Source organism: Lipomyces tetrasporus, assembly GCF_029532465.1.
Source record: "Lipomyces tetrasporus strain NRRL Y-64009 chromosome Unknown POJ06scaffold_9, whole genome shotgun sequence".
NCBI lineage: Eukaryota > Fungi > Ascomycota > Lipomycetes > Lipomycetales > Lipomycetaceae > Lipomyces > Lipomyces tetrasporus.
In genome coordinates, this window is record NW_026611604.1 from 215513 (window position 1) to 347326 (window position 131814).

Sequence of the window (131814 nt, forward strand, 5' to 3'; positions counted from 1 at the left end):
GCATGAACAGGACAAGTTCAACTATCACCAATTCAAGTTAACATCTTCTGCTGCAAATTTATCCGGCACGATCGGTCGAACTCGTTGCCTGCTGGTGGGCGCGCTTCGAGGGCAAATCCACTTGGCGTATGACATTCAGCGGGAACATGCGACGACGGTCGCTCTGCAAGAATCTTTGCTTACCCCGCCATTTCCATTATCACTACGGATATTATTCTCAGACAATGCCGACCGAAAGCAAGGCCGGACTACAAAAGGCCGGCCTTGCCCGTCTTAGAGCGCAAGAGTGTACAGGCTATCAACAGTTTCTGAGAAGTCGCCAATTAGCTAGCAACAATGCGGCTCTTTCCCAGCATGAGTATCGGCGGCGGACGGACGAAGACGTTGCTGCTGATTTTTTTCCTGCTCAGTTGTCTTTGTGACAAATCTCACGGCCAATATTTCAACGACGAGTCAGCTATTCAGAACGTGACGTACAGCTATGACGATTATTACCTTCGGGGATCATTGATGGTAGGCGGCACTGGCCTTGGCATTGAAATAATGTGCTAATATTGCTGTATAGATCAAAAGCTTTCCTAATAACATGAATGCGTATATATACTATGCCACGCACGATGGAGTCTGGAACATGACTGGCAAGATCCCCTATTGCCGTGGATGCACAGAATGATGCTGATTCCGCTAGGAACTATGATGGCTGCACACTGGAAGATGCAGAATCCCGAAAACACGTACGGAAATTGGTCTTTTGAAGGCCCGATTAGTCCATACGGTATTTCGAAATTCTATGTCTACCTACAACTTGTTGAATCAGGTGTGACGTATACGGATGACAACGACAGTCAGTACTACGAGGTGCCAAATGGCGGTCCTCGCTCGACGGCGAACTGCGACGGTTACGATGTCGTCGGCACTACCGTTGCCAAAGGCGTCACCAAGCTTAGCCTGGCTCTGAACGGCGCTGGATGCGCGCTGTATTCGCCTGACGTGAAGTACTTGACAGTGTCGATTGTTCCGTACTCAAAAGACATGGTTCGCATCAAGATCGCCGACACTGCGAACAATCGCTGGCAGATCCCTGCGAGTATTGTTCCCGAAGGATCTACAGAGGGAACCATAACGACAAAATCATACACTGTCTCGTACACGACATCTCCGTTCACGTTCAAAGTGTCTCGGCCGTCAGGCGAGGTCCTGTTTGACACCGGCGTATCTGGCCTTCCATCATTGATTTTTGAGGAGGAATATCTGGAAATATCTTCAGCCTTGCCTGCTAATGCTAATATTTACGGTCTCGGTGATATGGCCGATACGTTCCGTCGCTCGCCCGACACGACTCTGCAGACGTTCTGGGCCCTTGATCGTGGTACCAAGAGGTTGAACAACGCTTATGGTAGTCATCCCGTCTATTTTGAGCTGCGGAACGGAAAAGTCCATGGAGTTTTTCTGCGCAATTCGAACGGCATGGACGTTGCCCTTGTGTCGGGCAAGATCACGTACCGCGTGATCGGTGGTGTGCTAGACTATTATGTGTTTACGGGACCTACACCAGCGGCTGCTCTCGATCAGTACACGTCGCTTATCGGAAAGCCAGCGTTTGTGCCTCTATGGAGTCTTGGTTTTCACCAGTGCAGATGGGGACAAACATGGACTACGACAGCCGGCATCAAAGCTACGATTGAGTCGCTTAAAGAGATTGGAATGTATGTGGATACGGTGTGGGCTGATATTGACCATATGGATGCGTACAAAGCTTTCACGCTGGGCAGCGGGTTTGCGGGCTGGAACGACTACGTTGCCACCCTTCACGAGGAGCATATGCATCATGTGCCGATCTTGGATCCGGGTATTCCGCCTGTTGACAACTACAGTCCTTACCAGGATGGCGTGTCGAGCGACATCTTTCTGAAGTGGCCCAACGGCACAGAGTTTGTGAGTGCGCATTTTTTTTGCTGCTATTAATTTTTGTGCTAATACTATGAAGTTGGGCGAAGTGTGGCCAGGCACTACTGCTTTCCCGGATTGGTTTCATCCACAAGCAAATGGCTGGTGGACCAAGCAGGTGGGTCTCTTGCTTTGATGTGTAAGGAAATATTCTGATTCGGTAGATTACGGAATTTCACGGCATCAACGCGTTCGACGGTCTATGGATCGATATGAACGAGGCGGCCAACTTTTTGATTCCGCCGGGATATGAACCTGCGTATCACATCAACAATGACGGTGCTTGGGAAATGAGAGGACTCAATTATCGAACCATATCCACGAACGTTACTCACTACTCTGGTGCTACAGAATATGACGCGCACAACCTGTACGGCCATTACGAAGCCATCCACACGCGGAGTGCGTTGTCGAGTCTGAATCCGGGCAAGCGAACGTTTATCTTGACGCGGTCGTCATATCCTGGCACAGGCCATTATGCGCAAAAGTGGAATGGCGATAATGCGGCCACGTGGGAGGACCTGTACCTATCTATTCCTCAGATCATGTCTAACCAGCTGTTTGGCATTCCAATGGTCGGGTCTGACATTTGCGGTTTCGGCGGCGACAGCAGCGAGGAGCTCTGCAACCGGTGGGCACAGCTTGGCGCGTTCTATCCGTTCTCGCGTCATCATCGGGCCGAAAACAGCCACGATACTTTTTTCTTTGTGTGGGAGACCGTCACGGAATCGGCATTGAAGGCATACAAGATTCGGTATACGCTCCTGCCGTATATTTACGGCTTGATGCAGGAAGCGTCCAAGACTGGTAACGCTGTCGCGCGGCCGCTGTGGTGGGACAATGCAAAGGATACGAAGACGTACGACATTGACACGCAGTTCACATTGGGCAATGGTCTATTGGTTACGCCAGTGTTGACGCCAGGTGCGACTACCGTCACCGGCTACTTCCCAGGTATGTGGAACTTGAGAGATGGATATGACGCTAAGCTAATATTCACATGTAGACGGCATCTGGTATGATTGGTACACTGGCAAGGCCGCGTCGACTTCTGCTGGTTACAAGACGCTGGACGCTAATTTGACACATATCAACGTGCATGTCAAAGGCGGGGTTATTATGCCAGCACAGTATCCGGCGAAGACCACGTACGAGACAGTCCGCAACAACTACTTTTTAATTGTGGCATTAGACAAGTACGGCCAGTCGACTGGCAGTCTCTATGTGGATGACGGCGAATCAGTTGATGCCCAGTACAGCCAGGTTAAATTTGGGCTCGGCGGAAATACGCTTGCGATCGGGACAGGCTGGAATAAGTATCGCATTACGCCGAAGCTGGACACGGTCAAGGTCTTGGGATATTCGTCGAGGAGCGCGCCGAGAAGAGTTTATGTCAACGGTCGTCGTGTCAGCGGAGCGCAGGTGGAGTTGAGTCAGAAGGTCCTGACCATCACAGGATTGGCTATTGATTTGAATAGCAAGAGTGTGCTGCAGTGGAAGTAAACGTGGATGATTGTTTTTGTAAAAGCTTTTGCGCTAGGTTTTTGGGGAATGTTTGAGATTGAATGGGCAACATAAGTTGAGTGGAGAATATCTATTGATACATCTACGTTAAAAGAGAAGCCACGCCGGCTCGCAGCATCATCTTCGCATATACCGTATGGGCGAAGGTGGAGAACGGGCCAGCCGGCGGGACTTTGCCCACAGGATTCCAGGGATTCCAGAACACGGAATCTAACTGGTAAGCCACTTCGTCATGTCCGTGATCAATTGCTCGGATAATGTGTAGCCCTTCCAATTTATTGTGCACTTTCCAGTGCAGAATGACCTCATTGTCGTCGGCGTGGACGGTTTCGAAAAGGCCGAGGGACGATTCGCCGACTTTGGCGGTGACGGGTTCGTAGGCCGAGCTGAACAGCTTTACCACATTGCGCTCGGGTGACATGACCCAGCTGTTGAATATGGCCAGCATGACGGTTCTGGCGTCAGACGAAGTGGTTGTTGATTTAGCTAGTCGCATCGACAGATAGGTGCCATCGACCGGATATTGGCTCGGATTGAACGAGTCGATGTGGTTTCTGAGCCGCTGACTGGGTGGTCGCGGACGATCTTGACTGACTGGCGACGTGTATCGATAGATGCAGAAGCTAACTAGACCGATGGCGGAGCCGGAATAGAGTAGCATGCGAATGAGAGCCATGACTGTTTGCAGCAGGAATATGGCTATTTGCAGCCAGAATATGGCTATTTGCAGTAGGTATATAAGTAATGCAGAACGGTAATGGACCGGGACGAAGAACAAGCGCGCGTGACAAACCTTAATGCGGTGCCTGCCAGTGCCTGGATATGAGCAGTTGCAAAATAGAAATGCCGGTCATATCAATGAGCCTGTCAATAAACATTCTACATTTTCGGGATTCCCTTTTCTAGTTTGCAAGCATAGGGGGAGTGGTTTAGCCAGTTAGCAAATTCATGTCATACTGGCCAACGACGTAGCCGGCTACCAATCCAAGTCTCAACTAATCCTATCTAATGCAAAGGAGAGTGGCTAGGCCGCTAGGGATGTTATAGACGCAGATGGCGGTAACGCTGTAGGCCTGCAGCAAGTAAATTGCCGCCAATACACTGTATTTCGATTTATACGAGATAATAGAATTAATGCGATAATATACTACATAAGCTTAATAGTCATGTGGGTGGGGCGCATTTTGAAGGGCAGGCCAGTACAGATCGGCGCTGTATTTGCGCGTTTGCGCTCTATCTTCTCATAATGGCATCACGCTTCGTCCATATTAGCGCTCCAAGTTTGTCTCTTGCCTTGCACGGCTTTGGCAACTCAAATCGCAGCCCCAGCGTGAATTTACTTGTAGACTATGGTGCGAGATGTTGGAGAGTTGGAAAGAGAAATCATCAAGCCTTCCTTTTATACCATACTTCGAGGTCATTGCGTCAGGTACATGTAGTCATTCCCCAGCGCGGGCGTTCATCGTGAATACATCGGATTATATCGAACCGGTGGAGAGAAACAAGAGGGGAGGGTCCTATTACAATTGGTACGGGAATGAGAAGCTAGGGTGTAACAGGCTCCTATGAATGAAAGAGATAGAATACTAAATGTGGATTGCTAGGTATTAGTCCTGGCAGAATGACTTAATTATTATATAAGTTATCTAATGTTATTTTTCTAAACTATTTTTGTTTTAAGGACTTTAAATATTAGGATAAGTTATTATGTTATTATAAATAATTAGTTATATTAAATATATTTTAAATTTTTCTTCTTAACTTATTTACTTTTTAAATTAAATTAATTCTTTAATTTATTTATACGTACACGTATAACGAGCGGCGCATCCAAACGAGCGGCGCACTTTCCACGCGATGCACCCCCCTCCACACTTTACCCTAATTCCCTCCACATCAAAACATGGAATATTCTTCTAATGAAAGCAAGATCATCCTTGCCATCGAAGCACTCCAAAGGTCCAAAAAAATAAGCGTTAGGACTGCAGCAGATATATGGTATTAGTGAAACGACCCTACGTCACCGACGTGCCGGCCGACAACCACGACGCGATGTTCCAGCCAATTTGCGGAAATTGACCGACCTAGAAGAATCAGTCCTTGTTCAATACATCCTCGACTTAGCTGCCAAAGGATTTCCTCCTCGGCTGTCTGTTGTGGGAGATATAGCAAATCGACTTTTCGCGACACGCGACGCGCCAAGCGTCGGGACGCGTTGGGCTTCGAACTTCGTCAAGCGCCGCCCAGAGCTCCGGACGCGTTTCCAGCGGAAGTACGACTACCAGAGGGCCAAATTCGAAGGTCCAGTGATTATTCGTAGCTGGTTTGAGCTTGTACGCAATATAATCGCGAAGTATGGCATCCAGGATACGGATATCTATAATACTTCGACGAGACTGGGTTTATGATGGGCGTTATCTCAACCGCAACGGTTGTGACAAGCTCAGACGGGCGTACAAAGGCAAAAACGGTACAGCCTGGCAATCGGGAATGGGTTACGGTAATCCAGGGCGTCAATTCCCAGGGCTGGACGGTACCGCCGTTCGTCATTGTTGCAGGGAAAAACCACCTCGCGTCTTGGTATCAAAACAGCGGATTTCCACCCGACTGGGTAATCGCTGTTACTGAGAACGGCTGGACGACGAATGAGAAAGGCATGGATTGGATTCGACATTTTGAGAAGCATACCAAGTCCCGAACTGTGGGTGGTTATCGTCTGTTAATCCTCGACGGCCACGAGAGCCACCACTCTGATGAGTTCGAGGAATACTGTAAGGAAAACAACATCATCACCCTCTGTATGCCTCCTCGTTCCTCTCACATGCTCCAGCCACTCGACGTTGGGTGTTTTAGCCCGCTAAAGAAGGCATATGGTCGGCAAATTGAGGATATGACGCTGGCTCACATCACCCACATTACCAAGGACGACTTCTTTCCTGCCTTCCGCGTTGCGTTTTTCGCTGCAATGACGGAAAAAAACATCCAAGAAGGTTTCCGAGGTGCTGGACTTCTTCCATTCGACCCCGAGAGTGTGATTTCTATGCTCGATCTCAAGTTAAAAACGCCAACGCCTCCAAACTCCCGCCCTAGTACCCCCCCACCTTGGGTTTCCCAGACACCTAACAACCCAACCGAAGCCTCATCGCAGAGTACTTTCATTAAGAATCGAATTGCCCGTCATCAAAATAGCTCCCCAACCTCAATCTACGAAGCTGTTGACCAGTTTGCCAAGGGTACGTCGAAAATGATGCACTAATTGGCATTGTGGAAAACAGAGAACCAGATCCTTCGGCAAGGAATGGAGGAGCTTAGCAAACGTCGGAGGGCTAAAAAAACACATCTACAGCAAGGAGGATCACTTAGTCAACAGGAAGCACAAGATTTACAAGACGAAAGAGACATTGCGCAACAGGTAAAGCAGGAAAAACAGGCAAGTAGTGGTCGGAAGCCAAGGGAAGAAACGCGCGCGCGGCGGTGTGGCAACTGCGGCGAGACCGGACACAACGCGCGCACCTGTCAGATTGTAATAGAGACGTCTGAGGAAGAAGATTCCGAGTAGTTTCAATTGATTTTATGCGTTTTGGTGGAATTGTCGCGATGTTTTATAACGTGGGTGTGGGTAAGTGCGCCGCTCGTTTGGATGCGCCGCTCGTTATACATGTACGTTATAATATTATTATTTTTAATTTATATTATTATTATTAACTTAACTTTATATTTAATTATTCTGTTGCAGATATTAGAAGATTATTTATTATATTATTTTAGGTCAGTTGCTCAGGGCTGCAATTTCTGCATTGCTAAGACTACTAGAAGTTATATTTTAATTGTTCTTATTTATTTCTAAAATTATCTAAAAACTAAAAAAAAATATATTTTAGATCAACTATACCGATATAAAGGGCTGCTTCTACTCTGATCTGGTAGCAGGATATGCGTCGACGATCCTGGCGCTAACTACGTCTCGACGCCACGCCACTCTTATGAGTGAATTTAGATACTACAACCTTGCCCAAAGTAAACGAATCAGCGTGTCCGTGATTAGAATCAAGAAAGGCGCCGTAAGGCTGTTAGCATAAGTAGGAACGATGCTTGGTTCTGGAAAGTGCCCAGGCGGCTTCGAAAGCAAGGTTCTCACAATTTGACGGATGGTTCTCCGTCATCTCGATGTTGGACTAGAGCTCACGAATCAAGCCAAGAAATTGTTGTCAGTGTTGTCAAAGAACGGTGAATGATCCTCAGACGGACAAGATACCTTCTCACCAGACTAGCATTTGCTGCCACCCGTACAGTGCCTCGCCGTCGGCCCGCAGAGGCTAATGCTGACACGCGTCAAACTGCCACGTCGTCGATGCAGAGGTCTTCAACATGACCACTTGCTCCACTCACACCACTTGTTTTGGTTGTCCGTATACAGATCCTATTGGCCTATACGGTAGCACGGTGAGTCAGGTGATGCGTACACGTAACAGGCGACGAGGCACAGCGCGTTTGCTGAATTATTTTCAATCTTGTTCCCCTTCCAGCCCTGTCCACGTTGCCATGCATGCATGCACATACCTACCTGGGCTTATGTAGACCCAGGTTGTCACGGTAATCGAAATCTCATTGGAACTCTTGAGCTGATAATAGTATAGATGATGTAGGGAAGGCTGTTTGCTTCCCTTGCTCTCTCATTCTCGGAGGTTGCGTCCGCTACACTGCACCTTAAATCATACATCATATCGCTTTTAGTCTACTGCATACAAACTCCTCTGTTCCCTCAACGTCTTCCATTGTCGAAGCATTGTCCATCTTGACATTTCCACCACGAGCTACTTTTCTAGAGCAACAATCATTTCGCAACTGAGAATGTCTATCTCTTCCGACGACATCAAGGCTAAGTGCGCCAACCAACCTCACGATGAGTACGCTGATCAGATTTTGAAGGCTGTGACATTTTCTTGCCACGAAATGCCGTAGCATCGTTGGTTCAGTAGGATAAAGTGGAACTGACCTTGAGGCAATACGTTGATAAGGCGCAGATTCTGGGATTGACAGAATACGTCATGAAGAATGCACAGCGGGTGTTCCTGAAACTCGTCTTCTGCGGCAATATCAATCTTATTTCGACCTTTTGCGAAGCCAATTTCACAGATGATGACCTTCCCATTGAGGTGGACCTGTACCAGCTGCCAGGAACACGACAGATTCGCAGGTTGAATATGAAGAATACCCCATCTCTAGAAAGACAAGACCTAGCCTGTTTCCGGTACTGGCGACGTTCTGAGCTTGAGGCCTTCATTGAACACCAATGGATATTCTTAGCTCCGGTGTTCCGAGAAGGGGACTTCGACTACGAGTTTCATCCTCGCTGCCCGCTTCCTTTTGTGCCTACACGACATCATAGCCGCCGGTACTGGGGCTATCATAGCGCCGTACGCAAGCTTGGCCTCCTCACTGAGCATCAAGAAAATCTTTTTAGTGCATTAACTTCTACTCGTGTCTGTTCAAGAGCGGTTTGTTGACATTATCTTATAGCCCGGAAAGACTGAGCAATATATCGAAGTCGCTGTAAAGAGCCTCAACATCAGGTTTCCGACAGACACAGAGACATAATGGAGAGGATGAGGGTATTGAACCATCCTCATCTAATCAAGGCCATTGCAGCATATAAAAAGGGGAATAAGAGAAGTTTCGTGTTCCCATGGGCTCAGGGAGGCAACCTTCGAGAACTCTGGCGTACTGACAGAATGGTCTTGACTTCACAGGGAAGGCATCTGCCATGGTGACCTCAAACCAGAGAGCATCCTTTGCTTCTCGACCGGCGATTCCAATTCCGGTCGCGGAACTCTGGTGGTTGCCCATGTTGGCCTTGCAAATTCGACCCCACTGGACAACTCAACGTACGTACAGAGACTCCTTACCTACCTGGGAGGTACGAACCACCTGAGGTCATGACCTTTCCAGATGAAAAGCAGGCAACTGTAAACCGGATCTGATGTCCCTTCGGACTGCCATGATGCTCCAACTTGTCAGATCTAACCAGCCAATTGCTTGAGTAGGAAGATCCAGGAGCAATATAAGTTAGAGTGCGACCAAAACGAACTTCCGAAGTACCTTGCTCCGACGGAAGAACCGACTTGAAGTTTCGTATGTGGCTTGAAAGGACGGAGTTGGAACCGTACAATACTGGGGCGAAGGAGTTGACAGTAATCCCTGACGAAATTGGCGAAGACAACGGCAATGATGAGATTCCATTCATTCAGACCGAGTATGCCACCAATGATCCAGACTTTTCCCCGGAATTCCTGAATTGGGAGAGTTCTATTTCGACAACTTTCCACCTGGCGAGGTCAGTGCGAATTTGCCATCACTGAGGAATTGACTCACTGTTATGGTGGAATGGGAGCTCATTTCATTTTTCCAAGTGGAAGGACACCCGAAGGACCAGACCCTTGGAAACGTACTGACGTTGACGGGGAAGTTGGACGATGCGCAAGCTTCCACATGTGTAGAGTTCCTACAACAGAATTGGCCGACCACCAGTGACGGGGCCCTCGAGTCGCTCCTGCGAGATGATCCGGAGTCGACACGCACGTGTAAGTCCCGTCTTCTTAACTTTATAGTGGCTAAGCTTCTCTCTCTTTTCGTGACACTTTCCTCAAACCAGTGTCATCCTATGGTCTTAGATACTATGGCCCCGATAGCTCGCGCCCCTTCCAGCATATAGCACGTCGTGGGCCCGAAGACTTCATGCGCATTCATCATCGCTGTCGGGCCGGCTCAAACTGGACGGCGATGTCCAACATGAGCGCTTTCCGGTCGCTACCGATGACTGGCATCCAGTTACACTCTTCCGTCCAAATATAACGCGGAAGCTGCATCATCGGAAGGATCTTGCCCGTCTGCATGTATTCAAAGTCGAACGACAGCAGACGCTTCTTGTGATACTTTTCTAGCCTTACAAAGGGGCCTGCCACAATCCTCATTTGATCGTCAAGTCTGTACTTGCGAAGACAGTACGAACGAAACACTGGCGACACGACCAAGCAGGCCTTCCACGTATCGTAGTCAACGAAGTCTAGAATCCGGCCATACAACTCCGGCGGGAGAATACCTCCCAAATTGGATGCTGCGCGGCGACTCGCGGCGACCTCGAAGAAGTTGCAAGCGCCGCGAGTCCGGGAAAATGTCTTCGTAGTCTTCGCGCGGTCCCCGTGCAGTTCGACTGCGTCATATGCTCACCGCGCTGATGCTGGACTTTCATCCCGGGCTTCAGCTCTGGTCGCTCGCGCGGATGTGTGCTCAAACAATACTCTGCACGCAGAGGCGAGAGATCGACAGCATCACTTAGTTCAACGAATGGCTCCCCGTTGTCGCTAAAGGAGACCTCCGCAAAGGCTGCTTCAAACAGCGACAGGACGACAATCTGAAAATTGGTATACCGCTGTCCGATGCCACAAGTAACGGCCTGCGTGATGGATTTGCCATCAACCACCTGCGTAAGGCTGATAAGCACGTCCTCGAGCCAGTACATCGTCCCCGTGGGCGATGCCCCCGGAGTCTCGCCCGGTCGATGAGACATGGAGCCGAACTTTGGCAATGGAGCGTTATCGCCAGCCCAGTCTTCGTCAAGCCATCCAGGTAACTTCGGAAGATGGTTCGACTTGCAGCCCCGCCAGGAGCAACCTCGAGGGTCACAGCGCTGAGCGGGAAAGGAATGGAATTTGGCCTGGCCAGACGCAATAGAGACGAGGGCAAAGCTCAGCTCGCGAAAAGGAAACGAGTCCGGGCTCCACTCCCTCCCAAACCTAATGATTTCGTCCTTATATTCAATAACCGTCCTGGCCAGAACGTGTGTGAGAAACACCTTTCGCGCCTCTCGGATGTTCGTCCTCGGAGCTACGATGCGGAAATTATATTCGATCCACGGGTTCGGTTCGGGAAGCTCCAAAGCCAGTGAAGCCATATGCTCTTCTGGGCAAACATCGATGGAGATAGTGGGTTTGTACCGATAGATGCTGTCTGCGATGGCGCGAAGCCACAGCTTATCCTGGCGTGGGATATTCCCCAGCTTCCAGTGTATGCTGTGGTTCATGGTGAGGACTTCATGGTCGAGGTTGATGATGTAAATGTACTCGGCGTCGTAGTCACCTAGCCGCGGAAGTTCGGAAGGAAGCGTTGCGAACTCACAAAAGTGCGAATAGTCGGGTTCGAAACCGTTGCGGATCTTGTAGACATGTCTTTCGAGGGCGCGTTCCCGGGCCGCATACTCCGCTCGCATGGACTCGAGCCATTCTACAGATCATTAGTATACGACAAGGCACAGATCGTTCTTCACGGCGTACCATGGTACTGCTCAGGGTTGGCGGGGATGCTCGCGACGATTTTGGCGCCGAGACCCTCGAAGTAGCTGTCGTACTGGTGCCAGCGAATGTAGTAGCGCCTGCGGAAGCGCACTATTTCAAGGCCTCGAGTTCCCATCGCGATCTGGTCGAAGATGTCAATGCTTCTTCGGCGGCTCCCTTTAGAAAGAATGAGCTCCCTTTAAAACGAATGAATCATGCTAAGTGGTAGACATTTTACACCACACGGGTTGCAATAATTTTCCTTGTCAGCACCACAATCTGCGAGTGCCACCAGGTATGCCAGGTATGGTGCATGCACGTTAGTCGCGACAATAGGGTAAAACCCTAACCCCAGCGGTCATAATTTTCGAAAAATTCCACATGCACGAACTTTATTTTCTGCGGGCTGAAAAGCTTCGTATCCTTGCGGATCTTGGTCTTTCCCACATCCTCGGCCAGGTCGCAGTCATGTAAATATATATATTATCCACCGGCTAGCTGGACGAAGAACACGATATAACAAAATGAAAACACGACAAACTAATAACTGAAACATACGCGACAAAAGCACAACTGAACCCAGATGATGCTGCCAAGGGCACCAATCTGACATCACACAATTTCGAGGCTACCAGGAAGCCGACGATGTGATTTGTATTTCTTCGCGCAAACGTCGCGGCCTTACCATCGAGGTCCATGGAGTAGGCATGTATATATCGCCATGCCATGCGAGCAAAATGGCAGACGCGCTGGACCGGAATCTCTGACGAAATACATGGGACCCTTAGCTTCAACATAGCATAGGAATAATCGCACTCTGCTTGCACCTGCCTCTTGGCATGGCCCCAAATCCGTTCTATAAAGTTGCATTCACAATGAAACTTCGGATACATTATGAACAAGTGCCCGCGCGACCTAACAGCTATCTCAAGCCGCGACGGTTGCGAAAGAAAGTCTTCCTGCTGAGCTAAGAGGTGAGTCGCACAGCATTCTGCAGTCTGAGACAGATCTATTTCGGCAGCCTTCTTCTGACACAGTCCGGGGGAGCTTGCCAACCCAGAGCTGTCGCTCTTCTAGGATTGTGCGGATGCCCTTATGCGTAACGGCCCGTCACCCTGACCCTAACAGTGTAACGTCACAAGTGACAAGTGGCACAGGCCCCAGGGTTTGCGTACGCGGCATGAGGCACGTGCTCATGCGGCGCGACGTACGGAAGCTGCACGCCCCACGCTCCAGAATCACATATGTGATGATGTGTGATGTGTTGAATGTTTAATGTATAAATAAGTCGACATGAGAGCGGGAAGTGGAAGGAGCAGGCTTCAATAAATATTGAAGGACAGTAAAAGCTACCATACAACTTCCCCCACCCCTTTTTGTGCTTACGCCTCTTAGTGCGGCGCACATTACATTCTGCCAACCAAATTTTGGATGACCCTCCGTGTAGCACATTTCCTGAACATGACGTTGACCGTTAAGTTCAAAATACCCCGGCTTAATGGGGTCCTTCATCTTCTTATCTTTCAAAGTAAATTTCCGAATTGCGAGAGCATCAGGCAGGAGCTCCTGGTGATTGCTGCTTTGATCAAAGCAAAATAAACCAACACATCCGGGGTGCGACTTTCGAAAATATCGATCGCCTTCTCAAGCTGTAGAACCATATCATTCGATACCCAGAAACCATCGCGATTTTTCCGGCGCTCGATGATTTCCCGAGCGTATTGCCCTTCAAACTGCAGGGAACCATGACATGACTTCAGTCCGATACCATCAGACCTAAGCCTTGGCCCTTCTTCTTAATTATGGACTCGCCTTTTCTGTCCATGTAACAGCCACATCGTCATTACTATTAAAATAGCATTCGTCATGAGTTACCTGAACAATTTCGTGCTCCCCATCGTCAAGATTAGGCAATATGACTTCAGTGCAATCCTCGCCACCGTATTCTCTCATTTTTGCACGGTAGTTCATCATTGTCGACGCCCAACGCTTGCGATATTCAATAACATCAGGACGCTCAGGAAAAACAGGCAAGTAGTGGTCGGAAGCCAAGGGAAGAAACGCGCGCGCGGCGCTGTTGCAACTGCGGCGAGACCGGACACAACGCGCGCACCTGTCAGATTGTAATAGAGACGTCTGAGGAAGAGGATTCCGAGTAGGTTCAATTGATTTTAGGCGTTTTGGTGGAATTGTCGCGATGTTTTATAACGTGGGTGTGGGTAAGTGCGCCGCTCGTTTGGATGCGCCGCTCGTAATACATGTACGTTATAATGAAAGTCACGTGCATGACTATACGATTTTTTGCGAGTAACCCACCTCAGCGCTTGTATAGTTAATCGTAAAGTTTTACATAGACTCGTACAGTAATCGTATTGGACTTTACGAATACGAATAACGATTAATCGCAAATCGTATCCACCCCTAGGGAGCAATGCGACTTTTTGGGGTATAACCCGCCCAAACCATAGTTCGAAATATGAGTGACATTCCTGTTAGTTATTGCCTTATTTATAATCCTTTGATATGTAATTCACCTCACCTAATGACAAAGTCGAATTTGCACTGTTCAGAGAACGGAAGGCTAAGGGAATAGTTAGTCACTTTTGTATTCGCTTCGGGTAGGGAGTGGTGCCTTTATAATCCTTTCGGACCAATCCGGTGCATGTGCGCTGGCTTCGCTTGCCGCGGGGTAATGGCGTGAGAGTGATTGGCTCCAAAGCGATGGCCATTGTGGGGTTAATAACACTCATATCGGTAATGCTGGGTGTTCGTGCATGCATGAATTTGACAGTCTGACAGAGTCCTATTTATTACAAGTCACAATCACTTGTAGTTTGCAATTTCTACATAGGTTGGATATATTGGGGGCGCGAACATGCAGAAAAGCGGTTGCGTGTGGCGCCGTCCCATCGCCGCTATAACTGCGGCCATTGACGATGTCTGAGTCTCCCTGGCGAACCTACGGCTGAACTTCAACGCAGCCTTTCCGCTGTGTTTCCTTAGGCGACCACCGGTAGTATGAGGTCGATTAAAAGTATACACTAATCGGAACCATCCAGGATGTATAGTCCTACTGCGACCATCCATGGTTCCATGGTATTTTTACTTGCGCAGTCACCAAGTATGTTGGGTTATCTAATACTATAATACGTGGTAGACCCGCTCGACCTGAAAGACGAACTGTGCCAACGGACTATCCACATATTTACTAACTTCGGCGTGCACAGGCATTCTCGTAAGCAACAAAGCAATACTTGTCCCATTCTGATACAAAGATGTTACATTTAATTTTTCCTGCGACCGACGACGACAGCGACAAGACAGATAAAAAGTACGCACCATCACTTTGTACTGACCAGAATAACGGCAAACAGAACATGCATGTCCGAACCTTAACCCTCCCCTAAACCATTTCTTGTCATCACTTTAGTATGATCCGCACCATTTTCCGAACAGGGTATAATCATTACCACTGCCACCTGAAAAATAGTCGGAATAGCCTGGATCTGACGAAGTTAAAGTCCACACTCGATCGGTGCCAGGACAGGTAATTTTCGAAACCCTCGGTACAAACGGTGGGATGTCACCCGCTGAATTCCATTGTCCATAGAGTGTACAGTCATGAACACCAACTTTGAAGATCGTGTGGACTGTAGCAGACCCGCCCAGATCATCGATCAGTAGGAGATCCGCCCTCATAACGGTTCTAAGATCGACGCCATCTTGGAATACAACTAAGCCACTTTCTTCTACTACTGGGTCAGGGTAACCTTCTACTGTGTATGAGTGAAACACTGCACTGACGCACAGTACCCCCTGCACATAAGCGGAAACAGGCGCCAGCAAGTATAGCAATGCCATAATAACGGCCGCAATGCGACGTTTTGGTAAAAATATGAGTGACATTCCTAACAGTTATTAGTTATCGCCTAAACCTCCAATCCAATCCTTCCCATAGATCATTCACCTCACCTTATGGCAAAGTCAAATTTGCGCTATTCAGAGAAGGAAAAAGGCTAACAGTTGCTGATACGACAGTTTGTGACTTCTATTTGCTTCTAGTGGAGGGAGTGCTTTCGATCTTATAGATGTGCTGCGTCGCGCCGTACGTGGTCACCTGCCGATTTCCCAGTCTGTTGGACAGCTGCCGATTGTCGATTTCTAGTCGATTTCTGTTTAAAATGACAACTGTATCCTCATACTGAGATGGAAGATGCGTAGGGCCTCTAGATTGCCAAGAGGCAGAGATTTGCCGACCCCGCCAATATAAACCATAGCAGTGGCTCGCTTAGTTTGAGTTACTCGCGCGACTTAACGGGAGGCTGACAAGTTAACTCCACCACGTCGACGGAACTAGTTACTGGATCAGAGTGACTCAGTAAGGACTATATACCGAAATCTATGACATATTATAGACTCTGTTGCTTTGTGGAGCGAGTCGCTGGAGTAGAGTCGCTCATACAAGACCGTGATAAGTATTAGATTGAACATCTAGTATGGACAACTCCGCTAACACAACTTCGCTCACGGACAAGACCCGAGAGGAACAACTTTACGAAACAAGTAACTATTCGTGTTGGAAATATTTTCACCAAGGATATCTTCATTCGTGGAAAGGATAATCCGACAGACCACGATCTTTACATGACGACGCAGCAGCCTTGGATGTAATGACGTCAGTCTTAGGTCCGGTGATGGTGCGGCTCACTGCGCGCCTGACAACGCAAAGAGCAGAACAAAGTTACCACGACTGTGATGGCCAAGCTTATTGATAATCAGGACATTGTTTCCCGACTACCGGCTGCAGAGCCAAAACGCTTATTTTCAGGTGCAAAAATTACTATTACAGACCGTAGGAGCCGCCGTGGGATTGAGAGAATTGAGGCTTTGAATGCCGTAAATCGTGATTGGGTAAGGGTAGTATGATAGCGATTGTTGTTAACGTAGGGTATGGGTATTTGGGCCGGCTACATTCCAAATTAATTAATGCTGTTGATATAAGCTTGTCAGATATGAGTAAAGAAATATTGCAAGGGTAGAGCTTTCGTTCAAGTCTGGCGTTATATGATATTTCAGTTATAAATTTTTTTATCATGTATAAATTGACCAGGTGATTCATATTGCAAAATGTTGCCACATGACGCCAACTTCGTATGATATGAATTTATTACAGTCATATCATACACGTATTAGTAAATAAGATCAACTCATATATGGTAATATCATACTACTTTACACATGTTCGTAATCGTAATCGGCAAAGCATGTACATCTATCAATAACAATATGCAATAAAATTATCCCCCCCATTGCTCCATAGTCTGTGCCATTTCTAATCGGCGGCTGGCCCACGCCCGGTTGATTACGGTCTTTTCAATGTCGGCCTTGCGTTGCTCTTCTTTGTCCTCAGCCTCCTGGTCTGGCGTCATGGTCGGGTTCGGTCGCTCGGGAAAGACGCGCGCGACGTCGTCCCAGTTGTGCAGATCGAGCATGGTGACCAATTGCTTGCGCGCGCTCGTCTTCAAACTCGTACTGTATCCGTTGCGATTTCCTGCTCCGACCTCGGTCTGGTTATTTTCGAGGCCCTGGTTGTCGCTGTCCTTTGCCCCGTCGACCCGCCACGCCGAGAACAGGGGCGGCGTTATGGTATAACCTCTGATGATGCCCTGCTGGAGTTTGCGAATGATGTCGATGTCGACCGGGGCCGTGATGCCGCGGTAGGAGATGTCGAGAATGAGCCGCTCTGCGCCCTTGCGGGTGATGGCGTAGCCCATCGTGCACACGGGATTCCACGACGGCGTGATGGCCCGCATCTTGCCGAAATCGCTGCCGCGGATGCCGAGCGACTCCATCTGGCCAATGAAATGGAACCACGTGTCTTCGCGGGAGGGCGCGTGCGGGTCGTTGTACAAGTGCACGAGATCGATCCGGTTGTCGTTGTTTGCGTCCGAACACTGGCCGACGTACAGCACATCCCAGTCGAGTCCGTACGGGGCTGCTTTCTTCTCGTACGGTGTTGGAGGCGTGATGCGGATCCGGTTGTGCTGCATCTGTCTGCTCAGTACGTCGAATATGTCGTGGATGTGCACGTCAAAGTCGACATCGTCCTCGAGCACGAGCAGCGTCTCAAAGTCGGACTCGAGCAGGTATCGCCAGGCGTCGACATGGGCTCGCCAGCACCCGAGCTCGGGCGCCCTGAGCCAGTAGTGGTGCAGCGGTTTGGCCTTGTCGACGATCGCGGCCCCGTCCACTCCCGGAATGTACGTCAGGTTGAGGCCGTAGACGGACCCGAGTAGCTCCATCGCGTCCTGGCGGTCGGTCCGATACGGCATGCTGAGGTACGCGATACCGCCGAATCCCAACGTTTCGTTGTGGGCGCGCGACGCAAGCCGGACTGTCGACGGGCTGGCATCGCTCACGATCGTCCGTCGGTCGTCGTCCTGCCGTCTAATCCCACCGGCAATGACGATGATGAGTATCAGGCCGAGGGCGATAACAGTCGCACTGAAGACAGCGACCAGCCGCCGCCGCGACCAGGTCAACTTCAGCCGAGCAACCGCACCAGTCGCAGCTTCTTCCATACGGCGGTACCGCCTGAATTTCTCGGACATTGGTAACGGTTTCATGATGGTCCGGCGCAAACTGACGAACCGCAACCAACCTCAAGACTTTGTACGCCGCGCCATGCGTTTTGACACTTGTACAGGTCCCGGTCCGGCAATTCCTCATTTAAGTTAAACCCGGCAAATTAATTACTAAAAACCATATTCAGTTACTCAGCTATATCTACGCCATGCACATAATTGTCTGCTAATATCCTCTGATCAATATAAGTGTCTATAATATCTGTGGTCACACCTGGCGGTTCGGCATTCGAATACGAATAGAACGATTACCGATTTCTTGCTTACGATGGCAATATTCGTACTGTAATCATTATCATTAACTTTATTGAACAACCGGCAGTTTATTATGTCCACATCACATCGCTTGACAACATTGAATAACCAACGAACAAGCACAATCGCCAGCTCACATGTTGCTATCCTGCCCCAACCCTGAAATTGTCGGTTTCCCGACTTTTTGCTGCAAATTAAAAACCCTTCCTTTTTTTTTGCTGCAAAATTTTGCGCAAAATTTAAAGTTTTTGCATACAGAAGTGCACGTAACACAATGGAGTGATGGAGTTCCGCCCGAACCCTCCACTGGAATATTCATCTCCACAGTCCCTATCTCCGACCCTTCACAGCCATCAGTCACCATCAAACATGGCGTCCATGGCGTCCATCAAGATGAACAAGACGTGCGATCAATGCAGGCACCGCAAGATCCGATGCATCGGTGAGCACCCCTCCTCTCCGGCCTCATCCCTCATTGTCTCGTGCTGTGGAGCAGCCTTGACATGACCTTGGCTGACTGACCCTCATTCTGTCGCTGCTTCTAGTCCCCGACACGCCGCCAGGCTCGCCGCCTACTTGCAACTACTGCGCAGTGAGTCGATTCGACTGCCTGCCTCCGAGAGAGAGAGAGAAGCTGACACTTGGCCATCAGAAACGTGGACAGCCCTGCCAATTCAGTATCTTCCGGCGCAAAGCCCGAGTCAGAGGTAGATCTTCAGACGTCAGGCTATCCATGTATTTTCTCTGTCGCTGACCATGACCGAAAGTGCCCCAATCTCTTCCTGCCAGCTCCCAACCTTCGGGCAAAGTGGCCCTGGGCGAGCTCTTCATCGATCGCGTCCTGCAGTATGGGCCGCAAAACGTCGTCCTTTCTGACGAATCTACCGTATTCACTGTATGGTTCAATGCCCTGGTGCATTGGTTTCTGTTTGTTGCTCACTATTAATGCTTTCAAATACTTACAGGCCCCTGATGAACAAGGTGAGGAGCATCTGCAGTGGACATGCAGAGGTATTGTATAGTCTTGATCTAATGGACTATCGGCAGTCCTGAGCTCTGGCCTGGCCTTCTTCTCGGAGCAGAAAGTCGCGTCCTTGACCGGCAAGATTGGCAATTCTCGTCTCCGGGATGTCGTCAAAAGACTCGACGATTTCATCCTGAGCCGTCTGGGTATCACGGACGGATCTTCATGGCCACCTATTCACTTCCAGAAGCCCAGCAAGAATGAGTGGATCGCACCCGAGGAGGCTACTTCGTATATCCAAGGTGAGTCGTCTGATCTCCTCACTGAAGAGGGTACTCTATGGGATAGCGCTGAAACGTGCCCGGAGCTTTTTTCACAAATATCTACCCGGTATACCCATTCCTTGATCGTGAAGAGTTTGAGACGCAAGTTTTCAGTCCGACCCTAATGGAAAGCCTGGTTCACAATCCTGTGTTTTCGGCCCTCTATCACAGCGTCTTGGCGTTGGGCAGCCAATTTTGCCAGGGCGGAACGTTTGAACCCGGACAAGGGAGAGCATGGGAGCTATTCCAGGTGGCTCTAAGTCACATGGCAGATCTAATCCTCCCCCGGGAATCCGTCGAAAGCGTCCAGGTTTGTTACCCCGTCTACATCCGCCACCGTGAGACATACCGTTAACGAAAGCTCGTTATCCAGGCCCTAGCTGCCATGGTAAGCATGCTAGTTTTCCAGCTGGCAAGAGAATGGTATAAGAGAGTCTAACTATCATCACCTCCACAGTCCATCTATGCCATGAATTCTTGTGGTCTTCAGTTCGACGATTATCTCATTTCTCATGCTGCTCGGATGGCCGTCGCGCTCCGTTATCACAAGGACATGAACTCAGAGCCCAAGCACTTGAGGGTTTTCTGGGTGATTTATGCCTTGGAGAAGCAAATAGCCATGCACACCCGTACATGCTCTGTGAGTATTCCCCCCAGTCTGGTCCACGTCCTTTTCTCCCCTTTGCGGCAATCTAATCGAATGACAGATCATACCAGATGAAGACATTGGCTGTGTGATTCCACCATTCCCAGAGGCACAATACCAAGACTTCAACTGGTTTGTCGCCTTCATTCGGATTGGGCGTATTACGTCTATCGTCTCCACATCTCTGTTTTCGATAAGTGCTTCATTGAGATCTCCAGAGCTCTATCAGTCGACCATGGATCACATCCATGACATCCTCGAGGAATGGCAGCAGTCTATCCCTGTTGAGTTCAGACCGGGCGAGTCGACGCACTTTCCTCTCTCTGCGTCACCGAGCGTCCGCTTGGCTGCGCTTCAGATACATTTCAGCTACTACCATATCATCATTGCCCTCGAGCGTCTCAGCCTCTATCTCAACCGCGATGACGTTAACAAGGGGCAGATGAGCAAGCAGAGGCTGATGAACACTGCGAGGACTATCATCGAATTAACCAAGCACATCGAGGTACAGCCTCACGTTCCAATCTTGTAAATCACACTCTTTTTTCCAGATATAGTAAAGGCTAGGCTAATGTACATTTCACAGCATTCTGGTCGTTTTGCCCGTATCCGCAGTCTTCATTCTCTTTGACCTCGTCATCCACAACCCGTATCACCGCGAGTCGAGGACGAATCTGTCACTCCTGGATTCGGCAGCCGGATACTTTAGTCTTGTGGACATCGCCTGCAATCAAGCACTCCCTGCAGGCATGCTGCCTGAGTTTGCACACATCGCGAGGGAGTACTTCTGGAGGGCCCAGCAGAGCAAGACGTCAATAACATCCCCGAAGCCGCCTGATGGAGTTACCATGACGGATAGTGATCTGGTCGCTCGGCTGGCGGACATGGAAGCACAAGATCCATGCGTTCCCCAAGACCCGGAATTCCCCTTGGTGAGAGAAAAGGACGGCTTTTTATGTAGGCTCTGGCTGACAATGATCACAACAAAGGGCACAGCGCCGACGACGACGGACTCAGGAGTGCGAGACGCCGGTGCCGATCCCCAAACAGTCACACCGACAGGCTCAGACTACCTGGACTACCCGACAGTGGATCTCAGGACGATGTTTGGATGGGTGTTTCCCGACTGGCACACTGGCGGCGAGATGGACATGGACCCGGCGAATCTTGAACCGCCTCGGGATTTTTAACAGGGACCCATGTAGGGCGTTGATGATTTGGACTACGGTCTGGTTTGATAGAAGTATTGATACTTGCGCCAAGCCCGCTTGATGACCGTTCAAAGCAAGCTGGGCATGTTCCCTGAGCATTAACCAGGTACTTTTGGCAAGGGATGTGTCCACTGCGGTCATTGCGCCTGTCCTCATGGATATAAAGATCGTCGTCTGATACCTAAAACGTATTCAATCTATTGCATGCCCTAATATAACAGTGACCAATTCTACTCTAAAGTCAACTTTTAATACCATCTAAACATACAGTCTCTGTGGTGTCGTAGAGAAAGAAATAAAAAACTTCTTCTCCGTCTACTGACCTCCTCTTCTATTCTTCTCCGTTATTCTCTAGGAGGATGACTGCCGTTATTCAGGCATGGCTTCCAATATGCAATATACAATATTGCATTCAATTTTCATATTGCAATAATATTGTATATATTGTATATATTGCAGCATCGTATATTGCATATTGCAATAACGTATTGCAATAATTAATGATTAGTCATCGATTTCTAGTGATAATTTCTGTACAAGGACGTAGAGCAAGCAATTAAAATATATTAATTGGTACAAGCGGAATTGTGCTGTATTATGTTCATCCACTCGGTTGGATGGCATTGCCGAAAGACCGAGTCTAGGCGTATCCTTCTACAATTTCGTGTGAGCCATCTATGACCTCAGCGCTATCCTCTTTCATAAGTAGACTCAGGGTCAGGGTCAGGTTTAGGAATGTAGGATACTCGGGATATGCCATTGCTAACACATTTACATATAGTTATATGCAATATGCAATATTGCAATAATTCTTAAGTTTATAGTGACCATTTGCAATATACAATACGCAATACGCAATAAATACAATATTGGAGACCATGCCTGCAGTTAATCACATTAAACCTTCGTCTAGGCACGCTTGTGCCCCTTGCCCTTGGGCATCCTAAAGAGCCAGTACAGCCCCATGGCAGCCCCGACGTTGAACAAGATGTAGACCCAGAGCAGGCCAAAGTTCCTCCAGGCGTCGTAGTAGTAGATGTCGAACCGGGAGAGGAACTGGTCCGTGGTGGAGATGATGCAGTAGCGGCAAGTGTCCGCCGCCTCCGGGTTCAGCAGGACGCCGCCCGTGGCGTTGGCGAAGGGCCCCATGAACTCGCCGCACGTCATGTCGGACGGCGGCAGGATCTGCAGGAGCTCCGCCTCGGAGCAGATCACGCTCGCCCCGGCAATGGCGGCCGACATGACGCCGCCGACCAAGTACGTGCCAGGAGAGACGGGGTACATGAAGGTCCAGAACGCGGGGAAGTTGGCCTTGGGAATTGCAACACTGAGGAGGAAGAAGACAAAAGTCAGTACTTACTCGCTTGTAGTAGGGGTTTCATGAACACAAGGGAGAGAATAGCTTACCCGCAAAAAATAAGGCAGAACATCCACAACAGACTGGCGATGACACCCCCAATCTCCGAGTTCGGGACCCAAGTAACGGCGAAATGGGAGAATGTGCTTGTAAACAGCATGAACATCCACAGGAAGAGGAAAACGAGGAACCCTCGGACCGTCTCGTCGTCAGACGTAGTATTACTGACGAATCCAACTGGATAATACCAGCAGAAATAAATCATCATAGCCATCAGAGTATTCCAAGCGGCCTCAACTAGAATATTAGAGAGAACAAAGGCTAGGGAAATTGTCAGCTACAGCCTTTTGAGGTCAAGTAAGGGATGGAAAAAAGCTGGGTACTTACTAGTCCATTGGTAGACCTTGGAAGGTCTCTCGCGAACTTCGTATAAAGACCGCTGCGGCACAAACATAGGCATGATCTGCTCATTGATGTTGTTAAACATGACAAGGAACATAAAGATAGCATAGAGCTGGTTCTGGAGGCCCTGAATGCTATTCTCCGCCCTGAAGCTGAAGCCAATGTAAATGGACTATGAACATTGTGCCGGTTAACCATCTATTTCGTTTATTCAAGACACGATCTGGCACTGCACTTACCGATATGACAATTAGAGCGATCTTGGACCAAATGTAGGTAGGCGAGCGCCAGAAGTGCTTCCAGGTACGGCCAAAAACGATGAAAAACTGCGTCCAGAATGAGGTGACAAACTCGCGGTGCTGAGATGCCTCGCCGGCTGACTGCAACATGTCTGCGGTGGTGAGACTGCGGAGGCGTCCCAGCTCAGTCTTGACCTCCTGGAATTCGGGCGAGTTTCGCCATGCCTGGTGCCAGTCAACTCCCACGGTGCCGCCAGTCTCAGGCTTGATGACTTGGAGCATCCACTCAGCCTGGTTGGCCTCAGTCGGACACTTTGGGGCGCCGTTTCTCTCGAGGTAGTCAATGAGAGTCTTGGATTTGGGACCGAGTTCTGCACAAAGACACGTTATTAGTAAATATTACTCTTCCTTCCGGGTTTTCTTGTTCTTTCCAACTTACCCCCGAAGTAAACCGTTTTGCCACCAGGCGCAAGCAATAGCAAGCGATCAAACTGATCAAAGAGAAGGGCAGCTGGCTGATGAATCGTACAGAGAACCGCTTGTCCACTTCGGGTTAGCTTCTTAATAAGTTGGCAGATAGCCCATGAAGTTTGAGAGTCCAGTCCGGAAGTAGGTTCATCAAGGAAGAGCAGCAGCTGAGGGCGGGCGGCGAGCTCGACGCCAATCGTGAGACGCTTCCGCTGCTCGATATTTAAGCCCTCCCCTGGGATGCCCACGACGGCATCGGCAAAGCTCTGCATGTCAAGCACGTCAATCACGTAGTCGATATAGTCTAGCTTCTCCTGCTTGGGAATCTCTGCAGATTGGCGCAGGAGAGCGCTAAATTCGAGAGCCTCGCGAACAGTCATGGTGTTTAGATGCAGATCCTGCTGTTGCACATAGCCGACACGGTGTTGGAAGGAGGAGTCGGTTGGGGAGCCGTTGACGAGCGTATCACCAGACACGATACCCACCGTCACACGGCTTGCAAGAACATCAAGCAGTGTTGTCTTTCCAGCACCAGATACACCCTAGAAATAAGTCAGTAAGTGATAGGGTTAGAGTATCATATAAGAGTATACTCACCATAAGTGCAGTCGAAGTGCCAGGCTTCACCCAGCCATCCACATGATCAAGAATGCGACGGTCGTTACCCTTGATGCTGATATCGTAGCACAAGTCTTCCCAGCAGAACACAGCTCTGCTGGTGTCCAGCCCAGAGCCAGAAGAATGACTGTCTCTTGCGTTCTCCTCCGGAACGATCATGTCGCCCCGGGGGTGTAGCTGGAGCTCGACATCCTCAGCGCCAGGCTTGCCAGGCTGATGGGGCAGCTTGCCAGAGGAAAAGACGAGGACCTCGCCCTTGCTTTTGGGCGGCTTGGCATACTCGGCAGCAAGGATGTACAAGACAAAGAAGAAGAGCAAGAAGCCGAACAGGATTCCGACATTTCTGGAGAGAGCTGTAAGCATGCGGGTAAGTAGAAGTTTGAAGCTGAGCCATGAGATCAGCTCGTCAACTGAGATCGCTCACCTCCACTTGTGCGCCTCATAGTACTTGAACGTTAGGTTAATATAGCTATCTCCACTGACCGTGGTAGAGCCGGGGATGGCGCCCACAGAAGAGCAAACCTGCGACTCCTTGGGAAGATTCTCATACCCGGGGCCGCGGGGGACAATCTCTGCGCAGGGATACTGCAAGCCGTGGAATTCGTTGGCCATTAGAGCCTCAAATGCGTAGGCGAACGGGTTGATGTAGTTCATCCATCGCGACCACCCGGGGAGATAGTTGTCCGGGATGGTATATCCCGTATAGATCATCAACCCGAGGCTGAGGATGGCGCTAGGAACCATTGCCTGGTAGGCGGTCCTGGTGATATTGGCTAGCCAGCGGTATAGGCACGACATGACGAGCGTGAGCACGTATGTCGTTAAACAGAAGAAGAAGAAGGGACCGGCTTCTCGGCGAAGGTTGGCCATGAAGTAGATGATGAGGTTGAAGACGATCATGTTGACTGTCTTATATGGAAGGTCTATCACATAACTGGCAATTGCTTGAGCAGACTGGTGGTAGAAGGCATATTTGTCGTGCTTCTCAACGATAGAGCGTTCAGCATATACGGTCAGAACCTAATGCCAAGGTCAGTGATTGCCACAGGTGAATGAATGATGATGCTTAGTAACAGGGGGGATATTCCGCCAACTCACCTCCAGCTGGCTGGCAAAAGCATTGAACAGGATTGCAAAGAAGATGATGCCTCCACGATAATAGAGGGAAGATGTGTCCGGTTTAAGGTTATAGTACATACTCCCGAGAAGGAGCGCGACGGTGAGGTTGAAGAGAAGAGCGGCAATAGTGAATCCAGGGTCTGCCAGTAGCCGCCTGTAGCCACGCCACAGGGCCAAGCGAACCTGCTGCAGGTATGTGATGGTATAGGGAGACTTGAGACGCTGGCTCTTCGCCTGCTCAGCGCGGCGAGACTCGTTGTACTCTTCCAGACGCAGTTCAGAGGGGTGCTTCTCCTCGTAGGCTTCCAGCTCCTCCAGCAGGATCTGTCGGGCCTGGCTTTCACGCCATCTGGCAGCGAACTCATCGGGACTCCGGGGCACCTTGTTTTCGAACCCGGGTTTGGGGCGTCGCTCTCCAGGGCTTGTCATGGATGTGAGGAAGTCGGGGGTGGTCTGTCTATCGGGGCCTGGAGAGGAGTATGCGTCAGTACCAGGGAGGAACTCAACCAGTTTGTGGGAGACACATACACTCGAAGCCCAGGCTTTCAAAGTACGCCTTGGCCTCTGATGTCTTCCCGAAGAAGATCTGTCGTCCTTCATACAACACAACTACCCGGTCAAATTGCTAGCCAAGAGAATTAGCTGGGTACATTCTGTGAAAGAAAAGGGGAATCTCACCTCATAGGCAGCCTGCGGAGCCTGGTAAATAGCAACGGCGGCTGAGACACCGATGAGATCTGCCTGCAGGCGTAGGCTCTTGCAAAAGTTGATAGCATTGGCGCTATCTAGGCCACGGGTTGAGTTATCCCAGCCCTGGAACTTTGCTCCGCTGAGAGCAGCCTCGGCAATACTGACGCGTTTACGCTCGCCGCCGCTTACACCGCGCACAAAGTCGTCGCCCACGCGGGTGTTGAAGGTATGGCTGATTCCGACGATGGCCATGATAACGTCGCGTATCATGTTATCAGCCTGCTCGCGGGAGAAGCCGCCGGGAACGTGGCGTACAGAGCGGCACCGTGCAGCGAACGTCAAGGTCTCTCCCACGGTAAGGTGAGCCAGGTGGGAATCGACCTCGGCGTTGTAGAGAACGTCTCCTCGAAGCGAAGTTTGAACATGCTTTGGGTCGATGCCTTTAGAGCAAAAGATTTGATTGTCAGCTGGCTTGCTCATATCTGAGAGGGAAGATCCGAGACATACCTCGATAGTTCATGTACGACTCATCGCTCACTTTGAAGCCCAAGGTCTCGCCCGTCAATGACTTGAGAAACGTCGAGCACCCAGAACCAGGTGGGCCAAGAACGAGGAGAAGCTCTTTCTCTTCGATGACGCCCTCAAAGTCCCGCAGAATATCGATGCGCTTCCCCCGACGATTCGCTGCTACCAGGCCTGCCAAGGACGACAGGGCTCCAAGGACAATGTTGAAGACGGTTGGCTGACTTTCGGTGCCAGTGCTCCAGCCGTAGGCGCTCAAGTTTTTGAATGCCACGCCCAAGAAGCGAGAGGGCGCTGCCTGGGGGTCTGTCTCGGAGAGTCTGATGACTGCTTTGACCCATGCCTGTGCATCGAAGGTTGGGGACTTTGGATCTAGATGACTTCCTGGCTCTGGGTCGTATGCCTTGACCTCGTGGCCAATTGCGTCGGATGCCTGGGTCAGCTGCCGGGCGAGGTCTCCCAGATCATCTTCGAGACGCGCACCCTCGGACCCGGGCTCAGGTAGTTTGGTCTCCTCTTGAGGATTCGCCATGGTTGCGGCGCCGAGTGACCGGGTCAAGTACGTACTGGGGTGGAATGTAGTCGTCTCCTTTTTCATTCCTATGAGCTGCTGCAGAGCTTGTTGTGATGGTTGAAGATGGTCGATTGTCAGATTCAGTTGATGTAATACAGGGGGCTCGAAGTCGGAGGTGTAGATGAGATATCGGCACTCATGACGGGAGAAGATATAAAGAAGGCGATACAAGTAGAAATACAAATTCCACGATACGGTCGATTTGTTTTTATGACCCCCATTTGCGGTATTCAGAGCGGCTCTGACAGTGGTGCTCGTCGATGTGCCCAGAGCCGAACACCGAGAGACCCATTACTGGACGCGGAGGGAATTTGCGCCGAGCCAACTGCCATTGGCCATGGGTGATCTACGCCAAAGGTCAGGCCTAGGAGGTCAATCGTGGTGATTCCCATCCGCAAATCAACACGTGGACTTGAGGGCCGTCCGATGGACCTTCTCTCAGCTTAGATGGCAGTCCCGGCGCCGTTGCGTCTAGCCTTTGCATGGGCAACACAGGGTTAGGGTCATAACACCGAAGCACAACTAAGATCTATCGAGTAATTCAATTGCCTTCACAGCGAAGACGTACTTGGCAGATCAGGCAGTGTCTTCGTGTGCCAAGCTTGGATGGACTACGGAGTACTTGTATCGAAAGCATGGATAGCACTACCTTTCCAGCGAAGCCAACGACTACCATTGTACTCGTAAGTCCTTTGGCCGCAGATTGTGCCTGTCCTTAGATCCGGCATTGGTCAAAGAGGCCCTTCAATGCGTTGAAGCCCGCATTAGCTTCAAGGTGGGCTTTATGCACGAGCTGACCAGCATTGTTGTTGTTGTACGGTCTCTGCTCGGAGGGTCTAGCCACAGTAGTAAAAAAAGCAAGGTATCTACACAAAAAGGCATTCTACAGCGCTGACCAGCATGGGGACATCATAAGTCCAGGCTGGTCCCAACAAACTGGGATCGGATCTGGGAAATCCTTGATAAACTATGTTGGCTACAGTCACAGACAATTGCGGGCGCCGCAGTTACGGTCCTCATCGCCACCCTCGGCCACTGCGGACTCCGTGTTTCGGTGGACAGGAGATACCGTTACAATCTCTCGTTTATGCTTATTTAGACCCTTGCCCCTATGGGGGACGGACTTCAGATCCCTGCCAAGTCCGCGGTGGAGCCCGTCACGGACGCCGCAGGGACTTCGGTACACGAATTACCGTAGTCCGATGGCCATAGTTAAGCGCCGCATGTTCTGAGGCGGAGACCCAGGATGGTCCAGGGGATGGAGCCAGCCGGCCAGTTCACTCCCTTATTTATGGGGCCAAACGCCCGAGCAGCAAAAACATCACCAAAAATCAAATTTAAAACGATTCGGATGGCATAATTATTATTGCGTTTTAATTAGAATGTGCATATAAACATAGGGCAGAAAGTTTTGCGCGGGCGGGCGCCCAGGGGCAACATGGAACAAGTTAGATGGGGCAAGTTGCAGGGCTAGGGCATGGACAGCCGCACGCCGCAGAGGCCGGAGTGCAAACGCCTAAACGTTATTACGGTTGCTCCATGAATCTCCTATATATAGCCATTTAGGCCCCGTTCAGAAGAAATCTGGACCATGGTTCCGCTGTCGAATGCTCGACTAATTTATTCCCAATTTCTACAAATTCCATCCGATGTATTGTATAACAGCCGATCAACCAGTATCTAGACAGATCACAGATATCATCCTCCATTCACATATTGGCGTCATATAATTTTTGAAGCAGTGCGGACGCTCAGGCGCCGTCCGTGCTTAACTATGGTGCATCAAATTCGCAGGGTAAGCCAGGGTACTGCGGCTCTTAACTATAGCAGCAGCACAGGTAATAATAGGATAGAGTCTGCTGGAGTAACTGAGCTTCGAATCCATTGACTTGCCGAGTCATTGCGCGTACCGCCCTCAAGGTGGTAAATTCATTCAATCGCGACTTCTTCGCGATCCGGTCTTCAGGACCTCCTCGTCAGTCGTCACTGCGGGCCCGCCGCGAACTTCGGAGTAGCATTTTTTCGTTATCTTGATAACGGTTGGTGGCATCCCTATCGGGTAAGTCGATACATGTTTCCCGCCCGGTCCATGTAAGCGACTGATAAGACCTGACGGCCGAATATAGTTTATGATGTTCTCCTTTCCTTTGAGGTGCTCGGTCTTTCTTTGTTTTACATTATTTCACGTTGTCCTCGGTAACGATGTGGGCAATTTAATAGATAGCCTGGTCGTGCCCGGAAATTCCACCACGGTTGTTTTCGACATACCGGTCGCGTGCAGGTCGTGCAACACTCGATGCTTTTACTATAAACCTTACGACTATACATATTATGAGTATTGTATGTATATGTACGTAAGGTCGGGTCACAAGTGTACTATGTTCGAGATTAGTGATCTAGAAAGGCGAACAAATGATATGCTTCGGACTAAGTCTATGACCGGAGAAGTAGGAGCTTGTGCTATTATATTCAATACAGGGTCAAGTGTAGTCTATGTGAAGTGGACGCGGCACGGGTCGTCTTTGAGGATTGATAAGATAGATTGTGAACCTGCTGTAGGCTGGGCCGCACCTAATCCATATGACGATGCTGTTCGGACTCTTAATAGGTTTGGAATCAGATAAGGCTGACAGTGTGTGTGTGTGAGCGTAGGCTCTGGAGGAGAATGGCGGCAACGCTGGGTACTGTACCGATTAGCGAGGAGATGGTTAATGAAGTCAATAATGAAGACGTGGAAGACGAGATTATGCAAGATGAAAGTTTGCAAAATGAAAATGTACTCGGTGAAGTAATAGTGCGAGCAGAAAATGTAGCAGTAAATGATGAAAGACAAATGTGCGCGAAAAAAGAATGAGTCTCGTCCTATCCATTACGTCACTTCCATCATAACACCCAATTTCCTTCTCTCCTGTTTTGTTCTCTGTCCGATACATCACTGTCTTTCATCAATCGCCTTGAGCTTAGCGCAGCCGAAGCTATCCAGGTCTACCTTTTCAAGGACTACAACCGCGCGTTACGCCTGGGCGGCATTGTAGTCCCCGTGTTTGGGTTCGATTTAGTGCACTTGAAAGAGAAATCAAAGCAGTTGTCCTTAAGCATTGCGGAAATGAAGTCGCGGCAATGTTTCATTTGAATGCTGAGTCGAGAAGGAGATGTCGCATATTTGTCTCGCCGTAACCCCCGATCCCTGTCGACAGCCACTATCGAACTGATCCAACAAGAGTTTGGGAGTCTGCGCTACAGACGCTGCAAGCACCTTATTGATGATTACTATGAGGCAAGATGACTCTGGGGAGCGGCAAGTATCCGCGTACTCCAGTCACTAGGCACAGGAAAATGCCATCTTCTCGCCTGGACAGCGTGCGGCCTTGCTGTCCGTCGTCAAAGACTCAAAGTTCTGACAAAACGTACAGGACCGGTCCATCAATCCCCGAGCAGGGCGATTTCGGTAGTCGGGTCGTGGATAGTGAAGCTTATCACAGACTCAAGGTTGATCATGCTCTAGACGGCCTTGGCTTCGAGCCTATTCGGACAGAGACTTGCCCTGGTCGGGCCCCAGGATTGGGTGCTGCCTTGAACGACGTTCGTCCAGACGACCGGGTCTCAACCTTCTCTTCAGCAGTCATCTCAATGAAGTCGACTTTGTCGAACGCGGCTTCGACGGCGATGAAATCCAGATATCGTCCTTTACTTCTTGCAAGGGGTATAAGCAGACACAGGTAGACGGTGAGGGACCATCCTCAACAATCCCGTCACTGTAATCCTCTTCGTCTTGTAGACTTTGTTGATAGTCTCACCTGCCCCACTTGCATGCAGCGCGTTGCCAATAGCTAAATGGATATCTGAACGGCTCTCCATCAGCCAATCGAATGGCTCCTTTTCGAAAACAACGAAGGAATCGAATGATTGGTGAGTGAAAGGATCTGTGCATATTACTGGGGCTATGGATGCTCTTGCCTCTCAGCAGAGCTTTCACGTTAAGTATTAGTACCAGCAAATATAGGCACTCGCATTCGCGAATATCGGTGAGCAGGTCGAAGATGCACAACTCTGTCAGTCCCAGACGTGCGTTCATCTCGGTGCAGACTTGTCAATTGCGCTGCCCACCGGCGATATCATACCGGCCAGCACCCTGACATGACGATCGTCAGCCGAACCTCGAGACTAGTAAATAACGTTCGAGACTCAAAAACTCGAGCCTTTTTATCTGAGTCTTTCTGCGGAGAAATATGCGAGTAAGGGCAATAATTCCATGTAATAAATCGTCCGCTCCATGTTCCAACAACTCTAATATAAGGCGTCTGCAGTCATCCGGGGGGTTTGTATCACAAGCGAATCGTTGACCGGCAAGCACGCAAGCATCCAAAAAAATCCATGATAATTCAGAATTCTTTGCAATGGCCAAGAGGTAAAATGTAAATTCACGTAGCAGTTAATGGAACCTGGGCTTTAGTTCGAACAGCAGTTGCGACTCCACTTCCAATCGCAGCTCTGATAAATTGAGTGGGGCGTTCTTCGTGTGGGGATGAGTGCTTAGGAAAGGGCTGAATAGACTGCTGGGTCGCCCGTGCTGACAGTGGAAGTGGTGTCGGATCCATGCTGAGGTAGGCGATCAAAATGAGTAATCCCAAGCGTACAATCCGAAGAATAAGATGCCCTCGTGATTAAGATTATCCCCTAACCCGATGGGCCAGCCGCTCACAGGTTTACGTAACCATGAATTTATCACAAAAGCCAGCAAGCGAGAACGTCAAAGCCCAAGTCTAGTCAAATTGCCGACGATTAACTATTGACTGGTCTGCTTTGATAAGTTTGTCAGATTGTTATGCACGATGACGTATGGCACGTGAGCTGTCTGTGCCTGTATCGCTCGGGATCGACAGGTTTGTGACAGGTTGGTTCTGGAAGTCGATGACGTCATGCGGGTCAGCCATGGCAGGATTGGCTGCAGCCAATTACGGCAGTGTAAACGTCGACTCTGCAGTCGCAGTTATTGCATATATGTAGACATCAAGCGTTTGATACGGCCTAACTGTTGATAGCGTCAAGGTGCATCCAGTTCAGACGAAAAGCAACTGTGGGGTAGAAAGTTCCCAACCAGGCGCCACGCGCAATCCCCCGCGGCGCATGTCGGTGTATTAGGGTTGCTGTTGATACTGGCTCCATAATCCATTGTCTACGTAATCCAATCCCCCCCGCCATTGCTGCTTCGACACCTTATCGACTCGAACCAGTCTCGCAGCAGTCCGCAAATGGTACGGCTTCTAAATGTCTACACGATATCGGCGTTTGCGGCCCTGGGCGGCGCGCTCTTCGGGTTCGACATATCTTCAATGTCAGGCGTCATCGGCACGGAGCAGTACCAGAACTACTACGGCAATCCGCTGGGAGCGCGCCAGGGTGCAATCACAAGCGCGATGGCTGCCGGATCGCTGGTTGGAGCGCTGTCGTCTAGTTTCCTCGGTGACAGGCAAGTGGTGGCTGGAATTGGCATATGGCCGAATTCGAACTGACAGGCGGTTGTTGCAGGTTGTCGCGTAAGGTCTCGATTCAGATCGGCGCGGCCTTGTGGATCGTTGGTGCCATCGTCCAGTCTGCCTCGACCGGTGTGCCTATGTTGGTGGTTGGACGTCTATTAGCCGGTCTCTGTGTCGGCGTGACGTCGTCGCTCGTGCCCATCTACCAGTCTGAAATCGCGCCCCGCAAGATCCGCGGACGCATCGTCTCGCTTCAGCAGTTTGCAATCACTTGGGGCATCATGGTCCAGTACTTCATCGAGTACGGCTGCTCATTTCTCAACTCCACTGCCTCGTTCCGCATCCCCTGGGCAATCCAAGCTGTGCCGGCTATTGTCCTGTTGGTCGGCCTGTTCTGGTTCCCGCGCTCGCCGCGGTGGCTCGCGAGCAAGGACCACTGGGAAGAGGCCCTCCGCGTACTCGCGTTCCTGCGTTCGCCAGCAAACGACATCAACGACCCGCTAGTTCTCGCAGAGTACAAGGAGATCGAAGACCAGATCCGGAGCGAGCGCGAGGAACAGTCCAACTCGTATCGCGAGCTGTTCTCCCGCAAAATGCGCAAGCGCGTCATCCTCTCGATGGCGATCCAGATGTGGAGCCAGCTCAGTGGCATGAACGTCATGATGTACTACATCGTGTACGTTCTCAAGTCCGCCGGCATCGCCAACTCGATGCTCGCGTCGGCAGTCCAGTACGTCATCAACGTGGTCATGACAATTCCCTCCATCCTATGGACCGACAAATGGGGACGCCGGCCCGCTCTCCTGATCGGCGCCATCGTCATGGGTTTCTGGCTCTTTGCCATTGGCGGCCTGCTCATGCGGTTTGGCGAGCCCAACCCGGACGTCGACCAGCCGTACACCTGGATTGTCGTCGGCCATCCGTCCGCAACCCGCGCGATCCTGGCATGCTCCTACCTCGCGGTTGCCACATTTGCCGTATCCTGGGGTCCCGTGGGCTGGATGTACCCGCCCGAGATCGTGCCCTTGCGCATCCGCGCCAAATCTGTCGCTCTCGCGACCGCGACCAACTGGGCTTCCAACTTCGCCCTCGGCTTTGCAGTGCCGCCGCTCTTGCGCTCGATCCAATGGCGCCTATTCTTTATTTTTGGCGCCTTCAACGTCGCGGCATTCATCCACGTCTGGTTTGCCGCGCCCGAAACCAAGCGCCGCACGCTCGAGGAATTGGACGAGGTTTTCGAGTACGGCGAGCCTCTGTGGCGGTCGTTCCTAGGTCGTCGAGAATCGAACAAGCTCGACATGCTGGCGAGGGATATTGAGATTGGCATTTTGAAAATTGGCCGCCCGTCCCATGTCGAGGCGACTTATGTAACCACTGAGAACGCGCACTCGGACAGGACCATCCCGTAACGAATTTCAGTCGACTTCTGAAAAAACCGCATCCTTTCTTCGACCTAATGCAGGCGTTGACACAGCGGCATGCTCCGACTAGCAGCGGTATGCCGCGATTATTGATCTTGTGCTGTCTATATTGTCACGCATATGGACTGCCGAGCATAGCACATCGCGCTGCTGCTCGAACCGTGACTGAGCAGAGTTGCGCATCTATGTTGCGATTTGTACCTACCCCTTCCTGGATCCCGTCTAAGTTGCGCCATTTGTCCAAGTTTCTGCATTGAATGTTGATATTCTCGTCGTCCGCACTTACGTTATGGATTTAGACTGGCTAGAATTCTTGGCACGATCGGTTTGTTATACGACAATGTCTTGCATGTATTTGTATGATGGACAGCCCATTCGGGATTTATGTATCTTAATTAGGGAATAGAATAGTGACTGCGGCGTGTAATAGATATGAGAAAAACTGCTCTGCCCTTCGGTCTGGGTTCATCAGCAACTTGGGTTAGGTATCGTTTGGGTACCGCGCAATTTCCCCAGATTTAACCGCCATCCATTGCTATGTGACAATTTCTCGTCGCCAAGTAGCTTCCTGATTATCATGGATTTTAGGAAGTTGCTTGACGCTCTCAGGATTATTTGCAACTCTCTGCCAGACAATAATGACTTGAAGATTTCTGCCGCTAATCACCAATACGACGGTCGACGGCTGGTTGCGGCACTCTTGAACCAAGGTCACTGTCCTAGTACATTAGCCGACGACTTGTGGCACAATATTGTCCTCGTCCGCGATCGAGTCAACAAACTGTCGACGTTCCTGGTCAGTGCCGGTGTGGCATCGCTGTTCGACGTCACGACCTCGGCCGGGCGAATTTCCCCCGTGCATGGCGTCACATGGCAGACTGCAGCTATTCGGTTTTCCCGGTCCTGTGAGCTAGTGTCGGTAATGCGGGAGTGGGCAGCCAAGTTCTTTGACGATTTGCTGTTTCCGATAAGACGCGTCGGGTTCATGACCTTGCAAGGTTGTTTGATCTCGCCGACGATGACGCCAAAGTCGAATCCATCCATCGACTCTGATGTCACGTCTCGGGTGAGTATTTGGACTTTTCCGTCGGTCGGTCGGTCGGTCGGTCGGTCCCTCGATGTTGAGCTGATGACCGATATGCGCTCTAGGTGTTTGCTAGGACGGCATGCTATCACCGGTTAGCGGGACAATTGACAGATCCGCCCCGGCAGACGTACGTGAGTCTGCTCGGGACCGAGTGGCATGTGTTGAAGCTGCTCGTATTATGCCATTCATTCTGTCAAAATATTCGACCCTGCGATCGCAGTCGGGCACGTTTGTTGCCAGCAACGTTGAGCCGATTCTGGAGCAGGCAACCATGGACCGGCCCAGCAACCTATTCTGTATAGATCATGATTCTCACTTTTCGTTTGATGAATTTGTTTTTGGAGTTGAATACTTGCGTGGACGGTACTGGTTGCGCAAACTCGTACCCGAGCAATCGTATGGGTTCATGGCTCGTCGCCAAGATGGAGAAAGGTCACGTTCGGACAAGGGCCTGCAGGTGACGCAATCGATTTGCCTGATGGAGAGCTGTTCAATATTCATTTGGCAATCGGCAAAGTCTTACGTGAGAGCGGGATAGGTCAAGTTATCGACAAGGTCTTGCAGGATGAAGAGCATTACAATGAAGGGACTGTGGAGGATGAGGTCGCTACGGCGCGAATCTCAGCATTTGCTCTTAGAATGGCCCTGAACAAGGTGCAGGCTGACCCGACAGATTGGCAACCTGCTGATAGTTTGTTGTCTGACCCGTCCGACGACTGGCAGTCTGCTGATGACAGTGACAGTGCTGATGACAGTGACAGCCCACAATCAGCAAGCTAATGCAAACTGGCTATTTCACACACGTCATAGAGGTTTCTTTGTCACTCTGCCAAATCATATACCTGACTTGGCAACTAATGCTATTCGACATTGACACGGTAGTAATCCGCTCCAGCAAGCCCATCCTGAAGTCCGAGTGGCCCACTCATGTTCTGAACAGAAGCAACAGTTCGTTGAAATCTGCTGATTGGCTAGTGTATACTTTGAACGCAAATTTCTCGCGCTTGCAAGGTCTGTAGTAACATGTATGCTTTGTGCCAGTCATCATCGCACCCGCATACCTACATAATTTTACAATTTAACAAGAACGTTGACAATCACAATGTGTTACTCATACATTAAACTTAACTCCATCACAAGATCTGACCAAATTTATTCATAAATTATAAAATGGCGATTTAACAGTTAGTACTATTCCATCATTTATGACAGTCAGAATCACTCAGTTTGTGTCCGCGCGTCTAAACGGGCGCCAATATCTACTGTTGGAGGCATCGAGTCGCAGCATGACGACTGCTGAATGCTGGTGGCGAGAGGAGAACATTCGAAGCAGACCCTCGTCCACATTGACGATGCAAGATACTGTGAAGGGCCTGTAAGGAGGCGCAAGAGTCTTTGAGATGGCGTTTAGCTAACCCACGCCAATCTTGCTATGAGTTTGCCGTTCGTAGGTCCCATACCCTCCGGAGAACAAATTTTGGCCGCCTTTACCAAGGGCGATTGAGACGCTCTGTTTACCTTTGCTAGCCATGTGGCATGGTGGGTATTGGAAATACTCGCCATGCAAGATGAATTAAAGTCTTCAATCCGGTTTTCTACTTATCACAGTTGCAAGTGTATGATCATTTACTACTAGGAAGGTATTATATCCTACTTGCGGTTATAATAGAATTCAAAAGCTATAGCGAACCATCCATCCAGGGGCGCTCTTGCTAGAAAAGTTACAGCTAACTCAAGATTCCTGAGGATAGTTACCCTTTCACCACCTGAGAGCGAGCACCTGCGGTTCCATGTATGGTCGGGCATTCGAAGTTCATGAACTATCAAACACCCATTGACCCGCTAGTGTTCCCTGAGGAAGACAATTTCCATAAACTGCTGTCGTTCCTCAGTAAGCCACAATGTAACCTCGTTCTTACAATCATCGCTACAAATGAAATGAACTGGAAAGGATCTTGATAATAATACAGAACACTGCACACCGATACACCTCATATGTCTTCTGCCGATGCTCCGTTACAGATCCAAGCGGCTATTGTTCCTTAGGTTCGGCATTTTGTGCCTTCTGCTTTTCTGCCTCTCTTCTCCACGCACCGACGAATTTCGACTGCACAAGAGGACCGACCAGCGCGGCAAGTTGCACAGCAACACAGATAATGAATGTTAGCCCTACCCCGACGCCGTCTATCATCGGCATCACGATACTTGTGCCACCAGCGGCGAACAAGCATCTGGCGAGGTTGAGACTTGCGCTGGCCGCGGCGCTTCTATCAGGAAAGATGTCGACGAGATAGGTCATGATGACGGACTGCGTGGAGACAGCGGTCCATCCTGTAATGAAGGTCGACACGATGGGAACCGCAATATGGACGTGATCAGGATATTGGATAGTCCAACCAAAGAGAATGAGGGACACACATTGCAAACAAGAAAACAAAGGGACGAGTCGGAGGCGGGCTTTCTCGAGCGGAAAGTTGTCTTCCTGGCTGGTCGTGACGCGGGAGAGACCATTGCCAGCTTCAACATTCGCAGAAGATGATCGAGACTCGTATTTGGCTTTGACGCGGTGGTAGTCCACATCAAGGATTTTGCCGGTAATCAACGTCCCGATCATTGAGCCTGCACCGTTGGCGATAAAGGTCAGACCGATTTGGATCTCATCAAGGCCGTAACGGTCCTCAAAGAGAGTGGACATGGCAGTGATGCTCATTTGCCAGACAGCATAATATACAGCGAGAAATGTGATGATGGGAGCTGCGTGCTTGCTTATGAGGATGCGGAAGGGCCCTGTGACATGGATTCTCCTACTTCCCGCAAGCTGTGGCATCGGCACCGCTGCTTCTGGATCCCACTCGACTTTAGTGAGCTTCTGATAAACTTTCAAAGGATACCTGATCAACGGATTGGATGGCGCCCGGCTTCCATTTGCGACCAACGATCGAAGTGTCTCAGGCAGCAGGAGGAGTAGCACAATAAGAAAGACGCCACTGTAGATGGCCAAGAACCAGAAGATCGCTCTCCATCCCAAATACCCAGCTAACGCACCTCCGATTACCGGTCCCACAGCAACAGGTGCGAGCAGTCCCGCTTGGAAGATCCCCATGAAGCCTCCCCGGTCAGCACGAGTGGTAATATCGCCAATCACGCCGGACCCGATAGCGATCGTACTTGCACTGCCGGTGCTTTGGAGGCATCTGAGCACGATCAAAGTGGCGTAGTTCTTCGTCTGTGCTAACCCGATACACGCGCCGAGGAACACAAGAAAGGTGCAGGTATATGCAATTCGACGCCCTTTTACGTCGGACACCGGACCCCAAAGACTCGGCGCTATACCTTGAAAAATGAGGTATGAGGTAACCGTGAGGTTGACCAGCTCCAGTGATACATTCAAATCGTCTACAATGGTCGGTAGAGCAGGAAAGTAGATATTTGATGCGAAACCGGAGACTGAGAGACATTAACGGGCCAGGTATATCATGCTGCCAACTATTCGGGGACTCACAAGTCGCAGCGGTCGAAACAATGAGGACAATTAGCCCCTTTTGCCTTTTGTCGAAGACGGTGTAAGGCGCATCTGCAGCGGCAGATGCCGGTGGTGTTGACTTTGGAGCATCGTGTTGTATCTGCCTATTCTTATCTTCTGCAGGCATGGTGTGTTCGCTGGTTACTTGGTTGACAGAGAGAATGCGATGCTAGAAGGGGTGCTAAGAATTTAGAAAAGATTTTTTTTATCAAAAGGAACCGATATTCGTTTATAAGCCGCCAACGTTATAAGGGATTTGCGGGCTTTCGGAGCTGATGTCGGGGTTCCGGAATTGATCATTGTCATGCTCAGAGTTGAGATTCGGAACTCCGTAACACTCCACGTAGACGGCAAAAATGCCGGGCTTGAACTCGATGTACATTTTTCTGTCATATTTTAGGACAAACATATTCTTCCGCTCATCTATTCACCTTTTAATCATAACCCTGCACTTCAAATGGCTTTCCCGGCGCAGTCATCCATGGATGCTCTGAACTTCGGTCAACACTATGCCATCCTCAACCTGGATTGGATGTCTATTCTTGTAAATGCTATCAACGAAACAGGGTCAGGGCAAGCGTTGATCGCGAATTGCTCAAGGTGGAACGACGCAATACATCGGAAAAGTCCTCGCCCCCTTACCATCTTCACGACTCTCTCCTTCAACCGTGCACAGCCCGAGCTAGAGAGCAACAAACCGTTCTCCAGACTTATCTCACCGTTCGGCACCTTTGAGGAAGGTTCACCAGGGGTTCAGATTGACTCCCGCTTCGTGATTGACGAGAAGGATATCGTACTTCGAAAGACAAGATTGTCCGCTACCACTGGCAATAGTCTAGAGCAAATCTTGAGGGCGCAGGGCATTGATACCGTTGTCATTGTATGTGATAACTGCTCTTTATGTGGATCGAGTTAACAGTGTAATGCCTTAGTCCGGTTTGAGTCTTTCTGGCGTTGTGATGAGCACCATCTATCGGTTGTTTGACTTGGATTATAACATTAATGTCATTGCCGACAATGTGTTGGAACTGCCAGTGGACCAGAATGCAGCATTCTCGAAGGTCATGCTAGACAGTCTTCTGCCCAAGATGAGCCTGCGGGCCATTTCCCTTGACGAGGCTCTTCAGGCACTGGGGGAATGTTAGAATGGCCGTCTATGAACCTTGGGCAGGTATCACCCTCGCGGCTTCATTTCCAAGCTAGACCTTATTCAGTTATTCGGGATATGAGCGAACTGAAATTAACCTCCATGTGTACAGCTCATCATTGCATAGAGCATTGTTCCAAATTCATTAATATTTCCAGCCACTGATCCACCTGCTGCGTTTTTGAGCAATCCCAGACTCGTCCAAATCTGTAGGAATAGGCCAAAGTTCGTCAATTGTAAGACCCCGTCCCATGCACTCCGCCAGGTAAATGTTGTATGCCCTTTACCAATCGCACCGAGCTTGTGCTTGCCACAAAGATTTATTTGCCGGCGCAGGAAGCTCCTGTAGCTCGGTGCCGAGGAAGGTAGGAAGATTCTCTTCGGCAGAGAGTATGCTATCGAAAAGGTACATCACTGATGAGTGTTCGTCACTTCGCTTCGCCTCGGCTACAATCCAATCTTCCCATCGCGGACGGGCACGATGTTGATCAACTGCGTACACAAGCCCTTGCCGAGAAGAAGAGTGGGCAAGGTCCTGAAGATTCACCATTTCTCCGCGGAGGAAATGGTTGGGACTTTGACTGAGCCGAAAGAATAGAACTATCGCGTATATGAGATAGGCTTGAAATGCAGTCAGCAGGGACATATCATCATAACTTTCGCGAAGTTCTGTTATGTTTTCCTTCTCGCGCTGGAGGACAATAGCAGCGGCGTTCTCGCTCCCTGGCAATAGGTTTTCTCATATCCGAATCAAGCTCAACGGCTGTCGCAGGGTGCATGGTGGTCCCCAAGCATGAACATCCGCATAAGCGCATACAAACTTCACGAATAATGTACAGAGACCCCCGATCGCCGGCTTCATAGATGTATGGCGGGATGGCTCAGAGGAGCAGCCTGAATCAGTCAGTAAAGCCAGTTTGAAGTTGTATTTTGATGTCAATAAGATTTTAATTTTTCCTTATTAGATCGTTCTTCCCAGACGTGGGTCACCTCCAATCGACATGGTGTCATTGTTGACATTCCCGCCATGTGTCTTGTTCTGCAGCTTTAGGGCGCAGTTGTGCCTCATTACAATACGCGGGATGAGAGCGGAAGGAATAGAGAAAATATGGGAGACGAATGTATATAAAATGCGCGGATCACCCGGATATAGGACAAAGCGGACAACCATAACCATATTCGCAATCGCTTCTGATTGGACACTTAGTGAGGACACAAAGCAAAAGAAACTCAGAGGTAAACTTGAGTTCGTTATTCGCAACAAAAAGAGACTCGAACTGCGCCAGCCTCAAGAGAACGATTTGTGAAAACCGCTAGGATAGTTACTTATAGACATAACCCTTCCTTTCACCCATTATTGTCCAAGTACAGGCTCTATGTCAGGTAAGAAAATTTCGACTGTTTAGGCCCCACACCCTGGAATCCCTGTAGGCGCGCTGATAGTTCATCGAGCGTTCTGTACTGCTTCAGCAAAGCCACCAAAAGTGCCGTACTCTTCCTTCAGCGTGCTCGAAATCTCAAGCAATCTGGTAGCTGTCGAAAATCATAGCGGACATAGTGCCCTCTATCCAGCACCTCCACCAGCTTATCCCAACCTGCCTTCAATATCGCTTCCGGTGATGTGATGTCATCCTGTACAAGCTCCAGGTATACCCGTTTCGCCACTTCCTGTTAGACAGGTTTGCCAAATAACAGGCAGGCAAAGAACCATTTGAAGTACTCTGTCTCGTGGCCCGATTCAAGATCGATACCCAGCTCTCGCGCATAAAACTTCGTTCTGGGGTCCTGGTCGGGTCAGGATTCAGGACCGTTGGTTACGTCATCGTTACGTCTGCGTATAAATATTTCGTAAATACGAATATATGTCCATTCTACAGAGGAATCTTAAATCCGTCGATGACATTTGTTCCCCGCAAGTTTTTGCCGATGTAGACTAGTATCGTTGGGCCCTGGACAATCAACGCCTAGGAGTCGTCTGTCATTCGACGAATCTCACTCAACAGCGCCGTGCCATGTTGTCTTTAATTCGCCTGGATTCGCTTTCTGAATATGTTCCTGCATACATCAATATTTTTCTAAAAGGCGCAAGTTCACGCCGCTCTGTTGAATTGGGCTTCGTGGGCTATCCGTGCACACGCCTAATGCGACACCTTTAGGCTAGCTGCAGCCATGGAAACAAAGAACCATGATAAGCGAAAGTAAACTGAGCTGTATGGCTGGCGTTGTATGGTACACCGACTTTAGTCGCGGCAATTGTACCACAACGTCCAACAAAACCTTTCATCGCCACCACAAATTATTCAAATACAAAATGTATAAATAAATCATCGTGTTAGTAGTGCTTGTACTTCAGTAATAGGAAATATTTTTGTTTAAACTAAAATCTGCGAGACATTTGGGAGGTACTACTTGGTTGGATACTTTGCCGGTTTAGTACGGCGGATCCCAATAATTGGCCGCCGGGGTACATGGCAAAAATAAGGGTACGTTTAGGGTTTGTGAAAGAGCTATACTCTTAGGATGTCAGGGTTCCTAATATGGCATAGATTTGATATTGACTTCCTAATATGGTATAGCTTTGATATTTTGACATCTGGTACGTTTGGAAGTCAATAATAAATCCGGCGGTTTGTATGATATACGCGACGCGTCTGGTGACGTGATTCGTTACACGCCATCTCTAGCAAAATCCGCTATAGCTCAATTGTTTGATTTATTGAAAATCATGCCCGCTCGATCAAAGCGCTCTAAAGCAAATCGAGAAATTTCCAGGAAGAAATATAGAGTTGATCCGCAAGTTGACGTGGAGGAGCCGGAGCTCAACAAGCCTTTGGGTAACCATGACTTTGCTGAAGACCTAACGCAAGCGGAATATGTCGGGACAGAATCAGAAAGCCAGCCTCCCAATGCAAAGTTGGTTTACTTTGCTGAAGCCGATAAATCTCTGAAGCGTACAATATATACAGGCGGGTCCAAACGAACCCAGCGAAGATGAAGGGCCCACTCAAAAGCAACGTCGGCATGCGCTCATTGATTGAATATAACTTTTCCTCTTCCAAAGAGGACAGACACGGACTCAACTGACCGGGCTATTTATACAGGCAGTTATCTGCAGTTTCTTCAGATTAATAACATGATGATGACGCAGGATTGGAGTAGATATGTCAGAGATGCCTGTGGAGAATTAGAACGTGAGATATCAGTGTCCGGTGGAGGATCACCTTCCTACGGAGGATCAGTCCCATTCCATGGATGAGCACGCGCAAGACAAAACGGCATGGTGTGTGGAACCTATGCCAATGACAGCGTGAACCCGAACTTTGCTCGTTCTTGGTCAGACTCGCTTGCTAAGCTTGAAGCTCTCAGGAACCCGACCTTATCAGACTCAGAGATTAAGAGCCTAGAAGCTATCAAGAGCTAATTCGAAGACCGTTTGAAAGGCTTTAAGAAGCCGCATTCATCACTCAACATCTGTCATTATTCGTATCGAAAGGGGAAATACCGGGCCAGACTTGTAAGAAGATGGGCAATGCAGTTTCAACGCACAGGGCAACTTCCGGTCGCTAATCAGCGCGGCAAGCATCCAAAAAGCCAGTCGCCTTTAAGCGACGAAGCCATTAAAAGAAAATGCCTCACGTTCTTCCGACCCAACAACAGAACTGCTCAAGCGCTCAAAAATTCTATGGAGACGAGCTGCGCCCGTCTATTCACGACGATTCCATTGATGCAACTATCTCCCACACCACTGTCGCACACCACCTCCGTAAGTGGGGCTTCTCTCTCGGTCGTCATTCCAAGGATGTCTACTTCGACGGCCAAGAGAGAAACGATCTTGTAAAGTATCGACAAGAATGGGCCCGAAAAATGGTAGCATATCGATCTCAAATGAAGGACTTTGATGGCGAGGATTGTCAAATTGATTCAATCCTTTCTCGGGATTTGCCTACTTCTATCGGAATTTATTCGAAGCTGCAGTTGGCACTTACCACTAACGACCGCTTCTAACAAAATGACATTTCATTGGACCGCAGATCAACAATAATAACGCTTTTTTTAAGTTTTTATTGTAACGTAATGTATGGTATGGGGGAACTGGGTCACCAAATATCCCACTCTACTTTGCGAACTCTATAACTTATAACATGGGCTATAATCAACCTTCTAAAAGCGATCAGTCTGAAGAAAAAATCCAAAAGGTTATTCAGGCCTTAGAAAAGAATGAATTTCCATCCATTGGAAGTGCTGCCCACCACTTTGAAGTTCCTAAGTCAACTCTTATCCGTCGAATGGATGGAGCTAAATCGCGTGCTCAGTCTCACGAAACCTATCAGATCCTCTCGAACGCGGAAGAGAAGACACTAGTACGATGGATTACACGTCTTACGGCGACAGGGTACCCTGCAACACCGGCGTTATTGAAAGAAATAGAGATTCGTAGTCGACGCGTTCAAGTCGCGTCGCGTCGAAATAACGAACCTAGCGATTCTACTCCTATTGGCCACGAATGGCTTTACCGATTCATAAATCGATATCCAAACTTGAAAGGAACTTACTCACGCCAATTGGAATCTGCACGACATAAAGAAGCAAACTTCCGACAGGATAACAGCCTGGTTTGACGAGTCTCAACTACGACTCCAAGAACAGAAGTACGAACTCTGCGACGTATACAATATGGATGAGACAGGATTTGCAGTTGACGACACTCAATCTACGCGTATAATTGTCGATTCTACTCAGAAATCAAATTGGAAGCTTACAGCAGGGAAGCAAGAGTGGGTAACTGTGTTGGAATGTGTCGACGGAGCCGGCGGCGCCCTACCACCAATGGCTATTTTTAAGGCCCGGAATACCAATTCAGCATGGACTCCGCAGCATACACCTCCCAAATGGCAATTATCAACGAGCACTAGCGGCTGGACATCTAATAGCCATGGTTATGAGTGGTTACGCAAAGTACTTGAGCCAGAGTCACGCAAGCATTCTAAAAATCGGCCACGTTACTGATTATGGATGGCCATGCTAGCCACATCACGGGCGATATGATTGCGCTATGTATGGAGAGTGGTAGTGGCCTTCTTATTCTACCTCCTCATTGTTCGCATTTACTTCAGCCACTTGATGTTGGGGTATATGGGCCATTAAAGAGATATCGTGCCCAAAGAGGTGGACCGGTACACTCGGGCTGGTATACAGCGAATAAAACGGGCCGATTGGGTTGAACTTTTTCAGTGCATTCGAGAGAAAGCTCTTACACCTAGTGGATGGGCGTTTTGCTGGAAAATCAAAATGGTTTTTTTTGCTGCAAACTTTTGTGCAGAATTCAATCTCTTGATACAACGCTAGGGCTGCAACCAAGGGCAGGGATGTTAGATTCCATTTTTTTTGTTAACTTTGTAATAATAAGTCATCTACACGATCTCTCACGCTCATTGCTAACACATTTCACATCAATCATGAAGGACGAAGTGTTCCGTTACTTTTCAAAGAACAACGACAACGGGAAGGCATTGCCATAAATCTCAACTAATAATATAGACCTAGACCTCTCCATTCTTACTTGAAGGTCTCCTCCAGATGGAACAGAACTACGCACACAATTTCGGTCTTTAACACAGCTCTGACAGGCAATGAATCCCCTGCTTCACCAACTCGGCGATATGCGAAGCGAATGACCCAGCTGGTCGAAAGTCAGAATGCTGAACTAACAATTCTACGGAAGGAGCTTCAAGAGCGTAGGGCGTTGCTTCAGACAAGTAAGAAACGAACCAAGGGATCAAATTACAGGGCGAAATTGTGTTTAGTATAGAGGAAGTGTTGAAATCGTTCGCGAGGCGGAAGAAAAACCTAAGGCAAAACGACCACGTGGGCGGCCACGTAAGCGTCCAATTGAAGAAGTAGATAAAGCAGAAGAAGAGGAAGAAGTAGAGAATAGTTCGAGCGAGTCGGAGTTGGATTTGGTCAATTGTGTGGCGCGTAGGACAAGGTCAAAATTAGAAGTTTGAATTTAGTGACCTGGTTCCCCTTACATTATGTTATAAGTTATTTTGTTGGATTTTCGGCTAGCTGGAAAGTCCTGTGAGGACTGCACCGACAAAGATGCACGTTTATTGGTTGAGCCGCGGCTGAAAGGTGTCAGCGGTGCATATCTCCCTTATTTTGGAACATCTAATTTTGTTAAATTCTATTTTAATCATACTTTTCATGGATCGATTTTCTCCCGACGGTGATGACGCAATCTGAGCTGCATGCGGCGTATCCGGCGAGACTTGACTGATAATATGGAACATGGAGAAATTGGTAAGTTAATGCGCTGTAACATTTATTTAAAGTAACGTATTTCATAAGCGAGCGTGCCACACAAGCGAGTGTGCCAGTCTGCCTACCCACACCAACGAAAATCATGGATATCACCAACCGCATTGATAAAAATTTATGAAAATAAACCAAAACAACTCTATGACGGTTTCTTAATCCTTTTTAGACGTTCGAGTATTATGACCAGTTTTGCCGCAATTGCCACGTCGCCTTTGCTTCGTTTCGGACTTACCCAATGATCGTTCTCCCCCCTTGTTTCATACTGTATCTGTTTATCCACCTCTATTCTCTGTATTAAATCAAGACCTTCCTGTACTGTGAGTGCACCTCCGTGCTGTAAATTTCGAGGGCACCGATGACGTCGATTTGCTGCCTGATTCGTGTCTTGTAGTGGTTGTACCTCAGCTTGGAGAAGAACGACGAATGTATCATCATCTCGGCGCCTTCGATAAGCTGATCAAGCGCCTGATTGATTGGAGTTGGTGAGTTATTCTGGGGCCTTGCTATTCGGTTTTTATAAGACCTGTTTGCGCTAAAAATCCGCTGTGGTATGTGGTGTTTTCAGACCATGAGGTGTCCTGCAGGGTTCGTTGCGGATGCAGCACGCCTTAGCACCACATCCCATATCCGGATCCTCGCAGAGGGCCTGCTTCACGCTTGTAGCCACACTTACGATCGAGTCTGGTTCTAAGCTCGGGGCGACGTTTTGAAGCCCAGTTCATGCCCACCTTGCATCCCACACGCGTAGCAAGCAGTTGATTGGCCATATCTTCAACATTAAGTAGTCGAGGCGAAAATCCTCACGAATTCAAGTCGAGATGTGCTGAATGAAAACCAATTCCTCGCTAGGCGCGAGTTCTAAACTATTGGGTGTGGAATCGCGTCGTGAAAGGATGCCTTCGCGTCGTCGCCTGAGTGTCATACGATTGACTTTGTACGTCTTTGCTGCATATCGGGTTACTCTGAATTTGGCCTCTATCGATAGCTTGGATGACTAAGGATATTCAGCCTTCAGAACCCGTTGATTGAATGTCAATTAGTGGATGATTGAAGTGTGGGTGGTTGTGTTCAGGTGGTGTGGCACACTCGCTTATGGATTACGTTATTGATTTATAATAACGTTAATGTATGGGGAACACGGTCACTAAATTCAAACTCCTAACTGTGATCTTTGACCAAATCCAACTCCGACTTGTTCGACTTGTAATAGGTTTGTTGTACTATTTAACTCCGAACAAGTATTCCTGGTCGTCATCGGACATCGACTTTTTTACTAGATTAGGAGATTGATGCTGAAACTACCCACCATTTCTCTTTGACTAGCCTCAGTAGACTTTCGTAACCAAGAGTAGTCAGTTGTACCTCGATCTTTTCACCGCTAGAAAAGAATATGTAGAATTAGTAGCCGTGCAATTGTCACGTCACTTTCAATTAATTGTAGTCCGCCATGCAGAGTTATCTAAAAATCCGTTAAATTCCAGTACTTCGTCAGACGAATGAGTCCAAATGCGTAGAGCGCGTCGGCCTTGCGGTTATCGGGAACGGCCATTAGCATCGTATAATTCATTCTCTTCACCCATACCGCAACTATAATGGTTCCGGTTACGGCTGGCTTGGCCGCGGCAGTAGTAAAACCACCCACCCACATACCCTTTTTGTTGGCAGGTATTTGTGTCGGTCGATCAAGCCAGGCAATTTGGAAACGCGTTCGTGACAAGTCATGATTTTGCCGTCAAAAATGGTTTAGACGTTAAGTACTAACCTTGTGCCAAAGACGCGTGACGACTGCGCTTGGATCGTCAGCTCAAAAGTGGCTTAACCACTCATGGATCCCTCCGCAAATGTTGATGAACATCAGGGGCAGCATCTGGAAGGTGTAAATCCCTTAGCTTGTCCTGGAAAGCCGAGGTCCAGGAGACCATGGTCGACCTCGTCTAACACTCTTCCGCACCTCTGAACACAATTGCATTGGGGCCAACAGTGTAGAGGCCGATTTACAAGCCAGATCCATTAAGAGTGAGGTGAAACTACTTGACGTAGCGATGCTCTTTAACACTAGTCCAAACAGGAATGATTGGTAGTTGCCCATGAATCTCCAAGAAGAACACGCAAGCAAAAACAAAGGACGCGAAGGCCAAAACACAAGCCGGAACAAAATTCCCGCGATTCGAATTGACTTGCACGCCAGAACTCGGAGTCGCTCGATGATGCAACGTCAGTGCGAGCCGCACGCCGCACGCCGCACCAAAAATCTGAGATTGCGGGTGAGCAAAGATGTAGTTGTTTTAGAATTATATTAACCGACGAGCAGAGGGATTCTTCTTATACCCTTCTCCCGCTCCATGCCGTTGCCCGCGTATACAGGAACGAATATCCGAATATCCAACTCCCCGCTAAGCGAGGTCATGCCACCCCGCTCTAGGGATCGGCACGGATACACGGATAACGTATATATCCGCGGATACCCGTAAAAAATTGCGGATACCAATAGACGTTATGCGGATACGGATACGGATACGGATAAAGCAATCTTGATTAGTCATATCCGTGGATATCCGTGGATATCCGTTTACTATAAATTACAAGTACTCATAAAGCACATAAATGAAGATACTGAGCGGATTATTATAAGAGAAGGTGTTTTAATCTTTCTGCTGTGCCCGAAATAGATAGTCATAATGAGCAACTAAGTCTACGCAATCTTTTTTTCGAAGAACGCATTCGCAGCTCAGCTTCTGAGCCGCTGTATCGTAACCGGATCCGCGGAAGGGGTATCGGTGGTAGATATAAACTTAATATTCGCACCCCCTTACCTATCGCTGCGGTCCAAACCTGGATCCTGTATATGTATTCCCTTCCGTTCTGTTTTTGCGCGGGTTTTGCCATTTTCGAATGACGATATCCGGAGATTTGGTCTCGGTTGTGGATTTCTATTGCCTGCCCCAAAGTGGACCTTGCATATGCACCCCAGTGTTCCTTTCTCGGTTTTGATCCGTCATAGGTTGGATCCCAATCCTGTGATTGGTTGAACTGCTTGGAAATATGCTAGAATAAGTAGTAACGGTTCAGGATTTTGAGCGATGTAAAATTACTTCCTTCTACAGTATAGTGAATGAGAAGGCTGTAATATATAAGACGGCGAAAAGGCCGAAATTCATATGGATCAAAATCATTGTCGTTCCCAAAGTAATATGGACTCAAGTTCTGAATCTCAGAATACACAACAGCGTCCCCCTCGAGCGAAGCGTCTTGATTATCATGCGCTGAATACCGGCACAGATAGTGAAGGCGACACGACGAAGGCCCGCGATCCCGTTCGCGTCGTCGCCTTGAAGTGAGTGAGACAAGTACCGCATTTTCGGATGACATTATATCCCCTGATGAATCTGCGTCCCAAGTTCTCGCAAGCGATGCTGACATGGATCCTTCCCTTTCGCCAGTCATTCAAAGACAGCCCATACCACCAAAGTCATGGGTCTGGCAGCACTTCCATACTACTGAGCTCGAAACCACATATATCTACAAGGCAACTGACAAGGAACACCCGGACAAGCTGATTGTGTGCAGTCGCTGCTCGTGGTCTACTACGGAGGCAGTTCTAGTTCTTCAAGGGTCATCAGGAAATCTGAACACACATCTCTCATCAAGGCACGGGATACGGAAGTCTGGCGCACCCGTTCCTTCAGCTTCAAGCGATATCACGTCATTTCTCAATAGGCCCAGTAGGTCAGTTGCAGAGCGACTAGAGGACAACATATTGCATTGGATAGTTGAAGAATCAGAACCTTTTACGAGCGTGGATGCTCCATCATTTAAACGAATATTCCATGATCTGCCAGGTATCGAATTACCCCTCAAATCCGCAAGTACGGTAAAGCGCCGGCTCGTTGCAAGGTTCGAAGAGAGTCGAGAAAATCTTAAGCGTGAAGTAAAATCAACCTGTATCACCATCGGATTGTCGCTGTATGTATGGACCAGCAAAAATAATCTCTATATCCTTGGTGTCGTGGGTCAGTGGCTGACACCGGAATTCGTTTATAAGGAACGTGTTCTGGAGTTCAAAGAGCTAGATGGACCTCATAGCGGAGAAAACATGGCCACGGTTGTCGGCGACCTTCTGGAGGAGCTCAAACTCAACGCCAAACTGTTAACGATAACAGGAGACAATGCGTCAAACAACGAGGTTATGATTTCCGAATTATACGAAAACCTGCTAGCAAAATTCTCCACTGCTGAGAATCCATCTGGCCATAATGAGCGCGAGGTAATGCGGTTCGACGGACTATCCAGCTACATTAGATGCATCGCGCATGTACTCAATCTGATAGTAGGCGACACCCTGAGCGCATTGAAGGCAGGAGATATCCAAAGCGCGAATTCAGAGCCAATAAGGACCTTGATCCTGACCTGTCTCCTTTGGCTAAATTGCGCATAATCGTCCTTTGGATAGACCGAAGTCCGCAACGACGTAACCGATGGAAGAAGCTATGCCAGGTCGAGGAGCTTCCCGAGAAAATTATTCCATACGATGTAAGCACACGGTGGAACTCAACATATCAGATGTTGAAGGAAAGTCTTGAATCACGCAAACAGATCGAGCGCTTCATGGTAGTTGAAGCCTGAGGGTATTCCATCACTCACACCTAAAGATTGGGATCAACTTCGACAATTAAAGAATATACTTGACAAATTTGACGAGTTTACACGGCTTGTCTCGAAGTCTAAGCCTCAGCTGAGTCTGTCGATAGCTTTGTACTATGAGCTAGAAGAGTTCTTCCAAGATGCGAAGAACGGCGACGGACTATTCAAAGATACTGACTGACCTTAGCCTCGTAAGAGCTGTTGAAGCCGGATTAAAAAAGTACGAAAAGTACTTTGGATTCGTTGACGAAATCGACGTTTACTATATCGCAATGATTTTCGACCCTCGATTTAAGTGCGAACTCTTGAAACAGGAGATTGCGGATAAAGCGGACGCCTCTTTCCTCACCAAACAAATGCGAGAGCTTCTCCATAAGCTTTACCTCCCGGAGCAAAATCTGCAGCCGCGGCAATCGTTTGCTCAACCTTCGGACCATCCCACCACCTCGACAGAATTGCGCCTGTTGCGAAAAGTACAGGCGCAGTCAAGGTATGTGTCCGACATCGATCGGTACTTTGACGATGCTGTCATTAGTGTCGCAAATACTGAAGGTAACGAAAACTGGCTGTTTGAGTGGTGGAACACTCATAAAGGAGAATATCCCCAAATGGCGAGGGCTGCTCGCGATTTCCTCCCCCTCCTTGCTTCTGAAGCTTCATGTGAGCGGCTGTTCAGCCAGGGAAGAGACTTGCTCGGATTGCGACGGCACAGAATGAATGGGGAGACTATGAGGCTTTTGACGCTGCTTAAGAGCTCCTATTTGTCGGAATAGTCCGTTTATATTATTTTTGTGTTTTTTAATGTTCATAATTATATGTTCATGCTTTAATTATTATTTATCCATTTTTTTATTTTTTAAGTCTTATTTTTATTTGTTCGCTCGTTTCATAGTTCGTATATAATTACAAATTAGATAAGTAAATTTTAATTCTTGTCTTCAGATCCAGCGGTCATCAGTCGATCAGAGCAATCGTAGAATCAGGCACGAAATATGGAAACCGTATCAATAACAACAGCTTATGTTGCCTGTATGTAAGCTGATCTTTTACATATATTAGACCTGCTCATACCGGCTCATTTGCAGAGCAATGTGACCTGGGTTAACAGTATGGATGGCCTGATCGATCTTAAGGATTATACGACAGTCTTCTTCACTCGTAAGAATCGCGGATATCACGGATACGATACGGATATAGCCCATATCTTACGGATACGGATACGGATAACTATATGTTGCCTGGATACGGATACGGATACGGATAACGAAATTCCTTATCCGTGCCGATCCCTACAGTTAGTAGACACTGATGGGAGTCGAGAGGAGTTTGGACAGCGTTCGGTGGTCCAGCATCGATCTGAGTAGGGACATTAAAGGAATCTTCGTTGAGTGGAGTACAGTTAAATTGTTAAGGGCCTGATCCTCTTTTTTAATGGCCCTCCCATTCAAATTCGGAAAAAAAACGAATCGCCCCTTATAATGGTACTCACTCGTACAGAGGGATGGCCGGAAGGTAGGCCGCAAAAAATTTCGTCTGATAGCACGGGCTCATCGCCGCAGCCGAAGTGCTGCGAACGCGGCGCGACGGGAACGAGAAGTTGGTTTAAAAGTAATAAACTGTGTGGGGAGGTAGACGCAGGTCTGGATTTAAAACTAGAATATTTAACATTTAAAACTATATAAGGCACCTCACTAGCCCTACAAATCTTGGCGACCGGCCATTCGAGCTTCACCATTGAGCTTTCTGTGACACATTTCTGGCAATGCATGAAAGTGTAATCTCTTGTATAACCAGTTCTCTTTCTACATATGTCCTTACCGTTACCTAAGGTCAGGCTGGGTCCTACCGATTGAGTTGGCGCCATTCCAATGTCAGGATTTCACCTTCGGTCCCCGCCATGTTACGTCAAATGGCCGCGAAAAGTGCCAGAGTATTTTTTTTCTTTATGATGTCTATGGCCCTTGATAGCAGTAACCGCAGAGTTCGTAGCTCACTTCGATTAATCGCTCCCTCCGAAATCAGAATATTGGCAACTGCGATTCGTCATTGTTGGATATCCAGCTCTGAGGTCTTGCCCAAAAGACACACCACTTAAGTGCAATCGAAGCAGCTGCCACTCTCGGAGATAGTCGCGTCAGCAGTCCTAAATAAGCAGCAGCAGCGGCAGCTAGAGCTAGTGCACTGATAGATCGCGGACTGCGTTTCGAACACAACAACAGCTAACCCTATCGGTCGAGTGGCCGGCTTGCATGTATTTCGTTTCAGATCAACTAGCTCAGCAAAAATAATTCTATTGCTACCCCACAAATACAAACCTTCCGCGTTGTAGTCTTGTAGCCACGCTGGCTATTGATTTTGGAAACAATTGACAGCTAGCTTGAGACCTCCTCAAACCCCGCTTTAATCATAAGCTTGGAAACCGGGAACCTCGTTGACTTGTCTGGTCGGCATAAAGCAAACTGGCCCGAGGCCACTGTGAGGACTTACGAAACGCAACTTGTCTGATAAGTAGATCTGTCCAAGAGGACTTCAAAGCTTTAAATTTCCGTTGTGGACTCGGTCATTTCTATGGCAGTGGAAGCTACGGTGGGGATGTAACATGTGAAGCTCAAGGTGTCCCACAGATTGCTATCGGTTGCTCGACTTTCACCCTTAAGTACCGGTGAGAGCGTGGCTCGTTACTATTGGGAATTTGCCCATTCGTACGCGGTTCAGCCTCCCTGAACGATACGTTACATCAATAAGATGTACGAATGAGTCTTTATATGATTCACCTGGATGTAATGGATGTGGAGGGATTGTAGAACGCCTTCACTGCGGAGAAGGAAAAGGAGGTCGACATGGCAAATACGGCAATTTTATTTTGTTTCAACATAGAGGTCGATCAAGCCATCCAATATCATACACTGTATGCAACAAAAACCCTGGGCCCAACGGCCGGCGTTTCTAATGATATTCATGGCAATGCGTCCTCGACAGATGAAGTAACAGATTAGCGACCTTTGAATGAGCTCACTGTATTCCCGTCGACTTTTGTTAGGCAAACTACCGAGATCGCGGCATGCACTCACTGGAGAGAACCAGGCGAAGTTTACATGACATCATATCTATATAGCATGGAGAGTATAAACATCATACCATATTTATTAAATAACCCAGCCTAACACGATTTTATTCAGGCTTTCTTATCTTACATAACTTTACCATAGCGTAGTCGAAGATGCAGAAATAGTCGTCATTCCAACCTGAAGCCGTACGCAGTCCAATCGATATCCCAAGAATTTATTCCAAGCACATGTTGTACATAATCATTACTGCTTGCAGTCCCGATCCGGCCTGAGATCTTATCCGCCGTAAACTGTATATTCAAAAAGTTCTGAAACTCGACACTCGAGGTGTCAGAAGCAAAACTCTGGTTAATAGTCGCCGAGTCGATTATAGCCGGCTCTGGCGCCTCGATTACGTTCGGCGTACCAATACTAGTCTGCGCAAACGATGGCCGTGGCACAGACGCTCCAGACGACGCCAACGTCGCAGGGAATGCCTCGATGGACTGACTCGGCGGCGCGTATTTACGATTCCATGCCTCTTCCTTCAGCTGCAGAAATGTCTTCCATTGCTTGACTGCCAGCGGGGAGATCGAGTTCATGCCTAGATACTCAGTTCTGGTGAGTCCCTGTTGAAGAACATCGGTCCGCTCATCGTACGGTTGTGCATCCTCATCCTTAATGCCGTAACGTGTTGTAGGTTCCGGAATATCGTGTGGATAGTGGTAAATATCTCGCAGAATGATAATCATCGCGTGGAACTGGTGATACCGTGAGAGCGACAAGCAGAACTCCACGTACTTCGGCAACTCACTGTAGTCCAAAAAGAGACGCATCACTCTGATCGCCGTGTGGATGACCTGTTCCCGATGCGCGCGTGCATTCTGGTCTCGGTTTACGTCCGGAGTGCCAGACGCTAACGGAAAGTAGTAAATTAGAAATAACTTTTCGCATATCACATCCAATAGGAGTGATAACTGAGTCTGCAACTTGTGCAGCACATCAATTGATGCCCGAGAAGAGCGCTTATTAAACGTGAATAAATGCATCGTGTCTTTGGTACGTTTCACATCTCGCCGAAACTCTTCCAGTTCGCGCAATATACCCGCAACCATAGTCGGGAGCGGCTGATTGATTCCATACAACTCCGACAGCAATCTCGAGAGAATCCGGATCCCATTAGAACGACAGTTAGCAAAACTCGCAAATAGCTTGTCTTCTTCGAGCTCGTAGAAATCCACACTAGGCATCTTGACGTCATTTTGCGCAGGATGTGACGTTGTAGGCAGACCGTTCCCGAGAGACCCAGTCACATCCAGATAGACCAACTGCCACCAAACTCGTCTCCTAACCTGAATCTGCAACTCATCCAGACCCGAATTTCGAAATAAGGCAGGATCACGATGAAGACCCATAACCTGTGCTATTCGGATCAGATGGGAAATGTCGAATGTCGTATCCATCGATCCGTCCCGTCGTCGACAAAATTGAATGACTGTCGCGCCCATTAGACAGCACAGGGATGGGCGTTCCGGGAATTTATGAATTCGCAAAAATATATCTGACGCCGCGAGCAATTTCTCCATGATCATTTCATATGTCTTGACCTCCCGCAATCGCGATCCGGAAGGGTCGTACTTAAGTTTCTGTTTCTTGCTGAGCGCGCCCCCGTAAAGGGTCGCGAATAACAGGACGACAAATGCGACCTGGATATTTTGACTGGACGACGCAAGGATATTCCAGAACTGAGAGTCGTAAACGAGAAGAAAGTAGTGCCGGTCGACTATCGGACAAAAAGGATGAACAACGCTGAAGTACTCCCCCACCAGGTCCTCGACGACCTGGCGTTGAGGAAGATACGCACTGATCACTTTTCGGCACTGGATGGACTCGAGCGTTTCCTCGTTGAGCTCATCTGACTTAGTGTTCGGACTGGCACCGTCGAGGATGTCGGCCATGGCGGACTCCTGCATGAATTATGAATACTTAGGCGAATTTTTTAATACAACTTCCACTGCTCACCTCCTTAAAAAACGACGGCCAGTACGCGGTACTGGCGTACCGTGACTCGCCAGTTAGGATGTCGACAGCGAGATATCCGGCGTCAGGTCTCTTCTTCGCGAGAGGGGAGTCAAGAAGTTCGCCGACAACCTTCCACTTTTTGCTCCCACCGACCGCCTCTTCTGAGCCAAACCCGCCGATTGAACTCGGCGATGTGGAAGCGTACTCACAGCGAATACTGAGGGTTCTGCATTGGCTGCACTGGGGCTTTTCCTTATCGCACTTGACTCGCCGCTTGTAGCAAGACAGACAAATTGTGATCTTCCGGCTGCGCTTGATGCGCGGAACCGCGTTGTATGGGGGCAAGTGATGTTCCATCCCTGTCAGCGACTGAACTGTATTTTTCTTTTGGGGTGCCGTATATCGTATTTGCGGACGCTGAATGTGCCGGCTAGATCAACTGTGATCCGACGGCAATTTACGATCGAGAAAGTGTGGAGTGTTCACGCGCTGCATCAAAACCTTATTCCCCCATCGCTGCAATCTCAATTCAAGGGTCGTGCGTGTATTTCTGCTGGAGTTTCTCCTAGTTCTAGGCGCAGTTGGCTGACTCCGTTTGGCGACGGTTAGTGAAGTCACACTATGGTTAAGGTTCAAGAAAGGCCTTTCTTTCCTATTTCAGCCATATGCCCCATAACGTGATTGTACCGAAGACTCGAGATAAACACAATTTTTAACCCGTTGTTCTATGTCATTACTCATTTCTATTTGGCAGAATGCTCTTGTCATTTAGTCTAGGGTGTTGTTGATCTCTGCGCCAGTCGGAACCGAAAAGCGCCGACTCGCGTTGGCTATATAAAGTCTTTCTGGCTTAGCCAGCCCCCCCTTTCTCTCGGTCGGGCGAGCTAACATTCAACCTCTATCATCGCAATCAATCTGCCACCAGCTATGGGCAGCAATCACGGTCATGCTCAAGTGTTTCTTATATTCGCGTTCATAACTGCACCAGCAATGAAATTCCCTTCAGGCACACAATATGACCGCAAAACTTGCTCTCTACCTTCATTGGCGGAGCTTCAATTACCATAGACTGCCTCATCATTGGTCGATACAGGAAGCTGCGGGAACCAGTATACAAAGAATTAGGACAGGTTCAGTGGATGCAATTAGTAGCGCGACCGCTGGGTACCTTGGTCTTGGCAGACAAATCTTCAACCTGCCAACCGTCCCCGCTGCTTTATCGAATACGGCCAACAGTAATAATTTCAACACGTCCGCCATTCTTTCGTGCGTGATCGATCATCACATTTGGCTTATTCAGTTCTATCATCTGAGTCAACAATGTCGTTTTGTACCGCACGGTCCACATTATGATGGGAATCTGCTGTCAGTCTAACCTGCGTCTCCCAAATAATTATCAGTAGTATATGTCATATAGGACTTATCTACTACTTAGCCTGTGTGACATAAGCCATATGTGCGTGATAAGGTCATATATGAAATTAATGGTGCTCATATACAAAATTCGTAAGAGGATCCCCAATTCTCGAGAATATAGCCGAGAGGTGCCATTAGGACCGTCGGCAGAAAATCGAACAACTATCTTCGATGAAAAAGGTCTCACCGACTTGGACGTGCAGCTAGTCGAATTCAGTCTGAATATCAAGACATACTGAGCCATAATCAATATCTCACCGTCGAGATTGACGATTGCTCTCCATTGCTGCGCAGTGAAAATTTGGGTTGAATGTCTACACGGATGATTGGATCATCAGAGGGGCAAGTTATGGGCAGTGAGTAAGTCGACGGCGTCGTTAATTGAAATGTCGAGTTGGAAGCCAAGCTTAGCTGAGTCAGAACACAAAGAGTCTGGGTTGATTGAAGGAAGCATGATTCGCTGCTCATTGTTGATGCTGATCTCAGTGAAACACAAAAAGATGGTAAGATAGCAAACCATTCTCAGATGGAAACTTGTTGCGTCATGCCCTTGTCGTTGTCCCCGACGGAGGGCGCCGCAGGAGTAGCCGCCCGTGGTTGTAACTCTGTTCTGGATAAGCTCAGTGGAAACTGTTCTGGCATGTGTTGGTCACCATATGGAGCCCAAACCCCGTTAATTGAGATTGTAGTGTTCGCGTGACAGAAGGACAGGCATACTTTCCGAAAGTTATAAAGGCGAACAAGTAGAAGTTGCCCACAAGTGCACCCTAACCCGAAGCTAGTCCCAAATGTCATAGTGCTAGATAGCACAACAGGTTTTGCATCGGCCAACAATTGTAGCAACGCAGTGACACCTGCGGCCTGCATTGAGGTTTCTTAAGCTTGTCGCCAAGCGGAAATCCATCCCACTGTGCCCTAACTTGGTTCAGCTGGATCCGTAGCTTCTTCTGTCACGGCCTTCTATACAACAAAGGTAAGGCGATTGGAATTTAGCAGCAGAACCAGTGAAAACTAATATAGAAATGTTTAGCCATTGTTTAACATCGTGCCCGGAAGGGCTGCTTGCTAGCCTATGATCAACGAGGCCGTCATGGCCCAGCTTCGCTACCAGATCCAGAATGACACCTGAGGCAGGTAGGCGGGCACAAGCACTGTAAACATGTGCACACCCACAGCCTTGCTCTGGAACACATATCAGAATCAGAAGAATTGTCACACAAGAAAATTATTATTGGCTGGTCTAGAGGCGCAAGCGAGCTCATTGGCACCGCAGCAAGAACTACTGGCCAACCCATTTACGAACAGATTCGGTGAGTTTGGTCTCGTAGTAGATTCTAGAAGCACGGGAAAGAATGTTCTGCCTTGATCCCTACCGAGGTACTCAAGAATCAGCCCTGCTCGGTAGCAGTTTGCCGAAACGGACAGAAGGTGTGACACTTTGTTACGGCGGCAGACAAAGCCGAAAGAATGAAACAAGAGTGGTAGATCAAACCGCAAATCAAGTTCACGATGTCCTGGCTGTGCCAAGTAGGCTCATCATCTGCTTGGACGACCTGTTTGGAACTAAATGCATATCTGTGCGGATATCTAAGTGAATGCGTTTCTCTACCCAATAATGTTCATGCCAACTGTATAACTCTCTTCCTTTGCGCGACACAACCGAACCCATAGTTTAATGTTAAATAATGTACCGTTACTCCTTACAAACCCGAAACCGAAATACCGAGATGCTTCAACAGATCCTTGGTGTCGGGATCGATATCAAGTTGACCTTCTGGCTGCTGTGACAAATCAAGCGCGGAGACCTCAGGAACGTACTGATCTTTGCGCTCACGCTCTTCCTCTTGTAACTTGAACGAAATACCACGGACAGGACCTTTCTGAATACGCTTCATTAAATGAGTGGTGTAGCCCGCAATCTTATTTCGTAGCCTCTTCGAAGCAATAATTGCGATCTCATCGGTCAAACGCTTATTGATCTCGAAGTCGGTAGTGAGCTTGGGGTAGTAGCGCTCTATGATGGCCTTGGAGGCTCTCTTGACGGTTTTGGTGCGAACACGACCCTTGATTTATTGCATCAGCGGTCACCGCCAGAAAATGATTACTATATGCTTGATAGAACATACCATTGTGAATGTGTCGTTGAACAGGTTGCCACGATACTGTTGCACGATGTCGGACTATTCCGCTTTTGCAGTTTAGTAAAACATAAGGGTCACAGTGGGCGGCACGTATGCCCTAGTTTGTGACTGTCTTTAGAGTGTAAAGTCCATATAAAACCCTAAGAAGTGCCTGAGCAACATGGGACTCGGTTAGCCTCGGAATCATAACTAGCCCTAACCGGAAGACGAGCCGCAACCCACTCAAAAATGTGGCAGCTGACGCTGTGAGCCCTTCGATCCACTCCCAAACTCTGAATGCGTAGTGATATGATATCAGTATGCCCGGTACTAACCTCAACCCGAAATGGACACTCTGATTTAGCAGAGACCTGGGTGTAGAGATCGGCACGGATAATATCCGTGCCAATTTTTCCTTATCCGTACGTATCATGTAAGTCCTGTAATATATCAGTCATTACAATTCAATGACACCCGACACCCGGCTTTTCGGAGGTAGGATATTGGGAAATATTGGTTTAGGGATGAATCCAGTAAGGATACGGTTTTAGCAACTAATCTCAACAATAGTTATGAGAAATTACTAGATTAGGTTAGTATGTTATTCATGTGGTATTAATAAGGTTTCAGATTATCGGCGACTATATAGTATCTGCGCCGATTTTTACCTATAACTATAGTATCAGCATATAGCGATCGCCCTATAAATTAAGGCGGTCTGCTGGAACAGCCACTGTCATTTATGAACCACCGTCATAGCAATGAGAGCAGGAAAGCAGATGACTGGCCCATCTGCCAGCTGAGAAGTAGCTAATGTGCAATGAAGAAGTAAGGGACAGCCAGCCGCGGCGGAACAGTGACGGCAGCGGATTATGCTGGAGTCCATCCTACCTGTATTTCGGAAGGCTCTAAAATTAAGCAAAATCTGGGTTCAGGGTTTCAAATGCTGTTGCGCCTAGTTGTCCGTCGTGAGTAATATTTTTCATATTTGCAAATTTATGTGTAAAAATGGACTCTTAGTTTTCGGGATTAGAGTAGGTCCATATTAGCACATATCTGTATTCTGCAATTACATTGGAACTCCCGTACTGATGCTCCTGTAAGTAGCACCTTCAAGTGCCACCATAGTATTGCACATTCGTCAACCAATATGCGATTGTCAGTTGGCAGCTATAGTTCTGTACAAAGATTGGGAATGGTGACAGACAGCAGTTGGTCCAAAGCAAGACTGGTGTGATGGTCGCATGTATGCGAAATTAATGAAATGGCAATTCAAGACTAATAGCCACAAGATGCGGTCTGTCCTCACGTGAGGAGCATGTTCTTCAGCTACATCAGAAATGAAGGTGTTCAGAATTCAGTTATATTCAATCACCAAGGAACTTGGCTTGCGCTAAGTTGCGCTCTCCAAGGTAGTTTCTTGCAACGTTAAGTAATCTTGATGCTAGCGAAGCCGGTTATTGGATTTGGAATTTCGCGCCTCAGATCTTGCCAAAAGTACTTTTTATGAATTGTCGTTATTTTACCCAAGCATTGCCGAATCCCCTGGTTCATGATTTATCTACAGGAACAGTAGTGATATCCCCGACGGTGGCTAAAATGGAGCTTACTCGCCTATAGCGGCATGGCATAACTTCAATGCTATCAATGCAATTTGAGGGACATTGCTATGTTGATAGCCACAGTGACAGAACATATGCCAAGGTTCATCTATTGATGGAGAGAGTGGTGTTGGCTCCGATTTCAGCTCGAAGAGTGTCAGGGGCCTCGGACTCCGAGGAGATATTTGGCCTCCCACCCATCAATACGTCGACATTCTCAGCGGAGGGTTTGCCGAAGCAACTGCGGAGATGCTATCGTAAGAACCCGTCTAGTCCATGAATTAGAAAGTCCGCTGTCCCTCTGAACAGGACCTCAGAACAAAACTACAAGTGCTGATAGTAGAGAAGATATCTGCTCATTGTTGATGGTATCTTTGGTCAAGGACTACCTATTGATCTGACAGACTTCAAATACCGACGTAAATTCACATCTACTCCAAACTACATGCACACGCGTCGATTCGACTATCGCTAAATAAAGGTACCATCCAATGTCCAAAAAATGCACAATAAGAAATCACGGCTCCTCATTGTCGCCGTTCCGAAGCGCCCGCTCCTTTTGTAACTTCAAACTGTAATTTACGCCAAACCCATGATTAAACACGTCCTTAATCGCCTCAAGGGGCAAACCCGAGACCTCAGGATAACAATAGATAACCGCAATCCACCCAAGCAACGTATTAATTGCATAGATCCCAAACGCACCGCTTGGCGTGTATGTCTTCATCAGACTAAGGAAGGACGACGAAACCACTGCATTCAAGCTCCAGTTTGTGAGTGTGAGCATCATCGTGCCGAGCGCCCTGACTTCCATAGGGAAGAGTTCGTTGCACTGCCAAGGAACGCTTCCCAGGGCAATTGCGTATGATGCGATGAAGAAGACGATGGAGAATAAGACTACTACGCCGCTGAGGGTCAATGTCGGGTCCGTAATTGTCAGGTCGGGAGAGATTGGAATATTAAGCAGAGCGATCGCCGCGATAGCTAAAGCAGCCGGCATCCCCCACATGCTGTTCACGAGGAACTTGCGTCGCCCGACTGTGTCGATATACTTCAGAGCGAACATCGTAAACACGAAATTTGTGAGCGCCATGATGAAAGCCACCGCAATCGGATTGCCAAACCCAACGAGGCCAAACAAGGTAGGGCCGTAGTAAAACACCGAGTTTGAACCAGACAATTGTTGAATTGCCATTAGCCCGCACGCAACAATCAACGCGCGAAAATTTGCGCTGTCGGTGAACAACAATCTGAACTGGTCCCAGGTCGTGAGCTTACGCAGTTCTGCCTCAGCTGCAAATTGTGCGTGGATCGCGGCGACTTTGTTTTGAACTTGTTCCGCTGTGGCATTTGGATATATATCTGCAGTGACTGCTCGCGCTTGGTCCAACTTATTCTGATAAATCAACGACCGCGGACTTTCTGGGATTACGAAACACAGACCAAGGAGAACAAACGAAGGAATAGCAGCAATACCGACCGAGAGCCTCCAACCAGACCGCACGTCTTGCAGGAATATATTCACGGCCCCGGCAATGCATTGGCCGCCTGTAATGGCAAGAGCGTCGACAGTGACCAAACCGCCACGTAATTTCGCCGGTGCAATCTCAGCGATATAAATGGGCGCGACCATGGCCGCCTCGCCTATTCCCAGCCCGACTATAAATCTTCCGAGCGTGATTGCGCGAACTGTCATCGCCATACCTTGAAGGATGCTCCCAATCGCAAACACAAGCGCACCGAGTCCAATTACCGCCTTCCGACCTATTTTGTCAAGTAGTAGGCCTGCCAATAATGCACCTACAAATGCACCAACTGACGCAATCGATGTAATCAATTCCTGCTGGCTGGGCGACAACATCGCTCCAAGGTCATCCTTAATCATCACAAGCACACCCGCGATGACGGTCGAATCGTATCCAAACAAGAACCCTCCGAGCGCGGCCGAACCCGCGACTAACCATATAAACACACCTCCGTATTTATCTTCAATTTCATCAGGATCGATAGCAGCGGTAGCAGCCTTAGCAGCACCATTTGTGACGGATAGCACTGTAATATCCGAAACACCATCTTCGTGGCCGATAAGAGAGGCCGACTGTTCGGCCTGCAACGATATCGTGTCCATCCCTTGTCTGTTACGGCATCAGATGGTAATGAAAGTAGTGGGGCATGCGTGTAGTTATACTTTGGCTGGCTTCTTACGACGGTTACATGAACCGGTTATCGAAGGCGTAGTTCTGCGCACTCTCTGTGGTAGTTACGGTGCCAGACATACGGCAGATCAACATCTAGATTTTACGTCAGCGTTCAAGAAAACGCCCCAATTTAAGTTCAGGGTAAACACTCTCGTAAGGTTTGAACCGTTCCATTAGGTGCAGGTAGCCGATGACGAGTTTCATGCTCATTGGCGAATTGATATATTACATAATCACAGAATCTGTAGTTATCATCAAGCAAGCATCAGGGTCATGGAAGTGATGTTCACTCGACACTCGTGTCGTACGCTTAGGGCTGGACACGATATCGCCTACAAGACGATATCGCCATATCGTATCGCCGACGATACGATATCGCCAGAGGAAAATTCCTGGCGATACGATATACTATATAATGGATGAATATCGTATCGTATCGCCTCAAAGCGCACGTGACTCTCTTCCTGTACGGGATTCGGCCAAGTAAGACTTTGGCTCTAATTTTTTAACACACTTTGGCACTTTGCAGCGGAATACTTGAAAAAAATGACCAGAAGGGAACGGTCCCCATATGTACGTATAGAAAGACAAACAAATAACCGACAAAGAAGAAAACAAAACCAAATTGTTGCCAATGCATGCTTATTGGGTAGTTCTGTGATAGTGAAGTATGCCCAGAGCCACTCAGTAACAGGTCTGGCTCGGGATCGTTTTGATGTGTGGGACGTACTACCGGCAACTGACGTGTCTTCCAGTACCTGAGAAGCAGATTCTTCAGGTAAGACATTTGTGCGTGCGACATTATCGACAGATCCATCAATCGTTGATTCTGAATCTAATCGAGGTACTTTAGGAAGTCGATCCTCAGGCACAGCTTCCTCATCACTACCATCATTGAGGAGGTAATAGTCGACTTCGCGACGGAAACGGGGAGGAAGATTATCCGGCTCGTGACTTGTGCCTGGACTGCGGAGGGATCTGTTAGACATTGGGATCTGATATTATAGAGATACGGATAGTTTTGATAGCCAAGTTCGATTAAAACTGGATGTCCTACTTCAATAGAGTCGTGTCAATTGGTGATATCCAAAGGAGTTTACGACCTCTACTTATACTTCTAGTGTTTCATTGGTCACCACATTACCCTCACCCTGTATCGCGTATCGTATCGTATCGTATTTGGACGATATAGGCGATACGATATCGCCAAGTTGGCGATAAAATGGGCGATAATATCGCCGGCCAGAAAAGTCCGGCGATACGATATGCGATATGGGCAAAACTCGGCGATATCATATCGTGTCCAGCCCTACGTACGCTCTTCCTACAGGATCCGGCCATAACCATACGGTCCATACCCGTTCGACAAGGTGTAAAATGTTCTTGCACGAAAAGGACTAGGGTAACTGGATGGAAAAATCAATTGTAAACGGCGATCCGGCAGCCCAATATTTGAGTGCCAAGCAATGGTATTATATCGCATATTTGTTGTTGTACAATCCATTCTTTAGAACTCATACCGGAAATCCGAAAGATGCCCAGTCAACATCCCACGCGTCCAGATTGAGAAGCTGCTCTACAATGTCGCGACCGTCGTCGCCCGGACCAGCGCTGTCACCAAATCCGGGACTAGTCGACTCCGGGAATAATGCCATAGTAGGTGGCTCCGGATTTACCGACACACCATCATGGATTGCATTGTCGATTTCCGGTCGCAGTTTGGTCTTCCAGACCATGTCCTTTACCCGTAAAATCTTATTCCATTGCTGCCGCACTGACACGGAAATCTCGTTCATTCGGAGATACTCTGTCGCCTCAATAGCGTCCTCTACCAGCTTTATCCGGTCGTCCGCATCCATACTCAAAGAAGTAGAACAATTCGGAAAGTGATAGATATCCCGGAGAACAATGATTATGGCGTGAAATTGATGATTCACATTCATCCACCACGTAAAGTCTTTGAAATCAGGAAACGCGACGCTCTGCCGATACAGCTTTATCACCTTCATTGCCGACTGTGCACCACTCGCTCTCGTTCCTCCGCCCTCACTCCCATTGGCCGTCGCCAAACTCGGATGATGCTGCAAACACAAGAGTTTCTCATAAATCAAGTCAAGCAAAATACAGGAGTATTGCTGAAACCTGCGCAGTGCGTCTAACGAGGATTTGGGCGACCGGACAGCAAAAGTCATATTCTTGATCTTCTTAATACGTCTCTGTACATCTGCCAGGCATTCGTTCAACTCCTTGTTCAAGCTCGCGACCGTATGGGAGCTTGGCTGGTCAATACCATAGATATCCGACAACTCTCGCGAGAAAAACCGCGTCATTAGCGCCCGTCCGTTGCCGAAGATCTGACAGAGTTGGTCTTCTTCTAACTCCCAGTTCTCATCCGGGATTTGCACGTCATATTGATGCGCCTGTATTGCAGATGACAAACTTGACGTCAGTGAGGACGTCGCATCAAGATAAATCAGTTGCCACCATATTCTTCGTCGAAAATTGCATTCTTCTGGACTGAGGTTCTTATCTTTGAACACGACCGGGTCCCGGTGAAGGCCCATCAACTGCCCAACCCGTGCTAATAGAGCCACATAACTCACAGTATCTGCCGTTGTGTCGTTTCGTCGGAGATACGATATCCTCATTGAAGCTGCTGTCAAACACCACATCGATGGATATGACGGAAACTTGCAGATCCCGAGCGCTGAGTCCAGTGCCGCGGAATACCGCAGCAATGCTTGTCTGCCTACGTCTGTGGCGAGAAGTCGCGGTTCTCCTGGCGAGTACTTCAACTGCTCATTCCTGCTCATACATGCGCCGTAGAAAATTGCAAATAATACGCATACGAATGAGCCAAACGACGTGTCATTGCTCGCGTATGATTCCCAGAATTTGTCGTACAGGTAGTATGTTTGTTGTCGATCTAGGACGGGGACTAGCGGATGTACTGTGTGGAAGTAGTAGTCAACAAGGTCGTCAGCTGTCGTCTTGTCGGGAAGATACGTGAACAGCAACCGCTTAATCATCACACTGTCATTAGCTCTTGCAGGAAAAGTCGCCTTGCCTTCGCTCCCCAGGTCGTTGGCCAGTAACGCATCATCAATTTCTGGAGTCTACTACTGTTAGTACCATTCATTAATCGCTCTCAATACGGACCTCCTTGAAAAATGACGCCCAGAACGCTGAATTCGCATACCGCGACTCACCAGTCTCAACGTCAAGAGACAAAAATCCGACATCGGCCTTCTTCTGCTTCTTCTCACTCGCACCCAGTCCCGAACCGGTCACGCTGTCAAGCTCGTCCGGAACAGAGTACTCGCATGATAAAGCCAACGACTGACACTTGCCACACTGCGGTCTCGCGCGATCACATTTTACGCGTCGTTTGTAACAATTCTGACATATCGTGATTTTGCGGTTGCGCTTGATTTTCTGTCCACTGCCATACACAGAAAATTTTGATTCCATTATTTGGCCTGATTCCTCATATACTCTCAGCAAGCATAGTAGGATTTTCTTGTCTTGCGATACATCACTTCCTTCCTTCTTAATGATGACGCTTAAACTAGTCTGGCTGGTGTTGCGGACTTGAATTAATTTAGTGGTAAGTTTTATGCGATGATATTAGGCATACTATGGGGTTTTGAAACTGTATTTGTTGAGGGACATAGAGTTTACGCATACAGTCAAACGTCGCTATAACGATACGCGATCCCCGATATAGCGATAAAATCCGGTGCCGTAATTCTAAAAATTTGGTGAAAAATCAATTCATTTAACGATTGCCTTCCTAAACAAATTTAGTGCCCCGCTAAGCCCGATACGAGGTAGCTGTAAGCGTTACGATCGTCGTATGTTACTAACCTACTGTATGTTAAATTTTTGTTAAGCTCTTTGATGGCTTAGGCCTGTTTCCCCACAGCCAACGAGTCTCCAGAATGGCTCTCGGCTGGCAGTCGACGGAATCCCGCGCAAGGCACAAAATTATACTCCTTCACTGCCACGTAACGCACCTTCTCCTCGCGTCAAGGCATGAAATTCCCCTTTCTGCGCATCAGGATCACGCACACGCGCAATCTGTGCACATATAATACCATGCGTACGATTGGAGCATCTTTTGTCACTTCCATCACTTCCGGACGCGCAAATGTTCATGTAAAATTTCCGAGTAACGTCAGTAATTCACTGTACAAGATGCCGCGGTCCACACGCCGCGCAGACCTCGAATGTAAGTTAGGTAGGTATGCACATAGCCCAGAAAAATGGTACCTAGGTAGTTTATCTCCACATCCACAGGTTCGTAATTAAGGAGAATGGATGTGACAACATAAATCATAATTTCATTACTCTAAATTAGTTGTCATCTGAGTTAAACACATTCACGCCCCATTGCGGATCCACAATTCGGACAGTATTTTTCTGACACAACCGATTCAATGCCTCAATATCCCCGTCCTCCAGTGTGAAATCCTCGAAATTCTGCTCAATCCTTGACGGCGTGACGGATTTCGGGATAACAGACGTTCCGCGCTGGATGGCCCAGGAGATAAGCACCTGTGCTGCCGTCTTGTTGTATTTGGCAGCCATATCCTTGATCGCTGGTTCTTCTTGCAATGGGCCAGTGTTCGACCCAAGCGGAGAGTAGGCTGTTAGGTGGATGTCGTGGTCCGCGCAAATTTGAGCAGTTTATGCTGTGGATTAAATGGATGTAATTCCACTACTTCATCAGCTCCAATCCTAATAGAAAACAGAAACATGAAATACCTTGATTAGCCGCCGGGACAATCTTCGTAGACTCAGCATCCAACAATCTCTGCAAATTTTTCGTCGAGAAATTCGACACGCCAATTGCTTTCACGAGTCCCGTATCCACAAGCTTTTGCATCTCCGCCCATGTCTTCACGAAATTTCCGACTCAGGAAGAGCTTTACTGTCTTTATCCATACTTACTGGCCAGTGCATGAGATATAAATCGACGTAGTCTAGTCCGAGGTGTTTTAAACTGTCTTCGATGCCTTTGGGCACTTTGGTATGGTACGTGTTCCATCTGGCGTGGCCAGTCAATGCACGGATTGAACCAACCCATGAACATACAACTTCGTGGTTAGGAAGATTTGCTCGCGCGCAATTTGACTATTGCGGATTGCCTGTCCAACTGGCGTTTCGTTCCCGTATATCTGTATTGTAATCAATAAGAACCTATTCCTGTTCATCCTGTTAATGGCTTACCAACGCCGTGTCAATATGCTTCAATGCGGTCTATGACGCATCAATTTCTATCTTAGATGCATTGATAATTTCAGACCTACATACAGTAACGGCAGCATACACTTCTTTCGTTGGTGATCTCCACGTTCCAAGACCGAGCGCGGGAATATGTGCGCCGGTGTTGAGCGTGAAATAGCGACTGATCGACCATTAGATAATTTACATTAAATAATTGACCGGCTAAACCCACCCTGTCGCCATTTTATTCTATTGAGAAGGCCCCGTGGTGGCTGTTCGAGGACCGTAGGGAACATTCGGAACTGCAGACTGACGGCCGACCCAAAAGCAAATATGGAAATTACAATCATGAAAACAATAGATTGTTCAAAGCAGCAACGTATTCATCAATCGTTGCTATAACGTCCTATTCTTATTTTTGTGAATTAGATACGAGAGGAGTTTACTTAATTTTATTTAGGTAACAAAGATTACATATAATATAACACCTTGGATTAGCACTATACCCATCTCGTCTGCAGCAAGGGCCCCCCCGAATCCGAATATCGCACACTTTCACTGAAAACAGGCTCTCGAAGACGATCATATCCATGATTCGGTACCGGATGTGGAGACCTTGCAGAATCAAAGTGCATGTACTCGCCGCAAATGGAAAATGATGTTGTGCGTCTGCAGTCTACCCGGATCCCGAAGCGTTCAAGAGGTTTGAGTAAGCCCAAGTAGATATTCAAGCAGTCACGTACAGCTATTGACGTCAGTTTAGTGTCAATGCTAGCGATTGAAGAGAGCAGGTCTTCTGTCGATCTGAACTCTCGAGATTTTCTTAGCGACAGGCCCAAGAGACCTAGTATTCCCGCCCGGGAGACCTCTTTGCTGTGTTTAACCTCAAAATACTCTAATAATCGCAGTTTCCGGAATTCCCGCAGCGCATCATCATTTGCGGTATCTCCAACTACAAGTATCCTCAACCGAGAGCACGACTTCGTAATCCCCCGTGCAAAAGTAATCTTGTTCGAGCCCATGGGTCCGTCCGGAGCACATGAATCCGCGGGTTTGCCATAAAAAAGTATTGAGGATAAATCACATGGCACAGACGATAAATCAAGCGACGTTAGGTTTTCGCCGCACATGTCCTGCAGTATATTGTATACATGTTGATTTGTCATTCGATACACACTTGACAGCGTCAGACTTTGGAGACATTTTGCTGTTGTCTTTCCCATTGGGTTACGCGTGGATACGTGGCTCACATTCGTACAGCATAGCGTCAGGTTCACACACCGGGATAGCGTGATCTGAGGTAGGACACTGTACTTGATGGTCATATCCGTCAAATTCCGGAGGCTTTCCAGGCACAGACCGTAGAAGTTGCTGATGTAATGCGGATCAATCCTGTAATCGACGTCAGAGTATGCAATCCGAGTAATTGTCAATCGAGAAATAGAAGGAAATAGCTTAATTAATAAATGGATCCCGCCTTTACCGAGAGGAATAAATTTATTGCTGTCGTAAAGCCTCTCGAAAAGGGAGAGAAAAGTGTAGTCCGCTAACGGATCAGCAGATCCAAGTCTGAGATGTTCCAACTGCCTCATTTCTCTCACGTCGGACTCACGCACGTAGTAGCTAATGACACCTTGGAACAGTTCATGCCAGTCGGCATAGAACCAGAGACTGCGGAGCTGAGGAAGTGGATGACCGACAAGCATACGGATAAAGGTAGGAGAATCTCCGATGTGAATCGATAATTCAGACACTTGATCCAGCAGTCCAGGAATCCTTGAACTGGACAACAGAGGCAGCTGGCATTCGATATGCAACGCTCGCAGTTTGGGCCAGTCATTGCCAAATAGGGCCTCCTCGCATTCGCTAAACTGCCAGTCATCACAACTGACACGCAGTTCCTCAGCCAACAGAAGCGACTTATAACGACTATTGAATACCACACTTGCTGCACCTAATCCATTGGATCCTTGAAGATCAGCTAGCGTCCAAAGATCGTAATACTGGTCTATAAATTCTCGCCATAACCGGCATACTCTCCGAACAAGCAGCAGTTCGCCGAACGTTAAAAGCCGAAGAATCTCTAGTCGAACTTCAATAGGGGAACCACAGAACGTATCTTTAGGCTGACTGCGGCTTAACTTCTTCGTTCGAGTTGCAATTCCCTACTCACGTTACTTCTTGCTAGCATTGACGTTTAGGGAATCATACCTCTATAGAATCTTCAGGACTATGCATCGTCGACGCTAATTCTGTCATCTGCAGGATCATGGAGTTGTCGGACCAGGGTATCAAGCTGGTCTATCTTCCGCAATAATAAGTAGCCATCGGCTTAAGAAAGGCGATATCGATCAGTCGCCGTGATGCAGCCGATCAACGCCAAACGCGGCTGACTTTTAAATGACGCTCAAAAAAGTTTCGCCGCGGCCGACTCCCGGATTACGTGTAAACATCTGCAATTGGTGCTGTATATTTGCAACCTACTGTCCACTCCGGCGGATCAAAGTTCATAATCGCCCGTCCATAAGTCTATGCTGCCGAAGCTTGATGCGGGGTGCCCTAGATGACGTCATGTCAACAATCTACGGAGCCTTGCTTGTGCAGTGTACGCCGCAATCCAATCTAACTTATAACATGAGCGGCACATCTTAGAATTATGTCATCAGAATATTTAGGCATTTAGCTTTAGGACAATGTCAATTCTGATAATCAAGGCTGTAGCTCCTAGCTCAAGTGGAACCGCAGGTTATCCACTTTCGTGGAATCTACATTAGTTCCAGTTCCAGCGTCGGCATTCACGCGTGCGATTCAGAATCAGTCAGCGCAGCCTATGAGTGCGGACAATGTGAATGCAAACTAGATCCGCATTGATGGCTGAGTAAATTTAAATATAGCTTGGTGCACAGATACGACGCAAATAATAAAATATTGTACTTCCGAAATAATAATAGACTCCCCCAGGCTCCAAAAACAAATCAAATATGCCGGATGACGTCAGCATCTTCTCCAAGCGCGCACGTCATGCAAGCCGCCGAGGGGCAACTCACCTAAGTCACTTTGTACCGGGATACACTGCACACCGGTTTCTAACTCAATTAGCGGTTGAATATATTAGTTATACTATTTATGAATGAGTTGACTCTCTTCATTGCTTAAGGAATCCGGTGTCAGTTCGGAATGGTATGAGTTCTTGCGTCTTTCATTTGTTGACACTGGCAATTAAATCATTCTACTAGGACACGTCAAATTCTATTCGATTCGATCCAGACCGCTATCTCCCTGTTGAGCTATTTATTCGTATTCTCCAATACTGCCCGTTTGACCAAATTGTTCGTTGTCAGCTTGTCAGCAGGTCCTGGCGCGCAATAATCATCGATAGTTCGGAGCTTTGGAATAGTCTCGACTTTCGACAAGCCAATTGGCCCCTATCCGCTGCAATAGTCAAAGAGGGCATTAAAAGGTCTCGGGGTGGTTTGTCGCAACTAGAGCTGTGCGAGCTCAATGATGAGGATGAAGCAGACTGCGAGGAGGTCCTGTATTCTAGAAGCTGGCCGAATCTGACAACTCTGCGCCTTGAATCTCGGCTTCAGAAAATCCCAGACAATATTTCTTTTGCTCAAAATCTCGCCAACTTGTCAATACACATCAAAGATGCACCTGCCTTTGTGACCTCAGTACTTCTTGTTCGTCCACCGCAAACGTTAAGAGCATTGTCCTTTCACATAGACTGGTTTGAACTATTCAGGGATACGATTCACTTCGAAATTCCCATTAACATCACAACTACCGTTCCTAATCTAGAATTTCTTCACATCGGATCTGACGACCCGCAGGAAAAATATCTGTACCGATATCTCACATCGCCTCTCCTTACGGTTAATAAATGGATCCTGATGTGGATGGCGGGACTACAAAGGTTACTATATATTTTTCCGGGCTTGAGGACTTTCAGTATGATTAGGATTGACGCTTTTGCGATCGGAGCCGGTGGCTTTCAGCATTCGGCTGAGCTGGATTTTACGCCTTTACAGTATCTGAAGGAAGTGGTGATCAAGTACTCGATGGTACCGCAGATCTTGTTGAACAATAACTGCGAAAAGCTCATATTTGTATGTGCCACTGAAGTCCCCCGGTTAGTGACCGCTACGGATGAAGGACTTCTACTTGACTCTCGCGGCGAGAATGGACCATTACTGAAAGAGTTGACACTATCGGACGTTGCATATCCGTTCTTAGGAAACTATGCCTTGATCCGAATTCTGCGTAGTGTTAATAGTCAGCATTTGACGAAGCTTAACTTATCATCTGCTTGCTATCATAGAAGACTGATTGACTATTCTTCCTCGGTATTCTCCGATATCGACGTCCCGATGGTTCACCACCAGTCCCACGACAATGTGACCCGGTATACTCTGGCTCACAATATCGTCTTTCTCTGTCCGCGATTGAGACACCTGACGCTAGGAAACACAATTACAGATGAGTCGCTGATACCATTTGCGACGCTGAAGGAGTTAGAGATTGCTGAAGTTGGCTATTCGTCAGACGTCACACGTTTTGGTATATTTAACCTACTCAGAATTCCCTATGACGCGGAATTAGTGCAGCGGAAGTATATCCCGACAGAGGATATCATTGCTTCGGTTACGACGCTTAATTCGCCGATAAAGCGTCTCGCTATCCGCGACTGTCGCAATATCTATCCACAATCGCTTGAACCGCTCGGCGCGCGCTTTGGCATGGAAGTGAACGTCATTAGTACTACAACATTTACAATCAACGGAGACACTAACAATTTGGACTTGCTTACACATTATCGGTGGCATGTACATGGCTATGATCGGATACGAGATCTTCCGGAGCAGAGGAATAGGCCGGAAGTTGTACGGCACGGATGGCGCAGTGACGCACACTGGATATAATAGACCGGCGTAAGAGTACTGGTTATTAGCCTTTTATTTGTTTTAGGCAATGTTGGTTCAAACTAAAAATGTTCAAAATTAATTGAATCCTCTAATACTGCCCAAGTGCATATTCACCGCTTTCCACTAGCAGGGATCGGCACGGATACGGATACGGATACCCGGATAAGGTCATATTGATTAGTCATATCCACGGATATATCCGTGGATAGTGCGGATACGGATACGGATAAAGCCAAGGATATGGGGATACGGATATAGATATTTTATGCTGATACGGATACAGATAACTTATGGATAAGGAAAAATTATTTATCCGTGCAAATTTTTCTCAGCCCCAGAGTGCGCTTTGCAATCATCTATCCCTCAGAAAATAGTGCGAGCGATATATGTTGTATATCGCTGGCATCTTTGACGTCCGATTCTTAGATTAGGTGAAGAAAGTCGCTCTCGATTACCCTGATGTTGATAAGATAATAATGTTTTACTTCAACTATGTTTCAGGCGGGACTGACATCGCATGGTAGGTTAGGTTGGTTAGGTTGCCTCGACCAAAAACCAGCCAATTAAAGTAAGGGTTTCCATCCTGGAGGGTGCTTCTTCCGGCATCACATGATTACATCTCATCAGTAAGAACTCCATGAACTAGGACCGACCAAACACCGATGATAAGAAGATAAGGACGCACAGACGCACACCTAATTTTTGCACAGTCCAAGAGGCGCACATCTTGGCACGGGTACGCTGATGCGATATCTGTGATTGCGCAATTTCGAGCGAGTGTGGCAGGTAGTGTGCAGGGGCACCGGCACCGTGTTATCTTGTAGAGGAAAGATAACGACCGCGTATGTAATCTGTATCTCTAGTTAGAATGATATGTCCCTGTGAACTACTATCTCGCACGGTCCGCGATGCAACAGATAGAATAGAGTTCGAAGTGAGCCGCTAAGTACCTGTCCTCTACGTCTTAACGGTAAATACCGGTAGGTGTCTAAGCGACTAGTCCACGTCAACAATCCGAAGGTAGAGACTTTCTGTTCAATTGTGTGTCTAGCAGTGATATTTTACGTTGGTCATACAGCATTGATGAACCCCGAAAGGATTTCTGATCTGTATTCTATGAGATGGACTGATGTGATGTTTCCTGATCCAGCAAGGTTCTGCCGTCAATTGTGACATGGACAATGATGTACAGCAGCTGATGTCGCGAACCTATTCTGCTTGGCATTCGTGCCGCAGTCTGACAACTCGATACGGCTCATATGCGGTCCTGGAGGATGCTCCGCACTGCGGCTTGCTTGCTTATGGTTTGGACTATATAGCCATGTTCAGCATCGCCCCGTCTAACATGGAAGGATTTCCTGTTTGGATTATTCCTTGAGACCTGCTGCGACAAATAAAATCTCTCACTACGGAGCTGTTGGTGACACACACATGTGGATGTCATAGGATACGCAATCTGGGCGATGCTATCGGCTGCTATCAACTGCAAGGGTACGGTCGCTTGGCTTGCAGATCCTTCTTTTTGAGACGCCTGAGGTTATCTTGTCTGGATATTGCAATTGCACCGCGCTCCACCCTATCGTGATCAGATGTGGAGCTCAATTTCATATTTACACATAAGTACGCGCGAGCCGTTCTATTTAAACGACAGCACACTTGGAAGCTCTCAGGGAATACAGGCCCTTGTTTTCATTAACTCCAAGCCAATACTCAGCAGACCTTGCGGCTGACTCTGCATGCATGGACTATTCATGTCACTGCGATTGACCTGTTCTAACAAATTTTAGCATTGTCCTGACCTCGAAAAGCATGTCATGAGAGGAGAAGGCAAAAGTGAAGGTGTCTGCTGTTCTAGCGGGATGGCAGCATCTCGAGCGAGAAAGGCTTTCAGATCGTGGAATCTCCTATAGACGACATTGAACGCGAGAAGATCATTGGTCGCATTAAGCTCATGAACCACACGAGGGGTGAGGAGGCGATAACATGTATATGGACGCCGCCACCGAGTATCTGTTTGAAAAGCCATGACAATGTCAGTCGAAGAGGATCTTCAAGTGTTAAGGGCTGTGGCGGAATACCACTTCGATGACTTCAATCCTCGTGTTATTGGAAGCCTTTGATGATGTTGTGGACAGCTATGAATGGGATGTCAAAATCGAGGCGTGCATGGTAAAGTACGACTCTCCTTATCCCGAAGTCAGAGGCGTTTGCGATCCATATGGCGATCCTGAGCTTCCAGTGGAGACCATTCGAATTTAAGTTTTGGTGTCTGGGTTGCCGTTGGTGCTTTTGTCAATGAATTCTTTCATCAGCGGCAGCCGAGATTGAATATTTCTTCCACTGCCATCCTGTGCTCCTTTACTCACGCGGTAAGCTTGTTGAGCGAATATGTCCTGACTGGGGATTTACTTTCGGTACGAGATACAGCCTTAATACAGGACCACGATCACACAAAGAGCAGAATGCTCGCAACCTAGTGTTTGGCGCTGGCAGCAACAATTTTTTGCATCTTATGCTAAGGTTATGCGTCTCGACACTTTCGGATTTGAGTTTGTATTTGAAGAACTTGTGGTCTTTATTCTTTGGCTTTGGCTGCGCCGGTATTTTTCGTCGTTGGGTTATTTATTGAAACGGTTTGGCAACAATTCTTCCTACCCTTGCATTGAATAGAACTCTCCTTGTTCGTGAGCGATGACAGAGCATAAACAGTTAAACGAATCACCAAGTACAGATTCTTCTTTATTTGTTTAGTGGATGCATTTTTATACTTCTTTATTCCGTCGTACGTATTTATCTTGCCATTTAAAGTTGAGGCCGAATGATTCGATTGCCACTCAGCATGTGTCATGACGAAGTTTCGGATTCTCAGATAATGCAGAGTGACAGGAGAATTGCGTACACTCGACTAAATGTGACCTTGGCCCAAGATATAGGCTAGTGGCCGATTGACATGCCGAGACCGTACAAAGGTGTGATATTAGGCTGTTTAGACAAAATATCAAAAGCTGTAGCCAATTATCACACCGAATAGAAGAGCGGTAATGAGACTCTTTTCCCGCTGATTCCTGGTACCAGAGGATAGCTGATTGTTGCACGGCGGGAAATCCTGTCTTCAAACTTGCATTCGCCCTCCATTGTCGTTAATGATTTAGTCATTTGCCACTGTCCCGGCTAGGGCTGTTGCCGTTTTGTCTATACTGTACGATATCGGCATTCCTAATGTCTGACGATTGCCGTTTGACGATATTTATCGTCGAGCTCCTGGTCTGCCGATATCGTATCGGCAGAAACGTCACGATATCGGCAAATCGGCAGAATAACTATGTAACAATTTCTCATTTCATCTGGATATCTATACACAATTGTCTTGTGCCTACGTAATAATATAATAACTCATTTATCGTACATGTCTGATGTCTCCCATGAGCATCGACGTTCGCATGGTGTTGGCCATCATGGAGTGCTTCCGAACCCCGAGCAAGTCTCTCCCCGCACTAAACGACCTTTCCACTGAAACTTCGGAAGCTGGGATTGCTAAGTAATCCCTAGCCGCCGCAGCCATCTGCGGGTACTCATCAAGATGAGTACGCCACCAATAACAAAGCCAGTTTGGATCTTTTGTGTCATTAACACTGACCACCGGACTATCAAAATACATGTCAATATCGGAGACAAGGGCGACTAGTCTGACCTCGTGGCTGCAGCCTTTGCTCCGTCTTAGACTCGACATCACTATCCTCAATTCTGCTTCGTCACTGCCATCGTTGAGGCTTCTGCAGTCGAGGCGCTTACAGCAAGTTGTCATCCTCTCAAAGGGAGGCATTGTGGCAAGATGACAATGCGTTAATTGTTGAGTTAGCATTTGGGATCATAGTACTACAGATGTCGTGCTCAAAAAATATTCGTGTTGAGGGTATCAAAACTATTAGACACTTTATTATCGGCAACGATAATCGTATCGTCGCCGATATTGACAATATCGTATCGTCGAGTTTTAACGCCTGCCGATACAATAGACGATAATTATCGGAAGACCTTAAGTTCGACGATGCCGATTGCCGATTTGCCCAACCTTGCCGATATCGTATCGCCAACAGCCCTACTCCCGGCTCATATCAAACACCGATTAACATGTAGATAAGGACGCACAGGCACTCGCTAAAATTCCGCACTGTCCAATCGAGGGCGCGTCTTGGCAAGACCGCGGTCGCATTGTGACGTGATCGCCACCAACATGAGTTGCCGCCAACTTACCGAGGAGTTGATCACGTCCCATAGATACGACCAGCAGAATTTAGTCGGTATTACGCATATATATACATCTCATAGCCAAATGCTTTGCTCGAACCATCGGCGGGTCCAAACGGAGTTGGGCACTTGGAAACGCGTGCGCAACCCTTAACCACAGCCGCACAAAAGCATCCTCTAATATCGATAGCGAAAATTAAAGTTAACACATTTACTGTATTCTCATCGCCGAGACTTCCTAACTGTCGTCTGGGTCCCATCCGTGCTCATCGCTGATTTCGGAACAGAATCGCATGCAATGAACACAACAATTCATTGTTTCTATGATCTTCAATACGGTCTCTACTATGTCGATCACGCCGGTTCATATCAACTCCTATCAGTATGCAAGAGGCTGAGGTGCTGAAGAAATCAACTCCTATCAGTATGCAAGAGGCTGAGGTGCTGAAGAAATCACTTACGTGATTCTCGAGACTCTCCGCTACTAGTTCCAATTAGTTCACTAACTATATTTACTCCGCTTGGCAGTGACGCGGCAGTCTACGGGGTTCGATAAGACTCTTAGCTCGAGCTGGGGAAGTGATTGACTTGAATTCGCCAACATGGTGGAGTTAAAGATGGTCAAACATGGTGAAGTTAAAGATGGTCAATATCTTAGGCACGGAATACGGCCTAGGCTATTCAACAGGATTGAAATGTATGTGTGTTTGACGTTGGTTCTATATTACAATGCTCTTATTAGCGATAAAAAATTATTGCTGACGCCGAGCTTCGCAGGAGGCATGAAATGCCAAGTCAAACTAAGTATCTCAATCTGGGGCGCAGACGATCGTTATCAATATCCAACGCAGGGTCACTTAACCGGCGACTATTTGCTAGTTATCTCTTTTGTTTGCTAGTTATCTTGTCTCGGTGTCGGAAAGCTGCGTGACCGCACTATCGGGAATGAAACACCCCAAGTCGCGTAGACATAAGTGATATGCGGCGTTCTATCTATATCGGCAGCACAATTTAACTGCTGAGCTTCGCACCTCTTAGTTCACCAAGCTTGGTGCAAACGCTTCAGTACTCTAGGCTACTGTGGGAGCATTACCAAGTATGTACTGCCTCAGGTTGTTACGATGGACTTACTACTAACTCACATAGTCTTGAGAAGGATACTATGCAGGAGGAGAAGACAAACGTGATTGTGTCTGCCCTTCCAGCGGATGGCAGTCTATCGAGTGAGAAAGATGTTAAGGTAATGGAGTCTCCTATCGACGACATTGAACGAGAGAAGATCATTGGTCGCATCAAGTTCAAGAACCAGACGCACGATGAGGAAGGCGATAACACTTATATGGATGCAGCAACCGAATATCTTTTTGATAAAGTAATGACTATGTCGCTGGAAGATGGTCTTCAAGTATTGAAGGCAGCAGCAGAATATCATTTCGATGATGTCAACTTTCCTGAGCTTACCATGAAAAAGATTCTCGCGCTCCTGGAAGGACCAGACGCGTATGACGGTGACGTGGACAGCTATGAATTGGATATCAAAATCGAGGCGTGCATGATAAAGTACCACTCTCCTTATCCCGAAGTCAGAGCCGTTTGCGATCCATATGACGATCCTGAGCTTCCAGTAGAGACCATTCGAATGTATATTTTAGGAGTATTTTGGGTCTCTGTGGGCGCTTTCGTGAATGAGTTCTTTCATCAGCGGCAGCCGAGATTGAATATTTCTTCCACTGCCATCCAGCTGCTCCTTTACCCATGCGGCAAGCTTCTTGAGCGCATCTGTCCCGACTGGGGATTTACTTTCCGCGGTACGAGATACAGCCTCAATCCAGGGCCCTGGACACACAAAGAGCAGATGCTGGCAACACTTATGGTTAACGTCGGCTCTGGGACAACCAATTTTGCATCTTATGCTATTGTTATGCGTCTCGATCGGTTCTTTGGCTTGAAATATGTTGGATTTGGGTTTATGTTTCTGATGAACTTGTCGTCTTTATTCTTTGGCTTTGGCCTCGCCGGCATTTTGCGTCGTTGGGTCATTTATCCGGTTAAGGTATGCGTCTCGATCGGTTCTTTGGCTTGAAAAATGTTGGATTTGGGATTATATTTCTGACGAACTTAAGGCTGTGTGGCCCACGATTCTTCCGACCCTAGCATTGAATAGAGCTCTCCTTGTTCGTGAACGACGACAGAGCGTAAACGGTTGGACGATCACCAAGTACAAGTTCTTCTTTGTTTGTCTAGGAGGTGCATTTTTATACTTCTTTATTCCGTCGTTCGTATTCAGGGCTCTGGGTTACTTCAACTGGATCACGTGGATCGATCCGCAGAACGTCAAGCTTGCCATTATTACCGGGTCATATCTTGGACTCGGATTCAACCCGATTGCGACATTTGATTGGTCCATTATTGACTACTCCTCTCCTCTGGTTGTACCGTTTTTCTCCTTGATCAATCGATATATGGGTATGTTAGGAGCGGCATTTCTTATGATTGGGCTGTACTGGACCAACTACAAGTGGACTGGATACTTGCCGATCAATTCCAGTGAGGTGTACGACAGTACCGGTGCCGAATACAATGTGTCGCGAGTCGCCATCGACCAGAAGTTTTATCAAGAGGGATACGAGAACTACTCGCCGCCATATATTTCAATCGGCAACCTTATTGCGACTGGCGCTGGATTTGCAGTCCATACCCTGGCGTTGACCTATGTTCTGTTAACAGAGCATAAGCTGATGTGGCAAGCCTTGAAAGGGTTTTGGACAACAATTCGAAATCCGCGTCGATCGAATCTTGAGCTATTCACCGATCCCCACTCGCGAATGATGGCTCGCTATCCAGAAGTTCCTGACTGGTGGTTCGGTATTGTTTTCGTGGTATCATTCGTTGCCGGTGTCATCGCTCTAACAGTGTACCCGACTCAGACGCCGGTTTGGGCGGTAGTGGTCATCCTCATCGTCAGCTTGGTCATGCTGATTCCCAGCTGTCTGATCTACTCTATTACCGGTTATCAGTTAGGATTCCACAACTTGGCCGTGATTATTACTGGATACATGATCCCAGGAAATGGTATTGCAAATATGATGTGTCGTCTATATGGTTGGAATATTGATGATCAGGCTGAGAGCTACATCAGCGATCAGAAGATGGGCCACTACACTAAATTGCCGCCCAGAGCTATTTTTCGCGCTCAGATGCTCGCAACGTTTATTCAAACTTTCATTACAATTGGCGTTGTCGATTTCAGCATCTACAGCATTAAGGACTTCTGCTCTTACACGCAAGTGGATAGGTTTATCTGCACATTCCCGCATTCGCTCTATGCGGACACGATCATGTTTGGCATTGTCGGACCGGTCCGAATGTTCAATTCGCTGTACCCGGTTTTGAAATATAGTTTCTTAATTGGATTCTTGATCGCGTTTCCCTGCTGGGCACTTCGTGCGTATTTCCCCAAAGTCTTGAAGTACGCGCACCCTGTCCTCATTATATCAGGGGTTAATCGATGGGGAGCGACTTATAATCTGGCGCACTACACTCCCGGTCTTTGGGCGGGTTTTGCATTCAACTTCTACCTCAAGCGACACTATCTCGGCTGGTGGACAAAGTATAACTATGTCTTGACTTCTGCGTTGTCGGCTGGAGTTGCATTTTCTGGAATGTTCATATTCTTGACACTTCAATATACATCTACCCAGTTCGTCTGGTGGGGCAACACTATCAATCAGCAAGGCGTGGATTATGCACGTAAAGCGGCACTGTATGAAATTCCGGAGAGCGGATTTGGCGCGCCTGTTGGTTCTTTTCATTAGTAAAGTTTGAGGAGAGGAATTATTTCTCGGTATTGCTGTGGATGTTTTGTTGTATAATGTACTCTGGCGAATCATTCATTTATAAAGACGGACTGATGCGCGTATACCAACAATTTTCATAAAATCGTACCAAGATACAATAATTAGACTAATTCACCGAAGATAGTAATCATAAATCCATAATCACTCCCAGCTGCCCTCTGGCAGGCCGAAATATCCGATCTCAGGAATATCTTTCAATGTAGCTGTTCCGGCACCATCAATGCCAGCGCTCTGAACGGTCGTGCCCCACCACTTGACTCTCTTCGGCTTATACTGCAACGCCAAGAAGATCAAAATACCACTAAATGCCACGCCGGCTGTCAAAGCCGATGAGATGATGTAATTGTACTTTGCCCACCACGCGAGGTATCTACGACGGATATAAAACATAAAAACAAACGATGCGTAGAAACCTGGAGTATAGTATGCAAGGTTGTAGGTTGATCCATACCGAAGGAATCCGCCGAGAAAAAGAACTGGGTGGAAAAATCTTAGATGCTTGGGAAAATAGCGTCGAGCTAGATAGCAAGGAAACGCAAGTACAGCTCCGATGAGGAACGCATACTTCAATGTGGGGTAGAGAACGTCAAAGGTCCGGTGGGGGCCAACTACGCCCATAAGCAGACTGTCGGCATACAATGTGTGAGCGAAGGTACAGACGAACCGTGCTTCATTGGTCCACGAACAGAAGTCCGGCATTCCCTGAACTAAAAACTCGACGGCTCCGGCTGTGACGAAGATTTGAACAAGAGTGGCAATAACCTGACCTCGGAAGACAGCGCGCGGTGGAAGCTTAGCATAGTGAGCGAGTTTCTGATCGCCAACATACGTTTCGCTCTGTTCGTCAAGACCGTATCCGAAAATTCTTGTGAAAATGCAAGCCAGACCGTTTCCGGGAACCATGTAACCTCCGAGAATGGTAGCGAGATTGTTCATAGACATGAAATAGCCTGTGGATGAATATAGGACAATGAATGGGATCAACAGTGCGATAGAAACCAGGAGCACCACGACGATAGCCCAGACAGGCGTAGTTGTTGGAAAGCAACGGATGGACACAATACCAACCACAACAGACATCACTAGAATGACCAAGAACCACCAATCCGGAACTTCCTTGTACTGACGCATCATGACTGACAATGGATCTTTGTAGCGGTCGTAGTTGGACATTTCCCGGTTCTTGATATTGTTATAGAAGCCAATGACTGCCTCTTTGATGATATGCCACTCATTCAGGAACACATACACAAAAGCAAATGTGTAGATCGTGTACGCCGCCCCTTGGTACATTAGTTGACCGGCGGAGATGTATGGAGGGGAGTACTCCAAATAACTCTCCAGATCGAACCTGCCGTTTCTGAGGACTCGGGTAACATTATACTCTTCCCCGAACCGATCGTATACGTCACTTGTATTCGGAGGAATGAACGACGTGAACTTATAGTTCGTGTAATACATTATCAGTAGCGTGATACCGGCAACGATGGTTCCAATATAACGATTCACAACTGTGAAAAAGGGTAGAACCAGAGGGCTCGAGTAGTTGATAACGGACCAATCGAAAGTCGTGAGAGGATTGAATCCAACTCCAATTTTGGATCCGGTAACAAACGCCAAATTTTTGTTGTGAGGAGCAATCCATGTAATCCAATTGAACGTACTCAATGCGGTGAAAAGATAGTCTGGAATAAAGAAATAGAAAAATGTGCAGGACATGACAATAAAAAAGAGCTTGTACTTGGTGATAGTCCATCCATTGATGCTCTTCTTATTGTCGGGCAGTAAGAGGGTCCTGTTGAGCTGGAGTGTCGGCAGAATTGTTGGCCAAACTGCCTTACCTATAGTGCAGTGTTAATTAAGATCACACCAAGATACTCCGTAATCCTTACTAGGATAGATAGCCCAGCGACGGAGAACACCGGCCATTCCCATGCCGAAAAATTGGCAACAGAAGCCCATTAAGACGGTAAAGCCATAGCCCATCCACTCCTGACCGTAGAACATCTTCAGGCGCATAGTAGGAGCGTATGAGAGAAACACCGCACTGTGTGCGCCAACATTTGTTATGATTGTAACAAACATTTGCTCCTTGAATGTCCAGGGACCCGGATTGAGGTTGAAGCTAAATCGTCCAAGAGGCACAGTCCAAGCAGGAAGAACATAGTGAAAAATCTTTCCGCAGGGATAAATGAGGATCTGGATCACTTGAGAGGTCAAGCTGAAGTGAGGTTGCCGGTAAGATATCATCTGATTGATGAACGCACCGACAGCAACCCAGAAGAGACCAATAACGTAGGCACGGAATGTTTCCACCGGAACGGTAGGATCGTCGATTGGGCTGCAAACTGAGCGGACTTCAGGATACGGAGAGTGGTACTTGATTAAACAAGCTTCGAGACGCAAGTCGAGATCATATAGCGCAGCTCCCTGCCCATATGCTTCCTCACCATGTAGGAGCTTCTCCATCTTCTCCAGAGTCACTGCTGGAAAGTTGATGTCGGTATCATAGTAGTTCATTGCCTCAACCAAGACTTCTTGGGCTTCCAATGAATCCAAAGTTGCCATCTTTTCTACAATGAAGTCGGCATCTTCGGTCAAGATATCACGCATATCGTCCGACGCACGGATACGGTCGATAATAGTCTCACGCTCATGAAACTGCACGGCAGATACCTTGGCAATGTCCTTCTTCTCATCGAAGCTATTCGAGTTGGAGTCAGCGTCTCGTATCGAGACTGTGCCCAAATTGGGCGCTGTTTGCTTCTCCAGATAGTTCGACATCTATTTCCGTCGATTAGATATGATTGTCCAATGAGACCACACTCAATTGACAACATACATGTTTTATCAAGGAAAGTGCTCAAATGATAGAGGTCAAGCGGTTGAACAGCGTCAACTATTGATTAACGCTTGGTATCACAAATCAGCGACTGGCGGCAGGAAGTAGGGATCTTATACGCGTGCTGCTCTGCAGCCGACAATGCCTGACCCAGCGATGTAGTACTGACAGCTCCTAGGACAGCTCGGGCGTTCAGAATCTACAGGTTTGCAACGATACAGAGTAGTCTAGCAAGGCAGATTTCTTGCAGTGCATAGATGATAATCGAAATATGCCTTATCCCCCCACTCCACAATGAATCGTTTCATCATGTGCCGTGCTGAACAGCGCAGCATGCTCAGAGACCGTAGGAGTGGCATATCTTGAAAGACTTCAGTAGCAGGATACAGGAGCTTGAGAGATATGCGTTGATACATGGGGACGGCTAGTCGCTTGCGCAGCTCTGCAACAGATGAGCTCTAGCTTCTACGCTCGATATACCCTAACATTCTTTCAGTGACCAATCAATAGCAGAGCAGAACGCCCAATTGTTGTCGGGTCAGGACCGCCATCTGTCGGGTTCGCCCTAAGATGTCGCGTGTTTGTCTTGCATCTCGACGCAATCCGCTATCTTCGCCAAGAAAAAAAATCTTGCATTAGTGGCTATAGCATCGTTGGGGGCCTTGAATACAATCAACTAGCCTATATGTTAGCAACGACGCTTAAGTGGTGAATGAGAGCAATACGTGGGAAATGACCTCAGGTTATCAACTGGCATAGATACAGGAGTATATATACAAGAAGCCCAGGTCGTGGCCAACTTGGCTTTCTTCGCAAGCATTGGCCTACAGGGCCGAGCACTGCTTGACACGATATTTCCTTTTTTTTTGTAGTTTGGCTTGCGAACCAAGTGTTTTTCTCATATCGATAGGTCCTTTACAAATCTGACCCCGGTCTAGTGATGCTCAAAACTCTCCGGGACCTGAAATGCGGCGTTTAGGATAGGCCCTAGCACATTAGAGTTTAACTTGGGTCAACCGTTAGGAGCATGGACGATGTGGCGCCGCCGCTGACAAACTTGCTATCTATGCTTCTTTTATCTAATCGACCGACCTGCAGAGCTCGCCGTGTGGTTAGGCCCGCATCGGCATTCGAAAACCCTCTCTGCAGAAGCACTGGCAAGTTTTGGTAGAGTATTTGCCAAATATTTCGTGTTATCCGTTCTAAGTCTTCTGGTGCTTTCGGGTTATCCTGCAGTTGGTATGCAGTGAATTTGCACCGTCGTGGCCAAGAAAGTGCTGGGCACTTTGATATGCCGCCAATCAAAGTGCCGTGCCTTGGCGGCATACATTTCTTGATATCTGCTTGGCCCTTATCGGCCGTTGCCGAACACAATTTCTGGGACTGGGGATAAGGAGTAATAATAATTGCAATCAGAGAAGATCAAAACCATACAAGTTATCTATTATTACTATATTACTCAAGTACAACCGTTCGGTCTGTTACTGTTACAAACGTCTGCCACTGTGCCCTTGATGTTGGCACCATAGACACTCACAACTAGATCGCACTTCCTCAGAACAAAAGTTATAGCATTGCTCGCTATACCACCCTATGTCTGCAAACGTTGTGGAACTTATTACTCTATTCCGCGATATGCAACAATCTCCTTGACATACTGATCTAGGTGATTTCTGTATCACCACGTTCGCCTTCGAGTACACAAAGTCGATAAAACTTTTGTACGAATGCCACGTTATAGCGTGCGCTGCAGATGAGTTCAACCGCCTCTCCTGGCTCCTTGTACTCGTTGCTGTACTGTTATCCGAACACGACTCGTGGTTACAGACTATCCCGTTGGCTAAAGTTGCAATCGTCGAATTGTCGTAATATCCCATTAAGAGTTGGTTATATGAATCATATCTATAACTCTTTACTCTTAACGTCAAATTCCAAAATATCAGCATCTATCCCATTGTCCAGGATAATCGATAATGCTGCTGACGGCAGCTTATAGATTTCTATTGGTCGCTCCGTGCACTGTAGTGACATTAAATGATCTTCTCATTATCTTAATCGCGCTAACGCAGTGCAGCACGATCACCAACACTATGGAGTTGCGGAACACGTTGGTAATCATTCTATCGAGCTTTATGAACTAGAATATGAGGTAGAGAATTCCCTAATAGGGGGTTTCACGAAACGTCAGCTAGGCAACCGTTGACAAAAATTGGTACCCGGCCTGTTAATTTAACAGTTGACGGACTGCGAGTCTGGAGCTGCAGTTCGCGTCAACTGTTAACTTTCAACCGATGCTCGAGTCACAAGCTGTAGAACGTGACAACGCATATTACGCTAACTGCGGAAAAGCTTTATTTATTTATGAGTAACAGCGTCTGCACGGGCTCACGCTCTTAGGGTCAGGCAGTTAAAAATCAACTGTTAACTAAACGGGGTTACACGCAAACTTGTGAGGGCTAGGGGAGATTGCATAGGGTTGGGGCTTTTTTGTAAACCGTTGACCAGTTGACGTTACTTGAAACTCCCTAATTGCGCGGTCGTTGCACAACGTGATGATGATGACTGCTTTTCGTGTTACGGAAGATTCATCAGGTGCAGGTGAAATCGCACATAACTTATATAGTATGGGTGGCTGGCATAATTTGATGCACCGTATGGCCCGAATTGCCGCTCAGCCAGTCACAGACATACCAGTCACAATCCGTCACGTGCGTGTGATTAGGGCTTTCGTATATGGTGTCGAGATCGTAATCTTTAGTCGGATTTGTATTTGATACAGCGGCGCAGAGCCCGGCCGCGCTAACTTGATAACGCATTCAACTCAGTGGTGCTATCCTTATCAATATCCGGCATGTGCGGCATTCGTATGCAGCTAATTGTCGACTGCAACCATCTGATTTAATCTCATTTGCCAAACCGTCTGACCGAAACGGTGGCCACGACTGCAAGTGAAAATGTCGGAGCAGCGAACGCCGTCTTTCTACACTCAAAATCTCAAAAGTAATTAATAGCGCAATGGCCAATCTCAACCCGACCACTCCAGATGCTCCCTGCCGCCTGCCTTCTAAACTTCCTGGAGCAGAGCATCGGCTGCGGGGCCCAAGCTCCGCAAAAGTGATCCCGAAGATTTCGTTGACGCATCGGGAAGGACTATTTGAACTTGGTGCCGGTTAGCCTGATTGCACAACTGCAGCAGAAATGATCTCAATACATTTACGATAAGCCGATTTCTGATGCTCGGTAACGTCGGTTCAGAACCAGCTTATCAGCTTATCAGCCATTAGGCATTTAGTGCACCTTGTGGTCTCAGGCGCTAGACGATAAGGTTGCGCTTCCTGCGGTTTGGAGTCTAGTCAGGTCAGCGATGGACCACAATGGTCTCAAAGTTTACTCTTCCTTCCGAGCGTGCTCCTTCAAATCTTTCTACGGTGGATCATCGGCAGTAAAGCCAAACTACTTGTAACGACGACAAGTATCATTTGCCGGAATAAGGGGTTTCAGAATAAAAGGACAACAATACTATGCAGTTAACCGGTCAGCGCCGGGTCCCTAGCTAATCCCGAAGGCAACGGGGAAGCATTTCACGCTCGGGCCATAGTTTGTTCCAACTCCGGCGCTAAATCAGTTTTGGCAATCTTTGAGGACAGCGCCTGCCGCGAGATAGACAGGCCAATATCATGAAACCCAAACCCCCCAGACTAAAACCGTCAACCCAGAATTCAGCGCTGGGACTTCTCGCTAGGTCCTGACAGATGTAGCCAAGCGATAGTGCCAAGTGCAAAGAGGAATACTTCATTCTCGAAATTTGCCAGCAACTAGAGGCTAGGCAGTCTTATCGCTGATGTCTGCAAGGTTTCGCTTCCGGACGTATTGATAGTGTGCCGGAATTGATCCGAAACCGTGGTGGGACATGCTGAATGCGCCGCGCTCTCGTATGTACGTAGCTGCTTAACAAAAATGCGGCGCATGATTCCTATGAATTTCCTACGCATTTAATTTTTTTCTTCTCTTTTGGTCGCAATATAAACTTGAATGAATTACACATTGCTCGATGCTAAAGCTTGCGATCGAGACACGAAAATCGAGGAATTGACGTTGACGAGCCATTGCAGAACGGGTTACGCCGGATAGTATTTCTCCGTGGGCGATTGGAGGTCACGAACCCTAATACCAACCGGCCCGCTCGTACCCATACGGCTGAAGAACGGCTGGGGATGGATATGCGCCGCTCAGCAAGTGACACGGCTACAATAATATTATTTGATGCAATGACCTGTGCCTTGAGAGGCGACCCCAACCTCGTTGAATATAGACGACTTCCAGTTACTACTTATTAGACGAGGACCATACGTTTATGCCTTTCAGCTGGAATTGATCGCCGACGAGCGATTAAGGGAAGGAGGGAGGAGCTTGGGCTTCTAAAACTTTCTTTTATCCCATCTCAGCACGCATAGCCGACGGGGATCACGCAAGACCGGATGGGAATACGTAGCTCTCAAGAAAATGATATTACGCACGCCTTACCCGCGAGTGCTAGCTAAAACTAACAGAATTTCTGCATATTGAAATTGAACATATAGTTGAACCGAGCCATATGGGAAAATTTTCGATGTTCGCCAACTTGGCTGTTCTGATCTGCTGTTATGGCCAGCGCGGTACTGCCAAGCACTCGAAAATGACAAGACTTCCCGACGAGAAGCTTCTGAATGCTTGTCTATAGTTTCTGAAAGGCTTTCGTGTATTAGACAAGCTTTGCCCAGGCATATGCGCCGCACTTGCACCTAAACAAACATTATCTGTCCGCTACGGATGCCTACGACCAGCCTTGTCCAGGCATTTGCGCCGCACTTTCACCTAGACAAGCACTATCTGTCCGCTGCGGATGGATACTAAGCAGCACCAGTCTGTAGCCAGCTGAGGTCAGCAATCTAACTTCCAGCGTCTCTGATAATGGTTACTTCATCGGAGATACTTGTTCAACGCATAGGAGCCTGAAGCACGCAACAATAGTGAATCTGGCGCGTGCGCAACCTTACTTTTCTCCTAGGCGGCCTCAGGCTTCCTAGTGCCCGGAGGCAACCGAGCTGGTACCTACATGGAACACTTTGACTTTCAGCCGCTAGTGCAATCCGCTAGGCAATCGTCTTCAACGCAAACGACCTCGAACCGTTCGTACCTGTGTTGTCCACTCACGCGAGATTAGCATCCATCATATGCAGATAGCGGGATCGTATTCACTAGTCAGTGTCTCAACCTCAACTTCCGCGTATTGTCGTCCTCATGTTCAATACATGTTGACCGATAAGAAGTTAGCCTATCCAATCCTGGCTCCATTGGCGCAGCCCATCGGCCTCTGCCGTCCATATAATCTGTGGCACTCTCCTATGGATTCCATTGCAAACGCGAGTGTCCCCGACCACTAATCATTCTCATTGCGAGAACATCCTCCAGCCAACATCGAACAGCTGTATTTATCGATAGACTGTGGAAGTCGAGGTACGCTATTCTGAACATAAGTACAGCACAGACGGCTAACGATTTATAGATGGCGGACTACCTGGAGAAAAATGCCAGTTCGATTGGTCTTGGCAAAGTATCTGTTCGAGATTCTCTCTCCAATGACGCAAGTAGCACTGAGAAGAAATCTCCAATTGAAGTGTCGACTATCCAAGTCCATGAGCGGGACGCCATACTGGATCGTATCCGGTCTTCTGGTGATATGGCCGATATTCTCACTGAAGATGCGGACTTCATTATTGACAAGATGGTTACCATGGATGCAGTTGAAGCAGTCGTGGTCCTTAAAGATGCCATGGAATATTATCACGACGACATCAATTTCCCAGAAAAGTCCTTGCGGAAGATTGAAGCTCTCTTGAGAGGCGAAGAGTACTATGGTCTCAGCGAGAATTTGTACGACTTGGATCTCCGTCTTGAAGCGTGCTTGATCAAGTACCATTCTCCGTATCCAGAGGTGCGCTCGGTGTGCAGTCCCATTGACGATCCTACAATCCCCGTGGAGACTTTTCGAGCATATTTAATTGGCCTTATTTGGGTTGTCGTCGGATCTTTCGTTAATCAGATGATGGGATTCCGTCAGCCGTCCGTCTCATTGTCATCAAAAGTTATTCAGATTCTGATATATCCGTGTGGAGAGATATTAGCTCGTATTCTGCCGGCCTGGCGGATTCCTTTGGGTCCATTGAGCTTTAATCTTAATCCAGGACCATGGACGTTCAAGGAGCAAATGTTTGCGACTATTATCACAAACGTCGGCGCTCAAGGTGCCGTATTTAACTATTACGCTCCTACTATCCGGTTGAAACTATTCTACGGTCAGAGTTGGTTGGGTTACGGCTTTACGGTGGTCATCGGGTTCAGTTGCCAGTTTTTTGGTCTCGGATTAGCTGGTGTTCTCCGTCGCTGGGCTATTTATCCTAGTAAGGATTACAAAGTATCTTGGTGTGATCTTAATTAACACTGTATTATAGGTAAGGCAGTTTGGCCGACTATACTTCCTACGTTGCAGGTCAACAGGACGTTGCTATTGCCTGAAACGAGAAAGAGAATAAGCGGCTGGACAATCTCAAAGTACAAATTATTTTGGATTGTCATGTGGGGTACATTAGTTTATTTCTTCATTCCAGATTACCTCTTCACTGCATTGAGCACTTTCAACTGGATAACATGGATTGCGCCACATAACAAAAACTTGGCATTTGTCACCGGGTCGCGCATAGGTGCCGGCTTTAACCCAATCACCTCGTTTGATTGGTCTGTCATCAATTATTCGTCGCCGATGGTGGTGCCATTCTACACCGTCGCGAACCGCTACGTCGGAACTATTGTCGCTGCTATTACCATGCTCATTATGTTTTACACCAACTACAAGTTTACTGCTTATATGCCGCCGAACACCAGCAATGTCTATGACCGATTTGGCCAGGAATACAATGTCTCTCGGGTACTTGTTAACGGAAAGTTTGATCAGGAACTCTATAAGGCTTACTCGCCTCCTTATATCTCGGCCGGTCAGCTGATGTATCAGAGTGCTGCTTATGCCGTCTATACGTTTGGATTCGTGTATGTGTTCTTGAACGAGTGGAAAATCATTAAGGAAGCTACGGTTGGATTCTACAGGAACTTGAAGGACAGGAAGATGTCCAACTACGATCGATACAAGGATCCCCTTTCGATAATGATGCGACAGTACCCGGAAGTTCCAGATTGGTGGTTTTTAATAATTTTGGTGCTTTCCATTATTATCGGCTGTATCGCCGTGAGATACTATCCAACAACTACGCCAGTGTGGGTTATCATCGTTGTCTGGTTGGTGTCAATTGCATTGATCGTTCCGTTCATCGTGCTCTATTCGTCCACTGGTTATTTCATGTCAATGAATAACCTCGCCACCATTCTGGGTGGCTATTTGGTACCTGGAAACGGTATTGCTCCCATATTTACACGTGTCTTTGGCTACGGCTTGGATGACCAGTCGGAAATTTTTGTTGGCGATCAAAAACTTGCTCACTACGCTAAGCTTCCACCGCGCGCTGTCTTCCGAGGTCAACTCATTGCGACCATCATTCAGATTTTTGTAACCGCCGGTGCGATGGAGTTTTTGGTCCAGGGGCTGCCTGACTTTTGCAGCTGGACTCAGCCGGCGAGATTTGTCTGCTCATTCGCACATGAGCTGTATGCTGACACGTTACTGATGGGTGTGGTTGGGCCGCATAGAACATTAGATTTTTTGTATCCGACTATGAAATATGCCTTCTTGATCGGTGCTGTGCTCGCGTTTCCGTGTTTCTATGTGCGCAATTACTTCCCGAATCAGCTCCGTTATTTCCATCCGGTTCTCTTTCTGGGTGGTTTCCTTCGTTGGGGATCATTGTATAATCTTTCCTACTACACTCCCGGATTCTACGTGTCTGCATTCTTCATGTTTTACGTTCGACGCCGACATCTTGCATGGTGGGCTAAGTATAACTACATCCTCTCGTCAGCATTGACGGCTGGCGTGGCATTCGCTGGGATCTTGATTTTCTTGGCACTGCAGTATAGACCGAAGAAATTGCAATGGTGGGGAAATAAAATCTCGACAGCCGGTGTGGATGGTGCGGGTACTGCCACACTGAAGTCCATTCCTGAAGGTGGATATTTTGGCCTGCCCGAGGGTAGTTGGGAGTGATTGCTTAGGACGGACTGTGATTGGCGATATCTATGCATGGTGAATGTCAAAAGATGAATTGTTGGTATATGTATGGTCTGTTCTGTTTTAAAGCAGCTAATCTTCACATTTGAACTTGCTCTAAATTTTATGATTCCAAGAGTGCATACCTGGTAACTCGGTCTTACCCCGTTAGGCTGCTGATAATATGCGTAGTGAGACTTAGGCAATTTGAAGCTAATATTCGCGAATGCGTTGCGACCATCTCACTCAAGAGTAGAAAATAGAAGATTAAATACTCGTACCGCCTTGTAACCTTTTCATGCGTGACTAAGTTACGAACTCGGTGGTTAGGTGACGATGGCTACCTCAATGCTCATGAACAGTTTCAGTGTCGATAAGTTACACGGAATCTGGATGCGCAAGATTGCGGGAGTCTGCTTCGGCAAGACCAGATGAGTCGTGGCATGAGATCTCTATTAACTATTTAAGAATTCCATTGCCCATTGCCCATTGTCCTGTTGTTTCTTGGTTTTCTCGATGATCGTTGCAAAATCAGATCGCCTTTGCCTCTTGCGAATAAAATTATCGGTATGATAGACAACTGAAGCTTCCACTTGAGAGTTTGTCGTAACTCTTAGGTGCCCTTACTGCCCTTGTGATGTTGTCAGTACAATCATCATCAACGCCCACTCAATCAAGGAGACAGACTGCTCTCCCAACTGAGCCATTTTAAGAGCAAATGCTGAGATTCGAGAAGCGGAAGCCGCATCCTCAACAATACCATCATTGAAGTCGGCTTCATCTTGTAACACTTTGTTGATAACTTCGACTGCCCCGCTCGCATGAAGCACGTTGGCGATTGCGAAATGAATAATATGAGCGACTCTCCGTACATCAATTGCACGACCCAGAGGCCCTAGTCCAAAAGTTACCTCTTCACCATCTTAGCATTGGGTGATATAGGCGCCCCGTGCTTTCCTTGTGATGACTTTTGCGCAACCAGTACTGTTCGTTCAAGTATTCAATCCAATACGAATTCATCACATTTTAAGGGTGTGCCATGATCGGTTCAGAATAAGTGACAGGGGCTGTTTATCTTCTATCCTTTGAGACTAGCCTCCATGTTAGCACCCGCAAACAGAGACAACAGTTTTTGCATGGTGAATAATGGGACAGCAGTAATGGCGCATAATATGTGCAGCTCCAAGTCCGCAAATCAGGCAGAAAAAGATTCCAATAAGTCTTCTCACACAGCTCCTCAAGTTCCCCTACCGAACGGTGATATCGGACCATCCATGGCAAGTATGTGGGAATATACATCGTCAGTTGAGCAAGATTTCAATTACACGGCAATTGGCCCGCCGCGTCTTATCAGAGCGAACAAGTTCTCAAAGATCTTGGTTGCTCGCTCCTGCATTGCCCTCGGGAGCATCAACACGCCACACCATCTAAAATGAAAATTTGCCTAATGCCTATGATTGCTTGATTTTCCTGGGCACATTTTTACAAATGGACCAAGACAATTCACGCTATGCAAAAATCAGTATATGAATCCATATGTGGTAATGGTTACATCAATGTGGCTAGTGTCGGAGCCATAACAGCAGTGAGCAACAAGAGAGCCTCTTAACTTAATGACATTTACATCAATTTTCGGCGATAATGTTGCGGTGTCGTACGTACACGACGCTGAGACTCTCTCTCAGTTAATACAGACCGTTGAACCAGGTGCGGTGACTATACCTAGACTTGGTAAAGGAGTCAAACGTTTGAGGTAGATCGGTTATCATACAATTATGATAATAACCCTAACGTAAATCATGACCTTGGCAACGACTTGTATAATCATGAGGCATGAGGGTGGGAGCTTTGAGAATATTTAGAGGAACAGATGCATACTTTCTTAGAGCACAATGGTGACTGGAATTATAGTGTGGCGCCGAATGTGTTGAGAAGGTGAGGCGTTAACTTACGGCAACATACATGGCGTAGGCAGCGAGCGGTTCGGGCAATGCCATGCATTCCTAAAGATTTCGTTCCTGCAGGATTGTTCTGATCCCCTTTTGTTGTCCCGCTTTCGCATGGTTCTCAGGATAAACGATAGCTATCTGAAAATCTGCCCATCTTGCTCAAAAAAGTCGTCAACTATTGGCACACAATTGGGCTTATCATTCAAGGTCAACTTGGTGACGATCAATGCGTCCTCAGGCAATCGCCTGATGGTTTGACGACTGGTCGAAACAAAAGAGACCGAGACATCCAGGATGCGACTTTTCAAATATATCAATTGTTGACCGGAGCTGTGCCACCATGTGCACTGATGTCAAATAGCCATCACGGTGCTTTCCAGGTTCAATTATCTTTTGAGCAATTTGGTTTTCAAATCGTAACGGACCGTGACAGGCGCAGTAAAAGTCTGAAACCATTATCCGAGGCCTTTCTTTATGACTGATTCACCTTGTTCAATCCATGTGGCAGCGTTATCGTTCGTTGCTGTTAAATTAGCATTCGTCATGTGTGATTAACACTATTCTTTGAGCTCCATCAGGAAGGGCAGGCTCGATCACAATCCTCTTTTATGTTCTACGGTCGTGGCCAAAGATATAATCATCGTCTCCACTTTGCCCTTTATCAACTGCACTTCCGATCTCACAAATTTCTGGTTTCGCTCGACCTGTTATTTCGTAGTCGTTCGAATACTTTTCGTAGTGCAACATGCTCTGGAAGTGTCTTGGAAAACATCAAAATTTCTTCCCTGTATGCCTCTACAAAATCGTTCAAATGTGGTTGTAGCACATCGTTGATGAAATTCTGGAAGGTGCGGGGGGCCGTTTGTTAGCCCAAACGGCATTACTTGATATTGTGCATACTAAAAAGGGTACAAAAGGCAGTTTCCCATTCATCCCCAGCTCGAATGCGAATCAAGTTGTAAGAAGCGCTCCTGTGGTCTAGTTTTGTGAAGAATTTAGCGTCTCTATGTCGGCTCGGTATCTAAGTAATTAGAGGTCATTATGCTGGCTTTCTACCATAATGTTGTTAATTCGATGGCTATCGATACACATGCCAAGAGCACACCAGATACTACTGGGGATGAAGATTGTTGTATGAATCCCCTTAGCCTTAAGTCGATATCCAATCCACTCTCCCCTTTAACTCTGATAGTTCGTCTTCCGACCTCTGGTAGATGTGCGTGCGCTAAAATTTCAAATTCGGTTGCAAGTCGATAGCGTGGTCCGGTAATTTGTCTGCGTTAATTTTCGGAAATACATCATAATATCCTCTGTACAATTCTGGCACCTGTTGCTCCACCTCAGTTATTGCCATATTATTTAGTAGAGATCTCGGCGTCCTTTGCAATAACATCAAATGCATTCCCAACAAATCCCTCCTTCGAACAACTCGAGATAATCAGGATCGAAATGCATGCCTTTTTGTGGCAATTGAATAGCAGGATGATGCGTCTCCCAGGATAGCCAAAAAAAAAAAAAAAAAAAAAAAAAAAAAAAAAAAGGAAGAAAAGGGGAAAAAAAGAAGGGAAATTTTAAGGAATCCACAACATGGAAAGAAACTTCGCAATGATCTTCAACACAAAGTAACAGCCGAGATTGACAGCAGTATCCTCGACTAGGCTAGTAAAAGTGTACGCTCTATAGTTTGCACCAAGGCAAAGGCTCTAGGTAATCTCTACGTCATGTTAGTGATGATGCGCCGAGGGCTGGACCTTGGTGAGTGCGTAGTACAGTGAGAGTCATGTGACTTGAGCCATGCCTTCGACACATGTCGATTATCCTGATTAGAGTTTAGTGTACCCCTGACCCAGGTACCTACCTACCGCACCATCGTTCCTCCGGGCGAGGGCCTGTACACGATGATCAAGATGACTTGCTCAAGACCACCTGCACATTGATGCCGTGCTGGGTCATAAGGAGGGGATGCATATCATATTCTAAGCTAGAGCCGTAGTGTAGATCCCTACTCTGAAGAGTGTAGTAGAATGACTTTATTTTCACACGTACTGTTATATTCACCAGCCTTCCCACACACGGCAATGTCCGTCTGCCCTTACTTGTGTTAAATGACAACCAACTTGCGGAGTTCCAGCAACCTCTCTTGCTTTTTCACACGTCTCAAAATTTCTCTCATTCACTAGATAACATCCTCAATTTTTGTCGCATCCCGAATCAACATTGTCAGGGGGTGCCATTTAACATTGATCTGTCGCAAGGCAAAGCAAGGGAAGGGAAGGGAAGCAAGATTGTATTCTAAATAATACACAGGAAGACAATGATATCCTATTTCCTTACCTGGCAGCGAGGACAAACCCCTCCTCATGTATTCTGCCAGTCCACTCCCCTCCGTATTACTGAGAGTCAAAAACAAAGCCAAGACATATAGCAATCATTAATTTACGAGTGGGGAATCCCCGAGCTCGTCACAGACATCTGCGGAGGTGGTCAAGTGTCCTCCAGCCCTCTGCTAAGAGATGTCATGCCACCCCCCTCCCAGTGGCAACTTGCCGCATGGAGAACGAGTCGGGAGTTTGCCGGATCCAAGATCCGGGCCTCGCTACTCTAGTGACGCACTCGTGACGTTTCTCCACTTTTGCGATCTCGTCTTTGACGTGCTTCTTTAGACCGGAATAACATTGGTCGGGTAAGCCGCGTCGTTCCAGTCAAGCTCAGCGATCACCGAAGTTGGTAATATAGACTGAAACTGTCAGATGGACTTGGACGACATATTCGTACGGCCAATATATTAGACAACAAAATCATACACGTAAAGAAGAGAAGGACAAGAAAAACCAAGCAAAGCAGCAAATGAGTGACTATAATTTATACATGCGATTCATTGCACAGACCCTACAAAACAGATTTAGCACTGTGTTGGCTATTGTGACGTACTCAGTACGGAGTGAAAAGTGGACTTGGTCCATCATTCTGACTTACTGAGTACATGAATCTGACGTATTTAGTTGGTCAATTTCTAAAGTACCAAGTAAGTCACTTTAACAATTTCTCCATAGTTAAGAAATCAAAAATTGTTCCCCATTACTGTAGAATTAACGTACTCAGTACTTGCGGTGGAAGACCAGTGCGGGAGGATGATAAGCTCAGTACTCTTGTCATCCAGTTTATCACTTTGATATACTAAGTACTGGAAAAAAAATCCAGAGTAATGACGTACTCGGTACAAAAAGGTAACTAAGTCCGTCAAAGTATATAACTTAGTGCTAGATTTGTTTCCGTAGGGAGAGTTGCAAATAATATACACTTCATGCTAGCACGACGATGAGCCAAACGCAATGCCGTAGAGAAGACGTCACGATGACGCCCTCACAGAAACAGAGGTGACTAGGGTCAACTCCCTGACCTTTGTACTCTGCTCCTCTGACTGCCCGTCGACACTTTGAGTCGGAAGCCGTCGTCCATAGCGGCGAGATCGGGACACCTGAGCTTATCTTTGTCGTTGGTGATAGATTTCGTTACAGCAGCACACGCCTATGCGCAAGTGAAGTCGGCTCAAGTGGCTAACAATTGCGGTGGCCGCGTTGGGTAGCCTTAGGGCCTGATTCTTTTTTTTAATGGCCCTCCCATTTAAATTCGAGAAAAAGAAAGAATCACCGCTTCTAATGGTACTCCCATTAAACCCAAAAAGAATCACCCCTACTAATTGTACTCCCATTATACCCAAAAAAAATCAGCCCTTCTAATGGTACTACCATTTTACACAAAAAGAATCAGGTAACGTTAAATGGAGCTCCCATTTTACCAGCGTAAATGGAGTTCAAATGGAGGTCAACCTTTTCCTATACAAAAAGCTAATGGAGGTCTGACCTCCATTTGAACTCCATTTACGCTAGTGAAACCTACCGAAACACCACCCTTCTGACCACTCCTCACAGTAGCACGCCTCTACAATGCGCGTCCAACAGGAGATCAGAGGGAGAAAATTATTAGCCTGTAAAGCCTTTATTATAAATTACTGGAGTCGCGTTACGCGGTTGTAGGGTCGCCCCAAATTATTTTCTTTTAACGCGTAAGTTTTGTGTCTGATCCGAGTCACGTGCGGATTCAAATGGGAGCTCCCACTAAATGGAGCTCCCAGCTCCCATTTAAAAAAGTAAATGGAAGGACCATTTTAAAAAGAATCAGGCCCTTATACGCTCCTCCGGGTGAGCGTCGAAGAGGGGAGCAATCCTATGAGCCTGGCGACGCGACAGCACGGGTGTATAGACATGCGTAGTGTACTCCACCGCATCGGCCAACGTGCAACTCCAGACTCCCTCAGACCAAGTCTCGTCGAGGTGGAGCATTGGCAACACTGCACAAACCCACTACCGTCCTGGTCATCAGCCGGGCGATCCACCAGTCTCTAGAACCCACTGTTGAATGCAGAGTTCCGGAGTCTCGGAAGACCAGGACTCGAGCATCGAAACGGACAAGTGCTCCTGGAGCCGGCTCTTTCAGGTCCACAGCCAGCCGGAAGCCACCTAGCAATATCCTAGCCGCATGTGTGGCTTGCGTCGCTGTTCATTACACAAATATATTATCGAGAATACGAGACTTCGTTCTTGACCAGACAGCGAGGACAATGCCTCCTTTGATATTCTGTCTGGCCTCTAGTGAATTATGTGTACACGTAGATTACATGTAGCCAAGAAAAAGAAGATCAAGAATACGCAGACTACGTACTGGTAAGTGTTGAAGCTAATGGGCACGTCTTAAGCTTAATGCCGTCATCAACCGGTTGCCAACTGGCCCGACACAAATTCGTCGAAATAGCCAGTGAATTTCCGCACCTGCCTGAATCAGGAGGAGAGTTCATCCGGACTTCAATTCAGCCTGGAGTCACAGATCACCAATCAAACGAACATACTGCAGGTAGGTGTCCGTTGCACTGCCAACTAGAGAAGCACGCCATCATTCGTAAAGTAAATTTTCACCTTATAATTAGCTCAAACATGATACCTTGATAGGACGATCCGTGTCCATATAACAGTGGAGCGCCGACCGATCCGGTGGACACTGCACGCATGGCCAAGATGTGGATTGGAGAAAGAGATTGAGGTCCCAAGGGCAAAACATATTGGTCGTTAACCCTGTTGAATTGCTGGTTTTCAGCAACATCCTGTCAAGCAGGTTGTAATATTACACCCGGATCGACAGTACGAATCTGTGCGGCCGTGTGCCGGGATAAGAAGTGCGCAGAATAGGAGAGCGATAGCTAGAGGAGCGATAACGGTCATCATCATCTTGAGCGCGCCGGCGGCGGTGGGTCTCAAGGTAGTAAGGATTTATCACATATGGCTAACAGATAGGCAGTAAGTGAGCTCGCCCCTCATGCCAACCCTTCGTTTAGGCGACCTCCGATTGTTAAGCGTTATCGAACAGCTAGCGGTCGGCAGGACAGTAATGCTCAGATAGGAAGTTGATACTTAATAACGAGACACATGGCGCACGAGAGTCTAGTACCAGCGGATGCAGATAAGATAAATTACGATTACAGTCGGTATATCGTATGACATTGGGAGATAGAGTTCATCTTGGAATTGAACAGAGAAAAGCTGGAAGGACAAGATGATAACAAAATTCACGCAACAGCGGCTCACTGGTACAAGACGTATATTTATTCATTTATACGAAAGAGCCAGTCCTATATTTGCGAAACGCACATTCAATTTGAATATCAAGTGTTTCACCAAGCACTTAAAGTTCATCTAAAGGCTCTTTCTTACATCTGGACAATTTCCCCACATCTTTTTGAAATTGTGGAAGTCAATGGAAACTAATATGATAATAGACTCTTACTTGGTGAATAGAATCGAAGAGCGGTAACGTGAAGTGATTGCAACAATGTAGTAATTATTGACGTTGCACAAGTTACTTAGATGAGGGACAGACCACCCATTATATAGATATCAAGTTTCTGCGTACTCTTCCTTGTCCACTGTACAAGTAGCCCGTATGCTAACTTTCTCACTGTGTCTCATTTCAAGTATGCATACCAAGTTCACATTCAGCCAACCAATTCCTGTCGTGTCATTTCCTGATGCATGATGTCACTCGGGGCTCTTCCTTGTTTGTCCAATCGACATTCGCTGACGCCCCATGCAAACCGCATGGTATGATCTGTGCTCATGTGCTGAGCGTCCTCTCTTGGTTTGTCCAGTCTAACTACTAGACTGGTTATATAATTGCCGATCATATTTGTCACGGATAGACTTGTCTTTGGATATTGCAATGTTATGCAGAAGTTACTTCAGACGAGAAGTATGGCGAGGAAGCAATTGGAAGCTCTTGCTCTTACATTTTTAATATTCAAAAAAGTCACATCTAGTTATCATAGATTCAACGTGGGACATTAGTCTCAACGTATCATTCCATCGCACTCTGGCTCCAGAACCAAACGCGCAACCGGATGGTGACTTGCCTTAGCTTGTCTAAACACAGGCTCTGACTTTCACTCTACATTTAACAAGATTCTATAAGTTATTTTGAAAAACCAATGCTTCGTCTGTCCAACGTATCCATTCTCGCTTTCTAGATGTGCCTATATCACACTATTCTCACTCCATGTCCCATCTCATGATGCTTTCTGGATTCACCACGTAGCCAACCAACTCTCCGTGTGCTGGCAACCCTGGGTGCATGTTGGCCTTCGTGCCCGTCCCTGCTTGTCCAATCGAGATCCACCGTTGCATCATGCAATCAGTTGATTAAATAACAATAATAGAGGATGTTCCTATTCGTGACATCATTACCACTTTCATTGAAAGTAAATCTAGTACGCTCAAGACTGAAATTATAAAAAGTACTAGAGTTGGAAGAGTCCGGAGCCGGCATATATAGGCTTGGGAACAGGGGCTCTAAGAGAGGAGACATTTCCCGCTTCTTTCGAATAGTTAAGTGTCACGTTTAATTACTACTAACTTCTACAATATCACAGCTCAGATTTAATGAGATTAACTGCGTCCATTGGACTCTTCAATCATTGAGCAATCTCAGCAAAGGAATACATTTGCCATCAACCGATACACGCATTTGCGCCGGGTTTGCTTAATGGCCATTGATTTTATCAGATGGGGAACGGTGCCTATTGTCTTTAGTATTACTTGGGGACAATATCGCCCTCGACCATCCTGGATGGGCTAGGGTAGAGCTAGCAAGGGTTTGGGCTTGAACGGGTTAGGACTTTAGCGTGTTTTTGGCACCATCATTACTCCCGCAGAATCAAATTTCGACTTAGCGGCTGTGCAGACTTCCAAGGTTCATATCTGTCGTGCAGATTAACGTTCGGCCTAAGTATCGGTTTTGCATTAATTGAGAAATACAATAGTCCTGGACATTTTCCGCTGCAGACCATCAAACATCGGGTCAGCTAGTCTCCAAACAACCACGGGCTGCATGTAGTCATAAAAAAGAAGCACCTCGTTGCAATAGTGAGATGCAACATCAATAATGGTGCCCATCACATGATTGCTGCAGACCGCATGTTTAGCTATTCGGATGAGTTGCGACAGTTGTGGAATACCATGACTCTGGACTATCCAAAGTAGCTTGATTATACTATATCCTTTAGACCGTGGCTCTATATACACAGGCGAGCATTTTACGGATTGAAGCGCTTAATTCAAGTAGCAAGGTACAGACCACAAAAAATGCCACCGTGTTTACCTTCACTCAACCAGGCGTCAAACACAGTCTCAAACACAAGTCTCGTATTTAATTCACCTTGAAACCAATCCTATCAAAGAGTATTAGACTGCTCACTAACTCATGAATGTCTATGGCCTTTGGATATTATATTCATAAATCTTATTTGCCAGCACAGGCTTATCCGACAATTGCTGAATCACTCGCAGCGCGCACCGGAAAATAGGTCGACAGTTGGAAAGCAGGATCAACCGCTGCTGATACTGCCTTATCGGATATATTGATCCAATTTTCTGGAAAGTTAGTTAGTCACAGTCACTGATGATAAGAGAGTTCGATAGCCCCATACGGCATGGATTTCAATTCTAAGCCACGGGCCTAGGACAACGGGGCCACAACAATAGCAGACCTTCCACATGGCGGCGTCTAGTGTCCCGGTAAGTCAGCGGTCACCACGCAAGTATTAGCCAACAAAAATTGCAATTGAAACAAATTTGGACATAATTCTGAAAGCATTGTGTCACAAAATGTGTTTGCACTGGCAGCAACCAATTAATCGCGTTGGTCGCAGGATGCAGTGTAGCGCACATTCAGGAAAGTGGAGATATTCCTAAATAGCTAGAACAGTTGCGAAGTATAATCTTCAACTTGTTGTTGAGCGGTGGAAGGAGTCGAGTGCGATGTCTCTTCAGAGGAGGATAAGTTACAAAAAGACTGTTCTAGACTGTATAGCCGTCCTTTGGCTAGCGCACTCAAGTCGGACTCGGAAGCTTCCATGGCCGACCATAGATAGCATCAAAAAGGTATATAAGGCATTGTCCCGGCCCACGAATCCTCCGATCCTTCTCTCATTTGGCCGGATGCTGTAAAGTACACAAGCGCCGCTTCCAGTATCCTTCAAGTGAGATGGCTCCCAACGTGGTCCCCGGACTCCCTGAGCCAGTTCCACAGGGAAGAGACAGGTTGTCAATCACTTGTCCTGTTTGCTGCCAAATCCTCACCGGTCACAAAGGCACGCAATCTGACCTTGAGCGCAGAGGTAGGATGCGCGTGAGACTTGTATCACACGCCAAGAATCTAGCCTGAACCGACGTGGCACATCGAGAATTCCTAGATAATTACCACCTGAATAAAGCAAACGTTAAGCTGCCAGGAACTGCTCAGGAAATAACCGTGAAGTCGAAAGAAAGAGGAACTGAGGAAGCAAAGGAAGCGTAATGAGGCGGCGGCATCGGAGGTGATTACGCGGCAGAAGGCTATCAAGGCGTCCAACACCGATAACCATTGGCAGCGGTACTTGCCTGGCACCGCTATGGCAGCATCCAGGATTGTCCAAGCATGACTGACAAATCTACAAGAACGTTCGTTGCCGCCTTTGCCAGAATCGGTCTTAGCGCAACCAATGAAGAACGGGGAAAACCCGTTTGCTTGGCTTGAATCCTCCGGATTCCCTATTAGCTAGCTTCCCGGCCAGAACGAGACATAGTATACGCGAAATCAACGACCATTTGGACGCAATCACGAAAACTTGGCAGTGGGACGGAACTTTTGAGCAGTTTTCCAGAAGATAGCTGGCCGAGCAGCGTAATATGGTGCAGGCGGAAAGAGCGAAAAGGGAAGCTGTAATGCGAGACATTGTTGAGCACACTGAAAGGACAATTCTTCGCTGGCAAGGCGGAGAAGACTTGCTGACGATCTTGAGGAGTATCACCAACGACAGCGACTGACATGCCGTGCCAATCTAATTCTTGTTGATGCTGGAATCGGTTAATTGATTGTTAATAGCATTCTCGTTGGTTCGATTCATACTTATTTGCAACGATTCCCAATCTATATTGGAGACTAGCTCGTAACTAATAGACTATCATAAGTCGAGAATATTCAATGGCGGTAGAAGTAAAATTAGTATCGATTCGAGGCATCGTTGGTCGCATCGCGATGATAAGTTTGTAAGAAGGTAATCGGTCCATGGAGTTCTCGAACGATAAGATTTCCGAACCACAAATGGCGCCTCGCAAGGTATTACTACCAGCCAGGATATTCGCCCGACAGTAAGTTGACGGTTTTGGTTTTGATTAAACAGAAGTAACTAGATATTAATTAGGTGTGGGGATTTGCAGTAATATGTTAACTAGAAAAAACAGTGACCCAGAATCTCTACACGAATTGATGATCATATCAGTGCGATAGCAAGAGTCTAATATACATATCGCAACGAGTGACAATACCTTGCTCTAGGATACGAAGACATAATTAGGGCTGGACACGATATCGCCGTGTAGGCGATATACGATATCGTGCTATCGTATCCGCGGCGATACGATATCGCCAAAGGAAAATTCCTGGCGATAATTTAGGCGATACGATATGCGATATTGAAGTTGAATATCGTATCGTATCGCCGAGATTCCGCTTGATTCTCATCACGGTAAATAAAGGGCGTTGAGATGGAAAGACTAAGTATAGGGATCCGCACGGATAAGAATTTTCGTTATCCGTATCCGTATCCGTATCTGCCTAATGTCTATCCGTATCCGTATTTTTGACGGATATCCGCGGATATATCCGTTATCCGTGTATCCGTGCCGATCCCTAACTAAGTAATTACTCAATTAAGTGCACCCCAAAAGTCCCCAGCAAGATATTTTGTGAGTTACAGAGATTATATTCAATAAATTCTGCTGAACCCTCCTTGCCAACCCCTAACCCTAATTTTAATGACGTTAAACTGGTCTCAGTACTTATTCCTGCGAATTATCGCCCACTTGGCGATATCGTATCGCCCAATATCGAAGTGGGCGATAAATAGGCGATAATATCGCCAGACTTTTCTGGCCGGCGATACGATATGCGATATCCGCAAAACCCGGCGATATCGTATCGTGTCCAGCCCTAGACATAATCAATCATTGACAATTTGTATATAGGCTGAGGACTGTTCCCGAGGAAGGTGACTGACGGTATTGATCTGGGTGTCGTGAGAGTTGTACAACGGTTGACTGCCACTCCCGAGTTCTGTGTGTCAATTTGCCTCTAGGTCATTGTCATTCGGTATGTGCCAGGGAATCACCACCAAATGACAATATTCGTTTTTGGTGCGAAAGTGGTAAGGGTCAGTTGGCCAATTTTAGGGTGCGTTTGATTACCGTAATCATTTCCCACCTATTTCCTACTTATTTCCTACTTACATCCCACTTCAGTTTTCAATTATTTGTCACGTGAATTTCCTGGGTGAGGTTCCCACCGCACAAAAAAAACCTAAAAAAGGAACGTTTTCCTTGGCAAGTGCCACACTACATTTACCTCAGCCAAACTGATTGTGTGACGGGTTGACGCGTCAAATCCTCCGTTCCTGCGGTTTTGCCGGCGTGGAAGTTGGTTCCGAGGGGTGTGGAAGGTGTTCCGATGGGGTGTGGAAGTGGGTTGAAGTACGTTGTAGAGGGGGGGAAATTAGTAAGTAGAAAATAAGTGGGTTTGACCTACTTATTTTGGAAAATAATTGGGAATCCAAACGCACCCTTAGTTATTATCACCAAGTGACAATCTGTGTGGGTCACAATTAAGTGCTAATGTTCCATATGGTAGTCACTGTCACCAAGTGACCTAATGAGAATCGGCATGTTCCGATGATGGCTGCACTGTGCAGGTTCTAACTTAACTAGGGCTGTGTCGGATGCGGATATCCGCCTAATTTGACCGTATCCGCCATCCGCCATCGCAAGTTTGGCGGATTTACATCCGTCATCCGTCATCCGCCATTACAAGTTTGTCGGATCCTCATCCGCCGTCTTGTCGAATAAATCCGCCTTCCTATCCGCCTTGATCGGATAAATCTAAATGATTACACTAGCCTAATTAGGTTAGAGGATTTCCTTTGATAATTTAGCGCCAAACGTTATTTGGAAATCAAAATTCACCCGTTTTCGTTAATACGACTCTCTCACCTTAAGTAAATAAAATAGTCAGGATTACATAGACAATGTACTTGTGTACGGTGTACCGGCATCGACGATCTGCATTCTGCAAGCGCGTCGACAAGAATGTGAAGTGTTCTGCCTGAGCCGCACACATTTAACATCCCCTTGCATCATTCGCACTTCCGTTACGTCTACTTTGTCTTATTCATTCTGTACTGAGGCACGCTTAGTCAATATTACTAGTCTTACCTGGTTCCTGGTTCCATTCCGTTCCAGACTCTGTTAGATTTGCTGATATTGTCCGGTTCCTGAAGACCATTGCGTTCCAGACTCCGTTAGATTTGGTGATATTGTCCGGTTCCTGACGACCATTGTGTTCCAGACTCCGTTAGATTTGGTGATATGGTCGGGCACATGAGCGATTTGCTAAGCAAGCCGGCGTCCCGGCGAGTTGTCAGTGTTAATTTAATTGTACCTGGTACGAGAGTAATGTAATAGTTGTTGAATGTAGTCCCCCTAGTAGGACTATGGAATATGTACATATTGATAGAAGCAGCCAGAGGAGACGGGTATAAACCGACATACTTCCTCTCTCCCATCGAATAATACATCACACGATACTCATCTTTATATTCCATCTTAGCACTATTGGACGTATACTAGCCTCAAGTTTAACCTGCGCTTCCATCAGACCAGACATGGACCAAATGGATACTATGGTAACGCGAGGTAAACTCATTGACTACTTCGTTCTCAATGATGGAAACGATGAAGAAGCCCCTCTCGAAGATCGACTCGATAGCTCTCACCACCATGACTCTGGTGATAGTTTTCCTGAATCCTGATTCCGAGATCTTTCCTTCTGAGTCAGCCTCAGCAGTTGAGTCTTCACAGGAGATTCCAGATGATGCTGGCCTGACATGTCAGCCTCAGTCTTCTCGAGATATTGAGCCTTCAAAGTCCGAATCTAAGAGCTGGCAGTGTTGGGATTACTTTGATATAACTGATGTTAACCGGCCATGGATTCTCAAAAAGAGCAACATACGGAAGACGATCAATCGTGAGATCTGCTGTTCAGTATTGGACGAGAAAACTGGACAACAATGTAGCTGGAAGACAACTGATTCAAAGAGACAGAGCTCGACAAGCAATATGGTAGAGCACCTTCGAAAGCGACACTCTATTGAGGCTCAGGAACGGCCAGAGCCAGCAAAGAAACCGAAGTCTTCTATCTTAACCTACATCGGTCAGAGAGAGAAGCTCTCATCCCAGAAACTTTTGGAGAAGAATATTCTGCGGTGGATAGTAGCTGATAGGCAGCCCTTCACGACTATTGAATCGGAAGCTTTTCGTCAAATATTTCATGATATTCCGGGGATTACGCTTCCTTTTATGTCCCGTAGTGTTCTTCGCCAAAGGCTAGTGGATGACTTTGCCGCACAGCGTGCCAAGTTGAAAGAAGAGTTATTGCACACCTGCAGAACAATAGCTCTTTCTCTGGACGTGTGGACTAGCAAGAATAGTCTCCCAATTTTAGGAGTTATTGGCCACTGGCTTACCGAAGACTTCCAATATCGAGAGAAAGTGTTAGATTTTAAAGAGCTTCAGGGATCGCACAGCGGAGAGAACCTGGCGGCTGCGGTAAAAGGAACACTCAGCGAATTGGAGCTTGAGCGCAAGCTGATCACCATCACAGGCGATAACGCCAGCAACAATGAAAGCATGGTTTCAGCATTGTATGAAAGTCTTCGAAGAAAATATGGACACGAAGTTCGCTTTCGGGGCCAAGACAGCTATGTTCGTTGTTTAGCGCATATTCTCAATTTAATTGTGCAAGACATACTCCATGCTTTGAAGTCCGGTACTGCTGGAGAAGCTTGTGCAATGTGCGACAGTTTGACCAATCGAGAAACATGCTCCTTTGAGGACCAAGGTGCCCTGGCAAGGTTACGGATCCTTGCGCTATGGATTGATCGAAGCCCGCAAAGACGTCAGAAATGGAAAGAGGTGTGCAAATTTCTTGATCTGCCGGACAAATTCATTGAATACGACGTGGACACTCGCTGGAATTCAACATTTCGGATGTTGAGCGATGGCTTGCAAGCGAGGACACAAATAAACAAGTTCCTGCAGCTGCAAAGCGACCTCCCCATGCCGTGCTTCAGTGACAGTGACTGGGCTCGTCTCCGGCAGATACATGACATTCTCTCAAAATTCAACGAGCTCACCTTGTTTATCTCCAACAGGAAGCCGCAAATCAGTCTGACTGTTCCGATGTATTACGAACTCCACGAGTTACTTGAGGACGCATCGGAGCGGAGTGGAAAGTTCTCGGCAATCGACAAGGATATTGCTGACGCAGTTAAAAATGGATTGCGGAAGTACAGGAAGTATTATACCTTCATGGACGCCATCGATACTTACTACACTGCACTCATATTGGATCCTCGAGTTAAGGGTGATCTAATTCAGCAAGAGCTCCGAGACGATGACGATAGTGGTCGCCTTATCTTGCAGGCTATCCGTAATGAGCTTCACTTCACTTATCAAGTTACGGAGCCTGCGGTAACTGAACTGCATCGCGCACCGACTTATGCTGTGCACGATGATTTAGAGTCCCGGATGCTGAGCAGACTTCGTCCGGTGGACTCTCCCAAAGTTTCAGACATCGACAGATACTTCGACACTGCCCGCGTTATTGTTCCCGATACCAAAACAGCCTCATTGGCTATGCGACTGGTGGCGAAGAAACAGAGAGGAGTATCCGCAAATGTCTCTGGCTGCTAGGGACTATCTCGCCATTCCGGCATCTGAGGTATCGGTCGAGAGGATGTTCAACTCCGGCCGAGATCTGCTTGGGATACGCCGACATTCCATGAAGGCGGAGACCATGAGGATGCTCATGCTCATGGACGATAGATATAAACAGAATATGTGAGGATGGTAGTCTCGGTTACCCTGGAGAGAGAATGTGTGTGCGTTTTTGATAGTGCGTCGTTCGTTACTTTGTGGTTGTGTTTTACGGTCCGTTGACAAGGGTGTCTAGTTTCATTTAATTTCATTTCTTTCCTTTCAGATAGTAATTTTAGCTGAGTTAAAACCGCACAATCTTTAAGTACGTAATTCCGAGGAATTTAATCCATTTAAATCTCGAATACGAACCTCGAAATTCCATAGATAACTCATTCGAACAGTGCGACATAATGAATCCTTGCAGAAATCTAAGCGTTTCGAGAATATACACTTCTCAGCTACATTACAGTGAACCTTGGACCTGACCTTATATACTCCCACATTGATCTTTCCTAATTAGGAAATTATCCGCCTTATCCGCCATCCGCCGGCGGATACGGCGGATAAATATCCGCCAATTTGGGACCTGGCGGATATTTATTCGACATCCATATCCGCCGACTTAAAATGCGGCGGATATTTATTCGAGGCGGATAATTTGGCGGATAGAATCCGCCATATCCGCCCATCCGTCACAGCCCTAAACTTAACTCGTCTCTCTTAATATGCTGGGAATATCAAGCAGAACATCCGCTCTTTGTTATATAGCGGTGTCGATAGCAGTATCTCCATCAAATCGTGTGCACCCGATTGATAATGAAGACTGAAGGTGGACAAAATTGGTGGATGACTACGTCAACATGGATTATGTCATCGTGCCTTTCTGTATCGGCGGCACTCAGTTACGCTCGTCTTATTTGAGGTGGAGTGAATTACATTATTATTATCACAAATTCCAGAGATGATACGAGTAGGCTAAGCTTTGCGCCAGATTAGAGTCAACGATGCAGTTTGCAAGTCGCAACAAGGATATAAGGCTTCAGTCAGTCATGCGAATGAAGGTGTCATCACTTGTCATCCGCGGAGTGACTATATGTCTCCGACGTTTATCGATCACCACTTATCAATGAATCAGCAATGCGTGGATATAACTGTCTTGCACACTAACAGGCTCCACAGTAATAATGTTAGAACCAAGAGTGTTCATCTATCTACGTCTAAAATGGTTGCCGAAACCAAATTCCTTAATATATTGACAATAACGCTACTAAACCACAGAAAATAGTTATTTTTTGACCATAAGTCGGCCAATTTCATCTTGCGCCCAATAAATTGCAGCTTGCAATTTCTGATCCAGGACCCGTTCTTTCCTTTTCGACTCGTAATCGCAGCTTTCTGGACTACTTGATTCCCTTTGGACACTTGTAAGCGGGCTAAGGTGATATCTCTGCATGTGGAATCACTAGCACCGCTCTCTAGAAGCGTCTCACAGCATATCAGAGACAAACTACCCGGCGCATGTGTGAGAAATCTGATGCGTAATCTGCGACTTTCTCATTCTTCGACTTCATCAATGATCTGCGCAAGGATTTCCCTCTCGAGAGGTGAGACGACGCTATAGTCGTTCTTGCCAAGCTCGGGCTTTCCATTGTCGAGAGTTTTCGCAGGCTACTTGTATGTTAGAACGGAGTAAGTTAGTCGTGCTCGAGGATTCAAAAGAAGCATACCATCCTTCGCAGATTTGTGGCGCAAGTATACCGTGAGGTCCCTAAAGCGGGGAGCCCTCTGCAATGCCGTGAGAACTCCATAGAGCTCCGCTGTCTGCTTGGTGTGCTTGCCAGCGTCTGGCGCTGGCCGGAAATTTTTCTAGGAATAAACCACTTTAAACCTCTATCAACCACGGATCACATAACCCTAAAATCAATAGGGTAAGCTTGTCAATACGGATGTTGAGTACCGAATACAGAATAAATATCGGCAGACTTTTTATTTCGCCGATATATTATTCGTAACATAAAAAGTCACTGATATCGTATCGTCAACAGCCCTACTTGATTTAAATATACAAAAACTAAATAAGGTTTCCTTGTTGATAGAACGAGGAGTCTAAGGCACCCCGTGTCCAACGCCATCTTAGGTCTACGGTCTAAGCCTCCTTATGGTTGCAGGCATTGGTATCTATAGCTCCTGTAAATTAAGTAATCTCTAAGTAGATCATTAGACTATGCGGTTATCTTTGACGTTCGCGGCTCTGCAGAAGATGGGGACGAGAAGAGGCGTAACAAAGAGCAAATAAACATGTACATGGTCGGCACAATACGTGTGACATGTGGGCACAACCGTTGAAGGGCCGACGGCGGCCATTACGGTCGTGGTAAGTGCTCATATATCTTGGCAGCCATGAAATGGAATGTCGGTGTTATAGCGCGTCATTTTTGATTTGCATCTAGGGTTTGGGATGAATTGGAGTACCTCGCTCCTCGCGAGTATTATCCCAGGAATGTATCTGTGGCGTATTGCAGCTGAAAACTTACATTCATGATAAAGCGAATCATCGTAGTCATACTATATACATGAGAATTCTACTAACGAGTCTTTTCTACCCGCTTGCTTCAATCCGAAAGACTCAGGCGATCTCCAACCACTAAGCTTCAGAAGCTTTCGGTAATTCCGCTCTTGTCATCGGTCTAGATCCGCTATATTCCTGGCTGGATGCCAACATTCCTTGGCGCACTTTCTCCAGCCGCGCCTGTTCTAGCGGATTCGAGAAGATGTTGTATCCACGGATATCAAGTCGCTGCATAAGTGGTCCAATGCGCTTGACCTTTTTCCACTCTTGGGGATGCACTAAAGTAGCCCATTCTTCGACTTGCTTTCGCATATCTTCTGACTCAATGTAATTGTAGAGTACACTAATAGCGTCTCCAACTGTTGCGGATATGTCTTCACTGGAATCTGGTTCGGGTTCTGGGAGAGCTAGATCAAACATGCGCGTTGCAATCTGAAACGCTTTGTCAAAGTTCTTGGCTTCGCAGTGAGCGGCAATATAATATTTGAAATGCTCTGCCGTGAGAGGTACGGAATACTTCTCAAATTCTTCCCATAATAAATCCGCGTACCCAGCACCCGTGTGGCTTGCCACTTTCAAAAGGAGTCGTAAAGTTTCTGTATTAGGCTGATGAATAACCTCAGTAGGATGTGCAGCAGCATTAAGACGGATCTGTTGCCACAGCGTGTATGAAAGATAATCGTGGCTGGACGGTGAGCACGCCTCCAGCATCGCATTAAAAAGCTCAATGTCCGGATCTATGTTCAAATCAACTTTGTAGCAATGGAACAGTTCATTGATGCCAGACACGAAATTCCGTCGAGCAAATTGGCGGAATGCAAGTGTGTACATATCCTTCTGTGGCGGAGTATCGGTGCCTTTCCTAACATGCCTGAAGAGCTCCAGTGCTGCTTCGCAGTAGTCTAATTCACAGAAATGCCGCATAATTGGAAGGTAGGACTCGTAACTAGGAATGAAGTGGGAGTGGATGCAGCCATAAAGCATCCAAGCCACGTCTCCTGTGTATGTGTCAAGCACAGCTCGATGCAGTAAGTCGTAGAGTTCTGGAAACGCGTCTGGCAAGTACTTGTAGTATGAGTCCCCCATTTCTTCTTTCAGTAGATCTCTTAAATTTCCGACTTCTCCATGATCCACAAAGGTCTTAGCCATTGCCAGTCGCGTTGGATAGTCTACGCTGCTCACGTAAAGTCTCACTGCAACATACATCTCAACCAGCACCTCGGGATCAAAATTCTCCGCTGCTGCTAGTCCCTCTAACATGACAAAGAGAGCTTTCATGTCATCGATTTTCAAATCCCAAGTCAAACCTTCATTCACACCGCGTTTAAATACTGCGACTGCCTGTAAAGGTTTTCCCGACCTAACTCGATCGCGGATACGCATCCCTACCGCATTCGTGTCCAACTTTACATTGTACAATTCATAGAGGCCAAACACGGCGTTGCGAAAGTCTTCTGCTGATGTGCCAAATTGCGACGCTCGCATGATGCCGTTGAGTGTAGTAATATCCGTCCCATAGCCATAACTATTCATTTCTCGAAGAAGTTCATTGATTCTGGACACTTCTTGTGAGCGATATGTAACCCATTGCGCTAGAACCCGCCAAGTCTCGCCATCTAGATGAGGAAGCAACTCATCGTCTTTAAAAAACGACGCTATTCGCGCCGCGCTAGCAGTATCACCAGACACAATACACGCAGTCAGGTAGGAACGGTACAGAGCCTGGTTGTCTATCACCTCGAAAGCCGGAACCTGACTCTCATCAAATAAGACCTCTTTGGCATGGGCCATAAAAGAAACAGACTGCTCGGCTTCATAATCCTTCACGACATACCGAAACAATAGCTCATACGTATCTAGATTTGGGTGTAGCAGCATGTTTGTCTCCTCCGCGTGCAACACTACTTGATTGTAGATAGCCCATATATTGCGCTGTTCGTTTTCGATAGCTGCTTGTAGGATGACGTTAAAGGCACCAATATCCAAACAATTAGTGCAAAATAGACGCGAGACGAGGACTTCTTGAACTTTTTCATCGGAGACATTATTGATAATCGAAACCAGTGAAACTGCCATATTCTCATCCACAGACTGTAATATCCGGAGAAGTTCATTATATGCAATTAGCATTTCCTTGTCTGCCTTATTTCGCGAGAGAAGCAAGACAAAGAGCATAAACTGTTCTTGCGCCTCTTTTTCTCCCGTCGTCATCCTCATCAGTTCTTGGAACACTTTCCGTCCAAGCTCGACATGATACTGCGACGAATGTTCATATCGCACAATATGTTGTAGCAATTTGTTCAGCTCTTCCCGGTTAAAGCGCTGCCGCGGAATATCTGCGGAACGGATAATAACCGTCTCGTCAGAGTCCGCAAAATTTCCAATTTTTGGTGTATACAAAATTTTCCATGCTTCGTCTATTAGACGAACATGGACAACTGGTAGTTCTTCCTTCGCCAAACGCGGCAGCAGGTCGTCCACTGCAGTTTTCAGTTGGAATTCGATGTCATGTAATTCACTAGTCTCCTCCCCAGGAGCGACCTCCGTCTTAACCTTCCGAATTAAATTGCTCAGTAGCTGTAAGCTTTCCCATTCAGTATCAGGTTCGTATCCCTGAGGAACTCCTGCGGTTCTTCGAGTCTCCCACGGTCCGCTCGCCGTGTTCCCACGCAGAAAAAGGCGCCTCACTATCTTTTGAAGCCAAAACTCATTTGAATAAATCTGAGAATCCCGACCTGTGCTATCAAACGGTGGCGATTCCTTTGAATCTTGAGACGTTCCATAACCACGACAGGAATTTATTGCCAACGAAGTGATTCGAGATCTAGTAACAGAAGATCGTAGCGACTCTAGAGGGATAGTGTAGTTCGCGTGACCGAAATTGATACGAGAAACTCGCCGTAAATGTCGCAGCTCACTGCACTCGGAATAATACATGGCCCTTCCGCATGCTGTTATTCCGTTCCTCATCATGCACATCAAGAATGCAACCTCTCGAATCGGTTAGGATCCTGGACTAATCGCTAGCTCGCGAGGTACATACCTTGTGGATTAATAGGCAAACCACTTATCAGATCATTGTAGCTATCACACTCTACCAAACCGGTGACGCCATTTCGAATATTACTGCCTCCAAAAGTGCGAAATGACAATGCAATTCCAAATATATTTTTGTGGGTTAATAAAGCAGGTGCATACATCCTGAGTCCCAACGAGCTATCAAGAGAAACTTTAAATTTTCAAATCAGACCAATCGAGACCAATCGATTGCCTTGGCACTAATATCACCTTCAAACCGTTTCATCTCACTACAATTAAATATTCATGTCTAAGGATTTGGAAAGTATCAATGCGGATATTCAGTCGTCTATAGACGGCTCAACCTCTAGTGTCGGCCAAAGCCCAAGAATCTGTGCAATTTGCAAGAGAGCGTACGGAAAGTATTCCTGCCCACGGTGCCGACAGCTTTATTGCTCGTTAGCATGTTACAAGTCTAAAGCGCATCAAACGTGCTCTGCCTCTTTTTATCTCGATAACGTCCAGGAGGCAACACAAGCAGTCTTTACGGAAGGTGCATCGTCACAGCTGGCGACGAGCGAGAAACGGCGACTTCTAGAACTCGTCAATGGATATGAAATCGAAGCTCAGGAGCGCCCGCTAGGCGATTTTGAAGGTTTCGTGAAGAATAAGTCTGAGCTGAGGCTACCGTCCGGTGTGATTAGACGTCCACACTCAGCTGAAGATAAGTACTACCGCTGGATCGAGGGAGAACAACAGAGATGGAAAATTGATCTCGAAGAGCGAATGACGGACTTAGATCTAGAATCCGCCGATTTTGAAGAAATTTGGAAACGACTTACCATGCACGAGCAGGCAGATTTCATAAGGCTTGTTCAGGAGCATGAACGGCATGCTCATGAGGAATGATAAGACCGTTATGTTGCATATCTCGTTCAGATTTTCTCAGATTTTCTTATCCTACATTATTAAGTTGACATTTATCCTATGTCCGACTATTCAAGATCCCTAGACAACTATGCCGAAATTAAACTGTCCTCAATCCCCATGATTGTTGGTCTGACATGGATCTGCCCGTAAATGGAAAGACACAGAATTGCATGGCGCGTTCCATGCAAAATATCTACACACGTATAGTTTGTCGCGTGGTATCATCATGGGATTGCTCCGGATTAAATTGATTTCCCAGAAAGATTTATTACAACCCGATGCACTGAACACAATACTGCACCATTGAGCCGTAAAAGTCGTCACGACCATCATCTTAGTAATCATACAGGTCTCCATATAGATCTTGCTTGGTTACACCTTCCTTGAGTGTTTTGGACACAAAGTATTGCTCCCGGGACTCGCTTCTCGATGCTCGTGGTTTCTCGCGCTTAACGATGTCAAACGCTTTTCGCAACCGCCGCTCCAGGTCGACGTCTTCTACTCCAGAATAGAATTTGCAGATGAAGTGACCTCCTCTCTTCAAAGTATCGACTGCGAATGCTAGGGCGGAATTACAGAGATCCTACTGCCACGTGAGTTTGTCGTTAGAGCACTAGAAATTATCACAGTAACATACCATACTAAGAGCATGGTCTCGAAACGAATTTCCAGAAGTATTGGCCATCCTAAGAAATGGTTTACTCAATGTCCTTGACCAGAAAACAAAACGCGGGGGCCAGGGCTCTGACATGTCACTTAACACTACATCAACCACTCGTACTCCTGCACTGGTGTTTGCTGATCGCCTTGTATTATCTACTCCTTCGTGGCTAGATGCAGACAACTCGCTCTGGCGTTCCAAATCAATATAGCTGACTTCTTCTCCTGCCGCTCCGAGGGCATCTCGATCGATTGGTCTTCCCAGAGAGTCCTCTGACAGAAATGCTTTCACTTCTCTTTGTGTTTCCATGTGAAGGAAGTTTCCTTGTATTGCCGATGCGCCTTTAGGTGGCATGCATGGCAGGATGTCTATTCCAAGTATTCTTCCTTTACGTCCTGTCCGGTCGACTGCGACTTGAGTCCATGATCCTGGTGCAAAGCCCTAGTATTGGATTAATAGGAATCTGGAAGTAATCGAATTCCAATACAGAACTTAACTAACCAAATCTACCACAGTCTGTCCATGCCGAAAAATGTGGTGATTGTGGTCAATCTAATGACTGGTTACTCCTCTTCGGTGATCCTAAGTTAATTGGACTACCTCTAACAGCTTGAATGCCGCACGGCTTTTCAAATTTCGGAGAGTCGCCTCTCGTGAGTATGGATCTCTTCTCTGCCGAGTAGTCCACCTCTTGGAGCTGCCTGAACTTGAAAAACGAACGATCTCATGAAAGCCAGACGGTATCGGACCGCTACGTAATAAACGGAGTCGACTAATGCACTCCATGATGACAAAGCTAGTTACTTCGAGATGATGCCGTGATTCCTGACCAAATGTGAAGGAAACATAACCCTACCCATAGATATCACCCCTAAACCGCAGTGTGGTGAATTCGCAACTTGTACTACGTTCAAGCCAAACATTTGATACCTAAGAATATCTAGTGATTATTAGTGAACTTCAAACTATAGTACTATTGTCTAGCCATGGCCACAGAGACTAGGCATCCCACAGTCATGGTTACTGGAGCTACTGGTCTACTTGGACGAGAGATCGTCAAGAAGTTTGAGGACTATGGATCAAACTGGAACGTAATCGGAACCGGTATGCAAAATGAAATCTATCTTGATCGGGCGTACTTATCTTTATCTGTAGGATTCTCTCGATCCTCGCCGCAAACCCATTTCCTAGACTTAACTGACACTGCTCAAGTGGCTCAATTTATTCGGACAACAGGGTGGGATTGAACATTAATTTATCATACATTCGTCGCAGCATGTGTGCTAAATCCAATTAGGCCGGCTATTTTAATACACTCGGCCGCAGAGCGGAGGCCAGATGTTGCTGCCAGTAATCCGGATCAGGTTATAAAACTTAACGTGCTGGTCACCAAGTTCTTGGCTGAACTTACGGCCGAGATGGACATTTCATTTATTTACGTATCTACTGGTGAAACAAAAATGTGGTTTGAGTCTTGTTCCTTTATGCTGACACTGGTTATAAGATTACGTTTTCGATGGAACAAGCCCACCATATGAGCCTGATGACGAGCCAAAGTATGACTACACTTGAAACCGCTGTAGTGGGTGATATGAGCTAATGGCGAAGTCCTACGAACCTTTACGGCATCACCAAGCGCAAAGGAGAGCTGGAGGCGTTGAAGCATAATAAAAAGTCTCTAATTTTTCGAGTGCCTGTACGTCATCATGCTCCGGATTGTGAAAGATTGCTAACGTCATATTCTGAAATTTAGGTTTTGTAAGATAACTAGTCCGATGATTACTTTATAACGCATTTCTAACTCACTAGAGGTACGGAGAAGTTGAAAAGATGTCAGAGTCCGCCATCAACATTCTGGTTGAGATAACGTTAGTATGTTACGTTGATAGTTTAACTCTGGGTGACTGGTTTTGCTAAAACGGTTTAGAACGCCAATCAGGCAACAGAGGTTGAAATGGATAACTGGCAAATTCGTTATCCGACGTATGTTGCGCCCGTTCAGATTTCCTGCATCAATAATTGACCCGTACCGTAGCAATACCGAAGATATCGGCCGTGTCTTAAAAGACTTATCAGATCTTATACTTAATGCAAAAACGAAGATCCCGTCGATTCTGCATTTCAGTGCCAGTCAAAAATACACCAAGTAAGACATTAGAATTTGGATCCTGAATCGGAATTTTATAGTCTGATTATAATATTCGTCATTAGATACGAGATCTGCCAGCTATTCGGAGAGCTACTTGGTGTCCCTACAACTCACTTGAAAAAGATAGACATAGTCAACAACACTGGCAGTAAGGTCAATAGGCCCCACGATTGCTGTCTGTCCAACAAAAGGTTGATGGAATTGGGAATCGATGTAAGCACTGTCGACTTCGTTGCTTGGTGGAGAAAACGTTTACTTCCCCCCCGCCGGTAGCTGTCTAGCTGCCAAATGCTCGTTTGTAATTAGCCCATAATTCTGTACTTAGTGCCAGTAATCTATATTCGCTGCTTCTTTTATTAATACAGTATCATCGAGATGTGTTCCACAGAGCACATTCAATCCCATGACATTCTCAATTATCTGACAAGATCTGCAAATTGTCTTCCAGTTTCTGTCCAAGCTCTTCCCATTGTATGGCGTCACCATCGAACGTCAACGGCTTCTCAAAATCTCGAAGCCCATCTTGATCTGGAAGCAAAAAGTCAATTTCATTTGGTATATGGTCATTATCCGGATTATCAAATATCCCATTTAGTTTCTGTTCCATTCTAGTCAATCCATTCTTGTCTCTGGGGTAATGATAATCCGCTATAGTACTTCCGTCGTTAAGAATATCGCGCAACGCATTGAGATCTAATGGTTCGTAATCATCGGGAATAAACGCTGGCACTGTCAACAAGTGTTAGTCTTAAAAGCATACTTTCAAAAAGACAAACTCACCTTCGACTCGAGGAGGCATGTACTCTATTTCAGGCACATCCTCTGCAACTGCTTCGACCGGTGCTACAGTAATCTGTTTTGTACTATCTGGCTTTATTGTCTGCTTGATTCGCCGTCGACCAGACGTCTGTCTCAGAATAGGTTTCTGCGATTTAGTCTCCATAGTCATAGCGTTTAATCGAGCATTTGTATCTTTGCCGCCTAACGGAACCCGTTTCTCTATTCGCCGAGTTAGAACTTGTCAGTGTAGTATTCGAATGTACAGTACCATTGGGGGTCTTAAATGGGGTCTTGAATTTCGTCCCTCCATCTGCGACGGAGATTTTCCCGGTATGGTGCATGTTACTATTTTCCTTCGTCTTTGCTGCGAATGGTGTCCTCCCGCCGCCTGCCCTTTTTGCAAATGTCGTTTTCGGCACCGCCTTCTGCGGACCGGCATGTCCGACCGTATTGTTCTCTTTGTCCTGGAATATCGTCGTCATTCAATTGAGTCAATATAATAATGCGTCACGTGTCGGTTAGAAATGGCAATTTAAGCATGAGTAAGTAGAAAGTAGAGCTCTTGGCTAGCTAGCTATATTAGATACCGATCGCTAAGTCGCGGTTGTTTACTTGTCGTGTCCGGGTAACTACCTAGTTTAGCTGCGCAATAGCTACCAAAGCATCGCATTTAACTTTTCCTTAAACACAGAAAGCATTATAATCAGTGTAAATTTGCATTAAGTCCCTATTCTAATCATCTAAGAGCACGTAAATGGAAATTGGGCATTGACAACCGCATGACTGTAATCAAGTTCGGCAAGTACGGTTCGTCCGGGTATTCTCTCGTTTCCGGGACAACGCCAAGAGGCTGATCGATGCTGTGCTCCCATTTTTATCGGCGAGTTCTTTTAACGTTTTTTATTATGGGGCTCGTTTAGTGCTACCGCAGCATCGAGACTTTACATAGAATACGTCCGCCGTCCTGCTTGCATACGTGTCTCTTAGCATCATCTTCTGTTTGCCATCAAATTTCCGCGCCGCGTTAATCGTTAATCATTAGAATTGAGAGTTTCGATATCTAACTTTTCGTAAGAAATATACTTGCAATGTCTATGATGGACAAGCTTAAGGAGGTAAGGGGATTACGCGTCCCTCACAGAATCCGTGACCCTCCCGTCCGGAATTGCGTGGTCTTTATCAGGTCTTGAGTCTATTGCTAACTCGAAATATTTAAAACAGAGAATCAGCACTCTCAGGCTGGAGGCTGAAAGTGCTCAGGACAAGGCTGACGAGGCTCTGTCGCGTGTTAAGGGTCTGGAGCAAGACCTCCTTTCGAAGGAACAGGAGATCACGTCTTTGAGCCACAAGAACACTCTACTCGAGGAGGAAGTAGAGAAGCTAGAGAAACAATTGGCTGAAGCTAAGGCTGCTGCCGAAGATGGTGCTGCTCATGGCACCGCTAACGAGTCTCTGACCCGGAAGATAAGCCAGCTCGAGGAAGAGTTGGAAGTCGCCGACAAGAACTTGCGGGAAACCACCGAGAAGTATGTCTGATCTATTGGTATTCTTTATCGGAGAGCGTTACTGATTGGTATTTTTAGGTTGCGCGTGACTGACGTCAAGGCCGAGCAGTATGAACGCAAGGTTTCAAGTCTTGAAGCCGAGTGTGAATCATGGGAGAAGAAATACGAGGAGATGTCCGCTAAGTACAACGAGGCGAAGACTGAACTTGAGGAGATAAATAAGCAACTGGAGTCATTCTAACCGAACGATGTATCCAGGTATTCATGTTGTTAGTTGTGTCCCGATGGGATGGGCTATTAATGAGGTTGACGCATCCAATACATGCAGTTACGATGTTATACGAGGATATATTTGTTAGCTACGATTGAATGTTACGTTTTGATCTATTATATCTGCGTTGGACAGGTAACTGACTGTGGGAATCGTGTAAGAAATACTTCGTCACAAAACACAATCCACATGCATTGTTCGAACGCCGTTATATACACCGTTACATAAATATGAATCGTCCTTACCCAACATTGACCGATCGACTCTTGCCTGACTTGTTCTACTTCAACTTTTCCACTATTCAATTTAACTTCTATCGTTGTCTAAGAGGTCATCCAAATATGCGCTGGGCACACGTTGACCTTGTTGAGGGACGGCAAGATTCGATGTTGTACGTAAAGCTCCTCCGGGACTCGGCGCTCGCTGATTCTGCGGAACTGACGAATATCTCGCTGAGAGACTTGCGCTCGATGATGCCCCATTACTCATGCCGTAATAGCCAGCGGGAAGATACGTAGAGCTTCTGTTCGTACCGATGCCAGATGAGGCATTACCCATCGGGGCTGACATGCCCATAGCGCCCGCGGTTGGCGAATAGAATGTCGAAGTGTTAAAAGACGGACCGGTCCGTGGTATACCAATATCGTCATATGCGCTTATAGGCCTCGCATTATTCATGGCACGACCAGTTGATGTAAGCTGATCAAGCGACATCGAGCTACCAGCACCGGTACCATAAAACCCTCCTGCGTTTTGCCGCTTGTTTCCAAAGAAACCTCCACGTCTAGTCGCCGTATTTTTGGATTCGGACGCGTATGCCGCAGCAGAGGCCTTCAGAGAATTGTGCAAAGAATAGGCAACCAGCCCTCGCCATCCTAGAATTGCAAGCGCAATCCCACCTATGACAGATCCAACTGCAATAAAGACCGTGCCTTCCGGCGCGTTAGATTCCTTCAAAAATGGATTGTTACTGGTAACTGGAATGATTGGCGTAGGGTAGATGATAGTGGTAGAGCTTGTCGTGCTAGGACTAATTGTCGGCAAGTTACCTGTAGATGTGCCATCGTTGAGAGAATTGGTACGTGTGATGGAAACTACTCTGTTGGTGCCAGAAGACGATGCCGAAGCAAGTGCATTGACCGTTCCGCCATCTGTTGTAACTATTGTCGAGCTTACCGAGGAAAATGACGAGGTAGCTACTGATATACTTGCGTCTTCGGTCGATGTTGCTTTCGTCCCGGAGGTGTCGGAATTATCAACTGTAGTGGAGTCCGCTCCAGATGACGATGCCGCGAGAACACGTCCGCAGAAGCAGACCAATAGCAATAAGACCAATATCAATCGTCCCATAGCCTAATGTATTGTCCGAGGATGTGCCTGTCTTTTCCTATGTCTTCTCACTAAAATCGAGAACCAGTCAACGCCGATTCCTCTCCGTGTGCGATTCCAAAGACTCACCTTCACGCGAAGATAGCTCCACGAGGAAAAGCTAAAGTAGGCTGCCGCTACAGTGAACGTGGAAAGCGGTCGTAGCATATAACGGAGTGACGAACGATGCCGGCCGAAGAGTGAAGGGGCTCAAGATAAACAATCGCCGGCAGCTATGCTTGTCCCGCCCAAGGCTATTTTTGGTTTATGATGACCCTTGACCACCGCTCACAGGAACAAGGTTGGAGTTCGAGACGAAACCCTACTCCATACAATATCAAAACGAAACCATCGAAATCGACGACATTATTTAGGGTACGTGCGCTGCAAACGCGCCTATAGCACGAGAAGGTTAGGGTTATCCAATTACCCGTCAGGGATGCACACTTGTATTATAGACGGCCGACCAGACATACAAAGTTAGCAAGAAATACAACAAAAATGTCTGGTGGTTACGCCCTGCCATGGGTCACAAGCAACAACGGCCAGCTCCTTGGAGCTGGCCTCTCATATGTATATATGTATATATATATACAGACAAATAACAGGAACATAATAGTGATAGAGAAAATTCTGACACCGTTCCTTATTCCCCGTGATTAATTTGCATGAATAGCCGAGCCGAGCGTCACTATCATCACAGTGGGGCTTGTGCCACGGATGCTATATAATTTGGTGTTAGTTATCGTGTTAACGGCTTTCCCATAATTACTCAGATTGAGGCGTTGGTACTTTGGACTCTCCTTCAAAAATGTAGTGCGACATTCGGCATTCGGCTGGCCGAATGGCCTAAGTCGTCACAGGAGTTAGGGCAGAATACCCTACAATGTGCACCGAACTTTCTGTGGCTTGTTAGGCCGCCATGTCCGTGCTGTAGGTGACGCGCCTCGGCGCGACGCGCTCCTGGCATCAATGGGGACGGATACGGTGCTAAAGCAACAAGATTGCGGCGTCGGCCGGGTAAACGTTTGCGAGTTGGATCCACCTTTATACAGCTTAATTTCCCTTTTCTCTCATACAGGCAGCCATTACTGTCATTTCCGGTTGAGGATATTTTATCAATCATGGCTGAGGTGCCCGTGACATTGCCTTTCGAGTACATCAAGACGCCTGCAGCTGCGTCCGCTCCCCTTCCAGGGAATTCGTCCGGTGTGCGGACGACGGCCTATGCTGCCATCAAGAATGCTCCATTGCCGGCCGAGGGACCCAGCTCGAAGCATTTCAATAACAAGATTTTGCTTGCATTGTTGGTTATTATTCCATATTACTTCACCAATAAGTTTCGCGGTGGGTTCAAAACATTTGTCTTCTTTTGCATTGTTTTTGCCATCCCAATTCTCGCATCTTTCTGGACGGTCGCTTCCAGTTTCTCGCCTCGGCTAAACAACAAGGCTAAACTGCCTAACAATGGCGTTGAGCACTACCTCGAATTCCACGATGAGCAGGACAAGTTAAAGTACTCCGGCTCCAACAAGATCCCTATGGAAACTTTTCATGAGCTTTATTTCGATGGAAAAGTCTCGTTCAAGGGCGACGCCCTCGATATCCTAGAATATAGACATGATTGGGCTAGCTTTCGTTTCACCCTCTCGCTCTATAAATATTTTTTGACCGGAATGATTCCTGAAGTAATCATGCATACTCGATCGCAGGGTTGGTGATCTTTTTATCGCTCCGTAGCTGGGATAAGCGAGCATGCCTCTGACTTGTTTGTGTAGATGAGGAGCAGGTTCGCGACCATTATGACCGGGGTGACGATTTCTATGGTTGGTTCCTTGGTCCCCGCATGGTTTACACGTCTGGTATTGTCAGCGATATCAACCGAGAGGAAACTTTAGAGGAATTGCAGGACAACAAACTGCGAATTGTATGCGAAAAGTTGCAGCTGAGGGATGGTGAGAAGCTCCTGGACCTTGGTTGTGGCTGGGGTACTCTTGCGAATTTTGCGTCTACCCAGTATGGCGCTCATGTTACCGGTATCACTCTCGGTAAGAATCAGACCAAGTGGGGAAACGCGCGTTTGGCCGAGTCTGGTATTTCACCCGAGCAGAGCAAGATCTTGTGCTTGGACTATCGTGACACCCCATTACCCGCTACTGGGAAGTACGATAAGATTTCTTGTCTCGAGATGGCCGAACACGTCGGTGTCCGTAAATTTCATACGTTCTTGACTCAAGTGTATGACATGCTTGAAGACGATGGTATATTTATTCTCCAGATTGCTGGTCTCCGCAAGTACTGGCAGTACGAAGATCTTGTCTGGGGTTTATTCATGAACAAATACATCTTTCCAGGTGCGGACGCGTCGACTCCTCTTGGCTTTGTGATCGACAGTCTCGAGGGAGCTGGCTTTGAAATTGCAAGCGTTGATACTATCGGCGTGCACTACTCAGCCACGCTTTGGCGATGGTATAGAAATTGGATCGGAAACAAGGAGAAAGTAGAAGCCAAATATGGAAAGAGATGGTACAGGATCTGGGAGTATGTCCATCAGCTGTTTACAATTTGTGGATTGTATGCTAATGTACATAGATACTTCTTGGCTTATTCGACTATTGTCTCTCGCCAGGGAGGCGCCAGCTGCTTCCAGATTGTTCTCCGCAAGAATTTGAACGCTTATCATCGCGTGGAAGACATTCCTGCACAGTTCGGACTGAAGGTTCCTCAGCCTCCTACTGGCAATAAGTGGGTCAGGGAGTAGTAGTCTTGTTAAGATAGAGATTGCCAGTCAAGGGCGGTCGTATATAAAATATATGTGTGTAGTAGATGTATGACATGATTGAAGTGTAAGTAATGTTAAAATGTGTGTTAGGTGTGCTAGTATTTGCAAGGTCACGTGGTTATTTGTAGGATATGCCTTGACTCTCAAATATAACTGTTTCCAATCCCTCATATGTCGATAGCAAGTAATTCAATCAATCCCAGTTCCAAGTATGATACAACAACTACAAATTTTTAATGCGTGAAATCCTACCCTACCGTGTAATGTGTAATCGTCTCCCGTAATATGCGGACTCGTTTATAGCCATTAGAAAGTGTCCGGAAGCCTCTCGACAACATACGAATGAGAGCCCACGCTTAATATCGGAACACCGGGAATTTTCCGTATCCGGCGCTTCAGATCAGCGTCATTGGTCGCCACAATGTAACATTTATGCTATGATAGCCATTAGCCTTTTCGCCTCATGCCAGGGTTGTTTGTATCGCCGCCGGATGATTTACATACCTGCATCACTCTAGCTACCAAGCAATCATCAGCATATGTCCCCTTATGTGAGCACTTCACGCGTTCGACCTGCTCATCTCTCGCCAGTCGTAATGCAATGCGATAGCGAGGGCCAAGTTTCTCTAGTTCCGCCATCACGCAATCGGTGATCATAGGGATACATTTAGCATACAGAGCATCCATCATACCGCGAAATAAATCAATTTTCTTCTGAATACTGAAATTTATAAAATTTGTGTCGATAAGAACCTGGTAAGGAGGCGAGAGAGATTGGTTGAACTGGAAGAATAACGCTGAAGATATTTGTGGGCTACCTTATTAGCAAAAAGAACATAGCCTCTAAAAATCACAGCAACGTACATCTCTTTGACTAACTCAGGATCCTTTTTCTTTGTAAGTTCTGTAGACTTGGTCGGTGAATTCCTACATTTGACTCGTTAGCAATGACGTGCGGATTCATAGAGCATATCACTTACTTCTTCGCCTCTTTGCTAGATATAACTCGCTTTACAGCGGCAAATTTCCTCGTTTTCTTCGCTTTTCCCATAGTGCAATAATCTGGAGATTACTAGTTTTAGCAGCAAACCTAGGCATTTCTACGACATGTAAATTGGACAGAGAAAGTTTGTCGATTTACCCTAACCCCACGCGGTTCTGCGACCGACCGTTCTAGTATCTTACTGCAAGTTCTCACAACATATTGATATTAGCACCAGAAAAAAGTTAAGTATTTGAGTGCTCGGACTACGACGGGAAATTAATTCACTTTCTATCGCAATTGATTTTGGATATCTCCACCAAAAGTTGCGAAAACTCTAATACCTTTGGCATATATGCCTAGTCATTACTCGAGTATGCCTTAATTGGAAGTAAATTTCGGTACGGAAATAGTGCTTTCGCAGTCATCCGGACGGCTCAATAATATAACATTTTAAAGACGGTAGATTCCCTTTAACCCACATCTTTATCCACTTGAACTGATCTACCACAGTCCGTTACTGGAATCAAACGATTTGTAACAGTGATCTCGTGTATCTGAGACCACAAGTGTACCGCCTATTATGTCTACGTCACAGCTTCTTCCACTAGGTTCGTGTAGTATTATTTTCCTCTACTTATGTCCTTTCTATGGCATTGAGAAAGATTTCGCTACCAATTACATTAAATGAGCTAATGGTCTTTGTTGACAGAGCTCGTGGATAAGTGCGTTGGTTCAAGAATTTGGGTAGTTATGAAGGCCGACCGAGGTGCGTTAGGTGATGGGAGTCGGGATAGCATGATCTCTGCGTCGATCCCTCTTCCCAGGCAGTTTTGATGCAAGAATAAGTCTGATGCATTTGGATTAGAATTCAGTGGCACTCTTCTTGGCTTCGATGATTTTGTCAGTAAGTTCATTTTACGAGTACCGCTAATCGATAGCAGTTCTGACGGCTTGTAGATATGGTCCTAGAAGATGTGACCGAATAGTACGTAAGCGACGGCCGCGGTTCATGATGTTATGACAGGGGTTTTGGCTTCAAATGGGCTGGCAGACCGGGTGCTAACTTCGCGAAGTGACAATCTTGGAAATCAGACTCATCTACCAAAAATTCTGCTAAATGGAAACAATATTTGCATGGTATGTCCTTTACTACGCAGTACTTACTGTTGGAATTGTAAACTAATTTTTGGATCTAGTTGATTCCCGGAGGTGAGCCTGGCGGTGAAGCCGGAGAAGAACCAGGAGCGCAAACGGCCTCGGAGTAGTGGTCGACAAATCATGGAAGCAAAAATACTGTCACGCCACTGCAATATCCTCTGCGGTCATTTGGCTGGATATTAAAGGGCAGGGGCAATAAGATGTACTTTTAGAGACGGTATTATGTACGATAGAATGCTAATGGTATGAATAAATCTGATACACAGCTCTATTGACTGTACAATATCCATACGAACTTGCAAAGCCAGTATACATACATACCTTTAACGCGATCTACGCAGTCACCGGCCCCCACAGAAAGGCGTCCACGGGAAAAGCACGCCGCCAAATCCGAAGTGTTGGACGACCGGAAATTTACCTAGCACCTCCGCATTGTACATTTTCAATAATCCTGTATGCACTTTGCTCCAGTACGGAACGCCCGAGATATCGTAAAGTACCGGAGAATGCTCGAAGAACGGACCTTTTTTGACCTGTTTTTTTAAGTTAGATTATTGTATGTCAATAAGCAACAACGGGCATGCCTCGTATATAAATGCAACGGCACCAAAATACATATTCACATCCATTTGGTCGTCCACAACAGTTCGGTTCATGACAGCAACAGGGCGCGGCATGCCGTACTTTGTATAGTCGCTCTCTTTCTTTTTTGTCGTGGGAGGTCGCATAGAGCCTGGATGATCCGGCGCATTATTGCCTTCTTTTCCTGTATCATGCTTGTCTTCAACTCCGCGCAGTTGTGCGGCACCAATGATGTATGGTAGATGGAAATGATCGTCGAGACCCCAGACGCCATGGCTACCTGCTGGTTCGAGATTGTATCGGCCCACAACTTTCCTAATAACTTTGAAATACCGCGAGAATATCCACAATATTTCTTTACCAGTAATATCACCCGTCTCGTCCGATTGAGCAGCGCTGTTCGACGATCGGGACGTATCGCGTAATGCGCCGAGAAAAAAGCAACCGCCAAAGAATGCTAAAAAGCTGAGCTCGTGGCCAGTTCTGAAATCCAGCCGCTGAAAAGAGCCAAGCGCGCCCATTAGATATCCATGCAGTTCGATTTTCGCGTCCGCTGACACATCGGCCGTATGTAGCATATCTGTGATCAATGTGCCGACCGCGCTTTCGACGGCTGAAAACCATGTCTTGTAAGCCGGGTTGCCGAAACGACGGGGGCCAGCTACTGGCGGTATGGCATCTGCGAGATCGTCTAGTTTATCGAATACTGCGAGGATGCCGGATACACCGGGAGACAGACCTTCTGCGGATTTAGGTGTAGGGATTGCGGAAACCGCTGAGGAGATATACGAAAGTAGGAACTGTATTCGGGCATAAGCGGTGGTAGATATGAAGTACGTGAGATCATCGGTAGTATGTATTCGTTTCTCGAGAGATTTGTAATGCAAATGCGTGTGTGTCCGAGGCGAGAACACTATCCGGACTGTCCTGGGAGGATGGATTCTTTCTGAGGCTTGAGACTTGTGATGTGTACCAGGTGTGTCAGTCTGTGGAGGCGTCGATCGCGCTGGAGGAGTAGAAAAGTCCATCGCAGTTGAGTGTCCGATAGTCTGTTAACAATGTTTCTGGTCGATTTGGTGACGCATGGATGAATTAAGACTGATTTCCAGTGCTCAAATCAAAGGAAACACAGAGCTGACGTCAGCGCCGCTTTGTCAACGGCGTCTAAGTCGTAGTTAGCAAACCAAACCGGACGACTATCCATTGTTGATACGATCTTAACCCCCCTGCATTCCTCACTTCGATCGCATTGTCCTACTAGTACGGAGTCGGACAAACGCGCGTGATAATTCTGCTTCCTAAAAAGGCGATAATGCTTTTACTTAGGTATACACATTCTAACGCTTACAAGAACAGTGGGCGCTCATTTCCCTTTGCACTATGGAAAAATAGCGAAATGTCAAGGAACGCTAAATTGCGCCTAGAGACATGGCAGATGTGTGCGTTGAATGTCTGCTTCCGACGTGATATGTAGAGCTGTGTGCGAAGTGTACACAATGCTGGGCTGGATTTGAACCAGGGTGGTCTACATCCCAGCAGTTGCAAACAAGAGCATTTTATATAAACTATTATTCTATATTTTTATTCGCCCACGGTAGCCAAGTCTACGGTGCAGCATGGCAGGAGAGTACCTCAAACGGCCTCGTCAGGCGGGCGAGGACGAAATGATAATGTTGCTGCCGGGCCACGTTCCTAGACCAGGATATACTCCATCTAGAGTAACACAGAAATATAGTCTGGGACACAAAACCACCGACGCCCCTGAGAACGAACAATCCGAGGAAGTTGGGGCCCTTGTCCATAGAGAATCTGCAGCATATTATAGAACGGAGGAAGTAAGTGTCAAACGATTGCGGCTTGACGACATAGACAGTGATGTTACAGATGATTCGCCGACTGCTGGGTCGGCAGGTGGAGAGGAGATTGGGACTTTATATGACTCTGCTATTGACGAAGGTATCTCGTACGCACCCGGACTGCAGGTCGCGCCAGGGCAGTCGCCGGAAGCAATAGACATCGACGCGAGCAGCAATCTGGACTGGCCAGGTTCGATTTTCAGCAATGACACGGAGTATTCTGAAGGCACACAGATGCTGGACGTGATCGCCCCATATTTGCAGCGAATGCAGGACGACATTTTGACCAATACGGGGATGCTTGTCGAGGACTTCTGCAGGATTGGTAGATCTGCAGCGCCCGGCGGGAGCGAGTCGGCGGCCGACGCATGCACGGTGCCGCTGTGGGAGGCCGGAGATAACGTCAGGGACCGACTAGAAGCGGTGGCGGATGACTATATTGCGTTTATCGATTGCTTTGTGAAGCGGGAGACACGAGCCTATGCGGAACTGATCAAGTGTTATCTGGGCAAACATCGGCAGTACTCATTATAATTGCACATAAATTAAATCCTTAATAATATATTTGCGCTACCAAATGGCATTCAGACAGTTAATGCATGAACATGAGGAAGCAAGAAGAAGACCGTGTTCGAATATATATATTTGACCAGCACCGAATTAGCGTCTGAGCATATCCCCCGAAAGATCAGTGATGACGTCATTGTGGAGGAGCCAGTGGTCAGGCGTGGCCTTTGATTTGCAGGCGAGGAAGATGGACACAAAGAGTGGGCGCACTTTTGGCTTTCGCTAATGCGCCTGCCCGGGCCTGTAATTTCCCGTGGGTGGCCCTGGCAATCCTGTCGCCAGCACTATTGTTTGCATAACTAACTGTTCAGAGCTATTTTTCGATAGTTCGAATAAGGGATATATCTCCATATAGGTTTTTTATGAGAATTCATGACATAACCGTTCAGCCGGCACTGACTCGTCGCTTGCTTGGTCGCAGCGTTGACGCCAGCGGCGTAAGTGCGCAGAAGTTTTGGTGACCAAAGTATGGCGATTCATGCTCCCCGGTTCCTGGCGCTAGTCTCTTTACGGACTAGTGCGGTCGCGACCCTGCCTACTTGGTCTTGGCACCGCGGACCTGCAACAAACGTCGCCGCAGACAAAATACACCGCCGCCACACCCAGTCGCGCCCATATCACGACGATACTTATCCCTTCCTCCTCCGCTCCCTCCTATACTCCGCTCCCTCCTCTCTGCGTCTTTCCGCAGGCGACTCGACATGTCTTCCCACCCGCCGTCTCGCACGGCGGTTCTCGTTATCCTCCTCCTCTCGCTTGTAACCTGCTTTCTTACACCGGTCTCAGCCGACTCGTCCTCGGCCTACACGTCTATCATCACCGCCCCGCCAAACGGAATCACTTCTATTCCATCAAGCCTCGTCACGGATGACAGCACTCCGTCTACCTCCATCAGGTCGTCTGATGGCAGCGCGACCGTTTCTTTACTCTATTCTTCCACGCTCGTGGCCCAGTCAACTACCGCATTGGGCCCTGTGATCACCGAAACCAACCCGGAAATTAGTTCAACCATTGCATACAACATTTTATCAACATCTTCGGCGGCTTCTGAACCGGCACGGTCATCTTCGGCTACAGCCATGTCGTCAGTATTATCTGCTTCAACGGTGTCGCCGGACTCAGAATCTTCATTGTCGTCCTTGCCA

At 47.3% G+C, this 131814-nt stretch overlaps 44 protein-coding genes across 44 annotated transcripts in view; 21 read left to right on the plus strand and 23 right to left on the minus strand.

The window, feature by feature from the left end:
- Positions 1 to 354: 354 nt before the first annotated feature.
- On the plus strand, positions 355 to 3521 carry POJ06DRAFT_296716 (glycosyl hydrolases family 31-domain-containing protein; the record flags this gene model as incomplete). Its single annotated transcript, XM_056190568.1, has 6 exons — positions 355 to 513; positions 566 to 638; positions 689 to 1935; positions 1988 to 2065; positions 2112 to 2901; positions 2954 to 3521. 6 exons carry the CDS (start codon positions 355 to 357, stop codon positions 3448 to 3450), a joined length of 2844 nt encoding a protein of 947 aa, XP_056041610.1. The 3' UTR covers positions 3451 to 3521.
- Positions 3522 to 3553: 32 nt separating this feature from the next.
- POJ06DRAFT_200531 (uncharacterized protein) lies at positions 3554 to 4147 on the minus strand (the record flags this gene model as incomplete). Its single annotated transcript, XM_056185195.1, has 1 exon — positions 3554 to 4147. The coding sequence occupies one exon, from the start codon at positions 4145 to 4147 to the stop codon at positions 3554 to 3556; it is 594 nt and encodes a 197-aa protein (XP_056041611.1).
- A 4175-nt stretch (positions 4148 to 8322) lies between these two features.
- On the plus strand, positions 8323 to 9461 carry POJ06DRAFT_292872 (uncharacterized protein; the record flags this gene model as incomplete). Its single annotated transcript, XM_056190411.1, has 3 exons — positions 8323 to 8429; positions 8474 to 8954; positions 8992 to 9461. 3 exons carry the CDS (start codon positions 8323 to 8325, stop codon positions 9067 to 9069), a joined length of 666 nt encoding a protein of 221 aa, XP_056041612.1. The 3' UTR covers positions 9070 to 9461.
- A 756-nt stretch (positions 9462 to 10217) lies between these two features.
- POJ06DRAFT_270141 (uncharacterized protein) lies at positions 10218 to 11937 on the minus strand (the record flags this gene model as incomplete). Its single annotated transcript, XM_056189422.1, has 3 exons — positions 10218 to 10508; positions 10571 to 11751; positions 11802 to 11937. 3 exons carry the CDS (start codon positions 11935 to 11937, stop codon positions 10218 to 10220), a joined length of 1608 nt encoding a protein of 535 aa, XP_056041613.1.
- A 1366-nt stretch (positions 11938 to 13303) lies between these two features.
- On the minus strand, positions 13304 to 13859 carry POJ06DRAFT_258706 (uncharacterized protein). Its single transcript, XM_056188289.1, has one exon. The coding sequence runs from the start codon at positions 13773 to 13775 to the stop codon at positions 13602 to 13604; it is 174 nt and encodes a 57-aa protein (XP_056041614.1). The 5' UTR covers positions 13776 to 13859; the 3' UTR covers positions 13304 to 13601.
- Positions 13860 to 15033: 1174 nt separating this feature from the next.
- Positions 15034 to 16073, minus strand: POJ06DRAFT_258708 (uncharacterized protein). The gene is made up of 2 exons (XM_056188290.1): positions 15774 to 16073; positions 15034 to 15709 (listed from the first exon to the last, which is right to left on the minus strand). Exon 2 carries the CDS (start codon positions 15705 to 15707, stop codon positions 15228 to 15230), a length of 480 nt encoding a protein of 159 aa, XP_056041615.1. The 5' UTR covers positions 15708 to 15709; positions 15774 to 16073; the 3' UTR covers positions 15034 to 15227.
- A 613-nt stretch (positions 16074 to 16686) lies between these two features.
- Positions 16687 to 18496, minus strand: POJ06DRAFT_258710 (uncharacterized protein). Its single transcript, XM_056188291.1, has one exon. It carries the CDS (start codon positions 18425 to 18427, stop codon positions 17099 to 17101), a length of 1329 nt encoding a protein of 442 aa, XP_056041616.1. The 5' UTR covers positions 18428 to 18496; the 3' UTR covers positions 16687 to 17098.
- A 573-nt stretch (positions 18497 to 19069) lies between these two features.
- Positions 19070 to 21823, plus strand: POJ06DRAFT_239899 (fungal-specific transcription factor domain-containing protein; the record flags this gene model as incomplete). The annotated part of the gene is made up of 11 exons (XM_056186064.1): positions 19070 to 19142; positions 19246 to 19292; positions 19353 to 19407; positions 19468 to 19595; positions 19666 to 19711; positions 19748 to 19966; positions 20032 to 20297; positions 20349 to 20375; positions 20445 to 20627; positions 20695 to 21161; positions 21220 to 21823. 11 exons carry the CDS (start codon positions 19070 to 19072, stop codon positions 21821 to 21823), a joined length of 2115 nt encoding a protein of 704 aa, XP_056041617.1.
- A 930-nt stretch (positions 21824 to 22753) lies between these two features.
- POJ06DRAFT_226140 (ABC-2 type transporter-domain-containing protein) lies at positions 22754 to 27791 on the minus strand (the record flags this gene model as incomplete). The annotated part of the gene is made up of 11 exons (XM_056185722.1): positions 22754 to 23171; positions 23252 to 23522; positions 23589 to 23775; positions 23843 to 24213; positions 24282 to 24852; positions 24908 to 25281; positions 25408 to 25948; positions 26027 to 26514; positions 26576 to 26672; positions 26726 to 27177; positions 27245 to 27791. 11 exons carry the CDS (start codon positions 27789 to 27791, stop codon positions 22754 to 22756), a joined length of 4317 nt encoding a protein of 1438 aa, XP_056041618.1.
- Positions 27792 to 29685: 1894 nt separating this feature from the next.
- On the plus strand, positions 29686 to 30686 carry POJ06DRAFT_258737 (uncharacterized protein). The gene is made up of 2 exons (XM_056188292.1): positions 29686 to 29892; positions 29960 to 30686. The coding sequence occupies exon 2, from the start codon at positions 29963 to 29965 to the stop codon at positions 30455 to 30457; it is 495 nt and encodes a 164-aa protein (XP_056041619.1). The 5' UTR covers positions 29686 to 29892; positions 29960 to 29962; the 3' UTR covers positions 30458 to 30686.
- Positions 30687 to 32900: 2214 nt separating this feature from the next.
- POJ06DRAFT_277429 (general substrate transporter) lies at positions 32901 to 35168 on the plus strand. Its single transcript, XM_056189717.1, has 2 exons — positions 32901 to 33303; positions 33363 to 35168. The coding sequence occupies exons 1-2, from the start codon at positions 33086 to 33088 to the stop codon at positions 34717 to 34719; spliced, it is 1575 nt and encodes a 524-aa protein (XP_056041620.1). The 5' UTR covers positions 32901 to 33085; the 3' UTR covers positions 34720 to 35168.
- Positions 35169 to 35308: 140 nt separating this feature from the next.
- POJ06DRAFT_292935 (uncharacterized protein) lies at positions 35309 to 36762 on the plus strand (the record flags this gene model as incomplete). Its single annotated transcript, XM_056190412.1, has 3 exons — positions 35309 to 35797; positions 35892 to 36214; positions 36241 to 36762. The coding sequence occupies 3 exons, from the start codon at positions 35309 to 35311 to the stop codon at positions 36596 to 36598; spliced, it is 1170 nt and encodes a 389-aa protein (XP_056041621.1). The 3' UTR covers positions 36599 to 36762.
- Positions 36763 to 37813: 1051 nt separating this feature from the next.
- Positions 37814 to 39468, minus strand: POJ06DRAFT_292937 (major facilitator superfamily domain-containing protein; the record flags this gene model as incomplete). Its single annotated transcript, XM_056190413.1, has 2 exons — positions 37814 to 39214; positions 39321 to 39468. 2 exons carry the CDS (start codon positions 39466 to 39468, stop codon positions 37851 to 37853), a joined length of 1512 nt encoding a protein of 503 aa, XP_056041622.1. The 3' UTR covers positions 37814 to 37850.
- Positions 39469 to 39601: 133 nt separating this feature from the next.
- On the plus strand, positions 39602 to 40629 carry POJ06DRAFT_146242 (Isochorismatase hydrolase). Its single transcript, XM_056184595.1, has 2 exons — positions 39602 to 40221; positions 40274 to 40629. The coding sequence occupies exons 1-2, from the start codon at positions 39799 to 39801 to the stop codon at positions 40484 to 40486; spliced, it is 636 nt and encodes a 211-aa protein (XP_056041623.1). The 5' UTR covers positions 39602 to 39798; the 3' UTR covers positions 40487 to 40629.
- POJ06DRAFT_292945 (uncharacterized protein) lies at positions 40630 to 41038 on the minus strand (the record flags this gene model as incomplete). Its single annotated transcript, XM_056190414.1, has 1 exon — positions 40630 to 41038. One exon carries the CDS (start codon positions 41036 to 41038, stop codon positions 40772 to 40774), a length of 267 nt encoding a protein of 88 aa, XP_056041624.1. The 3' UTR covers positions 40630 to 40771.
- Positions 41039 to 43008: 1970 nt separating this feature from the next.
- POJ06DRAFT_302887 (uncharacterized protein) lies at positions 43009 to 43483 on the plus strand (the record flags this gene model as incomplete). Its single annotated transcript, XM_056190786.1, has 2 exons — positions 43009 to 43084; positions 43173 to 43483. 2 exons carry the CDS (start codon positions 43009 to 43011, stop codon positions 43481 to 43483), a joined length of 387 nt encoding a protein of 128 aa, XP_056041625.1.
- A 536-nt stretch (positions 43484 to 44019) lies between these two features.
- Positions 44020 to 44586, plus strand: POJ06DRAFT_258748 (uncharacterized protein). Its single transcript, XM_056188293.1, has one exon. The coding sequence runs from the start codon at positions 44116 to 44118 to the stop codon at positions 44491 to 44493; it is 378 nt and encodes a 125-aa protein (XP_056041626.1). The 5' UTR covers positions 44020 to 44115; the 3' UTR covers positions 44494 to 44586.
- Positions 44587 to 54565: 9979 nt separating this feature from the next.
- POJ06DRAFT_258755 (uncharacterized protein) lies at positions 54566 to 57089 on the minus strand. Its single transcript, XM_056188294.1, has 2 exons — positions 56517 to 57089; positions 54566 to 56461 (listed from the first exon to the last, which is right to left on the minus strand). Exons 1-2 carry the CDS (start codon positions 56871 to 56873, stop codon positions 54683 to 54685), a joined length of 2136 nt encoding a protein of 711 aa, XP_056041627.1. The 5' UTR covers positions 56874 to 57089; the 3' UTR covers positions 54566 to 54682.
- Positions 57090 to 58315: 1226 nt separating this feature from the next.
- Positions 58316 to 58949, minus strand: POJ06DRAFT_146287 (uncharacterized protein). The gene has a single exon (XM_056184596.1). It carries the CDS (start codon positions 58797 to 58799, stop codon positions 58455 to 58457), a length of 345 nt encoding a protein of 114 aa, XP_056041628.1. The 5' UTR covers positions 58800 to 58949; the 3' UTR covers positions 58316 to 58454.
- A 683-nt stretch (positions 58950 to 59632) lies between these two features.
- On the minus strand, positions 59633 to 60061 carry POJ06DRAFT_239908 (ribosomal protein S17e; the record flags this gene model as incomplete). The annotated part of the gene is made up of 2 exons (XM_056186065.1): positions 59633 to 59995; positions 60059 to 60061. 2 exons carry the CDS (start codon positions 60059 to 60061, stop codon positions 59633 to 59635), a joined length of 366 nt encoding a protein of 121 aa, XP_056041629.1.
- Positions 60062 to 61991: 1930 nt separating this feature from the next.
- Positions 61992 to 63891, minus strand: POJ06DRAFT_258763 (general substrate transporter). Its single transcript, XM_056188295.1, has one exon. It carries the CDS (start codon positions 63779 to 63781, stop codon positions 62171 to 62173), a length of 1611 nt encoding a protein of 536 aa, XP_056041630.1. The 5' UTR covers positions 63782 to 63891; the 3' UTR covers positions 61992 to 62170.
- Positions 63892 to 64167: 276 nt separating this feature from the next.
- POJ06DRAFT_258765 (uncharacterized protein) lies at positions 64168 to 65011 on the minus strand. The gene has a single exon (XM_056188296.1). It carries the CDS (start codon positions 64838 to 64840, stop codon positions 64349 to 64351), a length of 492 nt encoding a protein of 163 aa, XP_056041631.1. The 5' UTR covers positions 64841 to 65011; the 3' UTR covers positions 64168 to 64348.
- A 354-nt stretch (positions 65012 to 65365) lies between these two features.
- On the minus strand, positions 65366 to 67322 carry POJ06DRAFT_200892 (uncharacterized protein; the record flags this gene model as incomplete). Its single annotated transcript, XM_056185212.1, has 2 exons — positions 65366 to 66967; positions 67011 to 67322. 2 exons carry the CDS (start codon positions 67320 to 67322, stop codon positions 65366 to 65368), a joined length of 1914 nt encoding a protein of 637 aa, XP_056041632.1.
- An 885-nt stretch (positions 67323 to 68207) lies between these two features.
- POJ06DRAFT_302892 (NADP-dependent oxidoreductase domain-containing protein) lies at positions 68208 to 69375 on the minus strand (the record flags this gene model as incomplete). Its single annotated transcript, XM_056190787.1, has 7 exons — positions 69313 to 69375; positions 69168 to 69261; positions 69084 to 69113; positions 68949 to 69031; positions 68805 to 68901; positions 68619 to 68751; positions 68208 to 68500 (listed from the first exon to the last, which is right to left on the minus strand). Exons 1-7 carry the CDS (start codon positions 69321 to 69323, stop codon positions 68208 to 68210), a joined length of 741 nt encoding a protein of 246 aa, XP_056041633.1. The 5' UTR covers positions 69324 to 69375.
- Positions 69375 to 71629, minus strand: POJ06DRAFT_146358 (uncharacterized protein). Its single transcript, XM_056184597.1, has 2 exons — positions 71292 to 71629; positions 69375 to 71245 (listed from the first exon to the last, which is right to left on the minus strand). The coding sequence occupies exons 1-2, from the start codon at positions 71349 to 71351 to the stop codon at positions 69581 to 69583; spliced, it is 1725 nt and encodes a 574-aa protein (XP_056041634.1). The 5' UTR covers positions 71352 to 71629; the 3' UTR covers positions 69375 to 69580.
- A 496-nt stretch (positions 71630 to 72125) lies between these two features.
- On the plus strand, positions 72126 to 74212 carry POJ06DRAFT_258776 (uncharacterized protein). Its single transcript, XM_056188297.1, has 2 exons — positions 72126 to 72260; positions 72317 to 74212. Exons 1-2 carry the CDS (start codon positions 72258 to 72260, stop codon positions 74000 to 74002), a joined length of 1689 nt encoding a protein of 562 aa, XP_056041635.1. The 5' UTR covers positions 72126 to 72257; the 3' UTR covers positions 74003 to 74212.
- A 1878-nt stretch (positions 74213 to 76090) lies between these two features.
- POJ06DRAFT_270160 (uncharacterized protein) lies at positions 76091 to 76264 on the plus strand (the record flags this gene model as incomplete). Its single annotated transcript, XM_056189423.1, has 1 exon — positions 76091 to 76264. One exon carries the CDS (start codon positions 76091 to 76093, stop codon positions 76262 to 76264), a length of 174 nt encoding a protein of 57 aa, XP_056041636.1.
- Positions 76265 to 79275: 3011 nt separating this feature from the next.
- On the plus strand, positions 79276 to 82160 carry POJ06DRAFT_146489 (OPT oligopeptide transporter protein-domain-containing protein). The gene is made up of 3 exons (XM_056184599.1): positions 79276 to 79349; positions 79400 to 80306; positions 80377 to 82160. The coding sequence occupies exons 2-3, from the start codon at positions 79416 to 79418 to the stop codon at positions 82066 to 82068; spliced, it is 2583 nt and encodes an 860-aa protein (XP_056041637.1). The 5' UTR covers positions 79276 to 79349; positions 79400 to 79415; the 3' UTR covers positions 82069 to 82160.
- A 61-nt stretch (positions 82161 to 82221) lies between these two features.
- Positions 82222 to 84894, minus strand: POJ06DRAFT_226162 (OPT oligopeptide transporter protein-domain-containing protein; the record flags this gene model as incomplete). Its single annotated transcript, XM_056185723.1, has 2 exons — positions 82222 to 83951; positions 84003 to 84894. The coding sequence occupies 2 exons, from the start codon at positions 84892 to 84894 to the stop codon at positions 82252 to 82254; spliced, it is 2592 nt and encodes an 863-aa protein (XP_056041638.1). The 3' UTR covers positions 82222 to 82251.
- A 5491-nt stretch (positions 84895 to 90385) lies between these two features.
- POJ06DRAFT_226164 (OPT oligopeptide transporter protein-domain-containing protein) lies at positions 90386 to 93143 on the plus strand (the record flags this gene model as incomplete). Its single annotated transcript, XM_056185724.1, has 3 exons — positions 90386 to 90448; positions 90498 to 91392; positions 91444 to 93143. The coding sequence occupies exons 2-3, from the start codon at positions 90498 to 90500 to the stop codon at positions 93141 to 93143; spliced, it is 2595 nt and encodes an 864-aa protein (XP_056041639.1). The 5' UTR covers positions 90386 to 90448.
- Positions 93144 to 107313: 14170 nt separating this feature from the next.
- Positions 107314 to 108209, plus strand: POJ06DRAFT_296733 (uncharacterized protein; the record flags this gene model as incomplete). The annotated part of the gene is made up of 4 exons (XM_056190569.1): positions 107314 to 107523; positions 107567 to 107772; positions 107869 to 108139; positions 108160 to 108209. The coding sequence occupies exons 1-4, from the start codon at positions 107394 to 107396 to the stop codon at positions 108207 to 108209; spliced, it is 657 nt and encodes a 218-aa protein (XP_056041640.1). The 5' UTR covers positions 107314 to 107393.
- A 3787-nt stretch (positions 108210 to 111996) lies between these two features.
- On the minus strand, positions 111997 to 115279 carry POJ06DRAFT_213463 (uncharacterized protein). Its single transcript, XM_056185487.1, has 2 exons — positions 115101 to 115279; positions 111997 to 115048 (listed from the first exon to the last, which is right to left on the minus strand). Exon 2 carries the CDS (start codon positions 115034 to 115036, stop codon positions 112133 to 112135), a length of 2904 nt encoding a protein of 967 aa, XP_056041641.1. The 5' UTR covers positions 115037 to 115048; positions 115101 to 115279; the 3' UTR covers positions 111997 to 112132.
- POJ06DRAFT_146582 (uncharacterized protein) lies at positions 115071 to 116049 on the plus strand. Its single transcript, XM_056184600.1, has one exon. The coding sequence runs from the start codon at positions 115382 to 115384 to the stop codon at positions 115982 to 115984; it is 603 nt and encodes a 200-aa protein (XP_056041642.1). The 5' UTR covers positions 115071 to 115381; the 3' UTR covers positions 115985 to 116049.
- A 112-nt stretch (positions 116050 to 116161) lies between these two features.
- POJ06DRAFT_146682 (FtsJ-like methyltransferase-domain-containing protein) lies at positions 116162 to 117560 on the minus strand. The gene is made up of 5 exons (XM_056184602.1): positions 117267 to 117560; positions 117168 to 117218; positions 116755 to 117107; positions 116643 to 116691; positions 116162 to 116588 (listed from the first exon to the last, which is right to left on the minus strand). Exons 1-5 carry the CDS (start codon positions 117450 to 117452, stop codon positions 116340 to 116342), a joined length of 888 nt encoding a protein of 295 aa, XP_056041643.1. The 5' UTR covers positions 117453 to 117560; the 3' UTR covers positions 116162 to 116339.
- Position 117561: 1 nt separating this feature from the next.
- Positions 117562 to 119158, plus strand: POJ06DRAFT_146635 (uncharacterized protein). Its single transcript, XM_056184601.1, has 10 exons — positions 117562 to 117770; positions 117822 to 117903; positions 117964 to 118115; positions 118171 to 118222; positions 118275 to 118362; positions 118420 to 118424; positions 118478 to 118538; positions 118594 to 118649; positions 118702 to 118812; positions 118878 to 119158. Exons 1-10 carry the CDS (start codon positions 117653 to 117655, stop codon positions 119086 to 119088), a joined length of 936 nt encoding a protein of 311 aa, XP_056041644.1. The 5' UTR covers positions 117562 to 117652; the 3' UTR covers positions 119089 to 119158.
- POJ06DRAFT_258814 (uncharacterized protein) lies at positions 118790 to 120304 on the minus strand (the record flags this gene model as incomplete). The annotated part of the gene is made up of 4 exons (XM_056188298.1): positions 120229 to 120304; positions 119864 to 120165; positions 119596 to 119814; positions 118790 to 119544 (listed from the first exon to the last, which is right to left on the minus strand). Coding segments are annotated over exons 2-4 (746 nt in total), but the record flags the coding sequence as incomplete, so codon positions are not given.
- A 271-nt stretch (positions 120305 to 120575) lies between these two features.
- On the plus strand, positions 120576 to 121509 carry POJ06DRAFT_146727 (tropomyosin). The gene is made up of 3 exons (XM_056184603.1): positions 120576 to 120710; positions 120817 to 121121; positions 121179 to 121509. Exons 1-3 carry the CDS (start codon positions 120684 to 120686, stop codon positions 121339 to 121341), a joined length of 495 nt encoding a protein of 164 aa, XP_056041646.1. The 5' UTR covers positions 120576 to 120683; the 3' UTR covers positions 121342 to 121509.
- On the minus strand, positions 121510 to 122965 carry POJ06DRAFT_146728 (uncharacterized protein). Its single transcript, XM_056184604.1, has one exon. The coding sequence runs from the start codon at positions 122719 to 122721 to the stop codon at positions 121678 to 121680; it is 1044 nt and encodes a 347-aa protein (XP_056041647.1). The 5' UTR covers positions 122722 to 122965; the 3' UTR covers positions 121510 to 121677.
- An 856-nt stretch (positions 122966 to 123821) lies between these two features.
- Positions 123822 to 125514, plus strand: POJ06DRAFT_146748 (S-adenosyl-L-methionine-dependent methyltransferase). The gene is made up of 3 exons (XM_056184605.1): positions 123822 to 124452; positions 124518 to 125280; positions 125332 to 125514. The coding sequence occupies exons 1-3, from the start codon at positions 123864 to 123866 to the stop codon at positions 125498 to 125500; spliced, it is 1521 nt and encodes a 506-aa protein (XP_056041648.1). The 5' UTR covers positions 123822 to 123863; the 3' UTR covers positions 125501 to 125514.
- A 149-nt stretch (positions 125515 to 125663) lies between these two features.
- POJ06DRAFT_146756 (Fcf1-domain-containing protein) lies at positions 125664 to 126753 on the minus strand. The gene is made up of 4 exons (XM_056184606.1): positions 126502 to 126753; positions 126386 to 126448; positions 126026 to 126335; positions 125664 to 125956 (listed from the first exon to the last, which is right to left on the minus strand). The coding sequence occupies exons 1-4, from the start codon at positions 126570 to 126572 to the stop codon at positions 125828 to 125830; spliced, it is 573 nt and encodes a 190-aa protein (XP_056041649.1). The 5' UTR covers positions 126573 to 126753; the 3' UTR covers positions 125664 to 125827.
- Positions 126754 to 126942: 189 nt separating this feature from the next.
- Positions 126943 to 127935, plus strand: POJ06DRAFT_258825 (putative U6 snRNA-associated Sm-like protein). The gene is made up of 6 exons (XM_056188299.1): positions 126943 to 127114; positions 127216 to 127272; positions 127372 to 127410; positions 127464 to 127491; positions 127580 to 127643; positions 127703 to 127935. Exons 1-6 carry the CDS (start codon positions 127087 to 127089, stop codon positions 127769 to 127771), a joined length of 285 nt encoding a protein of 94 aa, XP_056041650.1. The 5' UTR covers positions 126943 to 127086; the 3' UTR covers positions 127772 to 127935.
- A 70-nt stretch (positions 127936 to 128005) lies between these two features.
- Positions 128006 to 129274, minus strand: POJ06DRAFT_270176 (Phosphotyrosyl phosphatase activator; the record flags this gene model as incomplete). Its single annotated transcript, XM_056189424.1, has 2 exons — positions 128006 to 128197; positions 128249 to 129274. The coding sequence occupies 2 exons, from the start codon at positions 129272 to 129274 to the stop codon at positions 128006 to 128008; spliced, it is 1218 nt and encodes a 405-aa protein (XP_056041651.1).
- A 128-nt stretch (positions 129275 to 129402) lies between these two features.
- Positions 129403 to 130655, plus strand: POJ06DRAFT_146762 (uncharacterized protein). Its single transcript, XM_056184607.1, has one exon. The coding sequence runs from the start codon at positions 129863 to 129865 to the stop codon at positions 130634 to 130636; it is 774 nt and encodes a 257-aa protein (XP_056041652.1). The 5' UTR covers positions 129403 to 129862; the 3' UTR covers positions 130637 to 130655.
- A 597-nt stretch (positions 130656 to 131252) lies between these two features.
- POJ06DRAFT_258829 (uncharacterized protein) overlaps positions 131253 to 131814 on the plus strand; it is a 1449-nt gene continuing 887 nt past the window's right edge. The window contains exon 1 of the mRNA XM_056188300.1: positions 131253 to 131814. This exon is cut by the window's right edge and continues 887 nt beyond it. Within this exon, the coding sequence (XP_056041653.1) occupies positions 131371 to 131814 (444 nt within the window). The 5' untranslated portion in view covers positions 131253 to 131370.

Bases quoted from the DNA above. Each gene is read 5' to 3' on its own strand.
- POJ06DRAFT_146489 (XM_056184599.1), top strand. From the start codon at position 79,416: ATGCAGGAGGAGAAGACAAACGTGATTGTGTCTGCCCTTCCAGCGGAT. The intron at 80,307-80,376 runs GTATGCGTCTCG...GACGAACTTAAG, and splicing joins GGGTCATTTATCCGGTTAAG to GCTGTGTGGCCCACGATTCT.
- POJ06DRAFT_258825 (XM_056188299.1), top strand. From the start codon at position 127,087: ATGTCTACGTCACAGCTTCTTCCACTAG. The intron at 127,115-127,215 runs GTTCGTGTAGTA...CTTTGTTGACAG, and splicing joins GTCACAGCTTCTTCCACTAG to AGCTCGTGGATAAGTGCGTT. The intron at 127,644-127,702 runs GTATGTCCTTTA...TTTTGGATCTAG, and splicing joins ATGGAAACAATATTTGCATG to TTGATTCCCGGAGGTGAGCC.
- POJ06DRAFT_146727 (XM_056184603.1), top strand. From the start codon at position 120,684: ATGTCTATGATGGACAAGCTTAAGGAG. The intron at 120,711-120,816 runs GTAAGGGGATTA...TATTTAAAACAG, and splicing joins TGATGGACAAGCTTAAGGAG to AGAATCAGCACTCTCAGGCT. The intron at 121,122-121,178 runs GTATGTCTGATC...TGGTATTTTTAG, and splicing joins TTGCGGGAAACCACCGAGAA to GTTGCGCGTGACTGACGTCA.
- POJ06DRAFT_146682 (XM_056184602.1), bottom strand. From the start codon at position 117,452: ATGGAGTGCATTAGTCGACTCCGTTTATTACGTAGCGGTCCGATACCG. The intron at 116,692-116,754 runs GTCAGAGCCCTG...ACCATTTCTTAG, and splicing joins GATGTAGTGTTAAGTGACAT to GATGGCCAATACTTCTGGAA. The intron at 116,589-116,642 runs GTATGTTACTGT...ACGTGGCAGTAG, and splicing joins GAGACCATGCTCTTAGTATG to GATCTCTGTAATTCCGCCCT.
- POJ06DRAFT_213463 (XM_056185487.1), bottom strand. From the start codon at position 115,036: ATGTGCATGATGAGGAACGGAATAACAGCATGCGGAAGGGCCATGTAT.
- POJ06DRAFT_146287 (XM_056184596.1), bottom strand. From the start codon at position 58,799: ATGCAGGCCGCAGGTGTCACTGCGTTGCTACAATTGTTGGCCGATGCA.
- POJ06DRAFT_258748 (XM_056188293.1), top strand. From the start codon at position 44,116: ATGCCTCACGTTCTTCCGACCCAACAACAGAACTGCTCAAGCGCTCAA.
- POJ06DRAFT_146762 (XM_056184607.1), top strand. From the start codon at position 129,863: ATGGCAGGAGAGTACCTCAAACGGCCTCGTCAGGCGGGCGAGGACGAA.
- POJ06DRAFT_146582 (XM_056184600.1), top strand. From the start codon at position 115,382: ATGTCTAAGGATTTGGAAAGTATCAATGCGGATATTCAGTCGTCTATA.
- POJ06DRAFT_258755 (XM_056188294.1), bottom strand. From the start codon at position 56,873: ATGGAACATCACTTGCCCCCATACAACGCGGTTCCGCGCATCAAGCGC. The intron at 56,462-56,516 runs GTGAGCAGTGGA...TAATTCATGCAG, and splicing joins GGCCGTCGTTTTTTAAGGAG to GAGTCCGCCATGGCCGACAT.
- POJ06DRAFT_258708 (XM_056188290.1), bottom strand. From the start codon at position 15,707: ATGTCACTCATATTTTTACCAAAACGTCGCATTGCGGCCGTTATTATG.
- POJ06DRAFT_258706 (XM_056188289.1), bottom strand. From the start codon at position 13,775: ATGATGAACTACCGTGCAAAAATGAGAGAATACGGTGGCGAGGATTGC.
- POJ06DRAFT_146728 (XM_056184604.1), bottom strand. From the start codon at position 122,721: ATGGGACGATTGATATTGGTCTTATTGCTATTGGTCTGCTTCTGCGGA.
- POJ06DRAFT_146748 (XM_056184605.1), top strand. From the start codon at position 123,864: ATGGCTGAGGTGCCCGTGACATTGCCTTTCGAGTACATCAAGACGCCT. The intron at 124,453-124,517 runs GTTGGTGATCTT...TTGTTTGTGTAG, and splicing joins CATGCATACTCGATCGCAGG to ATGAGGAGCAGGTTCGCGAC. The intron at 125,281-125,331 runs GTATGTCCATCA...TAATGTACATAG, and splicing joins AGATGGTACAGGATCTGGGA to ATACTTCTTGGCTTATTCGA.
- POJ06DRAFT_277429 (XM_056189717.1), top strand. From the start codon at position 33,086: ATGGTACGGCTTCTAAATGTCTACACGATATCGGCGTTTGCGGCCCTG. The intron at 33,304-33,362 runs GCAAGTGGTGGC...CGGTTGTTGCAG, and splicing joins TCTAGTTTCCTCGGTGACAG to GTTGTCGCGTAAGGTCTCGA.
- POJ06DRAFT_258710 (XM_056188291.1), bottom strand. From the start codon at position 18,427: ATGAAACCGTTACCAATGTCCGAGAAATTCAGGCGGTACCGCCGTATG.
- POJ06DRAFT_258737 (XM_056188292.1), top strand. From the start codon at position 29,963: ATGATGTTCTCCTTTCCTTTGAGGTGCTCGGTCTTTCTTTGTTTTACA.
- POJ06DRAFT_258763 (XM_056188295.1), bottom strand. From the start codon at position 63,781: ATGGACACGATATCGTTGCAGGCCGAACAGTCGGCCTCTCTTATCGGC.
- POJ06DRAFT_146358 (XM_056184597.1), bottom strand. From the start codon at position 71,351: ATGATCCTGCAGATGACAGAATTAGCGTCGACGATGCATAGTCCTGAA. The intron at 71,246-71,291 runs GTATGATTCCCT...TAACGTGAGTAG, and splicing joins GTCCTGAAGATTCTATAGAG to GGAATTGCAACTCGAACGAA.
- POJ06DRAFT_146635 (XM_056184601.1), top strand. From the start codon at position 117,653: ATGGCCACAGAGACTAGGCATCCCACAGTCATGGTTACTGGAGCTACT. The intron at 117,771-117,821 runs GTATGCAAAATG...CTTTATCTGTAG, and splicing joins CTGGAACGTAATCGGAACCG to GATTCTCTCGATCCTCGCCG. The intron at 118,539-118,593 runs GTATGTTACGTT...AAAACGGTTTAG, and splicing joins TTCTGGTTGAGATAACGTTA to AACGCCAATCAGGCAACAGA.
- POJ06DRAFT_146756 (XM_056184606.1), bottom strand. From the start codon at position 126,572: ATGGGAAAAGCGAAGAAAACGAGGAAATTTGCCGCTGTAAAGCGAGTT. The intron at 126,449-126,501 runs GTAAGTGATATG...AGTCAAATGTAG, and splicing joins TCTAGCAAAGAGGCGAAGAA to GAATTCACCGACCAAGTCTA. The intron at 126,336-126,385 runs GTACGTTGCTGT...CTAATAAGGTAG, and splicing joins CCTGAGTTAGTCAAAGAGAT to CCCACAAATATCTTCAGCGT.
- POJ06DRAFT_146242 (XM_056184595.1), top strand. From the start codon at position 39,799: ATGGCTTTCCCGGCGCAGTCATCCATGGATGCTCTGAACTTCGGTCAA. The intron at 40,222-40,273 runs GTATGTGATAAC...GTAATGCCTTAG, and splicing joins GCATTGATACCGTTGTCATT to TCCGGTTTGAGTCTTTCTGG.
- POJ06DRAFT_258765 (XM_056188296.1), bottom strand. From the start codon at position 64,840: ATGTCTAACAGATCCCTCCGCAGTCCAGGCACAAGTCACGAGCCGGAT.